Source organism: Sorex fumeus, unplaced genomic scaffold (assembly GCF_029834395.1).
Source record: "Sorex fumeus unplaced genomic scaffold, SorFum_2.1 ptg000037l, whole genome shotgun sequence".
Taxonomy (NCBI): Eukaryota; Metazoa; Chordata; class Mammalia; order Eulipotyphla; family Soricidae; genus Sorex; species Sorex fumeus.
In genome coordinates this window covers 19,014,295-19,158,473 of record NW_026606094.1, presented here as the reverse complement: position 1 = coordinate 19,158,473, position 144,179 = coordinate 19,014,295, and the positions used below count along the sequence as shown (strand labels likewise).

The 144,179-nt window shown below is 39.1% G+C and overlaps 2 protein-coding genes, 1 non-coding gene and 1 pseudogene across 3 annotated transcripts in view; 1 reads left to right on the top strand and 3 right to left on the bottom strand.

Moving 5' to 3' along the window:
- The window catches only part of TMEM168 (transmembrane protein 168), a 21,430-nt gene extending 12,447 nt beyond the window's left edge, over positions 1–8,983 (bottom strand). The window contains exons 1-2 of the mRNA XM_056118528.1: positions 8,757–8,983; positions 874–2,118 (exon numbers count right to left, since the gene is read on the bottom strand). Of these exons, the coding sequence (XP_055974503.1) occupies positions 874–2,001 (1,128 nt within the window). The 5' untranslated portion in view covers positions 2,002–2,118; positions 8,757–8,983. The remainder of the gene's footprint in view (positions 1–873; positions 2,119–8,756) is intronic.
- Positions 8,984–23,375: 14,392 nt separating this feature from the next.
- Positions 23,376–23,517, top strand: LOC130027878 (uncharacterized; annotated as a pseudogene).
- A 2,999-nt stretch (positions 23,518–26,516) lies between these two features.
- On the bottom strand, positions 26,517–87,018 carry BMT2 (base methyltransferase of 25S rRNA 2 homolog). The gene is made up of 5 exons (XM_056118324.1): positions 86,710–87,018; positions 67,249–67,390; positions 45,467–45,637; positions 35,370–35,484; positions 26,517–29,674 (listed from the first exon to the last, which is right to left on the bottom strand). The coding sequence occupies exons 1-5, from the start codon at positions 86,867–86,869 to the stop codon at positions 29,045–29,047; spliced, it is 1,218 nt and encodes a 405-aa protein (XP_055974299.1). The 5' UTR covers positions 86,870–87,018; the 3' UTR covers positions 26,517–29,044.
- Positions 74,606–74,712, bottom strand: LOC130027959 (U6 spliceosomal RNA). Its single transcript, XR_008793143.1, has one exon. It is a non-coding gene; the product is annotated as a U6 spliceosomal RNA (small nuclear RNA).
- Positions 87,019–144,179: the final 57,161 nt, after the last annotated feature.

Genomic DNA, 144,179 nt, shown 5'->3' with positions numbered 1-144,179 from the left:
ACATTCTCTAACACAGACTGTAAAGTGAGGAAGTTAGCCTCAGGCAATACCCAAGATGTGGTTGTTTTTTGGCCACACATGGCTGTGCTCAGAGGTTGGCTGGCTTGGCACTGAGGGGTCAGCCTTGACAGGGCTGAAGGACCATCTGGGGTTTTGGGAATCGACCCTGAGTGGGCCTGGTGTGAGGCAAGTATCTTACCCTCTGCACTATCTCTCCTTTACCAGATGTTTTCATCATTCAGTTGACTCCTGCATAAACTCCTGGCACAAACCCACACTGACTAGAAAACACCATGTTCCAGGGAGTCTCCCCATGCTCCATTACATGACAGATGCCAAGCAGGGCTGACCCTCCTTTATGCTCTAAAACCCAGTCGAGAACTCAAATTATACTATGTGCCACACGATAATAATTGGCTGTTTGCATGTCTATCTTCTCTTTCTTTCATAAAAGAGACATTTGTTACTCATCTGCAGTACCAGCACCATGCCCATTTCTTCTCTTTCCTTAAGACAGATTCTATTTGTAATTAAGAACCTAATATGCTTTAATAGATTCATACATATTATTAATATAGGTATTAAAAAAAGTGTGACAGTAAGGAGATTAGCATAACCTGGTTCTAGCTAGTATCAGTAACGCTGGATATGCTTTTTTTGACTTTCCAGTTTCTTTGTGTGTAAAAAAGGAAAAATAACAATATATTCTCTAAATGGTAATACCCGAGAGTCTTTATCTATGAGTACTTTGTTAATAAAGAATTAAAAGACAGGAGTTATGTCACAAGTTGGACTCTACAATTTAAATAATTCAGATCATGAAGCAAGCATACTATCACATACAATTACATAACAGAAAAAGCATCCACTTACCTGCCAAGAAACTGCTCCCAAAATTGCTGTTGCAATAAGACTGAAAAAAACTAACTGTTCCGAAATTAAGCAAAAATGACGCATCCCTTTAGATGCCATGATTCTATCAAGGCTATTGTTATCTATCCTGTGAATAAAGAATACTTTATGGCAGTCATTTAATTTGGTATGGAATCCCCAAAGAGTTAAAAGAAAAATAATATGGCAAATCATCCAGAAAATCCCAAAAATGGAAAAGCCTGGTATAACAAAATACCAGAGATGAGTGTCTCTAAGTTTAAATGCTGAAAGAATGAAAAATGTAAGTTCAATCATTCCAGTGAAAACAACTGAAAGTCTTCTGCAAATTCTTCCACGGTACAAAAAGGGTTTCCACCGTTCAGTTACTGACAATCCACTAAAATATATGTCAAGGAATGGATCAGTTATTAGGTAAATAAAAAAACATGCAAAAGCAATGGGATTCTGGGGGGTGTCTAAGGAGGAGAAAAACAATAAGACTGCAAAAATAACTAAGTTTGGGATTGCTAGGAAAGATTTCATTCTCAGGTCAATAAGCAGCATGGCCAAAGCTACAACAAGTAAAATGATACTCAAAGATTTCTCCACTAACATAGTTGTGCTGGCAATGGCGAATCCAACAAGTTCCAGAAATTCAACCGTGGTGATTAAAGTGGGTTTGTGACGAACATAACCAGAAATTCTCTCCACCAAAGCACATAATATCCTTAAAACTATGGAAGTTAGAAGCAAATATTTGGTTGATTCTTCTTTCACATCATTTTTAAACGATGAATTATCAAGAAAACACAGTAGGCCAAGTAGGAATCCAAACCAAAGATTGGACAGACTTAAACTTGCTGCTTCCATTGAAAAATAATAATAGAGTATGCTGGCAATTCCAAGAACAAAAAGGCCAAGAATAAAAATCACCAAAATTAAGGAGTTTGCTGTTTTTTCCCATCTTACATAGAGACCTAAGCATATGGCAACCAATAAATTGATCCTGGCTAAATAGCCAAGATATCGCACTGAAGAATGCATGTTCACTTCCCGGTTTACTTCTTCCAGTCTTGTCATTGCTAAATAGAGACAATGACTAAAGCAATAGCGCAGTGATCTACACATGTATCTGACAATTGGGGCTTTCCAAAAATTAACTCCTTGTATTTCATCCAACAAACAAAACGTATTTGTAGCTTCTATTTCAACATTTTCACAGGCAGAATTTTTGTTTATAGTGATCTAAAAAAGGAAAAAAATGAATATTAATTTTATATAATTACTTTTCATATGTAAATATTCTTTATAAAAATTATAAAAAAGTAAGTTTCTTTTTTCTTTTTTTGCTTTTTGGGTCACACCCGACAATGCACAGGGGTTACTCCTGGCTCATGCACTCAGGAATTACTCCCAGAGGTGCTCAGTGAAACCATATGGGATGCTGGGAATCAAACCCGGGTCGGCCACTTGCAAGGCAAATGCCCCACCTGCTGTGCTATCACTCCAAGCCCCTACAGTTTATTTTGAACCCCAGTTTAAAACTTGATTTGCATGTTTTTCTGAATTAAAAACTCAACAGTATACTGTTACTGGATACTGGATACTGGAGCGATATACTGTTACGATAACACAATACGATAAGTGTTATAATACGATAACAGTATATTGTTACTGTATACAGTATACTGGGGCAACAGCACAGTGGGTAGGGCGTTTGCCTTGCACGCAGCCAACATGGCTGGCCTGAGTTTGATTCCTCCGCCCCTCTCGGAGAGCCCAGCAAGCTACCGAGAGTATCTGGCCAGCGCGGCAAAGCCTGGCAAGCTACCGGTGATATACTCGATATGCCATCATAGTAACAAGTCTCACAATGTTACTGGGCCCGCTCGAGCAAATCGATGAACAATGGCAGGACCGTGACCGTGATACTGAAACAAAAATTTCAGTGCATTTTTACTCACCATATACTAGGATTGCATGATGAATCACCATCAATGGAATTTATTTTTCCAGAGATGGTGAAGAATTCACAAAATCTATTCTTATCTTGAAATCTGGTTTTTCAGTAACAAGCAAATGTAAGATACTCAATTCAATTTAATTTAGATTACAACAGATAAGCTTAGCACAATGGAAAGGCACTAAACTATTAAACAGAATAAACTATTTATCACTGGCAATTTTAAAAGTACCGGCATGTAGTAACACTAACCATTACTTTCAGCCTGAAACACATTATACATGTTTTATCTTCTGATTGTAAGACAGTTCTAAAATGCTATTTCAACTGCTTAACTAGTAAACTTTCTAAAAATAAAGTTTAACAGTATTAAAGTTACTAAACCACAAAAATGTCATGATTCTTCCAGGCTTTTTACCTTTACTGAGTGTTGGCTATCAAGCCTGCCTTCCAAATAAAAATATTTCTCGACCTTCTAGTCAAAACCGAGATGAGTGAATACTGACAAACAGTTATCGTACAATAAGGTTAATCTTACAACTCTACTTTTTGGGGGAGTACCCTCAAGTAGTGAGGGTTGAGGACTGGTCAGTTTGACATGAGGGCCCCAGGACATAGTGGTGCTCTAGCATGTAGTGCCAAGAACCATAGGGATCTTTGTGCTTGGGGGCCACCAGACCACACCTGGTGATGCTTGGGGATCATGTGGTGCTGAGGACAGAAACAGGGTTAGGTGCATGTAACCCCTACAGTCTGCTTTCACCTCCCCAACCAAGGTCAAATTTTTTTTTTTCTTTTTGGGTCACACCCAGTGATGCACAGGGATTACTCCTGGCTCTGCCCTCAGGAATTACCACTGGCGGTGCTCAGGGGACCATATGGCATTCGAACCCAGGTCGGCCGTGTGCAAGGCAAATGTCCTACCCACTGTGCTATCATTCAAATTTTAAAAAGCTATCCTACTGATGAATAGACAACCGAGATGATTATATATTAGGCTTAAGTTCCCTGACAGGTTGAAATAAAAACATGACACTGATCATTATTTAATACCATATACAGAAATAAATAACATGGGCTCAATATATATACATTTTAAATCCCGAACTATAAAATACATTTTTTTAAAAAAAAAAGGCACCTGTGGTACATTCCAGGAGAGCTCTTGGCCAGCTAGAGCCCACACACTGCATGCCCGAGGCCTGTGTTTCATCCCGGGGATCACACACTTCCCTGCTAGGTGTGGCCAAACCTCCCCCAACCCCCAAAATGAGAAATTAATAAAATCTATAGTGTACAATTTTTGGGGGGGGGTTAGGGTCATACCCAACAGTGCTCAAGGCTCACTCCTGGCTCAGGGATCACTCCTGGAGGAACCCAGAGACCATCTGGGGTGCCAGGGATTGAATCCAGGCCGGCCACACGAAAGGTAAGTGTCTGCTGCAGTATTAATCTAGTATTCAGATCTAGAATGCACTGAATTTTGATTTTTTAAAAACCTCATTTCTATAGCTTATCAAAATCATTCAAAAATTATGTTGGAATACATAACCTCAAAGGGTTGATGGTACAGTCCGGTCCAAATGCAGGAAGACAAAAAAAAAAAAAAAAAAAAAAAACCCCACCCAAAAAACAACATTCCGGGTAAAACAGCTGTCACTCTACATTCACAAGATTTCCTTTTGTTTCTCTAGTGAGCACTCTCTCCCATTCTCCATAAGTATGTAACATGTTGGGCGTATTCTCAAACCTCTGATATCACTTGCTACTGCATTTTCTCACAAGATGACTTTTCCCCAAGAGTCATCAGAAGGGAAATTACTTGAGTTTCTGCCGCAACCCACTTCTAACCACCACCAACCCAACTCTTACTCCATATCCTGATCAAGGGGAGAAGAGTGTCTCTTTTCTAGCTAAGGCTGAATCTTTAAGTCGTTTTGTGCATCAGTACAGTCTGTAACCTGTGGGGGCTATGCGTTATTGTGGGGTGGTAGTTGGAACATACTCAGGATTAGGACTTACTCCTAGCTTAGGACTTACTCCTAGCTCTGTACTCTGGGATCAGAGTAGTGGGGCTTGGGAGACCATATACAAAGCTGTGGATCAAATCCAGTTGGGATGCTTGCAAGGCAAGCACCTTACCTACTATATTCTCTCTGGCCTCCTCCTTCTGTAATTTTTAAGCTTCATGCTTCCATCCACGACCCCCCCCCCCCCTCCCCGGTTCTCCCAGTCCCTCATTCCTTCTTTTATCTATTTATTTTGTTCATCACTCGTGGTGGGCTCAGGAACAATATAAAGTGCTGGGGACTAAACCCAGGTCAGATGCAGGCAGGGCAAGTGCCCAACCTGCTGTACTATGGCTCTGGCCCCACTTACCAATTTAAATAGTTGTAAATCTCTTCTATAAACTCCCATTAAAATCCTACAAATAGGAATATCAAATAAAACAAATACAATTGTCAGTTACTTTACCAACTCCAACATCCTCTTTCCTTGACAGGTAATATTTAATTACTCTATTTCTCATCCCACTGGGCTGGAGCGATAGCACAGCAGGTGGGGTATCTGCCTTACATGTGGCAGACCTGGGTTCAATTCCTCTGTCCCTCTCGGAGAGCCCGGCAAGCTACTGAGAGCATCCCGCCCGCACAGCAAAGCCTGGCAAGCTCCCCGTGGCGTATTTGATATGCCAAACACAGCAACAAGTCTCATGATGGAGACATTACTGCTGTTCTCTCAAGCAAACTGATGAACAATGGGAGGACAGTGCTACAGTGCTCATCCCACAAAATGGTGGTTCCCACCATGTAACAATAAACTGCCCTGATGCACTATGAACTGATCTATTAATTCCTAAACCCAATGGATACTTGTCATTCAATATCCTACACACCTTCAACACCCCTTCTTTAGCTTCCAAAGACCAGTCTCGTGGTATTCTTCCTAATTAGTGTCCACTCCCACATGGTCTTATAGGCTCTTCTCAATTCATCCTCCCAATGTCCAGTGCCAAATCTAAGCTTTTCTCCCATCTACACACTTTCTACGATCCATCTCATTCATTCCGATGCCATGAACTATTATCTCCCTCCCTAAGGACACATATGAATTAATCTGATAGGGGGGAAAAAGTTTTAAACCATCTCCCAGGGTTCTGTCAGGTGGCCCTCAATCCAAAGAGGCCCAAGCAGCACAGCAACAGGGTCTGAGCTGCACAGCAAGGGCAAAGAATCAATGGCCCTGTCTGGGCGGACACTCCCCTAAAACAAATAAAAGGTGGAAATTAGGTGAATGTAAACAGAACAAAGTATGTCATGCAAGCATAGCCACATCATAAAATGCAAGCAGTCACCCTCTTAGAGGTTAAAACAACATGGCAGGTAACAATTTTTATTTGCCTCTTCAAGCCATTCCCCTTTTATATCCTATTAAAAACTGCCTGAATCAGGGACCTGAGCCACAGTACAAGGGGGTAGGTCGCATTACCTTGCACGTGGTCAACCCAGGTTTCACATGGTACCCTCAGTCCCACCAGGATGTGATCCCTGGGCACAGAGTTAGGAGTAAGGCCTAGGCACCCAAGGAAAAAAGTTTAAATACAGCCTGAAAGACTGAGTGTAAAACAGAGCACTATAATCCTTTTCAATGGGCCTGCAGTCACTAACCTTGGCATTTCACTTGGGAAATTCACCAGGGCAGGGCTCTGAGCAAAGGAAATGTTATCGCAGTCTATGCTGGGGTCCTGTTTTATCAAACCTCTTGCACAAAGCTAACCTTTGTCTCCTTTCCCACCTAGATTCAGTCCTCCCCAAATCCTGCCTACTCTTCCTCCCAGACACTTGTCCAATGCTTCTTCTTTGTATCAGCAAGGGTTCAAGATATATCACCAAGGTCACCATTCCCATCTGGCTAAAGGGCTGGTGCCGGAACACTCTACCCACGCTTACCTTTCTCCAAGAAAGCCCTTTTTCAGACTGACAGTTCATGTGGCTTTGTACCACACTTTCCCTTCACCTTTAAGCCATAAAGTGTGAAACTCCTTACAGTCCCTGGTGCAAGAAAGGTCCTCCACACAGGTGAAGTGCTTCCCCCTACCTCTCTCCAGGTCATTTTCCCTTTTTTTTCCTGTCATCCAGACACAGTGCCAGTCACTCCTGAACCACACAGATGCGGTTTCCTGTGCTTCAGCCACCGCAGACCTGGGCTGCTCATTTACAAGGGCTGACTTCCCCGGATCCAAGCTGCTGCCTTACTTCCTACTTCCTCTACTACAGCAAGACGGCTATCTCTTGCTTAAGCCCTGCTTGTCTCACTCGAGGCGGTGCTCTTGCAAGGTTGCCCGCGGGAGGGTCTACACCCAAAGTTCAGCAGGGAAGCCCGGCACCAAGGAGGTGGTGTGGGACGTGCTCTAGATATGATGCGCGGACCGAGTTAATAGTGAGCTGGCTGCCGGGGACCGGGATACACAGGGAGAAATGAATCAAGTGTCTGGGAGCCTACCCCCGCTCCCCCCCCCCCCCCCCCCCCCCCAAGAACAGCTGCTGAGCGGGAGAGTGCACGCAACACAGCTCAGGTTCGCTTCTCCTTGGCTCCCGAGCCCTGCTTCACAGGATTCACCCCAACCGGGAGAGCTGTGGTCCGAGTCCGAGTCCAGTCTGACCCTGAGCGCAGAGCACAGCTGCAAGCACGGGCACCCTCGCTCCACTTAGGAGCGGTTTCTGTCCCATCCAGGGGCAAGAGTCAAAAAGCCCCACGGGGCAGGTCTGGTGGGGGTAGTGAGTGTGTGTGTGTGTGTGTGTGTGTATGTGTTGGATAGGGCGGGGGTCTCTCTGGATTCCTGCTGCCCCCAGAGCAAAGGTCCCTCTTACCCCACCACCTCTCCGCACAAACTAGCAGGAGGCGTGTGTGCGTGTGCGTGCTTGCTAGCATGAGGCTGGGGTGGGGGGGGCAGGTATGTGTGTGTGTGTATGAGAGGGAGAGAGCGCGCTAGCATGAGGCTGGGGGACAGGTCTGTGTGTGTGTGTGTGTGTGCATGCTAGCATGAGGCTGGGGGGCAGGTGTGTGTGTGTGTGTGTGTGTGTGAGAGAGAGAGAGAGAGAGAGAGCGCTAGCATGAGGCTGGGGGACAGGTCTGTGCGTGTGTGTGTGTGTGCGCGCGCGAGCGAGCTAGCAGGAGGTTGGGGGCAGGTCTGTGTGTTTGTGTGTGTGCATGTATGTAAGCTAGCAGGAGGCTGGGGGCAGGTCTCTGTGTGTGTGTGTATAAGTTGGGGGGGAAGGGGTGTGTGGGTATCTCTGTATTCCTGCAGGCAGGTCTGGATGTGTTTGTGTATGTGTGTGCGCGTGTGTGTGCGCGTGTGCGGTGGGGGTGTCTATGTATTACTGCGGGCAGGGGTGTGTGTGTGTGTGTGTGTGTGTGTGTGTCAGGGTTGTCTCTGTATTCCTGCTGCTCCCCAGGCTGGGGGACAGGGGTATATGTGTGTGTGTGTGTGTGTGTGTGTGTCTCTGTATTCCTGCGCGCGCGCGCGCGCGCGTGTGTGTGTGTGTGTGTGTGTGTGTGTCTGTTCTCCTGCTGCTCCCCGAGCAAGGCTCCCTTACCCCCGCCCAGCTCCGCGCACACATTAGCCGCACCCGAACCCCTTCCTCCTGCGACACCCCGAGAGCAAACAGCGGCGCGCCCCATCCAAAGTCGGAAGCGGCGAGGGGCGCGGAGTGGGGTCGCCCCCCACCTCGCGGCGGCCTCCGCCACACCCTCTCGCCAACTTCGCCCCGGGAGGCTGCCGGGGCGGAGCCTGTGGCCGGGACCCCGCGGAGCGCGGGGCGGGGTCGGCGGGGTCGGCGAGGTCGCGCCGGGGCCTGCACCCCCCGCCGCCGCCGCCTCCGCCTTGCGCGTCCCCCCTCCACCCCGAGGCCGCCCCTACCTGCCGCGGAAACTTGGTCTCGGGAACGCTGGGGTGGGGCCCGAGATTCGGAAGGTGGGAGGTGGCACGCCGTCGGGGGAGACGCGGGCCGGCAGCACCGGAGACCCGAGGCCGCACACTGAGGTCAGCACAGGCCCGTCTCGTGGAAAACTTTCTCCGTTACCGGCCCGGCCGCGGCCGCCATGTTGCTGTCGCCGGCTCCGCGACGGTACGGATCGGCGCTGGGGTCAAACCGCGCCGCGCGTTTCCGCCCGCCCCGAGGGCCGGCCTCCTCCGCAGCCCCGGGTGCCCCCCCACCCCATCCCACTGCGCCCCACCCCTGGCGCTCGGCCGACCCCGGGCGTCCGAACGCCAACGGGGCCTGGAGTGAGCCACAGTTCACCGGGAAGCGGGAAAGCCCACCACGGCGCAGGCTTGTCCATGGAGCAGCTTGGCCGCGTCCTCGGGCCGGTTGGCTCCACGTGCACCGTAAACGCGGCTGGAGGCGCGGCCGCTCTTGAATCTGCGGGCCGCGAGCCCAAGCCCACGCTCCTGCAAGGCCCCGCTCTCCCCGGCTTTGATCTTTTAAGATTCTCTTTAACGCCCGGACCTCGCTTTTTGGCCTCCCACCTCAACACCCAGGGCCTCAGTGCCAGACTGTTGGCACTGCGTGGCTCTTGCAGATCTTTGCACCCTCACGGGTCACTGGTTCTCCAGGGTGTTCTGCAGATCCTCACCTACCAGGCACCCAGTCTCAGCGGACATAAGACTGTGCCCAGGGCCGGTGGACCTGTGGAATTTCATTCTGTGTGACCTCGGTTTCCTTTTCTAGAGAAAGGTAAAACAACCGCCCTTTTGCAAAGATGTTGGCAATATTAAAGTGTGGAATCCTCCCCTCCCCCTCCACCTAATAATAGGCCTGGTCTCCAAACTATAGATTTCTCTTTTCTCTCTAGGAAGCTGTTGCTCTCCTAACCCTGTCCCCATCATCGTTTTTTTAGTGCTGGTAGTTCTTAGGTCAGTGAATCCCTGTGAACGCCAGTTTCCTCTTAAGTAATCGAAATGCTGATGGTACCTGCTTTGCAGGGTTCTGCTAGGGATTAACTGAGATTTATGCAAAAACCAAACAAACAAATCCCTCAAAACCTTAAAGCCAGTGCTTGGTGTACTCTGCTTAGAATAAAGTTCAAAATCCTGAAACAGCTGCAGACGGGTTGTGCAATCGGGGCCCTTTTTATCTCCAGCCTGACTGGCCTCATTCTCCCTTGCTTGCCCTTCATTTCCATAAATGCTGGGCCAAGTTAGATTTCGCTTACATTAAACCAGCCTAGCTTAGTACCCGATGGACAACCGGCACTGGAATGGTGGTTTAAATAAACAGTTCAAAAATAGATTCTTAGCTATCTCATTCTCTTTGTATATCTATCTTCTTGTCCCAGCCTCTCTTAACAATATAAATGTCTTCATTTTCATAGATGTTGGAGGGGTCAGGATGAGCGTTACATTACAGTGACTCAGGTATTTATAAGCACACTGAAACATTTGAGTTAGATTCTCTCCACAACGCCTATGTAACTCCGGTTATTACCCAACTCTCAAACTTGCTGGGAAGCACCCAATGAAATGATTTAAACCACTTGCTAGATAATACTACTTGAATATATTGTCATTGCTTTCAGCTTGCTTTTAATAAACATTCACCCCTTTATTTTTCCATGCCTATTCTCTGAAGTTCTTCCATTCTGGGAAGTATCCCCATCTAGGGACTGGGTGGGAAATGCCACATACTAGCTCCTGGGGACAAGCGCATGCAGAGAAAGCGACACTGCCTGGTTATGGCAGGGAAGTTCAGGAACTAAGTAGTGAATACGAAGGATTCTAGAGGTAATTTTAGGTTTCCAGTATTAGCAATTACCAGTGATTCAAGAAGCCTGAGCTTAGGCAATGTAGCCCCTGAACCACCTCTCTTCAGGTCTGTGATCTGGTCTTACTGTTTCTCTGCCCAGGTAGATCTAAATCTCACTCTAGCAACCTCCCAAGCCACCCAATATCCTTTAACCAATTCCTGCTTAAATCAGCCAGTTAAGACCTCTCAGTCAAACAGTGCTTTTTCATCTTCCGTACACATGGTCTTCTGCATAGTGGCCTTAATACTATATTTGATGCTTGTTATCTGGCAGAATATTTCAATGAGATATGTATGTGTTTTATGGTTAACTATAACCTGCATGCTCCAGAATGAGTTACTAACATTCGAAAGTTTCAGGATTCCTCACCAAGATGTTGAACACACCAGTGCTTCTGATAGCACTAGGTAAATTAGTACTAGAGGTAGGTTACTAATGTAAAGGATAGAAAGAATTTTTGTTTGTGGAAGAAATGTTTGATACAGTGGTGGACAGAATATGTACAGGTGCTCTTCTCTGCACAAATGTTTTATAAGAATTTGGGGCTGGAGTGATAGTACAGTGGGTACATTTCAAGCCAAGATTTGGATTGCCTTGCACGTGGCCGACCTGGGTTTGATTCCTGCCATCTCATTTGGTCCCTCAAGCACTACCAGGAGTAATTCAGTTCCTGAGTACAGAGCCAGTTATAACCCCTGAGCATCACTGGGAGTGACCCAAAAAAGCAAAAAAAAAAAAATTGCTGAGGGCTAGAGACCTATAAAGTAGGTTGCTTTCCACATCACTGACCCAGGTTCAATCTCTGGCCCCATATATGGATGGGCCCATGAGTCCTTTCAGGAGTAATCTATGAGCAGAGTCAGGAATAAACCCTGAGCTCTCCTGCCCGCATCCCACACCACTGGGTGTGACCAAAAAACCCAAAAACCAGAGTCTGCTGAGTCAGATGGACACTTCTCAGAATGACTCTCCAAGTCTAGATTACAATTTAGTCCTTTACCACAAAATATTGCTTATGTAGTGTTTAGTCTGCTTGTTGTTAAATATTTGTGTAGTAACATTGAGTCTGACACTTGCTTTCACCCAGGAGACAGAATAAAAGCCAGGGAAGACACGGCTAGCTCTCTTTAGTCCTTGAAGACCATTAGTATGTACCGAGAGAACTGATGGTTGTGAATGCCAAGTCTTGTTTATTTTCATCCAGCACATTTCTTGCATTTATCAATTCCTTTCGACTTCCATTCCCACGCTCCTTTTTGAGATCCTAACTCCTATAATTGACTTCAGTAACCTCAATGATGCTCAGGGTGTCAGCCTTAGATCCTAACTTAGCCATCATATAGGCATCCTGAGAAACAGCCTCAGAGCACCACTCTGATATTTTTGAATTAAAACCAGTGTCTTCCACAGGCTGTGGAATAAAATCCAAAACCCTTAGTCTGGCACCAGAAGTCCTCTGGGGCTTGATCTATTTTTTTTTTTAATGGTCCTATTTGTCCTGAAATGAGAAGTGTCATTCAGTTCCTAAAATCAGCCATATCCACAGCCAAACACCTGGATATAAAGCAGGCACTTGGGAGTTGTTCCAGTGAAAAGCCATCCAAGATTTGGATGGCAGTTGAATTATCCTCATAGAATGACATAGGCAATTCTCTATCCTATCAGTTAGTGTTCCTCTATTAGGGTTTATTTGTCCCACTGTGGGGCCGCAGGATATTCCAAGGGGTGAAAATTGCATAAATGGGAGTATACCCAGAGATTGGGACGCGGACAGGGGAGCACAGGAAGTAAATGAGGAGCACAGGAAGTAAATGGGGAACACAGGAAGGAGCGGGATGGGGAGCATAGGAAGTAAATGGAGCAGGGTGGAAAGGTATATGGTGGGGAAAGGTTGAGAAATAACTGCTCTAGGTCATTGTTTCTCAAATTGACCACACACTGCAATCTCCTGGACAGACTTTACTATACTGATGTCTGGGTCTCCTCTTAGAGATGATCTAATGTTATTGGTCATGGTTGTGGTCTGGCCATCAACCATGTTATTAGAAATCTTAGAAAGACATTGGGAATTTTAAAAGCTTTGTAGGTGATTCAAATAAGAAGGAAGGTTTGAAAACTTCGGCTCAGGTCAGCAGTTTCACCCAGAGGGTTATTTCAGATTAGGGACACCTGTTGAAAATATAATCATGATTTTTGTTTTTTAATGGGGGGGAAAGAAGAGGAGACTGATCATGTGGGAGAGATAAAGATGAAATTATGGTCCAGCCCCACAGTCCATGTTAAGTCATGGGTGAATTCTGCATTATTTCTTCATGTTTCCTCTTATTTTCCTCCTACTTTTTTTTTTTTTTTGGCTTTTTTTGGTCACACCCAGCGATGCTCAGGGGTTATTCCTGGCTCTGCACTCAGGAATTGCTCCTGGAGGTGCTTGGGGGACCATATGGGATGCTGGGGATTGAACGCAGGTTGGCCGTGTGCAAGGCAAATGCCCTACCCGCTGTGCTATCACTCCGACCCCCCTCTTGCTTCCTTTAATTCTTCAACTCTTCCTCTAGAGCAGTAGATCTGCTGTGCCAACTTGCTGGTAGGCCTTCCTATATATATATATATATATATATATATTATTAAAGCTTGTTTTGATATCAATATCTTAATATTTTAAAGACAGGTAGCGAGTGAAGAGCCGAGCCAGTGTATTGATGAGTACTGATGGCAGGTTCTTTAGGTGTTCAGGTCTGACCTTGTCTTGTGCTGTTTGTTTCTTTACCGACGAAATGGCGTGTCGGATTTCGGAAGGGAGGACGTTGGGAACGACATATCCATCCTGTGGAATTTGGTATGTCGGCAAGTGGACATGGCTATCGAAGAGATTTGAGTAGAAGTCATGGATAATCTTCTCCATTGCCGTTCTGGAGGATGTGATGGATCCATCAGGACGTCGGAGGGCAGTCATCTTGGTCTTGTAGTTGGCGAAGGACAGGCGGGCATTACGAATACTTTTCCCGGCTTCTGCCGCATCTACCAGTACTTCTGCTCTTCTCTCTTTGAGGTCTTCCTTGATCGCATCTCTGCACTGCTTTGCGAGCTCAGATGTTAGCTTGCGGTTGCCTGAGGCATGCGCCAAACCACGCTGGCAAATTAGCTCGAGAGTTTTCGAAGATAGGCAATTTTTTGTGGCTATCTCTCTGTTGGCGTTCCTCGCACATTCATGGAAGTGCTGAACCAGTGGATCGTATTCCTTGTCAATGTTGTCAACAATGGCATCTTCCCATGTTGCCGCAATAGTACCAAAGAGTTCCCAGTTGGTGGTCATTCTGGGAGTTCTCTTTTTGAACTTTGCAGCCCTTTCTCTCCGCTCTGTGAAGTAGAATTTTGCACGAAGGAGACGGTGGTCCGATCCCGTTCGAAATTTTGGGACAACAGCGACATCAGTCAGGCAAAACCGTCGATTGAATATGATGTGGTCTGTTTCGTTGCGGAATCGTCCACTGGGAGACTCCCATGTCCATCGTTTAGATTCTGCCTTCTGGAACTGTGAGTTACCATGAATGGTCTTGGTCGACATGATGAACTCAGACAGTCTCTCACCCTGTTCGTTCCATTCTAGGCCATGGGTCCCGATGTGAAGTTCTTCAGCTGCTCTTCTCGGTCCTATCTTGGCATTAAAATCACCCGCAGTGATCTTGTAGAAGGTGTGGTCTTCTTTATAGAACTTCTCTAGCTCCATGTAGAACTTCTCGATTTCTCTTTCATCATAATGAGATGTTGGTGCATAGACAACGAAGATAGAAACCGCAGGCAGTGAGCCACATCTATTCAAATGTAAACGTCCGATTCAGGTTGTTAGGCATTCGAATGAATCAATGCTCTTGGCCAAGTTTGTGTTGACAAGGACACCGACACCTCCAACACCTCTTTTATCGCATGTTCTGAGGAACAATTCTTCTTCAGTGTCGAAAACAGCATGGTGAGATTCGTGCCTTCTTGTCTCGGTCAGACCAATGATGTCATACTTGATCATGCAAGGTTCCGTCCCAATGGAAAACCAGCAGGACCGTACTACTGTTCAAGAAGGGAGACATCCATGACATTGGCAACTATCGCCCGATCTGCCTATTGTCTGTCATCTACAAGTTGTTCACTCGAGTCATCCTAAATAGGATTGGCAGAACACTAGATGAAGGACAACCATGCGAGCAAGCCGGGTTCTGCAAAGGATTCAGCACCATCGACCATATCCACACGATAACCAAGCTCATTGAGGTTTCTCGGGAGTTCAAGATGCCGCTCTGTTTAACGTTCATTGATTTAAAGAAGGCCTTTGATTCTGTTGAGAGGGAAGCAGTCATCGAAGCCCTAGCCAATCAGGGCATTCAAGACCATTACATCAGGATCTTCCATGAGCTGTATTGCGGATTCACTACCAGGATCTCACCATTCTACAAAGAAGTGATTGTTGATGTCAAGAGAGGGGTGCGGCAGGGTGATACCATTTCACTGAAACTCTTCAGTGCCACCCTCGAGAACATCATGCGACGACTGGAATGGGAAGGAATGGTAGTGAAGATAGATGGTCGGCAACTACACCACCTCCGCTTTGCTGCTGACATTGTTTTAATAACACCAAACATCAGCCAAGCGGCACAAATGCTGGCCGACTTCAACTGTGAGTGTGGAAAGGCCGGACTGCAGCTGAATCTTACAAAGACAACGTTTATGAGAAACAGCCTTGTTCCTGACACTCCATTTGCTCTCAATGGAACAACCATCTCCGAATGTAACAGCTATGTGTACCTAGGTCGAGAGGTCAACATGACAAATGACCTGGCACCCGAGCTGCGCAGGAGGAAGAGAGCGGCTTGGAACGCCTTCAAGAACATCGAAGAAATAGCTAAGAGGACGAAGAACCTCCGGCTCCAGGCACATCTCTTTGATTCCACTGTTCTTCCTGCATTAACATATGCCTCAGAGACCTGGGCCCTACGCAAACAAGATGAGAACACTATTCAGGTCTCCCAAAGAAGAATAGAAAGAGCTATGCTTGGAATATCACGTTTCACTCAAATGAGAGAAAGAATCCGGAGTTCTGACATCCGTCGACGATCAAGAATCAGGGACGCTGTCTCATTTGCCTAGGTGTCGAAAATCAGATGGGCTGGTCACGTAATGAGATTTAAAGACAACCGCTGGACTAGAGCTGTTACCGACTGGTTTCCACGGGATGTCAAAAGACCGCGTGGCCGCCCACCTACCAGATGGTCAGACTTCTTCGTCAAGATCATGAACGATCGGTTTGAGGCCCTTCATGTTCCCGGAGCGAACAGATGCCATTGGGCTACACTAGCACGCGACATGGACAAATGGAGACGTTACTGGCACCTGTTCGAGCAAATCGACGACTAACGGGAAGTTAAGTGATTAAGTGATTAATATTTTAAAAAGGTTTTTATGCCCATTTTTGCATTTGTATGATACTATTTATTTTGGGGGGGTGCACAACAGGTAGTATTCAGGACATTCTGGCAGTGCTTGGGACCCTTATTTGATGCTGGGAATCAAACTGGATGTAGTTATGAGGGCTGGAGAAATAGAGCAGCTGATAAGGTGCTTGCCTTGCATGCTCACATCCAAGCAGGGTTCAATCCTTGGCACCCCATATGGTATCCTGAACCCACCAGGAGTAATCCCTGATAGAGCCAGGAGAAAGCCCTGAACACAGCTGGAGGTGACCCTCAAACAAAAACAAACTGGATGGAGTCAGCTATGTGCAAGACAAACACCTTAACCTCCCTATTATTTTTCCAGCTTCTTGTATATTTTAGTTAACTTACAAAATAGATACAGAATCTTTTGTATTTTGACTGAGACTGCAATGGTCTATAGATTAATTTTGAGGAAACCTGAAAAATTCCCAAACTTGGAATGGTCTCAAATCACAGATTTAGCTCTGATAGTCTTTCCTTCAGAAGATTGGTATTGTCTGCAGTTTTAGGTCCTCTTGTAAAGTTTTAATCTTTATATATGTCTTAATACTTTTTATATTTTTTATAGCTTCTGTTTTTGTAGCCATGAATGCTATTTTTTCCATTATATTTGTTAACCAGTTTTTGATGATTTATAGGAAAGTTAGGCTAAAATTTTTCTTATTAATACTGTCATTTCTCTTATACTTTTAATGTTATCTATAAATAATGAGCTATTTCTCTTTCCAGAATCCTATTTCATTTCTCATTTTATTAAATTAAATCTGTTTATACAATGCATAGTCATGGCACCATTGGACATCATTGTTCTTCCTGTCCATAATAAAATAGGTCTTACATTTGTTCACTGAAAATGAGGCTTTGGTTTGGGAGTTGGCCCAAAGTGCTGGAACTCATGCTGAAAATGTGGGAGCTCAGGGCTCTATCCCAAGCACTGCATTGTCCTCAGAGCACTGCTAGGACTTGCCTAAAAAGAAAGAGAAAATATGGGGTTTTTTTTCATAGGTTTCTAATGGGCTGGAGCAATAGCACAGCGGGTAGGGCATTTGCCTTGTACACAGCCAACATGGCTGACCCAAGTTCGATTCCTCCGCCCCTCTTGGAGAGCCCGGCAAGCTACCGAGAGTATCTGACCCACATGGCAGAGCCTGGCAAGCTACCTGTGATATATTCGATATGCCAAACACAGTAACAAGGCTCACAATGTTACTGGACCTGCTCGAGCAAAATCGATGAACAACGGGAGGACAGTGACACTGATAGGTTTCTAATAGATTCTTTTTATAATCTTATGGAAGTTCTTCTTTATTAGCCTAATAGCTTATGTATGAATAGGTACTGGATTTGGTAAGTGCTTTCCTCAACATGCAGCCAATACAGTTTTCCCTTTATTTGGGGGATTTAGTCATTTATATCATTATTTAGCTGTATTCATTTTTTTTTATAATTTATTTTATTGAATCACTGTGGGAAAAGTAACAAAGCTTTCAGGTTTAGGTCTCGGTCATGCAAATATCAAACATATTTCCCTTTACCAATACTTATTTTTCACCACGAAGAACCCCAATAAACCCCCACCCCCTACCCCTCCCAATGCCTGTGAGGCAGATGAATTCTAGTTAACACTCTATCTGCTTTGACTAGATTCATTGTTTCAATAAAAGATGCACCATTATTATTTAGAGTTTACACCCTCCCCCCAATCAGACATGCTGAAAAAGCATTGTGAAATGATTTGCTTTCTATAGCTGGGTTCAAGAATTAAATGATGTCATTTAATTGACATCATTGGCTATTGGCTATCGCGGCTGCGTGGTTTTGGATTTCTGCTATTTTACTTATTAACCCTGGAAATATTTCTACTTAAAGTCAGATAATTAAGAGATTGGTGTCTATGCTCTGGGGCCATATCCATGCTGGAGAGCCGCTCCTGGGGGACAACTGGTGACCTCAGTAGGGCATGAAGGACGGGCCGGAACGCCCCCCTTCCCATGAGGTTTTAGTCGCCCCAACACCCCCGGCTCATACCTGCTCTCCACAAGGCTCCCATGCGGCCACCATATTTCTTTCCAGATGGGGGAGGGCGGAAGGGAGCAACACCCTTTCCCCTCTGGGCAGACATGATGGTGTGGATTAACGCATAGTCCGTTCACTTTTCTACTCCAAGCTGCTGGGTTCTGCATTAAGTCCTTGTGCTTCTGGGGCCATGGCCGTGCCGGAGAGCCCCTCGTGGGGGGCAACTGGTGACCTCGGTAGGGCATGAAGGACGGGCCGGAACGCCCCCCCTTCCCATGAGGCTGTATTCATTTTTGAAAGTTAAAATAAACATTCTTCAGAAACATTGAATATTTTGGGGAAGGGAGCACAGTTATTGAGCTTAGCACCCAATGATGCTAAGAATTACTGGTGGTTTTATGCTCAGGGGTCACAGCTGGTGGTACCCACGGGACCATCTGCAGTACTGGGAATCAAACTGGGGTTGGCCACATGCTAGTCAAGTGCCTTAACCACTGTACTATCACCCTGTTAGTAATTAATGATGACAATTCTTTTAACTTATTGTGTGTGTGTGTGTTGGGGGGGGGGGGTCGCCACATCCAGTTAGTACTCAGGACTTACTTCTGGCTCTGCTGTGAGGTATCACTCCCAGGTTGGCTGCATTCAAGGCAAGCACCCTACCCACTGTCCATGTACTATCTCTCTAGTACTATCTCTGACATTTTTAGTATTTTTACTTAGTTCTATATTCATGGTTATAGGTGAAATTTGGCTGTAAGGTAGGTAGAATAATGAATAATGATCTGAAGATGTTCTAATTCATGAAAATGGAATGGAGACTTTACTAGGTAAAAGGGATTTTGCATTTATTTTTTTAAAAAACTTTCTGGTAAGAGATTATTCTGGATGGTTTGCATTAGCCTGTTCTAACCACGAGGTCTTAGGAAGGGAAGCCCTTTCCCAGCAGCGTGAGAGCTTGAAAGTTTAAGATGACAAAAGGAGGTTCAGAGCTAATCATGAGAAGGACTTGACTTTATATGATTGGTTCTAAGGATGGAGGAAGAAGACTATGAACCAAGGAAAACTGACTGTTTCTGGTCAGAATTAAGTAGTACTGTTAAGTAGCATGGTCCTCCCGTTGTTCATCGATTTGCTCGAGTGGGCCGTTACGTCTCCATTGTGAGACTTGTTGTTACTGTGTTTGGCATATCGAATACATCACGGGTATCTTGCCATGCGGGCGAGATACGCTCGGTAGCATGCCCGGTTCTCTGAGAGGGGTGGAGGAATCGTACCTAGGTCGGCCAGGTCGGCTGTGTGCAAGGCAAATGCCTTCCCCGCTGTGCTATTGCTCCAGCCCTCCAGTCAGAATAGACTGGGAAAAGGGAATGTGTTCTCTAGTGCCTGCAGAAAGGAATTCAGCATAGAAAACACTTTGATTTTAGCTCAGTGAGCCTGACAGGAGTTTCTAACGCGTAGAACTGTTAAAAAATAAAAATTTTGGGGTAGTGGTGCTGATGGCAATGTTCAGGGACACTCCAGACTTGGTGCTTAGAGGTCCATGCTCAGGTTCTACTTCTGCATGTAAGCATGTACTGTGCCATTTGAGCTATCGTTCTGGCCCCAAATTAATTTAGTTGGGAGCTTGCTTTTACTTTTGGAACTTTTGATTCCTATATATATGCTTTGGAACAGTTTTCTTAAAAAAAATCATTTCAAATCTGATGAAACTCACTAGTGAAAAAGTCTTGTTCTCATTTATTTCCTTTAAAAATATTATTTGCTTTATTGTGCTGGGACACTATTTTCTGAGAAATGTCTTGTAACTGCGTTGGTTTACCACAAGCTGTACCCATCTAGGCAAGACTGATAAATGTGTTTTCTTTTTTCTTTTAAATTTTAGGCCTTGTAGTTTACAACTATTAAATAGGGTCTTATACAATGTTCCCTCACCACACCCCCCACCAGTGTCCTTCCTATCCCTAAATGGTTAGCTAAGCTCCTTTCCTTTATTTTGTTGTTTGAATATCCAGTGATGCTTAGGGGTTACTCCTGGGTCACACTCAGGAATTACTCCTGGTGGTGCTTGAAAGACCTTATGAGATGCTGGGAAAAGACCATAGGCAAGACAACTGCCTTACCCGCTATATGATCTCTGTCTCCTTTTCACCTTTTCAAATAAACTATTTGACTTCTTTTTTTCCAGTTAATTCTGTGTCATCCTTTTTATGGTCTTGTATATAAATTATATGTATTACATACTCTTCCCTACTGAAATAGAGACTTCCCTTTTTTGGGGGGGGGGATAGGCGTGGGGAGACAGCCACTGGAGTCTGCTGGCATTATTTAAGGCAAGTGCCTTAACCTCTATACTGTTTCTGGCCCTGAAAATGGAAGCTTCTTGAAGGTATAACCTGCCTGATTCATCTTGATATCAGAATTCATGACATAATGGAATGCCTTGCACACTGTAAACATCCTCATATCGATAGCTCAATAAACTTCACATCCGCACAGTATGCATACAGTGCTGTGCTTATGAAACCAATTCCAAAAATATTAGTATGTTCAAACAAATATTCAAATATATATTCAGTTAGGTTTCACTGGTTAGGCAACTCATTGTGGTGAATGTACCAGCTTTGAATTGAGACTCAAGCCGAATTCTGCCTGAGCCACTTTCCTAACTATAAATTTAGACTATTGCTGAATATTTGAATAATTCCATTTGTTTTTTATTATATGCAATAACGGTAATAGTACTTGGTAGACTTGAAAGTATGAGAGAGGCAGTATTAGTAGAACTATACTTGATACATGTAATGATAGTAAATGATACTTATTAGACTATTGAAAAGACTATTTAAAACTGTATGGTGGCTTTCTATTGTAATATTTAGGCTGTTTTCATGCCACAAAGGGATACTAACTATCCAATCTGTTCTTGTATACAAAGTCTCTGTAATGTATATAGTTAGTGGATCCAAACAAGTAATCTCCATGGATAAGGTTGTATTTGCCACTTGGAATAACAGAAACAGGGAGGCTTTTGTAGAGCCTAGAGCTAGAGAAGAAGTAGACTGTATCTCAAGTGGTTCTTTTCTATTTTATGTCATCACATCCCCAATCTCTTACTGTAAAGAAAGTTGGTGAAGTTCTGTTTACATAAACTGCCTTTATATTAATGGAAACTCCTTCATGCTAAGTCTCAGTTCAGCCAAACATACTGAAGTGGTGACTGACTTCTGTGAATTCATTTTTAAAGCGATAATCTTTGTGTTATTTTCTTTTGTAATTTCCAATAAACTTTTGCAGCATTAGTTCTCTACAAAATTAGCATTTTGTAGGAAACTAGTATCTCATGTGATTTGGGGGGAGGGAAATTCATAGGGGAGAAAACCAAAGGAGAAAATTTAACATTGATCTGCTCAGTATGGTTGTAAGATGTGGCTTTCAGATTTTGAATTGGGTGGTGTTGGAAGGAAAATGGTCAATACACACAGAAGGCAATGAACCAGCAAAACAAAAAAGAAGGTTCAAGGCTATGTGCAAAAATAAATAATTTTGTTGTGCCCCTACTGTGTGCTGTAGCACTGTCCTCCCATTGTTCATCAATTTGCTCGAGTGGACCCAGTAACGTCCCCATTGTGAGACTTGTTACTGTGTTTGGCATATCGAATACGTCATGGGTAGCTTGCCAGGCTTTGCAATGTGGTTGTGATACACTCGGTAGCTTGCAGGGCTCTCTGAGAGGGGCGGAGGAATTGAACCTGGGCCGACCAGGTTGGCCATGTGCAAGGCAAACGCCCTACCTGCTGTGCTATTGTACTATGTGCTAAAATCAACAATTCATTTATAAAAATTGTTTTTAGACTGACTACCCTTGCAGGTACTCAGACCAAGAAATGATTAATGAGAAGAAATTTGCTCAAGGTTTCATGATGTTAAAGTGGTGGAAATCTGCCTGAATATGAATTCATTGCAAAGTAGTTGGTATAACTTAATTTTTTGTTATTGTTTTGGGGCCATACCTGGAGGTGCTCAGGGCACTCTGAGTTTGTGATTAGGAATGATTTCTGGCAGGCTTGGGGACCATATGGGGTGCTGAGGATAGAATCTGGGTCAGCTGCGTATAAGGCATGTGCCCTGTCTGGTATAGAATTATTCTGACCTCAGAATAACATATGAACTGAAAAACTGAGAGACTATAATTTCTCATGAGGTTGAAAAGATTAATTAGCTAAATCTCACTTTTAAATATGTAGTAAGCTAAATGAAGGAAAGCTAAATCCTTTTATTGATAATGAGAGGTGAGTGAGGATTGACATGAAGCACTGTAGATGTAAATTTCTTTCAGAAAGTAGGATCTGAAATTAAGGTTTAATACATTTAAATGGGTAGAGATAGGTAGAGGAGAAAAAACAAATTACACAGCAAAGCTAAATTTTACACAAATCAGCCAGACTTTTTTGAAGTATAAATTGAGCTATATACTAAGAGTTTCTTAATATGCCAATTAACACAAAAACAGAACCAGATCATGCCCTAAAAAGATTCAGCAGTGAGCCTAAATCATCTCTTTTTATAATGTAAAGTGAACTCATTACAGTTTAGTAAAGTATGGTAGAGATGTCTATATATATAGACATCTGGTCATTTTTGTGGTCTTATATATATATATATATATCACTTGTATCACTGGCCATTTTTGTGGTCATATATATATATATATATATCTTGTATCACTGGTCATTCCGTTATTCATCTATTTGCTACAGTGGGTGCTAATAATGTCTCCATTTGTTCCAGCCCTAAGATTTTAGCAGCCTCTCCATACTTGTCCTTCCCAACGCTGCCGTATTGGAGGCTCTTTCAGGGGTCAGGGGAATGAGGCCCATTATTGTTATTGTTTTTGGCATATTGAATATGGCACAGAGAGCTTGTCAGGCTCTGCCAGCCTCACAGCATGTGTGTATGTGTGTGTGTGTGTGTGTGTGTGTGTGTGTGTATGTGTGTGTGTGTGTGTGTAAACACTGCACTGTCCTCCCATTGTTCATTGATTTGCTTGAGAGGGCACCAGTAACTCTCCATTGTGAGACTTGTTACTGTTTTTGTCATATTGAATATGCCATGGTAGCTTACCCGGCTCTGCCGTGAGGGTGGGATACTCTCAGTAGCTTGCTGGGCTCTCCGAGAGGGATGGAGGAATCGAACCTGGGTGCAAGGCAAATGCCCTACCTGCTGTGCTATTGCTCCAGCCCTGGCAGGGGAGACACCATGATCACGTAGGTGGTTTTCCCAGGGTGAGGCTCATCCATTGCACTTGGGATGTATTGAACCCTGTGATTTCCCCAAATGTGGGAAACTCAACTGCATAATTTGTGATAGATATACACACACAGAGGGAAAAGATTTAGGTCTAATAGGCAGACTATGCTGATATGAGAAGACTACATTTATGCACGATCGTTGTCTTAAGGTGTTAAGTGAGATCTGAATAAAAAACGAAACAGTCATGGAAATTCAATATAAAGACTACTTAGTATGAAGAAAGAATACAGGATTGTTAGTGGCCTTCTATGTCCATGTTCCGCCCCTCCCCTCCCACATCTGGACCTGAACATGTTGAAAGATAACTGGAATTTGGAGAGGCATTTACCTTAGGTACTCTCATGAGGAGGGATAACCATGAAGATTCTAGATTGGTTAGGAACAGTGCGCTAAAAGATCACACCCATGAGCTAGAAAGATAGTACTGTAAGTAAGATGCTTGCCTTGCATGTGTCTCTCCTGGGTTCAGTCCCTCGCACCCCATAGGGTCCCCTGAGCTCTCCAGAAGTGATCCCTGAGTACAGAGTCAGAAGTGCTTGGAGCACAATGGGTGTGGCCTAAAAATAAAACGAAGATCTTACACACAGATTTCATTAAGATACCACCAGATGCTACAGAGAAGGAAGTGTGCTATTTTGCAATTTTAAAGTTTTTGTGGTCTTATATTGTTAATGCATTTTTCTCTTAAGTTCTACTTTTGGTCCTGAGAGTGTAATGTACACATTCCTTATAATGAAGTCTAGATCTAGGAAATAGTATTAAGCACTGTAAGGGTTACTCCTGGCTCTCTACTGAGGAATTACTTCTGGCAGTGCTCGGGAGACCATATGGGAGGCTGGGGATCAAACCCGGGTTGGCCGCGTGCAAGGCAAATGCCCTACCCACTATGCTATCACTCCAGCCCCAAGCACTGTATTATTTTTTGAGCAATATTATTTACCCTTTTTATGGTTTACATAGACATTCCAATTCAACAGTGTAGAAATTTTAACAGCTTAAAAAAAAAACAACAAATACCATCTTCAGCACTGCTCAGTCTTAGAATACATATGGACACAATCTCAGAAACTGTAAAATCTGATACAAAAATAGTTAGCAATAATTAAGAAAGGCAGTGGCATCATTTAGTGTTATGCACCATTATAAAATGAATAGTTTTCTATTAGTCGATCGAAGTGTTATGGTTAAAAATAAAATTTAAGAAAGTCAAACAATGCTTATATTCATTAGAAGTGACCATTCAGTAGTGCCATATGTGATAAAACTTTTACCTGTAAAATGCATAATAAATTACTAATTCAAAAGAAAATTTAAGATCAAACATACCTAAGTTTGTTACACAGAGGTAGTACAGCAGGTACTTTCATTCTTGCCTTACATGTGGCCGATTCATGTTCAATCCACAGTACCACATTTGGTCACCCCCAAGCAACAAAAGGAGTGATCTCTGTGCAGTCATGGGTAAGCCTCCAAACAAATGAAAAACAAACAAAACACTCCAATATAAATACAAAAACAACCCAAGGTTTAATATAAATAAATCTTAAACTGTGGTTTTAATTTCTCTAAGACTAATAGTGCTTAGAAAAACTAAATATACCTTTTGTAATACTTAGAGGGTCTTAAGAGCTTCTTGGCTGGAGTGATATCATGGTGGGTAGAGCATTTGCCTTGCATGAGGCTGACCTGGGTTTGACTCCTCCATCTCTCTTGGAGAGCCCGGCAGGCTACTGAGAGTATCCCGCTCACACGGCAGAGCCTGGCAAGCTCCCAGTGGCGATTCGATATGCCAAAAATAGTAACAAGTCTCACAATGGAGACGTTACTGGTGCCCAGTTGAGCAAATAAACAATGGGAGGACAGTGACAGTGACAGAGGTTCTTTAATGGTAAACTATTGTGGGTATATTCTTGGGTATAATGTAATTGTCATCATTGGATGATTTCTTGGAGAGTTTGGGGACCATGGATATGAGCTTTCTACCATAAACTGTCATGGAGATTAGTCGATTTTTTAAATAATAAACATTCCTTGCAGTAAGTTTTGAACCTAGAATTGTTTTCTACTTTTGCAATCAACTAGCAATTTGCCACGCCAAGAAGCCATATCTACTCTATGTTCTGCTCAGTGTGTAAACTTTTGAGGGACACTGCTATATCACCATGGATTCCATTTTGTCTTATCTGTTATAATCAGTTTTTTAAGTGTGGACATTTCTAGTGGGATGAACGATAGGTCCTTTTATCTTCAACCTATTTTAATTTGCTCAAGACTTTTGAGTTTAAAACTTTTCTGCCTCCATTGTTTTGGGGGGCTGGTGAGTGGGTAAATAAAGACAAGTAGGGCAGTGGGGCAATGGTATAGGACAGACATTAATTCCATGTAGTTTTTTTTTTTTTGAGGTGGGAGGCACATCTGGCAGTGCTCAGGGCTCACTCATGCACAGCTCTGCATTCAGGGAAGGGATCATTCGTAACAGGCTCATGGGTAGGGGGGTGTATGTGTGGGTGTGGGGTGCTAGTGAAGGAACCCAGGCCAGCCACATGCAAAGTAAGCATCTTGTTTGCTGTACTACATCTCTGGCACCTAAGATGATTGTCTTCTTTACTCATAAGATCTATCAAAGCAGGGAACTGAAACCACCCCAACTCCTGTTATTTCCTCAGAATACCGCACATAATGAATGAAAATGCTTGTTTTCATCCATTACATATAGGACTCTTTCATTATATCATGCGAAAACAATCACTCCCCTAAAATAACTAATAAGTTTAATTAAATTATTGCAGTATAATTAATTTACAAGAAAAATAGAGTATGATATGGTTGACATAAATTATGTCGCAAAGAGCATGAGTGGTTCTTTGATAAAAGGCTTGACATTATGAAAGTTATTTGAGCTTTCTGGATCTGTGTGAATTTATAAAATTATGGAATTTGACTTAGAAGAACTCAACTACGAATTCTAAGTCACTCAAAACTTAAATTGTTCCCAACTCTGAAATTGCTTAGTGAGATACACCAGACATAAAACTTTCAGTTTACAAGTAATAGACAATAAATATTAGAAAATTTAAAATTTTTAATAAATGTGCTTTTGTTCACAAAATGTGAAAAAATACAACAAACACAAACATACATTTTTAGGTATGCCACCTCCCACCACTTGGCAACTACAATATAAACCACTTGATCTATTCATGATCTTGAAGAATCCAACCAAACAATCACTTATTTTTGAAACACCAAAGTATTTTGGAGAATCCTGTTGTGAATGTGACAGGAGGCCTCTTAACTCCTTTAAATTCAAATTAAACCATTCTCGAGTACCCATACAGTATTAGAAGGTTCTATTAACTTCTATTGTCATTACAAATATAATCTGGCACCAAGCCATGTGACTGCTTATATAACACTTATACACTGAATTGGCTTTGGTGGAACACATATTATTTCAAATCCTGTGCCAACCTAATTTGAGTAAGCGGAATTTATAGTAACAAATGGTACTTATAAATCAAAACAAATTTATACTAAGAGGGAATAGGGTTTTATAAAGAGACTTTTCTTTAAAGTACTACTTAAAATATACCATGCACACTTTGAAGCACATGCAGAATCAACATCTGTAAACAATCAGAAGAATTTATAGCACCAACGTTTTAGCTATAACACAAGGCTGACTCCAAGGTCATACACTAACCTCTCAAAAATACTGCTTTCATTTACTTTCAAAGTATTTTTGTTTGGTATCCTGTTTTCTTTGCACTTAAGATAGCATTTACCCAAATCAAAGAAAACAGTATGGCAAAAGAGATAATAAAACACAATTTTTGTGTTATTCTGAACACAGTGTTTTAAAATTCCTTCTTTTGGGGTTGTTACAAGATGTGACCTGTAGTGCTTAATTGGACAGAAGAGTCAATCCTAATTAAGAAATCTTAAACAACTGAAAGTAAACAAAAAAAATTTCAGGTTACTTTGGGCATATTTATTGCGTTTAGTCAATTGACCAAATTAATTACAATTTTATTTTCATTAATTTAGAATGTGAAATTTAATTTGAGTTACTGGGTATACACACTTAACCATTTTTATCTCAATGGATAAATTTTGTATTCCTAAATAAAGTTCAACATTCAAAGTTAACTACAGCAATTCACAATAAGCACAAAAACATCAGTTTTACCAGAGTAAGGAAGTGCAGTTTATGAAATTTAGGATCAACTATTGAAAATGCAAGTTTCCTTTATAAACACACACACATACATATACATACAAACATTAACCATGAAATCTGATACTGTGATATTTCAGTGCAAAAACCTCAGTATGAGGTAATTTTAATGTAATAACCACTTGAAAAAAAATCCACACAGTGGCACTCTTAAAAATGATACTTTACATGACAATTGCTGGCTGACAAGACAACGTGGACAAAAGTTCTTAGCTATTTAAACTAACCTTGTCTTGTTTGGACAAATACTTCTTTATCATTTGCTTCTGATTCAGAAACACAGAAAGGCAATTATCAATGTGGAAAGGGGAAATTCCCACAGCCAACTAATGGTTTATATAGTCAAAGAAAATTTTCTGCTAGGATTTAGATAGAAATTAGAATACTAGAGTCAAACCATTTTTATGAAATTGCCAGCAGAGGGCTCATTTCAAATTCTTCTCTTTATTCCCAGACTTGTAGTGCAGCACCTCTGTGATGGAAAGGTGAAGACCCTATCAACGTTGGTCTAGACAGAACTTTAACTTTCTTCCAAGTGCAAACCCTTTCACAAAGCTGTTTTAGGTCAGGAGATTGTATTATATTGTTTCTTTAAATAGAAAATTTTGTAAATGAGACCTAAGTTTAAAAAAGTGAACTCTCACAGTTAAATATACTCAACACCGATGCCTAAATCAACAAGATGAAAATTCTTTTTGGCAATGGTGTTTACTGTACTGTGCTAATAAAAATAGAGTATGTTCTGGGAGAAATCTCTTCCTCAATGTCTAGTGCTACAAATGAGCACAAAAGAAGGGGAAATGTTCTGAAAAATTGAGGAAATGGTGGGTCATCAGACAAAACTAAACAGAAAATAGCTTTCTGAAACTTAACAATCCCATTAGAAAAAAGAATATAAGTGCATTATGAAACAGCTAAACCAGTCTATTTCTGTTACATTTAACTTGTGAGTTATCAAAGTGCAATCTACCACTCTACATATCTTGAAGTTTCTCACTGCAGTGGTTTAAAGTCAACACTGAAAAGATGAGAAAAAGGGAAAATACATAGCAAATTACGCTTCATTTTTTTCACAATAGCACTAAAGACAAAAAGGTACCTTTCTATGATATCTTAGTGCTAAACGCTACAGTAACAGTGGTTTCTGCTATGACAGGCATCACTTTGCATGAAACTTTAAGCTTTCTATAAGAATAAATTTTAAAATCCAGAAGTAGAAAAAAATAGGAAACTCTGTAAACCCTTGCATTTCTTCTATGCAAACCAGGTTAGGTACTGAGTCATGTTAGTATTTCTGATTAGTGTAAGCAATTAGTTTGGGTGTCTGGACTGGAAGGGCCTTTTGCTTTTACATTAACTTAAAAGTAATATGGGATCTTCTAGCTCATAGAAAGGAATAGAGCTGGCTTGACTTTCTCCAGAATCTGAGTCATATGGAGCATCGGGGAGCTCTGTGAAACCATATGCTAATTGTTCATCTTCTATATCTGATCGAACATAGCAAGAAGGGTTGGAATATTCCTCATCTTCTATACTGTTGAAATCTTGAGGAATATACAACATCCCTGGGTAGTTCCTACTAACCAAGTCACTTGTGGTTTTTAGAGAGATTTTTCTAAATGCCATCAGATGCATATGTGAAAATTTTGAATACTTGAAACGTTTAAAGCCCAGGGACTCGATAGCAATCTTCCAGCTTTTCATCATCATAGCATGACGATTTTGATGGGAGGAATCAGGTGTGATAATCAGCAATAAACCATTTAACACCAACAATTCATGGGCTTTCTTGCAGCAAATCCATCGCTGGTATGGTGAGGGAAAATAAGAAAGAAGGAGAGAAAAAACAACCACATGGAAAAGTTCTCCGGGAAGAGAATCAATGGGATTTTTCAACTGCTTCAAAAAGGCATCGATAGCATCCTGTGCAAGCTGGAGCGGTTGCTGAAGCTGCAGGTTCAGGAAGTCACATTTATATACACTCTGCAGAGAGAGGGGAGAAAGGCATATAAGAATTTCATCATCACTCCCACCTTCTAACATGAATTTTCCCCAAACTTTCACAGCATTTCTATACAAGTCTAAATGTGCATCTTTCCTGTGTGAACTGAAATCTTCAACTACAATTTTATAACTGTTTATTTCTCCTTACTACTTTATTATTTTTGGTATGTATATATTTAAAATTTTGTTATTAGGTAGAAAAATATTTAGCATTGGTTTCATAATCATTGAACTGACCATTTTTATCCTTGTAAACATTTTTTGCTTTGAAATCTACTTGCAAGATTCTTGGCCCATCTTCCTGTTTTTGATCAATTTGTGTGTTTATCATGGAAGTGGATTTCTTTTACAGGTAGCATAAATTTGTATCTTGCTTTTTAAAATTTAATCTGATTAGCTCTATCTTTTGAGATACTTGTCATGTCTATTATTGTAACTTAGATATAGTTCGTGTAGATCCATATCTTGCTATTTATTCCAGTTTCCAATTAACATAGTTTCCTTCTTCAGTCACCTTTTGGATTACTAAATTTCTTTCTCCTTTGTTGCCTTATTAGTTCAAACTAGTTTGTTATTTTAGCAATTTGCTTTAGTTTTTCTAGGTTACATTTTTATCATATAACCTGCTTTCAAATAATAGTTTACCAATTCTCACATAAGAACTGTTAAATAGTATATTTCCATTACTCACATCCCAACTTTTGTGTTTTTATTATACATTCTATTTTTACATGTATTATAAGCTCTATTTTTGTTTAAATGACCTTTTTAGTTTTCTATGTTGCCATCAACTATGGCCCTCCCGTTGATCGTCGATTTGCTCGAGCGGGCCCAGTAACGTCTCCAATGGAGACTTTGTTGTTACTGTGTCTGGCATATCGAATACTCTCGGTAGCTTGCCGGGCTCTCCGAGAGGGGCGGAGGAATCGAACTCGGGTTGGCCATGTTGGCCGCTTGTAAGGCGAACGCCCTACCCGCTGTGCTATCGCTCCAGCCCCTGGAGCTTGTAGGGCGTTCGCCTTACAAGTGGCCAACATAGCCGACCCGAGTTCGATTCCTCCGCCCCTCTCGGAGAGCCCGGCAAGCTACCGAGAGTATTCGATATGCCAGACACAGTAACAACAAAGTCTCCAATGGAGACGTTACTGGGCCCGCTCGAGCAAATCGACGATCGACGGGAGGGCCATCAACTATAATATACCACAAACTCGAGGGGCTTAACCTGTAGCACTTTAGCACTGTCCTCCCATTGCTCATCGATTTGCTCAAGCAGGCACCTGTAACGTCTCCATTGTGAGACTTATTGTTTCTGTTTTTGGCATATCGAATGTGCCACGGGGAGCTTGCCAGGCTCAGCCATGTGGGTGGGATACTCTCGGTAGCTTGCTGGGCTCTCTGAGAGGGACGAAGGAATTGAACCCAGATTGTTTTCGCGTGCAAGGCAAATGCCCTATCCGCTATGCTATATGTATAGTGGTGAGCATACCCCTCGCCTATCATGCGGGAGACCGGAGTTCAATTCCCTGACCGGGAGGCTAAAGCGAGGGGCTTAACCTACAGAATGTATTATTTCACAGTCCTAGAGGCTATAAAGAAATCTAAGATTGGGCTGGAGCGACAGAACAGTGGGTAGGGCATTTGCCTTGCATGTGGCCCACCTGGGTTTGATCCCCAGCATCCATTTTGGTCTCCCCAGCACTGCCAGGAGTAATCCCTAAGTACAGAGCCAGGAGTAACCCCTGAGCATCGCTGGGTGTGACCCAAAAAAACAAAAAACAAAAAGAAGTCTAAGATCAAGGTTTTATGTAGGGTTGGTTCCTTCTAAGAACTATGAGAATCTATTTCCATGCACCACTGTAACGTCAACTGATTTGCTGGCAATCTTTGATTTGTAGATGTAGATGTAGCACCCCTCTACCTTATACTTCACATGATATTCTCCCTGCATGTACTTTTATGGACAAAATTTTTTAAGAATACTACAATCATACTGGATTGGGGCTCACCCAACATGATCTTATTTTAATTTGATTATTTATGTATAAACCCAATCTGTAAATAGTCACTTTTTGCGGCGGGGGGGGGGGGGGGGCGGGAGAGGGGAGCGTATCTGTCAATGCTCAGGGCTTATTTCTGGTGTGCTTAGGGGCCCATGTGGGGTACTGGGGATTGAACAGAAGTTAGTGACAATCAAGGCAAGCACCCTACTAGCTGTACTATTGTTCTGGCCCCAAAACCAAATACTTGAGGTTAGAATTTTTACTTTTTTTGAAAAAGTATTCAGAAAAAAAAATGGTATTATTTATTTTAAAGATAAAGCCAATCTTTGGATAAGTCAAACTATTACATATATATATTATTTATGTACTAACTTATATATATGCACGTACACATTTATTTACAACTGTGTAGATCACACTTCGTGTACTTTTCATTCCTTTGTGTATATTCCCATCCCCAGCACTACCTCTTTACCAGAAAGTTCTTCGATGTTGAATTCTTTCACTTTTTGTATTTCTCAAGAGTATTTTCAAAGAAATTTTTGTATAAATGGAATTCTAAGATCATAAAATTGTATATTTTAGAACTTGAACAAGTCTCCCTGTTCCCTTTCCTACTGGACCAAATCTCTGGCTGCTTTACAAGAAAATACTTCTAATTTTTTTGGGGGGGGAGGGTTTTGATTATCTTCCTTGGTATTGTTTCTTGAGAGTAAGGTTTGTGAAATTATGATTTGTGTGGGTTTACAGCTTTCATCAAATAAGAAAAATTTTGGTGAGTATTTCTTCAATACTTTTCCCATACACTCCCATTTTGGGGGGAATTACAATTATGCTTATATTTGACTACTTGAAATCGTTTCACTACTTGATTCTTTGCAACTTAAAAAATTTTTTGTATTTTTCCTGTGTTTAAATTTAGGTAGTTTCTATTGTCGTATCTTCAATTTATTTTTTATTTTGTAATATTTGATATGTATAATCATAATATGCAATATTGTTTTTCCATGTCATATTTATTTCTACAAGTTAGATTTAGGTATTTGTAGATATTTTATATACCTCTACTTAACACTGTATCTGAAGTACAATCATAATGGAGTACAATCATAATATTTTAATAAATTACAACCATAATATTATAATAAATTATGACCATAATGGAATAAAATCGTATTTTAATAAATTATAGTCATAATGGAATACAATTGTTTTAACATCCTTGTTTCCTAATTTTAATATCTGGATCAGATCTCCTCATAGTTCATCCTATTTTTTTGCTTCTTTACACAGCTGGTTATTTATTGGATGTCAGACACGGTCAATTTTACTTTGTTGGGTATTGAATTACTCTGGATTGCTATAAATATTCTTGAGGTTTGTTCTGGGGTTTGGTTGTTTCTGAGAGTCAGTTTGATCTTTCTAAGTCTTGTTTTTAAGGTTTGTTAGATGAGACTGGAGTCATGTTTGGTCCAAAGCTAATTATTTTCCACAAAAGAAATGTCTCTTCTGTGAACTCTCTCCAATGCAGGATGACTCTTGAGATTTCCAGTGTGACGGTGTGAAGAGGCAGTTGTTCTAGCTTGTGTGTGTAGTGGGTACTGTTTAACCTCTCTCCTTCTAGGTGGCACTCTCTTACTATTTTTTTCACATCTATATTGATTAGCTGGGTACTCAAGGAATACTCTTTGCAGATCTCTGGAAAACCTCAGTTTAGTTCTACTCTGCAGCACTCTATTCTATGAACTCTACTAGCTTTGGTCTCTCCAAATACTTAGCTTTGCCTTCACAACTGAAGGCATCAGCCGGGCTTGGACTGACAGCTCCCTTTCTGCGACATATCCTGCAAGTTCACAAAAGGCAACAAGATGGCTCATTTGTTTTAGTCTTCCAGGACTACAGTCTTTCATTACCCAATGTTGTGGATAAATGGTACATCTTCTCATTCCTTTAGCAGAGGGGAAAAATACCAGTATCATCTTTTATCCTACGTCAGTTGGAAATTTAAGCCTTCTCCTTTATTTTTAATATTAGTGACAGAGTCGTGGAACTGATTCTACTATTGAAATTGCCAAATGCAGTTAGTTCTTCTGCCTACCCTAAAGATTTTATTGTTAAAAGTGTGTGCCTTAAATATACTGAAATTTAGTGTTTAAAAAATAAAATTTAGGGGTCAAGGATGAACCTCGTGAGGCAGAACACATGGTTTGTATATGTCTGTGATCAAACTGGGATTTTTATTTTGCTTTTTGGGTCACACCCGGTGATGCACAGGGGTTACTCCTGGCTCATACACTCAGGAATTACTCCTGCTGGTGCTAGGGGAACCATAGCTGGGAACTGAACCCGGGTCGGCTGTGTGCAAGGCAAATACCCTACCTGCTGTGCTATTGCTCCACACCCTCAAACTGGGATCTGATCACCACTACTGCATATTCTCCCTGCCCACCCTCCCAGCACTGCTGAATGTGGACCTCACAACAATAAAATGCTCTTTACACCAAAAGTTTAGAGCACATGATCATTATGTCACAGCAGTCTGTAAAGAAAATCTCAAATGGGTCTTGAGGAATGCAAGGAATGGATCTATGTCATAAGTAAGCTATACTTTTTAAAGCCATAGCCTCTGATGGCACAAGAATGTTCTTTAATAGTAAGCTAATACCTATTTTAACAGAAAGCGATCATCTGTCCATCTTTAATAAACAGAAAAAATAGTAATGCTTTTAGTATTTTCTTGTTCCTTGGTGTTACTGATACAAATTCGACATTGACAATTATGCTCATCATAAAAATACATAATATACAGATCATACGAAAGATCAGTCTTCATGAAGAAACTCTTCATTAATATCAGTGAATGTTTCTATGACTACCTCTATGTGAAGGGCATAATGCTGGATGCTAAATACAATAACCTATGAAGCATGATGCATTATTTATTTATAAATTTTTGGCTGGTCGGTTGCCGTTTATTCTATTCACCCTACGCGCCTGCCCCAGTCTCTCTGAGCCTCCCATCCTAGTCTCCCACTGTCCTTCATTCCCGCCTCCTCCTGTCTCTCCCACTCTCCGCGCTCTATCTCGCAGCCTGGGCTCTCTCTCCAGGTGCCTGCTCCTGTATTCTTCTACATCCTTCTCTCTCTATCCCCTTTGCTAGTTTCTCCGCACTTCATCATGCTGCCCTGCGCTCTCTCTCATCTCCAACTCTCTTGTCGAGCATGATGCATGATTAACCCCATTATAAAGGAAAGACACATGGTTCAAGGAGTCAAAGCCTACGTTAAACACTGGATTCCATCCTCTGATTCAGTAAATACAAAAAAAGTACTCAATGTACCAGGCATTCTTCTAGGTGCTTGAAATAAAACAGTCAAAAAATAAAATAATTCCTCACATAAACAAAAGGCCCAAACTCTAAAGCTATCTGAAAATCTTTGCAATCTATTAACCAATTACAATGACAGGTAATAAAGAACTAAACAACCAAATGTGGTAGTGATCAAATTAATAGACGAATACTCTTTTTATGGTTTGAACAGGAACAATTTCATCTCAGTTTGAACTTAGAAAATCCTATTTGCTGTTTTAGAAATATAGAAACATTACTTTCTCTTTGAAAATACATATGTAAATATATTAAAGTCTCAAAAACAAAATAAAATTAGGCATACCTCAACAGCAGGTACAATGTCTATGCCAACAGTTAGAAATTCTTCAAACTTTAGAAATGGGTTAAAGCAGCTGCCAACATCAAGTAATCTGATCTTTCCTGAGGTTTGTAGCAACCTAAAAAGAGAGTATTTTTTCTTATAAAACCAAACTGAAAGTATATGAAAAAATTCCAACACATGAGAAAAAACAGTCTTAGGTTTCCTTTGTATTTTTAAAAATTACAAGCCCTAAAAGAACTTGTAATATGTGGATCATATTTATTAATAAAATTACATTTAAAAACTAAAATGGAATAGTTTAAAGCTATTGCAGGCTATAAAATATACTTTTAAATTAAAAAAATATAGATTAAAAGGATAGTAAAAAAGTGAAGGATTGTTTTACATCTGCCTCATGGAAGACATATTATTCTCATCTTCATTTTTGTATTCAACCTTTTTTAACATCACATTTTACAGAGACTCTGGAAAACACTCTGTACCCATGAAATAAAGATATGAAAGAAAATGATATTTTAATATGTAATGAAAATAAGCCCCCACACAGAGTATAAATATGAAGATGAAATTCTGCAGATCATACTTTGAAATCTATCTGGATCCACACACAGATGAATTCTTAGCAGTCATTCTTTTTTTTTTTTCACTATCATAATTTAAAAAAATATTTTAACGAATCACCGTGAGATACAATTACAGACTTATAAACTTTCATGACTGCATTTCGGTCAAACAATTTTCAAGTACCCATCCCTCCACCAGTGCCCATTCTCCTTCTCCACCACCAATATTCCCAGTATCCCTCCCCCACCCCTACCCCCCCCAACTCCCTGGGCAGGCTTTTGTGGCAGGCACATTCCCTTTTACTCTCTCTGCCCTTTTCAGTGTTATGGTTTGCAATACAGGTACCAAGTGGCCATCAAGTTTGGTCCATTGTCTACTTTCAGCACACATCTACTATCCCGAGTGATCCCTTCAACCATCATTTACTTAGTGCTCCCTTCTCCATCCCAGCTACCTTTTCCGACCAGCACATGAAACTGGCTTCCAAGCTGTGGTGGGTCAATCCTCCTGACCCTTATCTCTACTAACCTTAGGTGTTAGTTTCATATTATGTTACTTTATATTCCATAAATGAGTGCAGTCCTTCTATGTCGCTCTCTTCCTGACTTATTTCACTTGGCATGATACTCTCTATGTTGATCCACCTATGTGCAAATTTCATGATTTCATTTTTTCTAACACTTAGCAGTCATTCTTATTTGATCTTCTCTCCTTACACCTTGACTAATATATTAACCATAGGACCTAAATAAAGAGGTAAGAAGTGACAGAAAGTGGGGTAACCCCCTAGAAAAGGTACTGTACATCTTTTTTTTTTTCAGAAAAGGAATGCAATAGAGCTTCCAATTTTGAAAAAAAAAAACTTGAATATCCTAACATTTCACAGAAATGACCATCACTATTTGATTCATATAAATGATCTAGACCCTGTCTAATATAGTATGTATATGTCACTGTTCATACAAACAATATGAGTCAATTTAAAAACCTCCATAAAAAGTTAATAAAGAACTTATCTTAAGAGGGAACCAAAGATATCAGAAACAGAAATTTCACCAACTTAGTAATTCTGAGTATGACCTCCAAACGAATGTCATTTCCTATAAGGATTCGCTAGTAACTCTTATAAAAAGAGGTGCTTCTAGAGTTCAAGTAATTTTCTATACTGCAGTCCATCAGGAAGTAGATTATTATATAGTTTGAATAATATCTGTGCCATCAAGTAACAATCTGAAAAGTTAAATTCATTGATACTTGAAGCACCACAATATACTTCAAGTATACTGAAGAGGAGAAAGAAAGGAAAAGAGCTAGTGAACTCTGTGGCAGTTTAAGTTGCTAAAGCAACAAAAAACCCAGTAGACAGGAGTCACAGACATGCCTGAATTGAATAATAAGTCAATGAACTGATAAAATTTGGTACTCAAATAGTCAGTAATTAGAATACATGAGAATCTTTAATAACATGAAATACCCTATATATTGCTTAATTTCATTCTAATCCTCTTTGGGACTCCTATTAAGAACAAGAATTCTGAAATAGGAAAGACTAAGATCAAAACCTGATTTCTTAAAGAAAAAAATGTGTGTTATATGGGGTCAATAGTGACAATTACAAGAATTGTTTCCAGGATTAAATAAGATAGTAATTCATAATGTCTGACCTAATACTGGGTTTATGATAAGTACTCAAAGGGTGGTTAGATATTACATTCAGCCGATATCATGTTATAGATGGAATTTTCTGTGATTTGTTCTCTAACAATCTTCCTAAATACAGGAAAAGCTGAATTTGCCTTGCACTGGGAGAAAAGAGTATTCGGTTTTCTAATCCACAAACATGGCATAGTTCAATATCTAGTAATACTATCATTTTGTTAGATGAGGAGAATGAGGGTCAGAGAAGTTAAATAAAACAAAGGTTACATTTCTTTTAATGATTTCTGATGAAACTACAATTTGTCTTAGCTAGTAATTGCGTTCATAAGAATTAAGCTTACTATATCTAACAGAGATAGAAATGGCAAACTGGATACAATTTTACAGTTGTCTAGGTACAAAACAAGTTAAACATATGCAACAGTTTTCTATTTCTGTTTTAAAGCAGTTCTGTAGTCCAGATTGGCGTGGTTCTAATAAAGTTAAAATAAAAATTTGGGGAGGCTTAAAGTTAAAATAAAAATTTGAGGATAATGGAATAGATCTGGAACAAAATCAACTTGTAGGTTCACTGAAGTTGGTGGCAAATCCATTTCTGTGTGGATTTAAGACTGAAGCGTCTAGCTCCTTGCTGGCAAGCTATTTAGCTTTCAGAGGTCATGTACATTCTTATAGTCCTCTATTTCCAAAGTCAACAAAATGAATCCTTTTTATGTTCAAATCTCCTTCAAGGTCGATTTTTCCTCTTGTCTTCTGCTGAATGTGGAGAAAAACTTTAAATTTCGATGTAATTAAATTAGGCCTACCCAGATAATTTTACTCTGAAAAATTTCTTCACAGCACTACTGAGAAGTAACATTTAAAAAAAACAAAACACAAGAGATGAAATTTGGGGAAGCACAGGTAGGTGACCAATGTTTATATAATTCTTCCGACCACAATATATTTTGTGGGAAATGTTTGCTTTCTATTGGCCACTAATACTTCTAAAAATTGTATTTGGAATATGTGATTCTGTACTTACAGAGAGTCAGGAGAAGGGATGAGTCGCGTGTGTATGTGTATATATATACTGGCTATATAAATGTTACTTTGAACCTTATGTTGCCTTCTTGAGCATTCTATGTATAAAGAGTATATAGCTAGGAAATTAAGTCAAAATGAATGCATTTGTTCATTACGCTAAAAAAACAATGGCAGGAGAAATTAATCCTTGAATTAGAGACTTAAAATAGAAAATATAATTAATTTTTTTATAGAAGTTTGTTTGGCTGGAGCGATAGCACAGCGGTAGGGCGTTTGCCTTGCATGCAGCCAACATGGCCGACCCGAGTTTGATTCCTCTGCCCCTCTCGGAGAGCCCGGCAAGCTACCGAAAGTATCTCACCCGCATGGCAGAGCCTGGCAAGCTCCCCATGACGTATTCAATATGCCAAACACAGTAACAACAAAGTCGCCAATGGAGACGTTACTGGGCCCGCTTGAGCAAATTGATGATCAACGGAAGGGCCTTTACCTTTACCTTTACCTTATAGAAGTTACATTTTGCAGTACTGGTGATGGGGAAGTTACTGTGTTGATACCTGGATTTAGGGCTATGCAAATGTAAGGTATGTGACATTTTGAGCTATTTCTATGATGTCTAGTTTATAATTTCTTAAAAGATGTAATGGAGCAAATACCACCTAGCAGTACTGGTTCCAACTAACAATATATTTTTTGTTATGGGATAATTTGGATTTGAAAAAGCTGCATTCAAACTTAGTTGCTTTTGCATATAACTATTAGAAAACACACCTCACCCCCAAGCCCATTATCTTTATGAAGAAAGCTACAAAACTGGACTAATATTGTAATAAATGTCCCTGTGTAGGAAAGCTGAACAATGTAAAAATCTTTGCTGTTAGAATTTATTTAGTATCTAATTCTACTACAACTCCCCTACTTACTCATTTCAAGTTGGAAGGAACAATGAAAGAAGAGTACTGAGAAATTAAAATGGAAATTTTAGGAAAAAAACTGATAAATTATTTTCCTTTAATCATAATGTAGTGTGTATTTTATCTTAAAAACATGCAGACCAAATATAACTTGATGAATTATTATACAATTATTCAAATACAAAAATTATAGACAACTCACATACTTCCCCTGTCAGAAAGGTAAAATAGCATACCACCTTGAAAGTCATTAGTGAAAAAATAAATGCAAATGGAAAGAAGCAATAATCTTGAAATGGTAAAGTCACTTAAAAAACTTACATGTCTGCAATAACTTTTAAAATAATCTGGTATAATCATACTTCTAAGAATTTCAATATCCCAACTGTAATTCTTTTTATATTTGTCTAAAAATCATTTTTCCAGTTAGAACAAAGATAAATTTTTAATGAGCTCTTAATAATAATGAACTTCAAAGTATGCTATTTTACAGTTTATTATATGTGATTTACTCTTGAATTCTTATATACTTAATGAATCATTCAGAAGTATGTTCATTGAAATTTAAAAAGTCTAATCTGTTTTTCAAAAGATTAATTTACTTAATCCACTTGTGTTCCAAAAAATGCATGGTATATAAAATCATGTTTCTGTATGGAAAGCCCATATCAGAATTACTATTTGTTTATTAACTTTATTTTTATTTATAAAAAAGAAATTTAACTATATTGGTACACATAAATTGTGACTGACAATCTATGATGGTTTATGTGCTCTATGATGGTTTAAGTGACTGACCATGCCCATAGAACCCAAATTAATTATTTGGTCAAACACAGGTCTGGTGTACCATGAAGGTATTTTGTATTTAAAAATTTTTGTAGATGGGCAGGAGAGATATGGGGATAATATATTTTTTTTATTAAGTTTGGTGCAAGGAAAATTTCAGGATCCAAGACAATACTGTGGATAATCTAACGAAACCAAAGCTGCTTTTGACAACTGAGTCCTTGAGCCTAGTGAAGAACAGAGAATGGAGTAAAGGGAGGAAGGAAGGAAGGGGGGAAAGAGTAATACAATGACAACCGTAGAGTGAAACAGAAGTTGTGGGGGGTGTGGTGGTGAGATGAAAGGGAAAGCACGCTGAAACCCAAGAAGAAGGCTGTTTACTGTTTATTGCTATGGTTCTTACTGTATCTCTTTAAATACCCAAATGTCCCAGTAGCTTTTTGATAGAAGGTTTAGAAAGACTCCAACCCTATTCTCTGATAGATCCCAAATTATAAATCCGGTCCAGGTCCAAAGACCAGGTTCAGAAGGGTTTTCTATTTCCTTTGTTTCATAATTAACAGTCTTTTCTTTTTCTTTTGCTTTTTGGGTCACACCCAGATGCACAGGGGTTACTCCAGGTTCATGCACTCAGGAATTACCCCTGGTGGTGCTTAGGGGACCACATGGGATGCTGGGAATGGAACCCGGGTCGGCCACTCAGTTGCGTGCAAGGCAAATGCCCTATTATCGATAGCTCCAGCCCCCTTTAACATCAGTCTTTTAATCTATACTTTTTTCTTACTGCCCCTTTTAATCACGCTTTCAAACATGTTAATAGAATTTAAAGTCTTAATATTGCATGCAAAGTAGGAAAACCATTAAAAAATATAAAACTAGGATATTTAAAAACTGGTGGCTGTGATTCTTTTTAAATATGTCAATTATACTAAAAGTAAAGGTAAAGGCCCTCCCATTGATCGTCGATTTGCTCGAGCGGGCCCAGTAAAGTCTCCATTGGAGACTTCGTTGTTACTGTGTCTGGCATATCGAATCCATCACGGGGAGCTTGCCAGGCTCTGCCGTGCAGGCACTCTCGGTAGCTTGCCGGGCTCTCCGAGAGGGGTGGAGGAGTCGAACTCGGGTCAGCCATGTTGGCCGCTTGTAAGGCGAACGCCCTGACCCGAGTCAATTATACTATTTGTTGTATTTCTATTATCTCATGGAAATAATCATAAAATTAAAATAATATCAGTGATAAGGGACCTAGCTATTAGTCTAGGTAAAACTGGGTCAAAAAAATTCATTCTCCCTGTGAAACAGCAAATTTTTGATTTCTCAATTTTATACTCACTAGATACGTTGAGAAACTAAAAGTTAAACTGTATTTAATTTTATAAATATTAATCAAAGAACATGAAAAACAAGGGAAAATATTGTCACTCATTCTGCATAAAGCACAGTATATAATTGAAAATTTTCTGTTTTTAAAAACGCCATAGTATTAAAACATTATTGTAGCACTGTAGCATTGTCCTCCCGTTCATCGATTTACTCGAGCGAGCTCAGTAATGTCTCCATTGTGAGACTTGTTACTGTGTTTGGCATATCAAATACATCACGGGTAGCTTGCCAGGCTTTGCCATGCAGGCGAGATACTCTCGGTAGCTTGCCGGACTCTCTGAAAGAAGCGAAGAATTGAACTCCAGTCCACCAGGTCGGCCGCATGCAAGGCAAATGCCCTACTGTCACGATTCCTTTTGATTCTCCTAAACATTTATTCAGGTATTTTGGTGTGAAGGAATTGCCTATATATATAAAGAGTGCTTATAGATTCAATGTCACGTAGTGCATTTAGAGTCTAAGTAAAATTAACCCATCTCACACTTGTTACCATTACTACATGCATGTAGTTTGCATGCATCAAAAACTGTTTAGTAGTACTCTATAGATGGTTCACAAATCAAGATACGATAGTATGACAAGCAAAAAATCTTTTTCTTTTTCAGTTTAGAAAAAAAAACTATTTCTTGAATGACTGCAAATGTTTATGATTTAGTTGATGATACCTGATACCTCACCTTACGGTCACTAGTTTTTTCTTTAGTTTTCAAATATAGATTTTCTGCTTCCTTTTCATTTTGCTTGCTCTTTTAAGTCCATGAAAAAAATCCATTTTTACCCCTTGTGATATCTAAAAAATCATCTGACACATTATGATGTCTTTTGTTCTACTCTCTAAATCTATCCCCCTTTTCTTACTGTATATTTTTGAATATGGTTAAATCATGGATTCTGTGGATCACAGGTAGGAATGAAGATTTAGTTTATAATCCAAACTGGGACATATAGCTTAAAGAAAGGACTATTAACATGTATAAGCCAGCATTGTATAAGGCAAGTCTGGACTTATGTCACCCTACTTATAGACAGAGCAGTAAAGTGAAAATTGTAGTGCATCCATTGGTGGTGGGTATGTCTACATAACTAAATCACAGAGCCAATAACACTGAAGGCATGCGATCCAAACTATACAATCAAACTTAAAATTGTGCCTGTCAAGGAGGCAGGTGGGAGTGGGGAAGGAACCTAGGGACACTGGAGGAGAGAAGCTGAAACCAGTGGTGGGGCTGGTGCTGGAAAACTGTATACCTAACTATGAAATCACAGTGCCTTAAAATTAAAAAGTAAGTAATCTATAAATCTATTTAGTGCATGTAAGTTAAGCATTCTACAACTTAAAATTTGTCTTCATGGAATTTCCTCAGAATAACTGTTTATGAGTCTTCATTGTCTTGGTTAAATTATCCAGCTATGTTCAAGATGCTCAAATATGAAATGAAATGCACTTTATCAGGATTCTCAGAAAACTGGTATTATATGTATGAAACAAAGTAAAAAATCTGCATTACACTATCTACAACATGGCAGTTATCAGATCAATATTTTTAAACATTCACATCAAAACGCTAAGATGACGAATGAATTGTACCTTATACCTGTAGAAGGGATATGAGAGGGAAAGAAGGAAGAAAATATATGTACTCTCCAACACCATATATAAAATTAGCAAATGTTTTCTAAGGTTTAACATTAATAAGACAGGTTATTATGTTATAATTAATGAAGCAAAATGGTATTAACAATGGACAATTCATTTGCAGGGCATAATCAGTGATTTCAGCAAAATTAAGGAGGAATTTATGGACCATTGAATGGGAATAGCTCAGATGGTAGGGACCTTACAGGTGGTAAGCTCTGTGTTTCATCCACATTTCTAACCCAGAGGCAATGTATAACAGAGTGCGCAATCAATAATGGAACTCAACCAAGTGTGTGACCACAGCAACAAGTGCTAGTCATGCCAAAATAACAAGTAAAGTAAAAAGTAAAGGCCCTCCCGTTGATCATCGATTTGCTCGAGTGGGCCCAGTAACTGTCTCCATTGGAGACTTTGTTGTTACTGTGTTTGGCATATCGAATACGTCACGGGGAGCTTGCCAGGCTCTGCCGTGCGGGCGAGATACTCCCAGTAGCTTGCCGGGCTCTCCGAGAGGGGCAGAGGAATCGAACTTGGGTCAGCCATGTTGGCTGCGTGCAAGGCAAACGCCCTACCGCTGTGCTAACAAAGGAGAATTTAAAAAAAAAATTTGGATTATAAATACCTATCTGAAAAATCAAAGAATAAAGCATAGTCTTTAAGTATTTATTCAGGGTTGTACAAAATAAGATTTTTTTAATAAATTAAGAAAGTGATTCTGTTATGGATGATGACTAAAGTTGTAGCATTAATATAATTTGCTTTTAAACTCACCCAATTCTTTTTACCCCGTTCACATAGTTTTCCTGTTCTTTGGCTTTAATTGCTATCCTTTTCATTCTCTAACTTACTAGTGTTATTGTATTAGTATTAATATTTTAAAATGTTGTTCTTATTATGCCATACAAAAAAGTTATATACTATAGAATAACGTGCAAAATAAAATGTGTTGGAATCATGTTGGTAGGCGCTTGACCTGAATTTCTTTAAAGACATTATCTTAAACTCTCCACTCAGTATCATTATCCTCTTGAGCATCACTCCTCTGAACCCCACCTCAATCTAAACCTAATTAGTGATAATCCTTATGAACTCCTATATGTTCAATGAAGATTCTTTTCCATACCTATTAGTCATGTGTAAGTATTCCCTGAAGTTCCACAATTGACGTTTCCCTTTCCATTCATCTTCCAGAATGAATCAGGTATTAAGTCAATATATTCAGATGGTATCACCTAGTTCTCTTGATAGTTTCCAAGTGCAGATAAATGAGTCATTTCTATTCTCTCAACTTTTGTTGATTTGATTTTTTGTATTACTATGGAATAACTATTATTGACATTTAATTAACTGTTGTTTCTCATTTTAGAGAAGACTAATTTTGGCACAGAACCACTAGTTTTCCAGATATCCTATCTATGTTTCAATAGACTGCACATATAAAATTTTATACTTACTTTCTACTTGACACTATAAACCTTCATTTCTTTTTTTAAAATTTTTTATTTTATAAAATAGTTCACAATACTTGATTACATTTAATGTTTAAACACCAATCCCACCACCCTTACATCTTCCCACCACCATATTTTGAGTGTTTCCATCCCGAACCCCAATCCCTGCCCCAAAGCAGAACTGAAATAATATAGTATTTCCCTCTAAGGTTAGTTGCCTCCTACTTTGCATCACATTTGATGGGATTCAAAGTCGAAAAAACCTTCATTTTTTATCCTATAGTATCATAGGGACAAGTTAATTGTTTACTACTTGGAGTTAACCATTACTTTATATTAGATTATTAAAAACTGTTCACTAGGTAAAGTCATTAAAATTATTAAATTTTAATGATTATTTTAAATTTTTTGTATTATAGTCAGTATTTCCATGCATGAAATCAATTGCTTACTCTGGATAAAGGTACCAGATACAAAAGCCTTAACCATATTACAAAAATGCTCATTTCCAATACTTGTAGAAGTAAAAGTCTCATACTACTTAATAAAATATTATAAAATAAAAAAAATAATAAAAACTATTTACTACTTGGGATGAACCACATTATTTTATATTAGGATGCATTATAGCTATCCCTGGGCAGTAATGATAAAGTAGAGAAGAATACTTACTCATTTATAAGTTCAGGGTTTGTAAAGCTGAGGTTGGTTAAATGACCTTCAAGTTTAGAAGATTCGTGGGGATTTAAGGCTGGAGTGGTCTTATTGGCGAGTATAGCTCTTTTTTCATCTTTTTCAAGTGCTTTTCTCTTCCCACCATTTTGGAAATATTCTCTGCATACACTACAATACAAAATAAAGTTGCTTAGAAGAACCAGATAAAATGTAAAAAGAAGACCAGCCTTTATGTGAAGTTTCACAATACAGATTTCTGCTCTGAAAATGTCCCAAAGGAGTTTGAGACACTTTGTGGTACTTTAAATTCTTTTAAATTAACATACAGCAAAGTATAATCATAGATTATGTTTAATAAAGGAAAAGTATGTCTGCCAGGAGTATGAATATGCTGGTGTGTTTTGATGAACTAAAACATGATGAACTAAAACATAACTTCCTCCAGAAAAGCTTAGGTAATTCTGCTACTGAGTAACAACATATAAAATAGTTAATGAATATAAGCTATTCATACATATGATACACATCTTATATATATAATATATATGGCAAATACAATACCTCGGTGTGTGTATGTGCGTGCGTGTGTATTTCTATATCCCAACTTTACTGACAGCAGACAGATTTCCAAAGTTGCTTTTTAAATCTCACTTGGTTTACAAAAATCAAGCTGCCAACATATTAAGAACCATTTTTTATTTTTTTTCAAAGAAGGGCATAAAAATCTAGCTATTGTAAAATGGAACTACCACAAGATAGACATTCAGGGAGAACAAAGGTTTTAATATAACATTTTATATAGTACATGAAAATTATTCCTATTCCCCAAGAGATCATTTAGTACATGTAAAATGCAAATGTTCCAAAATAGATCATTTAAAACTCATATATAGTTCAGACTAAATCCTGGTTATTATTCTGAATCAAACACTTAAGACTGCAATAAACTTAAAATTTTCTACATATTTAGTAAAATTTTAGGTTTAAACAGTAGGGCACCATGTTTCAGTATAAAAGAGGACAACAATGAGATGTGTGTAATGTTTTGAAAAAGAACTTTGTAAAAGGGGTCAACGAATCTTCACCACAAATCAAGAGAAACACTTATCAGATATCAAATCCAAAAAACTTAAAAGAAAAAGGTTTAGTAAGAACAAGATCTTGTCCTTGAGTTTATGTGATAGGAGACATACACTTTAGTAAAATTAATTGACAGACATCAAAGATTTTAGATATCTAAACTGAAGTAGAATTTAAACAAATTTTCTCTCTTATTAGATCGCAAAAATAAACCACTTTATTTTTACTTACTATAACTTACACTTGCAACAAGTTTAGACTATTTTTACAATCAACACGAGTGAGATTCCAAAAACACAGGGTGATGCAGAAAGGTAGGACAGAAGCTAAGATGCTTGGTTTTCATCCCAGACACTACTTAATGTCACCTACATCCCTCCAGGAGTTAAGCCCTGAACACAGCTGGGTGTGAACGAAAAACCAAAGTCAAATAAACATAAGCCCAAAGAAACCAAAAACAAAACGAAAGAAGTACTATTAAATTAAAACTGGCATATTCAAGTAGAAGGGAATAATGCTTGTTTCTTCTAACAATTAGTGGATGCTATTACTTCAGTATCAGTAATTCACTTGTCCTACACAGACCGAGTCATCATCAATCATATATTTATTAAGAATTATGTGCCAGGCTTTCAGCTAGGTGCTGAGAAAAAAATTGAAAAGGTAGTTTAGACTAGTGAAAACAATAAATTATGCAATAATAATATCTATCTGATAGGTCACAGTTGAATGATGCTCCACCCAACCCAAAATCAATACACCAAACAAAGAAGTCATAGAAGTACAGTAGGTAGGGTGTTTGCCTTGCATATGGCAGACCTGGGTTTCATCCCTAGTATCCCATATGGTCCTCTAAGATCACCAGGAGTGATTCCTGAGTACAGAGTCATAGGCAATTCCTGAGTACCACTGAGTGTGGTCCAAAAACACAAACAAAAGATTAAAAAGAGGGGTTTGGGGTGGGAGTGGGTTGGACAGTGTACAGGAACATTGGTGGAGGAAAAGAAGTAGATAGTGGTGGGATTAGCATTTAGAAATTAAATACTTAAAACTCATCAGAAACTTTGTAAATCATGGTTCTTGAATTAAGTATAAAATAATAAAAATTTTGGTGAAGAAGAGTATTAAGAAGAAAACATTTTAGGCAGAAATAACATGAACAGAATCCTGCAGAGGTGTGCATCAGTTAAAGACAATGAAATCCAAAGTGTTTGATAAAAAAACAGAAGAATGATCTCAGAAGTGTAAGTAATTCTGTGACTAGTATACAGAGAGAAAAGTGTGGGGATCAGATGATACTGGAGAGATTTGCTAGCTGCAAATCATAGGATACTCACAAGCCAATTTTTTAAAAAGTGGATTTAGAAGTTTAATTTAGAAACGGAGAGCAATTTAGTGGCTTAATGGGAATTGGTGGGACAGGATTGAGTTCTAAGATGTATAATGGAACTTTTTAGAACAGTTATGTTACTATCTTGACAGTGGTGATGGTAATTAAGAATAAACAATTATCATACCCACTGAACTCACAGAGGAATGCTTGCATTTTACTGTACATATTTAAAACTCAGTCAAGTTAATTTAAAATGCACCCTCTATCACCTTAAATTTAATACTAATATAATAGTTCTATCATATAACATTTCACTTTGGTGTAAAATACAAAGGTAAAAAGTTCACTACTTCTCTTCATAATAGTTAGCAACATATTCAGTTGCCCTCATCTTACATAGTTCTGGAGTGATAGCACAGCAGGTAGGGTGTTTGCTTTGCACCAGGCCAACCCAGGTTCGATTCCTCTGCCCCTCTTGGGGAGCCTGACAAGCTACCTAGAATATCTCACCAGCATGGCAAAGCCTGGCAAGCTACCCGTGGTGTATTCAATATGCCAAAAACAGTAACAAGTCTCACAATTTGTTGTGAGACGTTACTGGTGCCCACTCGAGCAAATCGATGAACAATGGGAGGACAGTTCATCAGCTGCACTGCTACATAGTTCTGGAGCCACTAAATAGCTGCATTTTTATATTCATACCAATTAAGAAAGTTCATCAAAAATAAGGCACAAAACTGAGGTCATAGCAATTGTACAGTGAGTAGGGTGCTTGCCTTGCACAAGGCTGACCTGGCTTCACACTCTGACACCCACACGCACCCACCATACCCGAGCCCCACCAGGAATGACTCCTGAGCACAGAACCAGGAGTAAGTCTTGAACACTATTGGGTGTGTCCCCCAAACAAAAAATTAATAAATATAAAATAGACACAAAGGAAGCCACCCAAACTCCTACCCACACATTTAGATCTACTCCGACAAAATAGATTAAATACATAAAAGAAATGCCCAAGAAACCTGGTAACCATACAAAAGTTTCTATTAAAAGAGAAGGTAATCAAAACTCTTTAGTGGATAAAAATTCCCCAAACTTGAATATTAATTTGTATAATTAAGGAATAGTAAATATGAAAACCCTTAGAACTAAAATTTTAAAACCTGAGATTAAATAAATGGATATATATTCCATGCATATGAAAAGAAACAGTCAGCACAGCCATGATACAGGTATTTGTAAAACTGATCTATATGTTCAACAAATCCCAATCAAAAACACAGCAAACTAATTTACGGATATTAACAAATTGCTTTTCAAATTTATATGGAGAGGAAAAAGACCCAGAATAGTCAATACAGTACTGAAGGACAATAAAGCTGATAGACAGACATTAATGCTTTCAGTGACTTACTACAAGACTATAGCAATTAAGACAGCATGGTATTGGCAAAAAATTAAACAGATCAATGGAACAGAGTAGAGAATCCATAAAAAGATTCATATAGTTAACTGATATTGACAAAGGTCAAGGGCAATACAACGAAGTAAAGGCAACTCTTTTCAGTGAATAGGACTGAGCTGGATATCCATCACGTCCCTCAAAAATGAACATGCAGATACAGAATTCATTACAAAAATTAATTCAAAATTAATCTTAGACTGTAAATGTATAACAGGAAAGTACAAAATTTCTAGAGTTTTACAAATTTCTTAGTAGAAAAGAGATGTGCCTGGGCTTGACATTTTAGATGCAACACTGAAGTCACATGAAATTAATAAAGAATCAAGAACCTAAACCTCACTGAATAAAAAACTACTGTGCAAAAGACAGTATAAAGAATAACAAGATCCAAATCACTAGAAACCATCTCCGTGGGAGAAGAAAGAGAGAATGAGGAAGAACTATTGGTTAAAGAAATTACTACTGAGAATTTTCCCACTCTGAGGACTGAGTCACATACCCAGATCCAACATGCTGTAGGACTTCAAAGCAAAATAAACACAAACAGAAAAACTCTTAAAACACATTATAATTAAAATGACAAAAGACAAGATAAAGAGTCTTGAGAGCAGTAAGATCAAAGATAAAAAACCATATGGAAATTATTACATATATACATTCATATATGTTAGTTTCTTGAAGGAACTTCCAGAAGACCCATCGCAGGTGTGAGATTATAACAAATCCAATAGACTGTATAAAATATACTAGCACAAATTCTCTTACCAATTAGGTTATCATTCAAATTTGAGGGAGAGAAAGTTTTATGAACAAACAAGAACTAAAAAAAAAGCTTATTATGACTAAACCAGCTTTGCTAGAAGCACTATTTGGTCTCCATTAAAAAATAAAGAAATTGGGGAAAGCAAGACGGCAGCCACCTCGAAGTTTTTTGGAAAGCCAGGTATGAGCCGGTCGTGACAGGGCGGCTAAAACCTCATGGGAAGGGGGGTGTTCCTGGCTCATCCTTCACGCCCTAACGAGGTCATGAGTTGCCCCCCATGAGTGGCTCTCCGGCAGGGCCAGGGCTCCAGAAGCACAAGGACTTAATGCAGAGCCCGGCAGCTTACGGCAGAAAAGTAAATGGACTATGCGTTAATCCATGCCACCATGCCTGCCCAGAGGGGGAAAGGGTGTTGCTCCCTTCTGCCTTTTTCCCTCTGGGAAGCAAGATGGCAGCAGCCTCGGAGCTTTTTGGAAAGCCAGGTCACACCTGGTGGTGCTCAGGGCTTACTCCTGACTCTGTGTTCTGTGATCATCCTGGCGAGGCTCGTGGTTCCTGGGATCAAACCCCGATCAGCCGCATGCAAGCTGCCTTGTGATCTTCTACCCCAGACTTCTTGGTGACACAGTATTCCAGAAGGGAAAGAAAAGATGAGAGTGGCAAAGCTTCCTGAGGCCTAGTTTCCAGAGTTTTCCCAACTTCACTTCCCCCGCATACAATTCATCAAAGGAAGGCCCAGAATGTGTCTCACAGGATAGAGAGGAGTGGCAGAAAGCAGGAAAGAGCTGCGACAAGGGGCCTGAGGCTAGTTCAGGGGTTGAACATGCTTCCCTTGCATGTTCAAGTCCTGGCACTGCGTGGATTCCAAGAACCTGGAACACGCCAGGTGTGGGCCCCCACCCCCAAAATAAAAACCCTTCAAACAAAGCAAAACAAAATAAATAAATAAATAGATGTTTAAAGTAAAAAAATAAATAAAAAATAAAGAAATTGGGCCAGAGAGATACTATAGGGGTAATAACATACTATGCGGCTGACTGTTCAAATCCCTGGCACCACATATAGGTCCCTGAGCACTGCCAGGAGTGGTCCCTGTGCACAAAGGCACAGAGTCAGGGGTAAGCTCTGAGCACAGTTGGGTGTGGCCCCACCTGCCCCCTCCATCCTCCCAATAAACCAAACAAAAACAAAAAAGTACTAAATCAGAGAGATTGTATAGAAGGTAAGGCCTTGCATCCTAACAACTTAAGTTCAAATCCTGAGCTCCACTTATAGTCCCCTGTAAGTACTGCCAGGATCACCAATGAACAAGAACCAAGAATAGCTCCCGAGCATCACTGTGTATGGCACAACACCCTCTTCTCAAGAAGAAAAGCAAAGAACGGCATAGTTTCGTCTTCTCTTAAAGCTGTAATCCATTGTGTTACATATCATACATTGCCGCAAGTTAAGATAGAACTGGATGGTATGATGGTAAAGATAATCAGATAAACTCACTCATCTGTGGTATATAGAGAAACAAAAGCAGAGAGTGGAAAGCATGGAAAAATCCTTTGCCCTGGATTATAAAACTGAAAATGATGACTAAAAGTGTGTGTCGGGGTGGAGATGATGAGGTGAATTGGTGCCAACACAGAAACATTGGTCGGGAACCTAGGACACTTTGGTGCTGGACTACTGAGGTAACTGTGTATGTCAAAAGCTAACTTTCAACACTACTCTGAACAAGTAACCCAAACTCTGACAATCAACTTAAAAAAGGTAACTTTGCCAAGAAGGTGGGTTGGGGACTGTGAGACCTTGATGGGCGGACACTGATACTGGACATGAGTCTGGAGTTAGAACATTAGGACCTAAAAGTCTATATTACTAAGAATTTTATAAACCGCGGTGCCTTAATTTTAAAAAGGGGCTGGGTAGTGTGATGGAGTAAAAAAAAAAAAGCAAAGAAATCTTATTCTTTGGTGTTATACTAAAAACATAAAATGGGGTACAGGGGGAGACACACGAATAATGGGGTCTTGTACAGAGCAGACGAAGATCACCAGCTTTGAACCTAAGAGGGGATACAGAGAAGTTCAGAGGTAAATTATATGGTATATCTCAAGGCACGTATACTCAGAGGTCACAACCATGAAGAGGCAACTGGAACCTGACCGCCTCATAAAGGCCAATACCTAAGCAGGACTGTCACTGTCACTGTCCTCCCGTTGTTCATCGATTTGCTCGAGTGGGCCCAGTAACATCTCCATTGTGACACTTGTTACTGTGTTTGGCATATCTAATAAGTCAAGGGTAGCTTGCCACGCTTTTCCCTGTGGGCAAGATACTCTCGGTAGCTTGCCAGGCTCTCCGAGAGGGGCGGAGGAATCGAACTCGGGTCAGCCATGTTGGCTGAGTGCAAGGCCAATGCCCTACCCGCTGTGCTATGGCTCCAGCCCTCTAAACAGGACAAGAAAATAAAAGATTTCTATTTTGAAGAAGTTTCTGTTCATTTCTTCTCCTCATTTTTTGATGGGGTTAGAGGTTTTTATCTTGTAAAGTTCTACGAGTGCCTTATATATCTTGGATATTAACCCCTTATCTGAGGGTATTGGGTAAATAATTTTTCCCATTCTGTGGACTGTCTCTGTATCTTGGTCACCATTTGTTTTGAGGTGCAGAAGATTCTTAGCTTAGTGTAGTCTCTATTGTTTATCTTTGCTTCCACTTGTGTACACAGTGGTGTTTCATCATTAAAGATGCCTTTAGCTTCAATGCCATGGAGGGTTCTGCCTACAAAGACACATAAAAACATGCTCCACATGCTCTACAATGCTAATCATCAGGGAGATACAAATCAAAACAACAATGATATAACCTTACACCACAGACACTGGCACACACCAAAAAGAATAAGAACAACCTGTGGTAGCATAGATGCGGGGAGAAAGGGACTCATTCATTGTTGCTGGGAATGCCGACTGATCCAGCTCTTTTGGAGAACAATATGAGTATTCCTTAAAAACAAAACAAAACAAAAAAAACAAAAACCAAATAAACAAGCAAAAAAACCCAGAAATTGGGGGCTGGAGTAACAGCACAGCAGGTAGAGCATTTGTCTTTCATGTGGTCAACCCAGGTTTGAATCCCAGCATCCCATATGGTCCCGAGTACCACCAGGAGTAATTCCTGAGTGCAAAGCCAGGAGTAACCCCTGAGCATCACTGGGTGTGAACCAAAAACAAACAAACAAACAAAAAAACCCCCAAAAAACAGAAATTGAGTTTCCATATGATCCAGCAATGCCACTTCTGGGAATATAACCCCCGGGTGCAAAAACGAAAAACACACAGCAGAAATGACACCTGTGCTAGTATGTTCATTGTAGCACTGCTCACAATAGCCAGAATCTGGAAACAACCCAAGTGCCCAAGAACAGAAGACTGGTAAAAGAAACTATGGTACTTCTACATAAGGGAATGTACACTGGTGGAGGGATTGGTGTTGTAACATTATATGACTGAAACCGGATCATGACATGAAAGCTTTGTAACTGTATCTCATGGTGATTCAATAAAAAGAAACAAAAAACAACAATGCAGGTCTTAAAAAAATAAAAGAGACCAAAGCAGCATGGGCAAACTTCACAAAAACTCATAATCCACTCGAAATAATGGCAAAAATTCCTTTACTTCAATAATTTCACTTAACATCAACAACCTGAACACACCAACCAAAATACACCAAGACCAGATGGATCCAAAAATTGAACTCAACTTTCTGCTGCTTACAGCAGACATACCTGTATAGTTTGATAACTATCAAAGGAATTGCTAGAAAAAAATATTATAAATAGTTTTCTGGTCTTCAGTATAAAAGTTACCATGAGGTGAGGATTGAGAGGTGAGGACGACATTGGAACAATGATGGAAGGTGTGTTACTGAAACATTTTATGTATGAAACTCTACCAATGACAATTTTGTATAGCACAGTGCCTAAAATAAAATACAACAACTAAAAAAAAAAAGCTGAAAATGTGGGGACAGCCTTACTTATATTAAAACACACTCCGAATTATACAAAGAGAGAGGATATTTTATAATGATTAAGGATCTATACATCAAGAATACTCTTTATTAACAAATACCAAATGGAGGACAATCAAAAATACATAAAGCAACTGCTAACAGAACATAGTTAAGTAGTTAAGATTATCAATAGTAACACTGTAGTAGTAGTTGATTTTAACACCTTCCTCTCACCACTGGGTAGATCAATCAGGCCAAAAAAAAAAATTCTGTATTAAACATTGACCCGAAACGACAAAGTGAAAGAGAGTGGAAGAGATGGGCTTAACAACTATACAGAGCTCTCTACTTGCCAAAAGCTGGGTTAACATTCTTCTTCCATGCACATCAGACATTCTTCAAGATAGAAACAAACTGGACTCAACAGATATCTCCATAAAATTAAGAGGCTAGAAATCTTATCAATGTATCTTCCCAAATCACAGTGCTTTGAAAGTATAAATTAATCAGGAACAGAAAACTGGGTGGGGGAAACACTCTGAAACTAAACAACTTACTACTGAATAAGCAGGGGTCAAAGGGCAAATTAAAGACAAAATAAAAAGATTCCTGGAAATTAGTGGAAACAAAGAGTTATCAGACAGAGCAAATGCTGGTCTAAGAGGAAAAAACCATAGCAATACAAACATTCACCGGGAAATTTTAAAGGTCCAAAATCCCTAAAAACAGTTTGAGATACTAGAAAAAGAACAAAAGAAATTCAAAGTAAATAGAGGGAGGAAATAATAAAACTTGAGTTATACATCAATGGTATAGAAACAAAAATGCAAAAGATTATGAAATAAAGAGCTCAGTTTTATTTTCAAATAAATAGGATCAAGAAATCTTTAGGTAGTAAATAAAAAACTCTAGAAAATCAAAACAAAAATGAAAGGTGAGAAGTTACAATAGATACCACAGAAATTCAAAAAATCATAGGATAATACTGTCACTGTCACTGTCTTCCCATTGTTCATCGATTTGCTCGAGCAGGCCCAGTAACGTCTCCATTGTGAGACTTATTGTTACTGTGTTTGGCATATCAAATACATCACAGGTAGCTTGCCAGGCTTTGCCATGTGGGCAAGATACTCTATGAACATGAAATTGGAGAATGTAGAAGAAATGGATACATTTTTTGGAATTCTATAGCCTTCAAAGACTGAGTCAGGAGGAAGCAGAATGTTCATCTGATAGACCAATTACTAGTGGATCATCAGTGGGACTCCTGGTTCTCCTGAACACTGTCCCACCTCCCACCACCCAATATGCAGTCCAGTGTATTAGGGTAGTGACAGCTGGAACTACTGAACTCCAAACGCAATGCCCTCTGAGCTGTAGCCCAGTCTACTGAGGAGAAATTAAGGGCAGAAACAGAACTAAGAGAGGCCACAGAGGATGAAGCGGTTTGTGGACTGCCTCTGGGTTGCTTGATTATCCCCTCAGCACCTCAGTCACTCAGTCCTGGCAATACTACCACTGTTGTCTCTGATCTCATAATAATAGCCAGGATCCTCCCCGTCTTAGTCAAAGTCCTAAGAACAAAGGAGAATATTAACAGAAAAGCCACAGTGCCACCTGCAGGAAAACAATAAAAGCTAATTCACATGCTGTAAGTAGAAAAATTCTGTGTTGAACCACAGCAACAAAGATGAAATTCCTCCAAGAAAACGAGTCTCTAGAGGGCAAACTTAAAGGTAAGGAACTGAAGGGGGTAACAAAAATAAAGAGAGGAATTATAAAATAAAAAATCTGAGTAAAAGAACCTCAACTAAACACAAAATAAGCAAGTGTAAGATACCAACAAAAGAGCTAGAAGCGTTCTTCAACACAGACTAAAGATATTAGAAAGTTCCAAACGAGGTTCAAGGGTATGAAGAGCACGTTTAACGAAATTCTGTCTAATCTGGAGGATATAACAAAATATACTCAGTCTCACAGAGAAAAGAACAATCAGAAATGGAAGACACAATCACTCAAAAGGCAGAGGACAAGGAAAATGAAGGAAGTCTGTAAGATATCAGACTCCACTAGAAGGAAAAAAAAATATGTTATACAGCAGAAACAAAAGGCACAAAGAAGGGACCAAAGATAGTATTTAAAGCTGAGAACTTCCCAAACATAATGACCTAACACAGGTGACCCAGAAGCTGAGAAAATACAAAATATTCTTAAATACCAAACTTCATACATGAAAACATGCCCTTATTAAATTATCAAAAGTAAATGCTAACAAAATCATATTCAATAATTCCGAGGGAAAGAAAAAGTAATGTGCAAAGGCAGTTCATGGACCACAGTGTGACATGGTGGCCTCTGTTCCTGCCAAAGAGCACCCATTTGAGTTCCTCCCCAGCACCAATTTCCCCAAAAGAAATGAAAACATCGTCTCCTCAGCTGCACACGAAACATCCTCAAGGACAGATCATAATCTGGTACACAAAAGAAGCTTTAACAAATATGTGAAGACTGAGTGAAATTGTATCATGCATCTTTTCAGACCAAAATGGTGTGAGATTAGTAATCAACTACAAAAAGGAAAGAGGAAAAACCCTGAGCACACTGACACTAAACTTTCTGAATAACTCTTCACAGATTTCTTCAAATAAAAATTTTCCTGGAAAACAATGCAAATAGAGGTAAGTTATCAGACACCATAGGAAACAGCAAAAGCAACATTAAAGATGGTAGTTCATCATTACTAGGACCACAAAGTCTCAAAAAGAAAAAGTGGAGGTATCATGCTCCCCAAATTCAAACTATATTACAAAGCAATACCAATTACAGCAATGTTGTACTGAAATAAAAAACAGGCACACAGACCAATGGAGTAGAAAGCTAAAAAAACAAGTCTATCATCTATAAAAATTCTATGTCAATGGGGTCAAAATCGAAACAAGATAAAAAGAAATCCTCTTTAACAGATGGTAGCAGGAAAACGGGACAAAGAGAATTAAGAACACTACTTAGTAAAACACACACAAATTAACACAAGATGGATTTATAAATTACATGATCAAACCTGATACTATTAAAATACATAGAAGAAAACATGTGCTACTCTTGGGGGCCTTGGCATCAGAGATATATTGGAAGACTCAACTAATTGCAAGGGTATCAGAAGCAAGAACAAACAAAGGGTACAACATAAAATTTAAAAGATTCTAATCAGGGGCCAGAGGTATAGTACAGCAGGTTGGGTGTTTATCTTTCATGAGGCCAACCTGGGTTTGATCCTTGGCACTCCATATGGTCTCCCAAGTCTGCCAGGAGTGATCCTGAGCACTGCCAGATGTGTCCAAAAACAAAAACAGAACAAAGATTCTATCAGCAAAAACAACTACCACAAAAACAAAAGATAACCTAGACAATGGGAGAAGATAACTACCCATTTAGACATTTGAAAAGAGGTTAATTTTCAAAATATAGAGGCGAGTCATATGATTCCACAACAAAAACCTAAGAGGCCCAATCAAATGATGAGCAAAAGACATAGATACTTCACCAAAGATATTCAGATGGCTCACAGTGACACAAAAAAGTAGTCCACACCACTTACTATTAAAAAACTTCAAGTCAAAACCACAGTGAGTTACAACTTCACACCTGAGATTTTATCAAAAATACTGAAACATGTTGGTGAGGCTCTGAAACAATCCTGGGCACTTGTATGAAAGACCCCAAAAACATCCACTGAAAGAATATTTGTACCCCTGTGTTGATAGCAACATTATTCACAATTGCCAGAACATGGAATCAACCTAACTATTCATTAACAGATGACTAGATAAAGCAGCTTCTGGTAAATATACTAAATGGAATATTATTCTTTCTTTTTAAAAAAGATAAAACTGTATGCTTTGGAACAAAATGAATTTTGATGTAATTATGTTCAGTGAAATAAATAAGTGAAAGACAATGAATGGTTTCACATATGTGAAATATGAATTATTAAAGTGAAAAAATTAGTAAGAAGAAAAACAACTGAAACTAAGTGGGTAGCAGAGGAATCGAGAGAAAAGGTGGTAGAAATGAGAAGCAGGATTTTTCTGGGGATATCTTGGCACTGGAATTTTGCAGTGCCATATTCACAGCAATGTGACATTAAACCCCCCAATTCCATATTCCAAACCAATGATAAAATAATAAAAAAAAAAGCAAAACACAGCAGTGAGGTGCCACTATACACGATAAGAATGGCCCAGAACAGTGGCAACATCAAATGCTAGTGAAGTTATGAAGTAAGACGCTCACTAATTTACTGTTGGTGGGAACACAGAATGATGCTTCGTTTTAGAAAACAGTTTTGCAGTTTATTACAAAAATAAATATACTTTTATCACATGATCCAGAAAATATCCATCAAGGTACTAAAGAAGTTGAAAACATATCCACACAGAAATCTACACAGAAACATTTAGAGCAGTTTTATTCATAATTGCCGAAACTTGGAAGCAATCAAGAGGTTCCAGACAATGAGCTACTATTTACTGCTAAAAAGTTATTAAGTCTTTAAGCTATGAAAAGACACAGAGAAACCTTAAAGCCATATTATTAAGTGAAAGACATCACTATGAAAGGCTTTAAACTGTAATTTTAATTATATGACAAACCTAGAGAAGGCAGAACAAAGGAGACAGAGAAAGTCAGCAATTGCACTGGCTGGAGAGACAGCTCAAAGGGCTGTGTGCATGCTTGGTCTGGGTTTTATCCCTGTCACTCTCATAGAAACCCCCAGCACAAAGCTGGGAGTAGCCCCTGGAGATCACCAGGTGTCGTCTCTCACAAATCAAAAGAAAATCAGTGGCTGCAATGGTAGGGGGAATAATGGGCGAATAGTGGAACATAAAGGATTTTTATAGCAGTGAAACTATTCTGTATGGAAGCTTACACACTTGCCAAACCCACAGAATATAAAACATAAGACACCGAAAGAGAATCCTTATATAAACTAGAGTCTTTGGATAATGTGCCAAGGTGGTTTCATTTGTAGTAACAAACATAACATTCAAGGTGGATGAGTGTTACTCAAAGTAACACTCAACAGTAAAAAAGATTTGTGTATGTATGGGGCAGGGCATAGACAGAAACTATCTGTATTATTATTATTATTATTATTATTATTATTAGCTCAATTTTGCATTAACCTAAAACAACTATGGTAAAAATCTGACTTTGAATAAATAGGATGTCCAATGTGTCTCCTGATGTTACACATCAAGAAATGCATCACACTATCTGTGCAGTACTCTTGCTACTCACATGCCTAAGTTGAATCTGATCACAAAGAAACAACCAAACAAATCCAAACTAAAAGACATGTCTACAAAATACTAAAAAAAAAAAGCGCACATTAAGCTAGAGTGGTAGTGCAGAGGTTAAGAGGAGTATGCATTACATGTCTGACTGTAAATTCTCCATCGCCAAATCGGCCATAATCATTCAAACTAACCAATCCTAAACTTCAACACCATAGAAACCCCACTGTGGCTCTTTCTACTACTTCCCTCCACTCCTGTTCTACCTCCTCGCCAAATCTTGCTTTCCCCCTGTGGCCCTATCACAGACGGCATGGCATCTGTTTTAGTAGAGACACATTCAAACATAACCAAGGAGAGCATATTTTAGGAATGCAAGTTAAATTCATTATCATAATTCATTACATTCATGAATCTAAGGAGATGCTGAAAGGCCATTTGACAGAATTCAATACCTAATCCTAATAAAATTACTCAATAAAAACAGGAATTCTTATATATTTACTAACAGTAATATATATACATATATATAAGACACACACATACATATATTCCAAAAGTCACTAAATTACTTAATGGAATTACTTATTATTTAATAACATAAGCAATACCTACTTATGTAAAGTGTTATGTTGATAATAAACATTGAGTGTGAATCAGTGTACCTAAACAATCTAAAGAAACAATTATAAACTAATATAGAGAATTTACTTAAAATATGTTAATGTTAGAGATACAGTACAACTGGTAGGACACTTGCCTTCATAGGGCTGTACCACATCTGGTACCCCTAACACCACGAGGAGTGATCCCTGAGCACAGAGCCAAGACTAAGCCCTGTGAGCCACCTGACGTGGCCTTAAAACAATGTTAGACATACAAAAACAGTTTCCATAAACAATACTTGTTAGTATATATAAAGCAAAGATCCCTTCTATACTACAAACAAAATGACAAAATAACTAGCAAAAAGTATAACAAGAAACGTATATAACCACTTAGAGAAAATATTCAAACACTAAAGGAAAGATGTATATCTGTATATCTTTCACATGGATACACTTGATTCAACACTAAAATTCAGATTTTTAGTTATAAAAAGTTACTGCAATCCTAATAAAAATCCAAACTCGTTTTGACTTAGTTTGATCAACTGATCATAAAGTACATACAGAAGAAAGCAAAATAACCAAAAGAAAAAACATCTAAGAAAATGGTGGTGGCAGCAAGGGGAAAATACTATATAAAATAACTTTTGTGACTAAAACTGTTTTATTAGTATGTAGATAACTGATATAAAGAATGAAAGAAAACAGATGCCCAAAAAAGAAAAAAACAAGTGGGGAAACTTGGTATAGAAGTTATAATAAATGTGATATTAAATTACTGCAAAAAATATGGACTTAAAAAAAAGGGAATGAGAAAATAAATATTTGGGGTAATTTTCTTTCTATATTTCATTACAAATGCAAAGACTGAGTTGCAAATGGGTTAGAGATCGAACAGCAAAATAATGATACCATACAGATACTAGAAGACAATTCTTATAATTGGATTATCAGGTGAGCTTTAAGAAAGTAATTAAAATCTAGAATCAATAAAAGATAGTTACATCTGATTATATGCGAATAAAACACTGCATAGCAAAAGATGTAAAATCCTCTTCAAACTGCAGATTTATAAACTAAAGAACTCTTTAAAAAAATCAAGAAAAAAATAGAACCAAAACCAACAAGGTGAAAAGCACCAAAACTATGAATACCAATTCATAGAGAGGCAAATAATTTGCAAATGAATGAAACAGTACTCTATTTCATTCATAAGAACAGCATTAAGTTGAAAACCACCCAGGAGAGAAACTCTCATCAATTAGAAAGGCAATAACTCAACAGGCAGATAACAGTACCTGTTCAGTGAGGTTGTGGAGAAATGTTGGAATTCTCGTTTTTACTCATTGAATTGCAAAAGATAATCTCTATGGAGTTCAATTTGGCAATTTCTAAGAGAATCACATATGCATTTGTCATTTTACCATGCAACTCCACATCTAGCAAGCTACAAATATACAACATCAAAAATACAAAATGAACATGCACAACATTATTAATTACAGCACACTTGCAACTGAAAAGACTGGTAAAGAAAATTAAAAATGATGAAGAAAAGGCTGAATGATAGTATGTGAACAGGTTGCTTGGTTGCTTGCTTTCCAAGTGGCCAACCTGGATCTGATTCCCAAGGACCCTGTAAGGTCTACCAATCCCTGCCAGGAGTGATTCCTGAGCACAGAGCCAGGAGTAAACCATGAGTATCACCAGGTGTGGCCTCCAAACAAGCAAAAACAAAACAAAAAGGGGGAATATGTGTATATATACATATTTACATGAACTGCTTATTTTGTAAAAATAAACACTGGTAGAATAAACAAGAAACAAATGATAAGTTCTGAAGGACGAGTATACTTTTCAAAAAAGCTCTGACTTTTGAACCATGCAACTCTTTTATATTCCCTTACATTAAATATAAAATGAGGAAGGGACTTATAAAACTGAAAGGAAAGTAAAACTAACTATACAGCAAGTTGGTAAAACTAACTATACAAAGAGAATTGTTTCAAATAACTTTAAAAAACAATATAAACCTAGCAGAATGACAAAAAATCAGCAAAGATCCTTAAACATCAGTTTATTGTAAGAAATAAAATTGGTATTATACTTCTGAAATGTAGAACAAGGAAAATATGTTAATATTAATTAGAACTAAGTTTTTTAAGCTTAATAAAAATATTTTTTAAAACCCCATGCAAATGTAATGATACAATTGAATGGGAAATACAAATTGAGTAAGAATATATAAGTACATAAAAGACCTTTCTCTTTGCCTGAAAAAAAACCAAGGACACCCCAGCCACATATCTAATGCTTAGATCTTAATTTCTAAGCGCAATTTCCCAATAAAAAAAATGAAATAGTTTGAATCTACATCTGGGATAGGAGAACTAAAGCTCATCCTGTACCACACTAGAAGGGAAGAAAGCGATCAGAGGTGATTTTGTAACAGAGAACTTGACTTTGATGAGGCTCCTATTGGCTAAATATGGACTAATCTGAGTACTAAACTTTGAAAGATCATTAAAACATTTGTGATGAGACATCATAATTTCATTTGTGATGTCTCATCACAAATGGAACACAATTCCATTTGTGATGTCTCATCACATTTCCATTTGTGATGTCTCATCACAAATGGAACGGATGACTACACCAACTTACAGTGAAAACTGATAATTAAACAAAGACTTCTGTAATATATATAAATACACAAATAAATATATATATACACATATATGTAACTAAGAAATTATAGGTATGTGTATATTTTTCCCAGACTTTCTGAAAAGCACATAATTTAATTTATTTATTTACAGACCAATGTCCAACTTAATACACAAAAGAAAAGATTTTGTTTTAAAAATCAGTGGAGTTGGAGAGAGAGTACAGGAGTTAAGGCTGCTTAGAATGGAGAATGGCGGGGCAGACTAGATTCTTTAAGAAACTCAAAAGCACAGCTGCTCTCCCCATTGGGGATAATGCTCCAGCTTCCGTCTATGAGTCTGTTTTATCTATCTATCTAGTTATTTTATTTTGCGGGGGTGGGGGGGGTCAGGGGTCAGGGTTTATGTAAAGGGCAGCGGGAAGATGCTGGAGACCAGTTGCACAGACAAAGTAGAGAACATCGCCTGCACCACTCCTTGGGATTAGTTCTCCAAGTAATTCTGAAGAGTAGCGCCTCTAACATACATAGAAGAGAACTCACCCCCAAAGCATTTGCAGCCAGAGGTGGACTGAAATTATAGAGAGAGGAAAAGTAATCCAGCTTCAATTCAGCTGAACTCCTGAAGAGAACAAAGTTTCCATCCTCTCATCCAAGCTGCCTGCAAAAGAAAAAAAGCATGCCTTCTCTGGGGAAAAAATAGTATCTATACCATCTAGTCTAAGAAGAATCTATTAATATTTTAAAAAATTCACCAATATTCAATAAAGCAAGAAAAAACCATCACCAAAAGAAAATCCAAAAGAAACAGACATACAAATAAGCCATATGTTGGAATACACAGGCAGAGCTTATTAGGAACTTAACATTTTTAATGGGAAAAAATTAGCCAAATTCATGAAAAAATTCCACAGAAAAATGAAAGCTGTGAGAATGACTCAAACCATTATTGTACAAAATTTGAGGAAAATGACATTTAAAAAAAACTTCTCTCAGTAAGTGATTGAAAAAAATTAGAAAAAAATGAAAATGAATACATATTAACCACCCTGAACAAAGAACTACAAAATAAAGAAAATCAAATGTTTTATGAATCCAGTACTTTTCTAAATACTCAAGTGTTAAATCATGAGCAACGTATGAAGCCTGACTGGTTTTATAAAAAATTAAAATGGCTGGGCTGGGGATATAGCAGAGGTCAGGGGCCCTACATCAGGCCCTCCAGTGCCATCCAATCACAGCCAGATATAGTGTGGGTGGTAGCCAGCACAGCCACCAGAGCACTGGGTTCAACACTGCACTATTGGTTGGGTATGTCTGGAATGGCCCCTGATTCCTCCGCTACCCCCAGTTGTAAAGTATATTTTAGAAACAATAAAAGAAATTTATGAGCTGGATACTACAAAAAATAAATTATTTTGAATTATCTTAAGAGGGTTATTAGTATTATGACCAAGTAAGTAGATGGTCCTTATTAGAAGATGTATAGGGATGAAATACCTTGATATATGCCATTCATCTTCAAATGGTTCACAAAATAGTATTCAAAATTTTTTGTGCATAAAGAGCTTTAAGGATGGATAGTACAGTGGGTAGCGCATTTGCCTTGCACGCAGCCGACCCGGGTTTGAATTCCTCCACCCCTCTCGGAGAGCCCGGCAAGCTACCAAGTATCCTGCGCGCACAGCAGAGCCTGGCAATCTCCCTGTGGCGTATTCAATATACCAAAATCAGTAACAACAAGTCTCACAATGGAGACATTACTGGTGCCCTCTCGAGCAAATTGATGAACAATGGGAAGACAGTGCTACAGTGCTAAAGAGCTTTGAAAATTAAATTAAGATTCAAGCTACATCTTATTTTGTGCTTTGTTTCTAGTTTTTAAAGACTTCAGATTACAAATAAAAACTTCTTAAATCTTACACAGGACTTTAAAGCTAGGCAGTCAATAAAATTTAGCACAGTAATGTCATTAAAGCTTATCTCACATACAAATTTCTATATAGTTTTAGGGTAACTATCTAGAAATAAACTTTGCCAAACCCTTTTAAAACCCACTTTAGCTTTCAAAGTGACACGGATCTTAGAATTGTCAATACAGAAAATAATTATATACAATTAAGGTTAGAATTACAGAAAACTCAAGTCTTAAAATTCAATACTGTTTTGAAGCCCCTTTCCCCAACTGAGTTCTAAGTTAAAATTAAAGGCATTATAAAATTTCTTTGAGACCAAGTCCTACCTATAATAAAATAATTTTTTATTTGTACTTTGTCATTTCTTTTTCAGCAGTTTGATCTAAAAATAACCTCTTTCAGAACACATAGGTACATTAACTATTGACAGAAACACAAATCCAACGGTGAAAAATAAAGTGTGAGGTAAATTTATTATTCAAGTGAAAGGAGTAAGCAAAATGTTCCTATGAGGACTTGACATATCAAGGCCCATTTAAGAAATAAAGTCTGAAAGCCTGTCTAATGTATTGTAATGCAATTTAAAAATAGTGCTGGTAATAGCCAAAATAATGGTTATGAAAAGTAATGATGCTTAATTTTCTATTACTTTGCGTTGTGAGAAATTTACTTCAGTAGCATACTCATAATCTTTAAGGATAAAATATATATTCTGCAGAATAAAGTTATAATCACTTTTTTCTTTAGACTAAGCCAAAAAAATGAAATGTTTTCATTTTAAGCATCCCATTTCTACGCTTATTCTGTCACTTGCTTAAGTTCAACTCAGTAATTCTTTGACTCCAAAATTCACTGATGGCACTGCCTCTTCACTAGACCTCATTCACCTCACATCACAACCACAAAATCACCATAGACAACCACTCACATACTTGTCACTATATATGCCCTGTTAACTCCCTTGCCCATTACTTGAGTCGTCATACTCATTGAGCACTACTCCTATCCAAATAAAACTCTTTCGCTACAGCTTTGTGCCTTGGTTAGTGTAGTAACCTGCTATTTTTCTTATTCCCTTGTCCCCTTTTCTATAGTCTACCTTAACATATAATTGAAACTTAGGAATACTGAACACATTTTAAACGATTAACAGAATCTTCTTATTCATCTTAAAACACCCAAAGACTTCACCTAACATGAAATAAAATAACAGTGTCTTTAAAATGTTCCGCATAGCCCTACAAAAATCTAACTGGTATGATATTTCCTAACACTGTCCACCTCTCATCCTGCTCTAGTCACTACAGTCTCTTTGCTGTCTTTTGAAACATGCTTTTATGAAGCATGCTTCTACTGCGAAGGCTTCAGACTCATTGGAGCCTGTTTTCTTACCTCCTTTGTCCTTTACATATTTCAAACCAATGGGGTCTTGTCTATCCTACTTGGAATCTTTTAATTTTCCTCGTGGCACTTAACATTACCAGACCTCCCTCCTATGTATTTCATTTATGCATTACTTTTTTTTCCTGTAATCCCTACGAGCACATATAAGCTCCATGAAGAACAAGGATTTGGTCTGTTTACATAATATTCCCAATGCCTATGACACAATGGTTGTAAGGCAAACAATCATTAAAATGATTTATTACAGATGAGGTGATAGCTCAATGGACCGAATGAAGTGCATGCTTTGCATGCCAGAGGCCAAGATTGGATCCCTGCACTGCATGGTCCAAAGCAACCTCCACGCCGGGAGAAGCCTCTTAGCACAGCTGGATGTGGCCCCAAACAAACAAAAATTATTTATTAAATAGATAAAAAACAAAGTCAAGTATGTATTTTCAGTGGGTTATTTGTTGAATGAACAGAAAATGAGTAACATTTTTAATAAACTACAATAGATTTTTTAAATAAAAATTTAAAAGAATTATTGACTGGAAGTTATCATAATGACCATGCAGAAAAACAATGTTTTGTTCTCCTGAAAATGTTGTTTTAAATCAAATCAGCACATATATCTGTTTTAGAACAATTTCATAACTTTGAGATAACTGCACACCTGTATTTTATTTTCTGATGTTTTTAACACTAGAATCTATAGTATAAGAAAGTAAACATTACCAAAAGTCAATGTAACTACTGAAATATACTAAAACACGCACACACAAATTTAGAATTTTAATCTTTTAAGAGAGTTTCAAATTTTAAATTATTGGTAAGTTTTCACTTTTACTTGAATCCAAATATGGATAATGATAACATAACATAGAGTCATATTAAATCTTATATTTTAAATGTACTCAAAATTAAACATGTACTCCTGGCTCTCAGTTTGGGAGTCATTCCCAGCACAGCTCAAACATAGGCCCTCTGCATGCAAAGCATGTGCAATGTTAAGTATTTAAATCTACACTTTTCAAAAGTAAAAGCAATTTAAAATTATGTTTTTTATTTAAGTATTAAAAACATTTATTATTATCAAATTGATGAAAAGTAAGGGAGGAAAGAGGGGAGTTTATGTAGAAGATATATATTAAAACATTTCTAATTGTCTAATATGATGAATTAACACACAACATTCCTCAGAATTGACTTAAACAACACATTAGAAACCGAAAATTTTAGTTGGTAAAAAACTCACCTACAACACCATTCAATACGACCTTCACCCTCACAGGTTTTTGCCCAATGATTATCAGCCAAATTTTTCATTGCAACAGCATATTCACAAAGTGTTTCCTCATCCTCACAATGTTCTCGCCAGATCTTATCAAAATCTCCAACTGAAAGCAAGGAAAAAATGATTTAAGTTAACATTACTAAAAATGTGTTTTGAAAAGACGTTTGCACCCTTGAACCAGAGAAACACTATAGCAAGGTAAGGTGCCTGCAGCAGATAGGGGTTCTATCCTCAGAACCCCATGTGGTTCCCTGAGCCCCACCAGAAGGGATCCCAGAGTGCAGAGTCAAAAGTACACCCTAAGCATCAAATAGTGGAGTCCAAAAACCACATCCCCCCAAAAGATACTTGCACACCTATGTTCACTGAAGCACTATGCACAATAGTCAAAGTCTATGGTATACCACCATAGCATGCATGATTTATATATGGTATATATACATAATGGAAAATGACTTGGCTACAAAAAAGATAAAATCTACGGCTACAGAGTTGGGACTGGAGGGTGTTACTAAGAAAAGTCCCATCAGTAGGAAAGGGATAAATACAGAACAAACTCTCTCATATGTGGGATATAAAAAAAATAAAGTATGGGAATAGCAAATGTTTAAAGAAAGACCACAGAACCTGAAAACTGTCTACAGAAGTGAGCTTACCAACATGTGGTGGTGGAGGGGGGTTGGTTCAAATAGTGGATAGTAGGGGACTCTCTGAGACAACGGACAATGGTGGAGAGAAGTGAACACTCCTGTGGAGGGTGTGATACTGGAATGTCATATGCATGAAATTCATTAAAAGTATTATAAATCACAGTGATTCAAATAAAAAGTAAATTAAAAGTTTCAACATAATCTAAAAGATGAGCATAAGCAAAAATCAAAAAGTGAAACTCCAGGTCATTAAATTTCAAAAATTTAAAAACATTACATAACTTATTACAGAACACATAATTTAACTATTAATGATCAAATTTTTAAGCATGTCAAATTTGTGAAATGGAATAAAAATACTGAATGTAAATACACATGTGTATCTATGCATACACACAGATACAAATTACATGCTGTTTGGTTATTTTGGTTTGTTTTTGATTTGGAGGTCACATCTGGCAATGCTGTAGACTCACTCCTGGCTTTCCAATCACAGATCAGTTTTTGTAGTGCTTGAGGGACCATACAGAGCATCAAAGGATTACACGGAGGTCAGCTGCATGCAAGGCAAGTGCCATGTGTGCTGTACTAAATCTCTGGCCTCCAGATATATATGTTCCAGTTCATAAATCAAAACCATGCCGACAGACACAACTGCAGCTGAATTTTCTTTTCTAACATTATCTTGCTACCATAGTGCAATATGACCTTGTAATGATGGAGTAACACCACATAGGTTTCATTTGTGCCTGTTAGTTTTTGGATCTTTACATATTAGTTTCCAAAATGGATAGGTAAAATAGCAAAATCGATATTTTATTTAGTTATTAAATGTTCTCAATAAAAGCTATAAACTAGAATACTATCTTTGAAAAGAAAATCCTTAAACAATCTTTTCCAGCTATGTTTTTAAAAAGCCTAACTACCACATTTAAATCACTGCTGTGAGTTTTGCTTTTTGTTTTGGGGCCACACAAGACAGTACTTAGGGATTACTTCTAGCAGGGGTCAGAAGACCATGTAGGATACTGAATACTGAACCAAGGTCAGTTGCATGTAAGACAAGCACACTACCCATTGTGCTATCTCTCTAGCTCCTATAGTAAGTTCTGATAAAAGAAAGATCTGAGAATGGTAGGGCCAATAAATGACAGATACATTATTGTTAGGATAAAACAGTAAATGAAAGAAAAATCTAGAAGGTTTTTCTCAATGTCCTTAAAGCTATAAGTTCTTTGCCTCATATTCAAACGTGGTTCTTTAAATATGGCAGAATAAACAAAAAATATATATATACATATATTATTTATATGTACATATATTTGTGTATATAAAATAGCCAAATTTGGAAACAAGACTTTTACTCAAAACTACTGAGTGCAAGCACTTGCGTGTGTGTATGTGTGTCTGTGTATAAATCCAGGAATTCAAATAAGCAAGGCAAGTTCTCTATCATTGAGCTTACTTTCCTGTTTTTAAAGATTTTTAAAAGAATAGAAATAATTCAAACACAGACACACACAAAAACACCTTTTCAAACTTTCAGAAACTAGTGCTAATTTAAGTAAAGAATCTAGTAAGTGCTGAGTTGAAAAACTTCATCAGTGATAGTCTGACCAATCAAAATAAGCAAGAAGGGCACACACACATGCACTCATACATACACTGTTAAGATGAGTACATATCAGTCTCCAGTTTTTGCCTGACTTTATTTTAGAACACTATTTAAATTTCTGATATGGGTGACACTAGGCCCAGCAGTGTTTGGAGTCAGCAGTGGGGTGGGCATGAGGTGGGGAGAGAAGTTGTCATGTGGTACAGGGAATGGAACTCAGGGCTTGAACCATAGAACAAAATGGTTGATCGTCGATTTGCTCGAGCGGGCCCAGTAACGTCTCCATTGGAGACTTTGTTGTTATTGTGTCTGGCATATCGAATACTCTCGGTAGCTTGCCGGGCTCTCCGAGAGGGGCGGAGGAATCGAACTCGGGTCGGCCATGTTGGCCGCGTGTAAGGCGAACGCCCTACCCGCTGTGCTATCGCTCCATCCTTTGCTAATAATTAGAATCATTACAAGTTACATTATCAAATGTTCCAGAAAACCCATGTTTATATTATATTTATTTTTAAAGATTTCTGTAGGATTTCTTAAAGTCTACAGAAGGTATAATTTAAAATAAAGAACCTGAATGCGAACAGCTTGTCTGCTAGAGAACCCTAGAAATCAGGAGTGCGGGAACTAAGACAATCAGCCAATGGAGCAAAAACTACTAAAACTAGAGCACATTACTGTAGATGTGACTGTGAGCAATGGGGAAACATTCAGGAAAGAGCATCTGGAACTGTGCACCTAACAATTTTCAGTCACTACCTCACATGAATGGCACTGTTAACAACCTCTATATCTGGTCTGCACTTAGGCACTAAAAAAGGGAAATTGTCAACTGTAGCATAACATTTTTGTCCTTTCAGCCTTGCCACGGGGAACTTAGGTTTACTGGGTTACTCCCATCACAGTGCTCCCATTCCTCGGTGTTTACTAGTAACTTTGCATAGTTAATTTAAGTTAACTTTGCATACTTAATTTAACTTAAGTCCTTTGCATAGTTAATTCACAGTAATGTCCTTTTTGTATAAGCACAAGAAAACAATGTTATGCTTTTGTAACTTGGGAGTTAATTGACTCCAGATAATATTACCTCTGGGATATCTGTTCTCTGGACCTAAGCCTCAGATGCCCTTACTTCCTAAGACCCCCGAAGCAGGGTTCCCACGAGGGACTGGATGACCCAGAGCAAGCTGTGAGCTATGTACTAACCTGGCATCAAAATGGGCCTGGCCAAAGTGCCATAATGCTAAACTCTAAGTTAAGAGCATGGCATGAACAAATGCTGTCATGATCCAAAAAACAATAACTAGATTTGAACCCTGCTAGGGTTAGGAATGATCAATCCAGCCTGAGCACTGTAGTCTGAGTCTGTGGCGAGATGTCCCCAGGAGAGCCACCCTACAAGCTCAATGTATCTCTTACTGTGTCCATACGAAATAACTAATATTAAGAAGTAGAATTAAGCTGTTAAGTTATTAGACTAAGGAAAGGAGAAAAACACCTAAAGTGGCATTTTGCCTATAAGCAAAGAAAGGGCTTTTTTTTTCTTTTTGAGTCACACCCGGCAATGCATAGGGGTTACTCCTGGCCTTGCACTCAGGAATTACTCCTGGTGATGCTGGGGGTTGTGGGGGAGAGGACCATATGGGATGCTGGGATTCGAACCCGCATGCAAGGCAAAAGCCTTACCCACAGTACTATTGCTCCAGCCCCAAGGAAGGGCTTTCTTATGTTGATTTTGGGCTGCCAGAGTGTGATGACTACCCAAATAAAGGAGGTTGGAGAGAGATGAGAGAGAAACCAGGGCAGCAAGATAGAGCATAGAGAGAAGAGAGGGAGAGACAGGAGAAATGGAATGAGGGGCAGAGTGAGACTAGAATGAGGGGCTCAGTGTAGAACGAAGGGCTCAGTGAGACTGGAACACGAGAATGGGGAGCTTAGTGAAACAGGTGTGGGGAGAATGTTATGAACAGCAACTGATCACCAATCAACCAGCTTGGCCTTTGTTTGCTCCTTCATCCACCCCATGACCTGGGCTATCCTGGTGGGTAGGGGAGCAGCTCAGCCCACAGAACCCAGGCGATGAGAGGAAGAGGGAGAGCCACCCGGGAGAGCCACCTGGGTGGCTCTAGCCACCGGAGGATTATACAGTCAACAGTAGAAAAGAAAGGAGCACACATTAAGTGTTGAACTATGACACAGGGTGCCTCCTCATCAGAGGTGAGTACCAAGAATGTTAGGTGAAGCAACAGTGGCATCTATTACAACAAATTCTCAATTTCTCAAGTCCTTACTAAGTCAATGTATACTGACTCCAGAATTATTCTACTAGTTCTGAGATGCAAAGGTAACTGTGTCTATATAAAACAGAGCAAAACTCACTGCACTGTATTTTTTAGAGAGTCTCTAAGCTTTTCACACTCAACAAAAATTCTCTTTAAGTACTGCTGATTTCTTAAGGAGCTTTATGCTTATTGTCTGCTCCATCAAATTTTCAAGGAAGGAGTTTGTCTATGGAGCCTACTCAACTCAAACCAATTGCAAGTATCAATTTAATGTTTTCTCTAACATTTTCTCCAGATTCTCCCCAAATATGCTGAAAACTGATGAGTAAAGTGTGGTCAGACACACACAAGTCTGATTCAATAAAGGAATCATACATACTTTACATTCTTTCAACAGATTTGCTGAAAAAATAGTCTGTTAAATACTACTAATGACGTTAACAATCAATCAAGCATGCCATAAAGGATAGGAAAAAAAATGTAAAAAGATGTACTAGATAATACAATGGGGATATGAGCCTGATATTCTCTGTGCATATCCATGATCTTGAAATTTAAAGTCATATATTTAAGAATGATGCATCAAATCCCAAAGACCTGGTAAATATTAGTTGAAGGTCTGGTGGCTATGAAATAAACTAAAAATACAATCTTCAGTAATGAGAAACCTCTGCTTTCTGGAAGTCCCAAGAAAGCTTAAAGTATTTAAGTTAAAATAAACATAGAAAGGGAAAATTTCATTATTTACATAGCAGTCTGTTATTTGTTTCACACCATTAAAAAATGATGGTATTCAGTCTGGAGAGATCTACAGCAGGTAGACCACTTGCCTTGCAAGTGGCCAACCTGGGTTCAATCTCCAGCATCCCATATGGTCTCCTGAGCACCACCAGGTGTGATCCCTGAGCACCACTGAAGTGACCCAAACTCTGCCCCCCAAATAAAAACTTAAAAAAACTTAAATTATGGTATTCAAGTTGTGCATTTTAAAGGTAATTTAAACATATGTGAGCTCTAAAATGTAAAAAAATTTAGTTGACTTTAGCATTGCTCAGTTCTTATATTCAAACTGCCTCTGCTAACTTGGCCAAACTGCATATATATAAATATTAAAAATATGCTAAAATTATCATATTTTAGTTTCCAGTTAGCATATCAATGATATCTAAGAGTTTTAATGCTTTTCATTACTAAAAAGCCAATTGGGGACTTCCTGTGGACTGCATCAAAGATATAGTTAATGCATGATAAGGAATGCAAAAGTATTCAAGTTCAATCAATTCAAGTTTTCAATGAATTAATGTTTAGCCTTAAAAGGATTTTAATATATTGGTTATTTCCTACAAGTTTGAGTCATTGTGCCTAATACTTTATTCTTTTACCTATTTCTTAAAGTAACCCTATAAAAACTGTAAATGTTTTTCAAAATATGAGAAGAGAGCTTTCAGTATATAAATTTCTCTTTGCTTAGAGAATTTAGATATTATTTTTAGAAGGCACAGTTAAAAATACACAATGTACTGAAGCCATTAGCTATTAACTTGAAATTAATACTTAATAAAACAATTTGTGGCTGCACTGAAATTATAAATCCAGAAAATAAATCGGCACTAATTTACCCAATTACATAGCTTTCAAATTAAATAAGCTGTGCCAAATCTTGAAAGGTTCTGTCTTATAAAATTCCAGTGCAATTTCACATTAACATGAATTCTATTTGTTAATGATGTCTTCATAACTAAATATTGCCAAAGCAAGTTAAATGGAAATCGATGAAGCAAATTATTTTGAAACTTGGGCCCAATAACAAAATACCATAATTACTGAATAAATTCACCTTCATAATAAATTTAAGTCACAACTGAAGAATGCATGTGGGCATCTAATTTTTCATAAAAAGGTATCAATAACTAAGGAAAAAATAGCATAAACATTACTGAGTTCCACTTTAAATTATTTTGTGATTAATTTATTATTTTATACAACCATCTTTGTAAAAACCAAACACCATAAGTAAATTATTTATTCAGTCTTTGCTCTTCCTTAAAAGCCTCAAGAACACAGCTAGCGGTCAGAAAGTTAGCAGATAAGATGTTTACCTTGCACATGATTGACCTAGGTTCGGTCCCTGGCACTCCCCATGGTCTTCTGAGACCACCAGGAGGGCTCCCTGAGCAAAGCTGTGTGTGGCCCAAAAAATAGACAAATGAGCCAACAGGCTGTGGGAGTTGAGGGAAGAACAGATCTAAACTCGTAAACAGAATATCTAAACTTTGGAGTTGACATTATTCCTCCTTTATGAGTTAACATTCTGATGCCATGTATTACCTTTATTTATTTGTGGTACCAGGAATTGAACCCATATCTCATATGGGTTTATATCTCATGCACACTAGGCAAGTACTTTGACACTGAGTCATGTCCTTGGCCCTTTTCCTGCCATCTAATACAAAGGTAAGGTAAAGGTAAAGGCCCGCCCGTTAATCGTCGATTTGCTCGAGCGGGCCCAGTAACATCTCAAAAAAAAAAAAAAAACTTCTTTCCTTCAAAAACAGGTAAAGGTAAAGGTAAAGGCCCTCCCGTTGATCATCGATTTGCTCGAGCGGGCCCAGTAACGTCTCCATTGGAGACTTTGTTGTTACTGTGTCTGGCATATCGAATACTCTCGGTAGCTTGCCGGGCTCTCCGAGAGAGGCAGAGGAATCGAACTCGGGTCGGCCATGTTGGCTGCGTGCAAGGCAGACGCCCTACCCGCTGTGCTATTGCTCCAGCCCAAAAATATGGAACGCTTCACGAATTTGTGTGTCATCCTTGCGCAGGGGCCATGCTAATCTTCTCTGTATCGTTCCAATTTTAGTATATGTGCTGCCGAAGCGAGCAGAGTTCAAAAACAGAACTCAATTAAAATATTTATAATGATTATTTCCTTTCCACTTGACCATCTAACAATTCTCCATAAAGATGCATCTGCCATCCTTACGGTACTTTTGTCACTTTCAAATAGTTGATTAAAATCAGATATGGTCTACCCATCTGATAGTACAAATTGAAACACAAAGGCTACTTTTAATTTGGAAGGTATACAGACTATAAAAGTTATAGTGCCTCAGTAAAGAAAATAAATTTCCACCATAATCAAAGCATACAAAAAATATTGACTTAGAAATAAAATCAGTTGCTAGAAAAAGCTTTCAAGCTATAGGAGCTAGAGAGACAGTACAAGGGTCAAGGCATTTCAGGGCTGATGGCAATTCAATCCCTGGCACTGCATATGGTCCCTGGGCACTGAGCTGTCATCTCTGAGCACCACCACCAGCTGTGCTTAAACACCATCTTCCCCCAAGTTCTAATTATAGTTGGTAAGAGTGATGTAAAAACAATAAAATTTATGAACTTCAAAACAGTATTCTCAAAATACAGTTTAGAAACTTTATAGTTTCAAAATCAACTTCCTGGAGACTCTTAGCTGGTTTGGCGGAGGGTGGGGGGGGGGGGACTAGAGAGGAGAGATGGCTATGCCTGGTGGACCTCAAGGGATCATGGAGTACCAGGGATCAAACCTAGATGCCTGCATACAAAACACGCACTCCAGTTCTTTGAACTATCTACCTGGTCCTGTTTTAAACAATTTTTTTTTATCTACTTCACAAGAAAAAGAAAACCTTGCAGCTGAAAATATAACTTCTAGTCAGTTCTTAGTCTTTCTGGAAAATCTAAGCTTGAGGACACAATTAGCAATACACCTAAATATACAGGGAGTTATATAAATGTAAAAGAATGCAATGGTGCCAATGCCTGTGCAATTTTATTTATTAGGACCACTTTAAATTTTAGTTTTTTTATAAAGTTGTTCACAATAATTTATTACATTCAATATTCCAACACCAATCCCACTATCATTACACCTTCCTACCACCACCCAAGGTTGTCCCTAAAGCAGGCCCTAAATAATTTATTTTGTATTGCTTGTTATGACTATAATCTGCTAAAAATGATCCCCAAAAGTTTCATGTTAGGACCATTTGATGCTTCTGAATTTTTTGAGAGGGAACCATACCTTGCAGTGCTCAGGACCTACTCCTGGCTCAGTACTCACATATCATATCTGATGCTGTTTGGGGAACAAGATGGAGAACTGGATGGGTTGCATGCAACACAAGTACCTTACCCACTATACTGTAATCCAGCCCTGTAGGACCACTTGATGTTTAGATGTACACTGAAATATTACTTTCCACAACAACTATCCTAATTCTCTTTGAAAAAATGTATGTGTGAAGCACAGAAGAAATTTAATATGTGCAAATCTCAGGTCAATTTTACTGACACTGTACTTGGGGCCAGAGCCATAGTACTGTGGGTAGGCTCCTTGCTTTGAACTCAACTGATCTGGGTTATATCCCCAGTATCTCATACATCCCTCAAACACTTGACAGGAGTGATTCCCTAGTGCATTCAAGAGTAACTGAACAACCCCTGAGTGTTGCCAGGTGTCACACAAAAACTGAAAACCAAAAAATTGACATTGTACTTGTACAGGGCTGGAGCAATAGCACTGCGGTAGGGCGTTTGCCTTGCACGCAGCCAACCCAGTCAGCCCAGGTTCGATTCCTCTGCCCCTCTCGGAGAGTCCAGCAAGCTACTGAGAGTATCTCGCCCGCAAGGCAAAGCCTGGCAAGCTCCCTGTGACATATTCAATATGCCAAACACAGTAACAAGTCTCACGATGGAGACATTACTGGGCCCGCTCAAGCAAATTGATGAACAACGGGAGGACAGTGACAGTGACAGTACTTGTATGATTTTTAATAGTGCCCAATGCAAAAGAGACATATTCTGAATAAATAAAAATATCTCAAATAAACAGACAGATCTAAATCAACAAAATACCAGTGCAGTGGGACTAGAGAAAGAGAATGACTGCAAAGGAGTCTGAGGAATTTTGGAGAGCAATGGAGATTATTCTTTACCTTGATTGTGACATTAATTGCATGGGTATATACATCTGCCCAAATTGAATTATAAACTTTAAGTGACTTCTGTTACATAAAATAAGTGATATTTCAACAATACTATTTTTACATGATGTGCTATAAAGTTAGAAAATAAAAGGTTTATTTCATTCAACTTGAGGGTCATCAACTTATCTTTAAAAGATTTACTTTTTGTATTGCCAAACAAGTCTTGAACTTGAAGATATTCAGAATTATCTATTTGATTTTTTACTTAGATATGTTGCCAACTATTGGATGTAAAAGGCATTATCTATATGTGGTGAGTTACCAAATTCAAGTTCAAAGAACTTTTAAAGGTCATTTCCTCTAATGACCAAAGGGAAACAAGTTCAGTAGCCATGCCAAGACATTAAAAAGAAGTGTTCAGGACCAGAATTTCTAAAAAACAGCTAAAGCAAACAGACCAGCATTCTCAGCATTCTTGAGCACCTAGCATAGTGACATACCTATCAGTGGGAGAAAATATCAGATTTTAGTGTTGAAGCAGTTCCTACAAATCAAATGAGCTACATGAAAGCCTAAACTGAACATGCGACTCACCAAAAAAAAAAAAAAGTAAAATTCTAATGTGCTTAAGAAAAAAAAGGTCACAGATTTTTCACCAAAAACACTGAAGAATATAAGAACAAAAGGGGAAATAACTATAATACTGGAGAAGAATGCAAGACAGTCTAGGCTGAAATTTCAGGAACTCCTCAATCCTCAAGTGCATCAAGGCAGCAGGGTTACAGCTATGCCTTAATTATTTCTTAAATTATGTATTTTACACTTTCCATATGCTAGATATTGTTCGAAGTACTTCACAAATATTAATTCATTTAATTCTAATACTCATCTATTGAGGCAACTTAAAGATAAGGAAATTAAAGTACAGAGAGATTAAGTAACCTTCTCAAGGGCAATCATCAGATCTAGCAGTCAAATACCAAAGTCCATGAGTCCTCTATGAGTTTTTAATTTATGAACTTTCAAGGATATAAATAAAGCTTTGAACTGGAGCAAAGTACATGGACTCTAACAGAACAATCCAATAGTCTTTTTCAACTTAATTATTTGTTAGATTTCTGGCAGTGGTTTGAACTCAGGCTACACCCATAAGTTTCATGTAACCAGCTGTGAGTAGGAATTTCATCACCCATAAGTTTCATGTAACTAGCTGTGAGTAGGAACTTGAGCTGTTTAACAAATTTCACCTATGAAACATAAGATTGGTCCAAGAACTATAAAATTTTTGTCCTGAAAAGAACATAAATAAATATAGCACTTTTATTATTATTTTCCAATATCAACATACTAGAGACAAACATCATAGCTTATGCAGTCTTTCTATGGAGAAGCCTCTTTTTCAAGTGTCTCTGACACTGGTATGTGAGAATCAATGGATAAAAAAGTAGCAACAGGGAGCTGGAGCAATAGCACAGTGGGTAGGGTGTTTGCTTTGCACGCGGCCAACCCAGGTTCGATTCCCAGCATCCCATATGGTCCCCTGAGCAATGCCAGAAGTGATTCCTGAGTGCATAAGCCAGGAATAACCCCTGAGCATCATCGGGTGTGACCCAAAAAGCAAAAAAAAAAAAAAAAAAAAAAAGTAGCAACAGGTATAGTAAATAAGGAAGAAAAACCTTTTGGCATACAAATACTAAAAAAAAAGCTCATCCAACAAATATTTATTGAATACTAATAAGGCACTTTATAACATTTATATTTTCCAATATTTATAGTTTTAATTATAGAAAAACAAAGAAACATTATAATATGGCTAGCCGTTAAAGGGTCAAAGTAACCTAACTATCCAATTTAAAGATATAGATCATTAATTCATCTACAAAAATTTTTACAGCTAAAAGTTAAAATTTTAAATATGAAATCAGACTCTCTCCAGAAATATTTTTGTTATTTACTTCGTACAGCGGGTAGGGCGTTTGCCTTGCATGCAGCCGACCTGGCCGACCGGAGTTCAATTCCTCCACCCCTCTCAGAGAGCCTGGCAAGCTACCGAGAGTATCTCGCCCGCACGGCAAAGCCTGGCAAGCTACCTGTGATGTGTTTGATATGACAAACACAGTAACAACAAAGTCTCACAATGGAGATGTTACTGGGCCCACTCAAGCAAATCAATGAACTATGGGAGGACAGTTCTACAGTGTCTGTGCAAGACTTATGAGGAATCGTGTTAGCATCAAGGATACAGAGATAAAGTCAAGAATTTGTTTTAAAGTGATGGGTAAATGTGATAAAGGAAGACCACAATTTTGCTATGAAAGCATTAAGGTAAAAAGGAACACTGCTTACATAAAGTTGAACAGTACTGGTATTTTCCAAGGATCTATCTATCCTATTATAAACTTTTATTCTTCTACAAAGCAGTTTTTATGCCCTCAGAACTTCAACTGTCACAGTGAGGGCTTCAAATCTTATACTTCCAAAAGACTATCTTTCAAACTAAATCATTACCACCATTTCTATGGCAAGTCAACCTTACTGCCAACTCTTTTTAAAGCAGCCCCACATACATGTTTTCAAACTAGATTTATTCCGGGGAGAATGGGGTGCAGACAGCGAAAGAGGCAGGGGCGACCTGGTGATGTTCAGGAGTTATTTCTGGCTCTGCACTCAGGAGTCACTCCTGGCAGTGCCCAGGGTACCATATGTGGTGCTGGGGATTAAACCCATCTCAGTCGCATGCAAGGCAAGCACCCTACCCACTGTATACTACATTCTTTCCAGCTCCTTCCAGATCTGGATGGAAACTTTCTCTCTTCTTTTCTCCTTTCATTAAAATTACTCTCGTCCTTCAGGAAGTTTTTCTCTATTTTCATTATCTCTACCGTTATTTATACTAATTTTAGCCCTAAATCAGATTATTGAAGCTGATCTCACTCTTCTAGATGAGAATGAAAGAAGTCTGGCCCACAGGCTAAGGCCCACGAAATCATACTATCTGGTCCTGGCACATAACCAGACAGATGTGTGTTTCTCAGCTGCTTATGGCCTATCTGCCTGTAGGGTATGGACTGCAAATGATGTGATAAATGGCCAAATGGCCCTTGAAAGAAGTTTCCCCACCTGTTCCTTCCTACTCTATACTCTACACATTATTACAGTACTTCAGCAGTGATTCTCAGGCCTTTGTACATTATATAATTATTTCTCAATCTTTTTCCCACCACAGTCACTTCACACTTGTGTGTGCAGGTGTGCACGTGTGTGCATGAATGTGTGTGTCCCCATTCTACAGGTTTACTGGTTTACCTGATCTCATGCTGTGGTCTTTCGTGCATTTACTTGATACCCCATTTGTGACCCCTTTGGAATATCCAGGGGCTGCGAAGAGCATATGGCCTATAGTTGAGAAATGCTGGTATAATTAAAGCCTTATTCCTATTTTTGGATTTGTTTTGGGGCCACACCCTGTGGCACTCAGGGCTTACTCAGGGCACTGTGCTCAGGAATAACTCCTTTCGGGCTGGGGGACCATTTGCTATGCCAGAGATCAATCTGTCTCGCGAAAAGCAAGCTCCCTTGTCTGTTGTACTCTTCTTTCTTTTAAGCTTTACTAGGAGGGAGACAGAGTGGTAGTATAGCAGATAGGGTCCTGGCTATGCATATGGAATCACTTACAGCTCCTCGAGATCCTGAGCACAGAGCCAGGAGTAATCCTTGAGCACTACCCAGAGTGCCTGCCCCCATAGAAAATAGGATGCTTAAGTTCCAAAAAGTTCCACAGGTTTTAATTTTTGTCTTCACAAAACAAAGAAATCTACATCGACACTATCAATTTTCACTGCATCTTTCAAAGTATTTTTTTTTAAATGCAGACCTATGTTCTCTCTTGAACAGTTATTTCTCTTTCTCTCCTCCATTGCCCGACTGGAATAGCCATGTTCTCTTGAACACATCTCTCCCTCCCCCCTCACATGGAGATTTCTTTCAATAAAAATTGTTTTGCTTCATGAAAACAAAACTCTTAAGGAGGCACCACTTTATTTCATAAAGTTGAGTAATAAGAATATCAAATAGCCATCATACCATGTGACCCTCACTGAATTTCTTTTATTAGTGATTCTTTTATCTTTCAGATTACTATTAAGACCTTTTCCACTAATTTTCCCAGCAGTTCAAAATTACCTAAGGCAAAGTTAAGTTTTTTGTAGCCAGCTTCCACCTTATTTATTTTGCTGACTGAGCAAAGATTCTATCAGACAAAAAAAGCACTTTCTGATGGATTCTGTATCAAAATAGATGTGTTCAGGAAAAGCCTGTCAAAAAGTCAGCAGAATCTTACTAGGAATTTTTTTTTTTTCAGAGAACCTGCTCATACTTTCTTGGGGTCAGGGGTTTCTGTTGATGGCCAGTGAAGAAAAAAATTTTTTCAAATAGGAAACGATAAGCTTGAGTCTGGGAAGATGGCTCAAAAGGTGGAAATGAATGTTTGAGCCTGGTAGCATAGGTTCCCCAAAGCACCTGGGAGAGACACCCAGTATTGATGGGTAGGGCCCCCCAATTTTTTTAAAGTCCCTCTCTCGCACACACCAATCTACCCAAAACTTAAAAAGTAATTTCCAAACTTTATTTCTGGGAGATTTAAAACATAGCTTCCAAATTTTTGGTTGAAAACTTTGGTTTTAGTGTAAAATTATTCATACTTCAAAAGGTGTTTCCTCAGGATCCTCTCATTTAGCTAAAAAAGTATCATTCAGAGCTGGGAATGCGCTAACACCCATCTGGGTCTTTCTTCCCAATACCTGACTTCCTGCGACCCTCTTCCAGTCTGCTGTCTTAACAACTAAGGGACTGCGCACCGGCAAATGCTGTGAAAGGATGCAAAGGGAGAGGGTTTTCTTATCAAAAAAGTGGTCGCATCTGGCACTGTGAGACCATGGGCATACTGTATGGTCAGACCAAGGGAGAGTCTCAAGGCTTGTGCTCCCTTAGGATGTGCAGGATCGGGCAACGTTAGTGGCAACCAGGCTGTCCCTCCTCTTGGCAGCTCCCTGTGAAGGTTCCCAATGCTTGCAGAGTTTTAAGGACCCAGGGAGTCCCCTATGCCTGCAGGGAATCAGGAGGCCTGGTGCTGCTTCTCAGAGCCCACCGCCCACCCCTCAGGCCTGAGTGGTGATCCCACAAAAAAAGAGACAATAGACAATAAACAAACAATGTTTTATATTATTTAATGTGTAGGAATTTTGGAATTCCTAATGGGTAAAGACAAAAAAAAATGAAAATATTGTCATGTACAACAAAACACAATTTTAATGCATAAACCTTTTAAGAAAGGAATAAAGTAAAAATATATTTTCCAGCTTAATGCTAAAATTTTTCCAGCTCACTCTATTTCAAACAATGAAGAATATCATTATCAATAAAATCAGACTTCTAAATCAGGCTAGACTCTTAAAATGTTATTTACAACTATGAATCTTTGAAACAGTTTTCTCGACCTATCCTATGTCTCCTTTTCTGCTTCAATATCTATAATCTTGAGTGTTTAAATTACTTATTATCATGGTTACTAATAACATTGATTTCTTAATGTATACAAATATAAGAAAAGTTACAATCCCAAGACATTGAGGATACAACTACTGTTCAATTATTTTCTCTACAATGAATAAATTGCATGTCCTAAGATATTCTAATCTAAATATATATGATAAATAAATTCAGATACTGAATATACTGCTGACATTTGCATAAGGTATTCATGAGAATTAAAAACTATCAAAACTAAATGGGATGGAATTCAAACTTTTATCCTACTTAATCATATTATTATTCCAATTTTTTAATTCTGTATTTTCTTGGAATTTTTACATGAATAATTTTAGAAAAAGGATACCAGGCAACCTTTATAGCTATGGGATATGACTAGGGTTATGGATAAAGCCACAAAAAATGGTAACAGAATATACCCAAGACTTTACTTTGGTCTTCACTTAGACATGTAAATGTGAGATAGATCTGACTGAACAATTAAGTCCCTGCAGAGAAGCTATTTTTTATTAAGAGGCTGCCCTATAACTCTTAGGATATATTTTATGAAAAGGTTACGTTATTAAAGTTTTATAAAAGTTCTATAGGGCAAAGCTGGAAAACACCAGTATCTCCAAGTGGATTTTCATACATAAAACAATGTGAAAGTCCCGTATCTAACCTACAAGTATCTGATACCAGAAATACCCCTTCCCACCACTATTTAAAGACTTTTTTTCAAACTATTTCCTTCTAGTGACTTCTTCATATAACCACTGCTGCAACCTTGACCTTTCTATTCAATTCACACATTTTACCCTTACATAAAAAGGCAAAGGATCTCAAAGTGTAACACAGAAGAACCAGTAAAATAAAGTTAAAGGAGAGGAAGGGGGAATATAAGAGAGTGTATTAAACTTACTTGTTAGGTGTGCCCACTATCCCCACCTCAAGTCTGCTCATGACAATAAACAAGTATCAATGGGGCAAGTGGACTGGGCAATGTGGTGAGGACCTTTCTCTACTACAGCAAAAAGAAAAAAAAAAACTTACTTTTACTTTATTTCCAGGTCTACAACCAGTGAATTCTCACTCCTATTCTTACCCAGCGAATATTCTGTTGTCTTTTCATTCAACCCTGGCCATGTCCCTCTCTGCGTTGCCCCTGAAACTCATACCTCACATACATAGCTTCAAGTGAGGTAACCATATCTATCCCTGTGGTTTATCCCAATAGAAATGTTTTAATGCTATTTGCTGCTTTCCATTTTCCCCTCCCATTCCATCAACATTTGGAGTACCACTTGAATTTGGACATGGGAAGAAAAAGTTATTGTTCCCATAAAATATGTACAGTACCAATGATGAACTACTTAATTTTCAAGCCAAGTTATTTTAATATTTTGGGGATTCACTCAATTGTATAAAAGTAAATATTTGGATGAATGGTCGCCTTCTGATATTGTTTTCTAACTATTTCCCCACCCCACATTTTACCTTGGAATAGCCTAGTGGCCCAAAGCAGGTCAAAGGGCCCCCAGTTCAGAAATGGTGGTTTAGATCACCACTCTGAAATCTGGTGGACAAATTTCCAAGACCCAATGACAGGGATTCTAAAACTATACACCTGAGGTAGAATGTAGAAATTTTCAAAAAGGGACCCTCACCCTTCCAATTTAGTCTGGTGAACAACCATGTTTAAGAAGAACTGACAAATGCTTAAGTTTCTTTGAGTCTAACATTCAAAAATTCTATGCTGGAATTTTTAATGCATTTTCTTTCTTCTTTTTTTTTAACCACATTTTCTAATAAGAATTTACTCTGTGTAATTTCCACAGGTATTAGTACAGTTAAAACATGTTACTGATTAAATAGACCTTCATAATATCTAATAAATAATACAAAATAATAAACATTATTTCGTGACCACAACTGACTTGCTAGTAAATTTAAAAATGTTTGTAGACTTAATCACCAGTATTGGAACAGTACTTAGACCTCAAAGGAAACTCTTATTATTTCACTGGGATTGTTATGTATGAAACCAGACTTTTTTAAGTTTTCTTTTTCCACAGATTCTTATAAAATCACAGCTGTAATTTGACCTACACGTCAGAAGTAAAGATATAGGGGAATGCTCATTAAGTTCTTTTACTTCGATAGTACATAAATATCATGAAGTCTAGGAAATGCAGATTATTGGTGAAACTCAGGCCATTAAAATGCCAAAAAGTCTCATTCAAATGTTTATGGCCTGTCAGGTCCTCACCTGCTCAGGCGCACATTTCAGCTTCTCATTCATGAAAAGCAAGTACCTATTCAAGCTTTGGTAACTCCCCAAACCAATTCTCATTATAAACAAGTGTCCCCTTGTTTAATATTCAGATTTAAAGACATGTTTCAACATGTAAGAAGTAAGCAAGTATAAACAGCATTTGACATGATTACACATAAGTAGAATTAATTCAAGTGGCACCTATTCACTTATGAATAAATCAATAATATACGAGATGATAAAAGGTAAAAATAAAAACTGAATTGTGATAATCTTATCTTTTCAAAAAAATATAGTTGCTTAAATCTGACAGAATGTCATGATGGTGTCTGGCCATTTATTTCATTTCTCCAAACAACATAAAAATCTACAGTGGATGCCATTATGTAAGTGCATCTCTGAATATCAAGAATGATGCAATGGTTGCCATGGTTACTACTCATTTTACTGAATAAATTGTGGGCTGAGGCTTAAAGCATTTTTAGGAAAATACAGCACACTAGATTTCAACATCTTACCTATTTATGTCAGATAAATCTCAATTGCTACCTATTAAACAATAACTTAAAGGCCATATATGAGTTGACAACGTTACAATTTAAAAAGCTAAGCTTCAGTTACCATCGGGAAGACTTGCAAGTTTGAGAAATGAAACACATCAACCGCACGCAAAAGGACACTTAGTTTTAATCATCCAGAGTAACAGGAAAGGGCTATACGTCCAAACTGGTTGATTTCACGTGTCTATTTCCTTCGCTGTCATGATTTCGCCTCTCATCCTCAATTATTAACTAAGCGTTAAGATTACCAGTAGAAAACTGCTGACTTTTCAGTTCGTAATTAAGCTAAAGTAAGAACAAGTAAAGAAGAAAAAAAGAAAAAATGTTATCCCACATTTTGATACTTAGAAGAAACTTCTTCGGAGCATCTGAAATCTCTGGGAATATTCCGTGTCAAATGCTTATAAAATAGCTTGCCAAAAGAAAAAAGGAAAAATAAAAATAAAAACCCGTACTTGAAAACACGGAGTAAACTGGACGCCAATCCTAAAACCTTCCCCAGCCGCCAGGCGTAATTCTTCCTTGGTTTAAAGCTCTTCCAACAGGAGGGTTTCTCAGCTCAGGGGGTGGAGCGCCAGCCACTTAGTGTGCCCAGGAGCTTTGGGGGAGGAAGGGGGGATTGCATAGACCCCTCCAAACCCAACCGTATCTGCAGACCCTGCCCCCCTATCTCGTCCTGACCCCCTAAACAAACAGTGATGAAATCTCTGAGGAAGGGGGCGGGCCGTGCAGGCAAACTCGTCGCTCCAACAAGGTGAACACGGGCCAGCAGCCCCATCCAAGGCCTTCGGTGGTGCTGACTTCGCATCCCTGCAAGCCCAGGCGGGCGGCGGTGGGGGGGGGGGGAGGGGGTTGGGGAGGAACAAGGAGGCACCGTCGGGGCCCATCGCGATTAACCGAGGTGCGAGGGGGTTGGAAAAACAAGAGGGGAAGGGGGAGCTGGAGAGCTGGAGAAGGGGGGGGGGTCGCCGGGGCGCAGTGCGCAAGCCTGTGCGGGGCCACTCAGGCTTCCTGGGGCTTGTTTTGCACGCGTGGGTCTCCCCGGGCTTTTCCCCTCCAGATGCCGGGCAGAGAGCGACCTGCGGCTCCCGGGTGGGAGTGGGGGGGGGGAGGAAGAGGGAGGGGAGGGGGAGAGAGAGAGGGGCGAGAAGCTCTACGGGGGTTTGCACGCGACGACGGCGATCTCGGCAGCCCCCTCGGGGGAGGAGAGAGGGGACTGTAAGGGGGGCAGTGCTTGGAGGGTGCGAATTCAGTTCCCTACCCTACATCTTTCCCACCCCACCCCTTCACGGGCCCGTAACTCTCCCGAACGGGCCTGGAGGGAAAAAAAGGGGGCGGGAAGAGCGAACCCGACGCCCACTAAAGACGGAATCGGGGTGGAGGGGAGTGGAGGGGGGCGGGGGGCGACGTCGGGGCCTGCAAGAGGGGCAGGGGCTGACGTGCAGCACCTTGAGGTTGTAATGGTGGCCCCTGGAGGGGAGGGGAAAGGTGACAGGAGGGGAGGGGGGGCTGCGGGGCCGAGGCCGCCCTTCCCCCGCGCCCCGTTCGCTGTTTACCTTCGCGGTACTTCTTGCGGAGCCGCCGGTGGACGCTCTTCACCACTCCCGAGAGCTTCTCCTGCTCCAGCTTCCGCTCCTGTTCCCGGGGCTGCGGGGCGCTGGGGGGCCCGGGCCTTGGCTGGCGAGCTGCGCTCTGGCCATCGACCCCCAGATCCATATTGCTTGTTGCTGCCGCCGCCGCCGCCGCCGCCGCCGCCCCTCGGGTCCCCGCAGCCGCCCGCCTGAGTGACGGAGGAGGTGGGGAAGGAGGAGGCAGGCAGCAGCGGAGGCAGCAGCCGGAGGAGGCAAAGGAGCCCGAGAGACGGCCGAGGAGGGTGGCACTTTACCCAAAGGCACCAGCTGATTGGTGGGCCGGCGAGGGCTGGGCGGAAACGGAAAAGAGGAAGGGCCAATGGGCAGAGAGTGCCGGCGGCGCACCCGGTTGTTTGGGAAGGCGAGCAGCTGGAGGAGGCGGGGCCTGTGGAGCCAGCCGAGCCCTCCGGAGCGGGGCGCGGGGGGGGGGGGGGGGGGGGGGGAGGGGAGGGGGGAGGGAGGGAGCCCCAGAGCCGAGGGCGCTGCGCTGCTCCGCGCCCCTCCCCGGGTCCCGTGCGCAGGCGCTGCGGTGCCGGCCCCCCGGAGAGAGAGCCTCGCGCTTGCGCATCTGGCGACGGCTGGGTCTGGGCATCTCTCCACTCTCATTTACACCTTCGAACCATTCTACCTTCTGCCTTTTCCATTCTCATCCGAGGGTTGTGTCAGCTTCTTCAATGAAGCCCACCCCCTCCCCCCCCCCCCACACACACCCTGCACCCCGTCACACGTCGGTGTCTTTGAGCCGCACGGTTCTGAGAAGCACTTTGGCTGGGTCTTGAAAGCCCAGGAATTTGAACCTTTCCAAAGACCGGAGCACTGATGCTTGCCTTGGTGCAACAGCTCTTGGCTTGCTGATTTTATTCACTGTTCTGTAGTGCCAGTTTACTGGGCAAAATGAAAGTGGGGGATGGGGTGGGTGGGGAGGGGCAGAGGAGGATCCAAGACAATAGAACATGAGGGAGGATCTGAAAGGGAAAATGGAAAAACAGAGGCCCTCAAGGAACTTTCAACTAAGTCTGGTTGTAAAAGGGAAGACTGCCCTAGTCTTTTGCTTTTTTTTTCCACATTAGACCTCCACCACTTGAAAACTGGTTTAACCGGAGAGATAACAGAGGGATTAAGGTACTTGCTCTGCACGCAGTTGACCACAGTTAAATCCTTGACACCTGTTGTTGTTTTCCCTGATCACCTGTGGGACCTACCAGAGCACAGTGCCAGGAGTAGTTCTTGAGCACCTCTGGGTGTTGCACCAATCTGCCCCTCCCCCCAGAAAGCCCCACCCAAACTTATTTTGTTTTGGATGATTTCAAGCCCTTTCCCTTTGATGGTTTATTCTATGCAGAGTAAATCTCAGTGGGTTTAGCAGCCCATTCTTACTTCTCCCACCCCTCCTCTCCTCTCCTGGGAAGCAAATGGGGAGTGTGGCCACAGATTTGTGTCGCAGAAAGGTGGGACACTGCTCTTCTGGAGGCAAATTCCAATTTGCTCACTCAGAAGTGATACCAAGTCCGTGCTAGTCTCAAACACTCAACAAACTGAGAGTCCTAAAGGAACTGTATTGAATTTCAGGAGCCATCCTTCACCCACCCCACCTAGCAATGTGGTTACATGGATTACTCTGAAAATGGTTACAATGAACACCTTTTAATGAATCATTTTTATAAAAATGTATACAGCCTGAAGCATGCAACATTTTTTTTCTTAGACCATCTAGTAAATAATGACAACTCTGAAGAACAAAGGAAGCATTTTCATTGCACAAGGCCAGAGCAATAGTACAGCCACTAGGGCATTTGCCTTGCACTCAGGCAACCCTAGTTCTATTCCTGACATCCCACAAGGTTCCCCGGAGCACCACCAGGAGTAATTTCTGAGTGCAAATTCAGAGTAATCCCTGAGCATCACCGGGTGTGGCCCCCAAATCGAAACCAAACAAATAAAGCATTGACTACACACTCCAGAACACTCCAGGCACAAAGAGATGGGAAAGAAATGAAATTTAAAGACGGTGTGTGTAGAACAGGAAGACAGTTCAAAGGGATAAAGCACATTCTTTGCTACAGAAGCCCACAAATCAGTACCACGTGGCAGCCAGTGCACTGTCAGGTGTAGTCTGGTGGCTCCCAAGCACAGTTAGAGTGACCAACACACACAGGCACGCACACACACACATACTCCTGCCCTAGCACCAAAACTTAGGCGCAACATGGCATAGCCGGACAGAGTATCACAGAAGTGGTGGTCCTTGTCTGGGTGCCACTCAGAAAAAACTCTTTTTTCTTAAATAAAATAGTTTATCCACTGATACTGTGAATAGACAGATCAAACACATAAACTTGAAAAGTACTATTACAATTATGAAAAGAAACCTTCTGGGATAGTCTAAAAAGCTGGGGGTATGAAGGTCTTATTTGGGAAATTTCCTTTGGGAAGACCAGGGGGGTTGAATGACATGCTTCTTTTTTTTTTTATTTATTTATTGAATCACTGTGGGAAAGGTTACAAAGCTTTCAGGTATAGATCTCAGTCATGCAAATATCAAACACATTTCCCTTTACCAATACTTATTTTTTACCATGAAGAACCCCAATAAAACCCCACCCCCGACTCCTCCCAGTCCCTGTGAGGCAGATGAATTCTGGTTAACACTTTATCTGCTTTGATTAGATTCATTGTTTCAATAAAAGATTCACCACTATTATTTAGAGTTTACCCCCCCCCCCCCGCCCAAATCAGACATGCTGAAGAAGCATTGTGAAGTGATTTGCTTTCTACAGCTGGGTTCAAGAATTAAATGTTGGTTTTGGATTTCTGCTATTTTACTTATTGACCCTGGAAGTATTTCTACTGAAAGTCAGATAGTTAAGAAATTGGTTTCTGTGCTCTGGAGTTGTGGCCGTGCTGGAGAGCCGCTCGCGGGGGGCAACTGGTGACCTCGGTAGGGCGTGAAGGACGGACCGGAACGCCCCCCTTCCCATGAGGTTTTAGTCGCCCCCACATCCCCGGCTCATACCTGCTGTCCACAAGGCTCCCATGTGGTCGCCATCTTTCTTTCCAGAGGGAGGAGGGCGGAAGGGACCAACACCCCTTCCCCTCCGGACAGACATGATGGCCTGGATTAACGCATAGTCCTTTCACTTTTCTGCTCCAAGCTGCTGGGTTCTGCATTAAGTCCTTGTGCTTGTGGGGCTGTGGCCCTGCTGGAGAGCCATTCGTGGGGGGCAACTGGTAGCCTTGGTAGGGCATGAAGGACGTACCGGAACACCCCCCTTCCCATGAGGTTTTAGTCGCCCCGCACCTCCGGCTCATACCTGTTCTCCACAAGGCTCCCATGCGGCCACCATCTTTCTTTCCAGAGAGGAGAGGGCGAATGGGGCAACACCCTTTCCCCTCCGGACAGACATGATGGCCTGGATTAACGCATAATCTGTTCACTTTTCTGCTCCAAGCTGCCGGGTTCTGCATTAAGTCCTTGTGCTTCTGGGGCCATGGCCGTGCTGGAGAGCCGCTCGCGGGGGGCAACTGGTGACCTTGGTAGGGCGTGAAGGACGGACCGGAACGCCCCCCTTCCCATGAGGTTTTAGTCGCCCCCACACCCCAGGCTCATACCTGCTGTCCACAAGGCTCCCATGTGGCCGCCATCTTTCTTTCCAGAGGGAGGAGGGCGGAAGGGATCAACACCCTTTCCCCTCCGGGCAGACATGATGGCCTGTATTAATGCATAGTCCTTTCACTTTTCTGCTCCAAGCTGCTGGGTTCTGCATTAAGCCCTTGTGCTTCTAGGGCTGTGGCCGTGCTGGAGAGCCGCTCTTGGGGGGCAACTGGTGACCTCGGTAGGGCGTGAAGGATGGACCGGAACGCTCCCCTTCCCATGAGGTTTTAGTCGCCCCCACACCCCAGGCTCATACCTGCTGTCCACAAGGCTCCCATGCGGCTGCCATCCTTCTTTCCAGAGAAGAGAGGGCGAATGGGGCAACACCCTTTCCCCTCCGGGCAGACATGATGGCCTGGATTAATGCATAGTCCGTTCACTTTTCTGCTCCAAGCTGCTGGGTTCTGCATTAAGTCCTTGTGTTTCTGGGGCTGTGGCTGTGCTCCAATCTTAACTCTGATTTTCAGGGAGAAACGTTGGGTGGTTTACTTCCCATTGATCACTTTGTATATAGAGAGATGTCGTGTGGCCGCTTAAGCAGCCGCACGGTTTTGAGGAAAAGTCCTAGTTCCCGCATACTCGAGCTGTGCTTGTAGAGGCTTCTGGTCACCGGCGTTCCATCTGGGGGAGGCAGGATGCGGTACCTACCCCATCTGGGACTTCCCGATGATCTCGGCTCTTTTTGGAACCTGTTTTTGTTTTTTTTCCCTCCGGAAGCTGTGGATCCCGCCCTCCATGTGGCCCTTCTCTTCCGGCTGTATGCTGTAAAGATGGTGCTGGGGGGCGGGCTGTGGGCGTGACTTCCGGAATCAGAGGTTACCTGGGAGCTGTAGTCCCGGCAGATTTGAGAAAAAGTCCTAGTTCCTGCATACTCGAGCTGTGCTTGTAGAGGCTTCTGGTCACCGGGGTTCCATCTGGGGGAGGCGGGATACGGTACCTACCCCATCTGGGACTTCCCGATGATCTCGGCTCTTTTTGGAACCTGTTTTTTTTTTTTCCTCCGGGAGCTGTGGATCCCGCCCTCCATGTGGCCCTTCTCTTCAGCTGTATCGCTTCTTTGGATCTTCACATATTTTAATATGTATGAGAGACAAAAAGAGGTGAAAATAGTAAAGAGAATTACAGTTTGTCATTTTATTCATTTTGAAATGTTCCTTTAAAAAGCATTCCTTCACGGGTATATGGTGTCACCAGAAGGTCAGTCTGTACCTGTGAGGTGAGTGCATCAGCAGCCTGATGGCGGCTTCAGACTTCCAGATTCCCCAAAATTGCTGCTGTGCCTTTGGCCAGACCCCAAAAACTTGGGGCAAAGTTTACCAAGAAAGTTAATGGCCAAAAGTTAGGTATGTGGGAGACACGCCCACAAACCACCTCTGGCTCATCTATATAATTGGAGGCATGGCCTCTCTGGTTCCTAATTGAACTGCTTAATGGCCATGATCCCAGAGACTCAGAAACAAATCTCGAAACCAGTGGCTTTTGGCAGAAATGCATCCGGTCCCTGCAGTAGGTTACCGGTGCTGGGCCAACCCAGTTGGGAATAGGTTTTGTGCCTTGGTCTGTTCCCCCTGGCGGCCCGGTGGCCGCCATCCTCCAGAGGCCATTGGACAGTCAGGCTTGGGCCCATAGTGACGAAACTTGGGCCTCATGGGATGGGAGTGGAGCCGGTCCTGTCCTCCCCGTTCCAAAGAGACCCCAAGTCATCGTCCACGAACGGCTTCTCTGGCTCCTGATCAAACTGCTTAACGGCCATGATCTCAGAGACTCAGAAACAAATCTCTAAACCCAGCGGCTTTTGGCAGAAATGTGTCGAACCCCACAATAGGTTACTGTTGCCGGTCCACCCCAGGGGGGAAAGGGTGTTGTCCCTCCGCCTGTTTCCCCCTGGCGGCTCAGTGGCCATCATCCTTCAGAGTCCATTGGACAGTCAGGTTTGGGCCCACAGTGACGAGACATTTTGGGCCTCACAGGATGGGGGTGGAGCCAGTCCTGTCCTCCCCACCCCAACGAGACCCCAAGTCATCGCTCACGAATGGCCTTTCTGGCTCCTGATTAAGCTGCTTAACAGCCATGATCCCAGAGACTCCGGAGCAAACCTTGGAACCCAGCAGGTTTTGGCAGAAATCCCTCCAGATTTAAGTGTTAAAATTTCAGAATTTCAAAATCGCGCAGCCACTACTGCAGCTACCCGACATCATGTGTTATTCATAACCAGCAATAGAAAACAAATTGTCTACTGTTGTCTTTGCAGCATATCTGAGTGTTGGGGTAAAATCTCAAATAATAATGGTGGGTCACGTGTCAAAATATTGAATGAGATCAAAGTAGAGAGAGAGTAATGTGGAAATCATCTACCTCACAGGTAGGGGGAGGGTATACTGGGGTTGTTGGGGGTGGAGAATGGGCACTGGTGAAGGTATGGGTGTTTCATTGTATGACCAAGACTTAGACCTGAAAGCTTTGTAACTGCTCTCACAGTGATTCAATAAATAAAATTTTAAAAAATGAAAAAAAAAAGTAAGGTGGAGTTCATGCACATTTCAATCAGCTAACCAATGGCTGAATAAATAGCAGTACTCCTACATAAAAAAAATTGAATGTGATCAAAGTAGAGAGAGAGTAATCTGGAAATCATCTGCCCCACAGGTAGGGGAAGGGTGTGGGATGGTAGTGTACTGGGATTGTTGGGGGTGGAGAATGGGCGCTGGTGAAGGTACGGGTGTTTCATTGTATGACCGAGACTTAGACCCTAAAGCTTTGTAACTGCTCTCATAGTGATTCAATAAATAAAATGATAAAAAATGAAAAAAATTCCTTCATTCTACTACTATTAAATGCATTGGGAGATGGGCATTGGGCCATACCTGATGATGCTCAGGGTTTACTCCTAGCTCTGTGTGCAGGGATCATCCCTCAGGTACTCAGGGAATGATACAGGGTGCTTAGGATCAAAACTGGGTTTTTTTCCCCCTTAAGAAGATCTACCAGTGTACATCTTAGATATTAACCCTTTATCAGATGAATGGTGGACAAAAATCCTCTCGCAATCTATAGTTGTCTTTTATTCTGGTTCTCATTTCTTTTTCAGTGCAGAAGATTCTCAGTTTGTTGCAGTCCCATTTTATTGTTTACTTCCGTTTGTTTGGCCAATAGCATAAATCACAGAAGATGCCTCTATTTTCACTGTGTTCTACCTGTGTTTTTCTCAATGTAATTTATGGTCTGATAATGAGGTTTCTAGTCTATTTTTATTTGACTTTTGTATATAATGTTAGAAAGGGGTCTGGTTTGTGGTATTTTTTTTTTTTTGCATATGACTGGCCAGTTTTTCCAACATCATTTGTTGAGGTAGCTTTTCTTGCTCCACTTCACACTTTTTGCTCCTTTTTTTTTTTTTTTTGCTTTTTGGGTCACATCCAGCGATGCACAGGGGTTACTCCTGGCTTTGCACTCAGGAATTACTCCTGGTAGTACGCAGGGGACCATATGGGATGCTGGGAATCAAACCATTTGCAAGACAAACACCCTGCCCGCTGTGCTATCACTTCAGCCCCAACTTTTTGCTCCTTTATTAAAAATTAACTGTCTATATACCTACGGACCTATGTCTGGACTCTCAATTCTATTCCACAGGTCTGAGTCTGTCATTATTCCAATATCACACTGTTTTAATTACTACTGCTTTGCAGTACAGTTTGAAGTTGGGGAAAGAGTTCCAGATCTTATGTTTATAGCTCACAGTTCTGTGTCTAGCAATTAAGTAATCATAAATTAGATAGCTAAATTTTATTCTAAATTTTTGTTAACTAAAAAATAACAAGGCCAACATGTCCTGCATGGTTTGCTTATAAGGATCATGGCATCTGGCCACAATATACAAGGGAAGTTTGAAATGTTCCTCCATTATAATTAGCAGTATTGGAAAAAGTCTGTTAAGGTAGTATAAGAATAGGATTTTCCACTTAAGAAAAATTACTGACCTACATTGCTGGAAAGAGGATTCATTAAAGGTAGTTGGTTTAGTACCACATGCAGTGAGTGCTACGCACAGGAAACTATTTGCACTTTTGTAATGATGGAATTTTCTTTACTGTAAATATCTTTTTTCTTTTTCTTTCTTTTTCTTTTCATTTTTCTTTCTTTTTTTTTCAGTAAAGCAAGATGTCTTTTATTTAAAGTTACTTAGAAAGATGTGAGGGAAGAGAAAGAGAGGGAGTGTTTGTTTAAGAGAGAACATGGACATCTCCAGAGTGGAAAAAGCAAGCAAAGATACAAGCAAGCGAGATACGTGTTTAAGGAATAAAACAAGCCTAAAGAGCAAGCCTCTAAATATTTTTTAAAATTGTCTTGTAATTATTTTAAGTGGTGATTTGGAAAAGGGGTGTTGAGGTAGAATGGTATTTACTGATTCACTGATTTGAACAATACAAGCAAATCTAGGAATTTATAATGATTTCTATTAAACCCTTGAATGCTAAATTTATTATATTCAGTCTTTGTCTTCCTGACCAACTTCTGCATCTTTCCTGATGTAAATTCAATGTGCCCCAATAGCTTCTTAGGTTATAAAACCATTCAATTTAGGGGAAATGTTCTTGGCAAGGAAGTATCTTGTCCTATGATTTACATTGAATAATTATAAGGAAAACAAATTCCTATAGTAAGAAATAAAGCATTTGCTACTAACAATAAGAGTAAGTAAATATTAACCAGAGGCAAAAATTGTAAGCTTTTTAAAAAATCATGGTAATATCAAGATATAATGCAGCAACAAAAGCATTTGGCTTGCCAGTGACCAACTGCAGGCAATTCAATCAGTCATCTTAACCCCTATACCATCTCTCTTCTGACAGTAGTTTTTTATTTTATGTTTTTGGTGAGGTCATGTATTGGGGTGGGGGTCACACCCTTTGGGGCTCAGGATTTGCCACTGGTTCTATGCACAGGGATCACTCCTGGCATTGCTCAGCAGATCATATGCAATGCAAGGAATGAAATTTGGCTCAACTAAGTGCAAGGTAAGAGCTTTACCTACTGTACTATCTCTCTGGTCCCAATGGTGTACTTTTAAATAGATAAATTAAAGAAAGCAAAAATGCAGACTAGATAACCTGAAGAAACGTAGCTTAAATTGGATGATTGGGACCCCCCCCGCAGGTATCCTTTTCAGCCTTTGTATCATTAAGAACTTCTAACCTTCCTGTGTTGAAAGATAATGTAAAATAGGCCCTTTAGAATTAAAAAAATTAACTAGTCAGCATGAGAAAAAAATTTAAAGGTAAACATTTCTGTTAAGTTGAAGAGAACACTGCAAGTTAAGAAAGTGAGCAATAGTGAAACATGAGGTTCTCACAGATAGAATTGTGCTTAAGTTACAATGTTAAAGCCCATTAAGGAAGTAAGGTAGTGATTGTGCCCCAGATTTAGTGTCTTAAAATAATGACAATAATTTCTTCACATAAAATTCTGAAATTTAGGTGGAATTGAGCAAGCTATCAGGTCTATAGCTTAACTGCTTCTAACTTTTAAGAGGACCTCACTCACATTGCTGGTGTGAAGGATGCTGGGAACTCAGGGCCATGGGACTTGCCTGCCATATGGGGAGTTTGGACTTCTCATGGCATGGTAGACTCCAAGTTGTAAAACATTTTCAAGTTCCCTAACTTGCTCCTTAGCATGGATATTTCCAGGCTCTCTTCAGGTGACTGACAACTCTGGATCATTTCTCAATTTGTTTCCTCCACTTTCAACTTCTTCTCTAGGCTTTTTTCTTAATGTACATCTTATATTTTCTCCAAGACAAAGAATAAGGACATTTTCTCAGAAAAACTTTTCTAATTGTTGATAAAGCTACTTCCTTGGGGTCGGAGCGATAGTACAGAGGGTAAGGGTTTGCCTTGCAAGTGGCAGACCCAGGTTCGATTCGTGGCATCCCATATTGTCCCCTAAGCACTTCCAGGAGTTAATTCCTGAGTGCAAAACCAGAAGTAACCCCTGAGCATCGCTGGTTGTGACCCAAGGAGGAAAAAGAAAGCAACTTCCTCATGAAATCTGATAGCTCTTAATAGCAGTACAAAAATATACTATCATGGTATTATTTACATTCCTTGTATATAGAAAGTGAATGAGAACTTTCTATCCAGAAAATGAGTGCACTTCTAATCATACTGTTCTTGACACAAAAACCAAAGGACGTGGGAGATGACTGAAATGGCTGGAGAACAAGCAGAAGTCTCGGGTTCTTATCTGAAACAGCTTAACTTTCTCTCCTACTCATTGTCCCCTAGGTAGTGCAAAATTCCAGAGGTATTACAATCTCCCCATGAACGTCACCAGGTACAAATCCCTCCAAAATAAAATACCCAAAGCCCATATCTCTACATCATGATGATACAATGATATATCACAATGACAATGACATAACATGGTGACACAAAGCTATAGAGTGAGCAAAATTAATACTGTATGGCAGGGGTGGTGACAGCTGGGGCATTCTAATATACATTTTAGGATATATAATTCCACTCAAAATGATGTATACCTTGAACTTAAAATGATCCTTTAAAAATCTAGTTGAGAAGATGTTTACCTGTACTACTAAAGAAGAATTTAAATTACTCATTAGGTATAATGAGTTTGGATCATTTATTTTATTACATTTTTTAATGTTTTTGCCCCACTTCTTATCGCTTGTCTTTCTCACTGATCCAAAGAAGCAAAGACTTCTTAGAATGTTTAGTATCAGTAAGGTGAGCCTAGAAAATGCAAAACTAAAACTAGTTAGCATGAAAATAATCAGTAGGAATGTTTATTAACCTAATTGTCTTGAACTGAAGAGAAAACTGAAGGAAATTTAATAGTAATTCTTTTTCAGAATCACATTAGCTCTATCAACACAGAGTTGTGATCAACACATTAATGAATTTTGTCCTCTATTTCTCTGTATATTTGCCTGAAGAGTAACAAATATACTATTATAGTAAGAAAGAAAAACTCATTCAAACAGAATGTTGATAGGGAGTAAGCTGAATCTGTAAATCAATGAATTAAATTTTATAAAATGTGTTGACCAACAGATGTGTCAGCATCTTCATTGTAGTTTCTTTTCAAGATATTGCCATGATTTCAGTTTGAAGGAGTTTCTGAACTTTTTACTCAAGGTAATGAGCCAGTTAATAGGAGACTGGGTTTTGTGTAGGAAGCAATTACCCCGATTGATAGGAAACTTTAGAAAATGAGCACAAGCTTTAATGAGATCTGCAAAAAGGTCATGTGTCTAAGAGCTGAGATGGAGTAAAAAGGAATGATGGTGGAAGAAATAATTAGAGACAATGCCATGAAAACCAATGGAAAGAAAGATGAGATATGTTCTCTACCTTTATCTTTCTAAAAGGCCACAATTAATTTATTTAAAGTAAGATCTTTAGACATTCAAGAACCAGAAATACATGGTTCAGTTGGAGTTTTGTCAGTGACTTAGTGTTTGTTAAAGTCAATCTAGAGAAAATGTTTCAGTTGAACAAACCATTATATACTGATACATATTTTAGATTCTAGTTTATACTTATTTTTGAAAAGACCAGGTCATAGTAACTGCTTCTGCTCCCTCTTGTCTTGACCACTTTTCAACTCACTCTAATTTGTTTGCTTGTTTTTTTCCCTTCTGGGCCACATCTGACACTTCTCACAGGGCTGACTCCTGGCTCTTCAATCAGGGCTCATTCCTGAATGTCTGGATGACAATATATGGTGTGCTGGGGTTTGAACATGGGTCTGATGTGTGCAAGGCAAATGCCTTACCTGCTGTACTATCTCTCAGGTCTAACCTCACTCCAATTTGATTTCCACTCTCACCACTCTACTTAAATAGTTCTGATAAAGGTCAACATTGATGTGATTGTCAAATATGTTAGCCTGTTCTCTGCTCTCAATCTGTTTTTCCTCCTAACAAAATTTAAATTGTTGATCATTTTCTTGCTTGTGAAGTTCTTTCTTGGTTTTTTGGAGAGTGATCTCTTATTCTTTCCATATTTCTTGGACTGCTCTTTTTCTCCAGCTATTCTGCTGGTGTTTTCCAGGAGAGTTACAATCTTTCTGCACTCTTTATTATCTCCCTGAATCATTTCATGCAATCTTATTGCAATCATAACTATTACCTACTTGCTTCTCAGTTGTTTCTTAAATTTTTTGATCTTCAAATATGTTATTGAAATTGCAATAATTCTTCAGGCTCAGTATTGTCTATTTAATTTTTGTTTTTTGTTTTGTTTCCAGTTTTTCTTGTCACAGCTATTAACAACCTTTTGACTATTGCCCAAGTTAGAAATCTTGAAATAATATTTCTTCTTTTTTTGCTTTTTATATTGTCTATACTAAAGTCTAGTTCATTTAAGCTGAGAAATATGTCTGGTATCCATCCATGAGTTTTCTTTACTCCCAGTACTACTAGTACTATCACAATCCAGGTTTTCATTATATTTTCCTCGAAAATTTTTAGTGCTTCCTGAGTGAACATATCTCTTTCAATTTGTTCAATTCTCTGTTACTAGTTATCCTTTATATTGCTGTTAGTTATTATTTTTGAGTGATGGATTTGATCAATCTACTTCATGTTACAATTATTTTCATGATTTGAAACTTAACTGAGTAACTTTTTAAAATATTATTTTCTATGAATTTTGTTGCTGTTTCATCTGCCAAATCTCTAGAAACCATACTTACTGAATGAAACTCCACTGTCAAGCCATAGTAGATTGAAACAGGAATTGATAACTGAGCCAAGCTACTCATTCTCCCTCCTGTGAAAAAATAAACTTAGGGTGTATAGTGTTACCTTACTTTTAGATGTGAGGTGTTGGAGTAATGGTACAGCAGTTAGGGTACTTCCTTGCATGTGTTCAATTTGGGTTATATCCCCTGCACACCATATGGTCCCCTGAACCTTCAGGAGTGATTCTGAAGCAGAGCTAGGAGTAACCCCTGAGCATTGCTGGTACGACTCCAAAACCAAAGATAAAATTTTAAATATTTGTGAAAAGAACAAGAAATAAACAGACTGAGACATAAAAGAAGAAAAAAGTGACAGAGTAGAGATAGTGTTCCAGCTCTTGGCCTGCTGCTACTGCTTCCTGGTCTTTGATTCAATGAGACCCCTGTATTCTTATATTAAGCACACCAATCATTTACTTATTCAATTTGTTATCATGATAACTAAGTATTTGCGACTGAAATGGTTATAAAAACTAAATTCAAACTCTTTGGCAGCATATGATAATCTTTGAAAAAATGTTTTTTTAATCTTAAATTTTTATCTCTTGACTGCCTCTACTCTGTTAAAGTCTCAAAAGACATGACAATCTTATGTCTCAATGGGATCATCTCCTTCCTTTTCTAATTATACTTTCTTCTCAGAAGTTCAAGTATTCATTGCCTTTTCTGTATTTATTGATAGTTTTATCTTTCATTCCACTGTCATCTCATCACCTACTATACCCTCTCTCTTTCTCTCACTTAGATTCAGTCTCTTAAGAATATTCTTAGTTACCATCTTCCTTTCCCGGACTTTTTACATTACATTATAGTATGTTATAGTATTTCACATATATTTATTTCTGACCTATATGATGTATTTGTTTAATTTATGATAGCAATACTTTCTTTCCTGAACCATCTTTTTTTTATACTTCAGCATCCCCATCAATGTACAAATTGACTCTGATATCTCCTCTAGATCTGAACAATTATTTAAGACGTCATTATTTTTTTTCTGATTTCATTCAAAACTACCACTTTTCTACTCCTGCTTACTCTATTGTCTTAGTTTTATCACCCAAATTTTATCTATTTTTTTAGTCAATATCACCAGTAGCCTTAATTTTTCCATGTCTGACAGACACTTTACTTCCACGCAGTGTCATTGGACATATAAGATCACTTCTTGACATATTCTCCTTCAAAGGAGATTTTTATATTTTTAATACTCGTCTCCCCCCACCTTCCCTTGTCAATATCTCTGGTTTCTTTTCTATCCTAACTAGAGTATAAAATTTATCAGTTCTTTCCCATGTAAATAATATTTTCCTAAACTTCCAATTCTTATAAATCATAAATTGGAGATATTATTAATTCTTTTTTCTTCACCCACATTCAATCCCTCACCAACTCTTATTACTTCTCTTTCTAGGTGCATTCAGAGCTGCTCACCATTAGTCAACTCCACTGTAATCATTGTAATTCATTATCCTTATCATTTGTCATCTGGGCTTCTATAAATACTTTCTAACAAATCTCCAATCCCTCATTTTTATCAACCACATGATCTATTTTATATATCAATTTATCACTGTCACTGTCCTCCCGTTGTTTATCGATTTTCTTGAGCAGGCCCAGTAATGTCTCCATTGTGACACTTGTTACTGTGTTTGGTGTATTGAATACATCACGGGTAGCTTGCCAGGCTTTGCCGTCCAGACGAGGTACTCTCAGTAGCTTGCCGGGCTCTCTGAGAGGGGCAGAGGAATTGAACTCGGGTTGGCCATGTTGGTTGCTTGCAAGGCAAACACCCTACCCGCTGTGCTATCACTCCAGCCCATCTATTTATATATCACTTGTATTGTGATATTTTATTGCTTAAAATAACTAATAAACACATATATAGTGTTAAAATAAAATTCAAATGTGCTACTGTGGTTACCAGTCTGTGAATTTAATAGCTCCTCCTACTCCACTTTGAATTTGTTCCACTGTCATTGGTCAACTGGTCAGTAGGTTATTTCATTTCCTGAAGTCTGCCAAGTTCTTTTCAACCACAAGTATTTTAAATATGTTCTTTCCTCTGCTAGAAATCCTACATACACTTTGCATTCTTGGATTCTTCTCATCAATAAAGTCACAGCATAAACGCTTCCTTTATAAAGAGTTATTTCCTAACCAATATAAAATAGTGCTCTTCACCAAAACTAAATCCTCACCCTAAAGTCCTCATCATATTTTAATAATTTCTGTCATAACAGTTAATATAATTGTGATGATTTGTTTCTCTTTTCAGCTTCATTCCTCAATAAACAGTAAGGTCATTGAGCATTATAAGACAGCATTATTGGGAAAACCGAACAGCTACATGTAAAAAATAAACTCTGACCTCTACCCAACACCATGCATAAAAGTCAGATCAAAATGGATTAAAGACCTCAACATCGGACCTGAATCCATAAAGTACATGGAAGAAAACATAGGCAAACTTTCCATGACATTGAAGCTAAAGGCATCTTCAAAGATAAAACACTGCTGACTAAACAAGTGGAAGCAAAGATTAGCAAATGGGACTACATTAAACTAAGAAGCTTCTGAACCTCAAAAGAAACAGTGATCAAGATACAAAGACAGCTCATGGAATGGGAAAAACTATTCACCCAATACCCATCAGATAAGGGGCTAATGTCAAAGATATACAAGGCACTGATAGAAATTTACAAGAAAAAAAAGCCCAACCTCATCAAAAACTTGGGAGAGGAAATTAACAGAAACTTCCTCAAAGAAGAAATCCAAATGGCAAAAATGCACATGAAAAAAGTGCCCTACATCGTTCATCATCAGGAAGATGTAAATCAAAACAATGAGATATCATCTCACACCACAGAGACTGGCACACATCCAAATGAACAAGAGCAATGAGTAATGTACTTTTTAAATGTGAGACATTATCTTATATCCACACTATCTGCATGTATATAATATATTTAAGTATATACTATATATGTATGTATATACTGTATATCGAGAGAGGAGAGATAGGTATCCATACACACACACACACATACACACACACACACACACACACATATATATGTCTTAAGAATGAGGAACATATTCCGATGGTAACTCTACCAAAATAGCGATTGTATGTAGGAAGTGTAGATTTTGACTAGAATGGAAATAAAGTAACTTTTTAGACAAATTGGAGTGATAGCACAGCAGTAGGGTGTTTGCCTTACAAGTGGCCAACATGGCCGACCCAAGTTCAATTCCTCCGCCCCTCTCGGAGAGCCCGGCAAGCTACCGAGAGTATCTCTCCGCAGGGCTGAGCCTGGCAAGCTACCTGTGACGTATTCGATATGCCAAACACAGTAACAACAAGTCTCATGATGGAGACGTTACTGGGCCCACTCGAGCAAATCGATGAACAATGGGAAGACCGTGATACCGAAAACATTTCATATATTGCTTGAATTGATGCTTATGTAGTTGTACTGAACTTTTTTTTCTTTTGGGATCATACCCGGCAATGCGCACGGGTTACTCCTGGCTTTGCACTCAAAAATTATTCCTGGCAGTGTTGGGTGGACCATATGGGATGCTGGGAATGCTGGGACCCAAGTCAGTTGAGTGCAGGGCAAATGCCCTACTCGCTGTGCTATTGCTCCAGCCCAGTTGTACTCAATATATTATAACTTATTTGTGTGTAGATTTTGTCTCAATGAAAATGGTCTATCTATAGACTTTATGTTTATTTATAAAATTTAAAGTGTTCAGCACCGTTAGAGAATGTGAAACTATTGTATACCATTATTGTACAAGAAAAGTCCCCGTAGTTCTCCATGTAATCAAATACAAATACTAAATATAGAAAGTAAAAAGGATATATGAAAAGGGAACAAGAAATTTTCCAGTCTTACAATATGTCACTTGCTTGTGAAAGGGAAACTAAAAAGATATTTTTTGTTCCATACTAATAATATTTTTGCCTTCAGGATTAAAATTCACATTCAATGAAAAAGAATGAAAACTGTCCACTCCTTTGGAAAAGGTTTAATGGCCAAGTATGCAGAATAAGTATCAGACCTCTGTAGTTTATAATGCATATATATTTGAAATAAAGACATTTACTAGTATATCTTTATTTTATTTTATTTGTGGTATATTTTTAGGTGGAGACACATAGAACAAAGGTTTACTCCTGCCTCTGTGCTCAGCGATCACTCCTGTCCATGATCAGGGAACTATACTGAGTATAAAGGACAGTGCCTGGGTCGGCCAGTGCAAAGCAAGGGTTCTACCCATTATACTATATATCTAGCCAGCTTCTAAAATGTCTTTTTCATTTAGTCATAGTGTTTTTCACTATGCAGAATGTTTTAAGTCTATGTAATTTTTGCTTCCTTTCTTTGATATTGGAATCATGTCCCCCAAATACACCACTGAGACCAATGTTATGGAGTGTACTTGGTATGTTTTCTTTTATGTATTTTATAGTTTCGGTTTTTTTACATTTAGGTCTTCAATTCACATGGAATTAATTAATATGAAATTAATGTATGTCTTTAATTCACATAGAATTAATTTGTGTGTGGTATGAGATAATGGTCTAACTTTATCCTTTTGGCATGCGACTCCCCAGTTTTTTTTTCCCTTTATTTTATTTTATTTTTTTAAAGTTGTAGATTTACAATTTTTTGTGCTTTGGTTTCAATTATACAATGATCAGATACCCATCCCTCCACCAGTGCCCATTTTCCACCACCATGGATAATATCCCTCCCACCCCCATCCCCCCATCCCCCCTGTCTCTGTGGCAGGGCAATCCCCTGTGTTCTCTCTCTCCTTTTGGGTGTTGTGGTCTGCAAAAGAGGCATTGAGTGGCAAACATGTTCAGTCCATAGTCTACTTTCGACATGCATCTCCCCTCCTGGGAGGATCCTCCAAACATACTTTATTTGGTGCTCCCTTCTCTATCTGAACTGCCCTTTCCTCTAGGATACCTGGCTGGCCTCTAAGTTATGGAGTAATCCTCCTGGTGCTGATCTCAGCTATTCTTGGGTATTAATCTCATACTTTGTTACTTTATATCCCCCAGATGAATGCAATCTTTCTATGTCTATCCCTCTCTTTCTGACTCATTTCGCTTAGCATGATACTTTCCATATTGTACCACTTGTATGTAAAGTTCATGACTTCATCTTTTCTAAGAGCTACATAGTACTCCATTGTGTAGATGTACCAAAGTTTCTTTAACCAGTCATCTGTTCTTGGGCATTCAGGTTTCTTCCAGTTTCTGGCTATTGTAAAGAGTGCTGCAATGAACAAACAAGTGCAGATGTCACTTCGACTATACATTTTTGCCTCTCTGGGATATATTCCCAGGAGTGGTATTGCTGGGTCAAATGGGAGCTCAATTTCTAATTTTTTGAGAATCATCCATACTGTTTTCCAGAAGGGCTGAACCAGTGGACATTCCCACCAGCAGTGAAGGAGTGTCCCTTTCTCGCCACATCCACGCCAGCATCGGTTGCTTTTGTTCTTTTGAATGTGGGCCAGTCTCTGAGGTGTGAGATGGTATCACATTGTGGTTTTGATCTGCATCTCCCTGATGATTAATGATGTAGAGCATTTTCTCATGTGCTTTTTTGCCATTCGGATTTCTTCTTTGAGAAAGTTTCTGTTCATTTCATTGCCCCATTTTTGGATGGGGTTGGATGTTTTCTTCTTGTGGAGTTTAACCAGTATTCTGTATATCCTGGATATCAACCCCTTGTCAGATGTGTTTTCGGTGAATATCCTTTCCCATTCTGTAGACTGTCTTTGTATTTTGGTCACTGTTTCTTTGGAGGTGCAGAAGCTTCTTAGTTTAAGATAGTCCCATTTATCTATCTCTGTTTTCACTTGCTCAGCCAGTGGTGTGGCATCTTTGAAGATACCATTAGCTTCAATGTCATGGAGGGTTTTGCCAACTTTATCTTCAATGTACCTTATGGTTTCTGGTCTGATGTTGAGGTCTTTAATCCATTTTGATCTTACTTTTGTACATGGTGTTAGGCAGAGTTCTGAGCCTATTTTTTTGCATGTAGCCGTCCAGTGATGCCAACACAATTTATTAAAGAGGCTTTCCTTACTCCACTTCACATTACTTGCACCTTTATCAAAGATTAGATGAGCATATGATTGAGGAGAGATGTCAGTGTATTCAACCCTGTTCCATTGGTCTGCAGTTCTGCCTTTGTTCCAGTACCATGCTGTTTTAATTATTACTGCTTTGTAGTACAGTTTGAAGTTCGGGAGGTTGATTCCTCCCATTTTCTTTTTCCCAAGAATTGCTTTAGCTATTCGTGGGGGCTTATTGTTCCATATAAATTTCAAGAGTGTTTGCTCCATTTCTTTGAAGAATGTCATGGGTATCCTTATAGGGATTGCATTGAATTTATACAATGCTTTCGGTAGTATTGCCATTTTGACAATGTTAAGTCTCCCGACCCATGAGCAGGGGATATCTTTCCATTTCCTCATGTCCTCTTTTATTTCCTGAAGTAGCGTTTTGTAGTTTTCTTTGTACAGGTCCTTTACTTCCTTAGTTAAGCTGATTCCTAGGTACTTGATTTTCTGGGGCACAATTGTGAATGGGATTGTTTTTTTCATGTTGCTTTCTTCTCTCTCACTATTTGCGTATAGGAAAGCCATGGAGTTTTGGGTATTGATTTTATAACCTGCAACTTTACTATACGAGTCTATTGTTTCTAGGAGTTTTTTGGTGGAAGTTATTGGGTTCTCTAAGTAGAGTATCATATCATCTGCGAATAGTGAGAGCTTGATTTCTTCCTTTCCTACCTGAATGCCCTTAATATCTTTTTCCTGCCTAATCGCTATTGCAAGTACTTCCAGTACTATATTGAACAGCAGTGGAGAGAGTGGGCATCCCTGTCTCGTCCCTGATCTTAGAGGGAAGGCTCTCAGTTTTTCCCCATTGAGGATGATGCTTGCTGTAGGCTTGTGGTAGATGGCTTTAATTATGTTGAGGAAGGTCCCCTCTATACCCATTTTGGCTAGGGTTTTCATCATAAAGGGGTGCTGGATCTTATCAAATGCTTTCTCTGCATCTATTGATATGATCATATGCTTTTTATCTTTTCTTTTGTTGATATGGTGGATTATGTTGATTGATTTCCGAATGTTGAACCATCCTTGCATCCCTGGGATGAATCCTACTTGGTCATGGTGTATGATCTTTTTGATGAGTAGTTGGATTCTATTTGCTAGTAGTTTGTTGAGGATCTTTGCATCTGTGTTCATCAGGGATATTGGCCTGCGACTCCCCAGTTTTCTTCGCATCATTTGTTTAAGAGATTTTCTCCTCTCCATTGTATGCTATTGGCCTCATCATATGTGAATCTATTTCTGGATTCTCAATTCTAGTCTTTTGTTCTGAGTGTCTATTTTTATTTTATGACCATGCTATATTTTGATTACTATAGATTAGTATTATTGTTTGAAGCATGGGAATTAGAATTTTGGGGCCTGATCCTACACTATTTTTACCACCTCTGGATAACTTTGAATAAATGAGGGTCGTTTTTGGTTTCATACAAATTTCTATAAATTAGTTGTTGGAAGAATGCTATTGGAATTTTGATAAGGAAAATATTAAGTGTAAAATTGTGAACGGCCTAACCCTCCAGCTACTCTCCTTAGAAATTAGAGTAATTTTTAAGGAGGTAAATGAAGTTAAGTGATGTCATAAGGATGGGACCCCAAGCTATTAAAATTAGTTTCTTTTAAGAAGACGAAGAAACAACAGATTTTTTTTCTCTCCTGCATGAATCAACAGAGAAGGTCATGCAAGGATATTGCCAAATCAGTCTTTGCTCAGGAACAGAGCTTCTCCCTAGAAACCAAATTTCTCAACACCTTGATTATGGATGTTTTTGTTCCACGAGAAAATAATTTTCTACTGTTTTAGCATCCCACCCCCGAGTTTGTGATCTTTTGTTATATGAGTCATATCAGACTAATGCATCAAGATTTAAACCTTCTGGATTACATATTATGTAACTCCTGGTTATAATAACTAAATTTTACAATTAACAGATATTTAAAAGTCCTTGGCATGATAATAATTGTTCCTGAAATTTCCTCTTCTCCATCTTTTTATTTAAAAGTTGTTCAGATGTACAAATCAGGAGGCAATGTTTTAATCACATCACCAATAAGAAAGTAATTTGAGAAATACATAAAGGACATGATTTTTTATATTTTTGAATTATTCTAAAATTCTCTAGAAATGTGAAAAAACTTATAGCACAATTTTATCCCTGTAATTTAAAATCTGGTATGAAACTTTCTTGGTTTCATAAAATGTCAAATGTGCCACTCGATTTTATCTTTAGATGTAGATATCACTGAAATTCAAACAGAAGATAGAGAAAAGAATTTTGAAAAATCACTTGTCAGTTTTATGCTTACTCTAGAAAATGGGGATAGTTTTGGTTTTTCTGGTTTTTTTTATAGTAGGTTTTTTTTATAGTAGGTTTTTTTTATAGTAGGTTTTTTTTATAGTAGCATTATTCAGTAAATAAAACCATTTTTCCCACAAGAATCTGCAACCAAACATCATAACTGATTGTGTAAAATTTTATAATACTAGTATATATGAGTCACTTTCATTGTGTTATGATATGTTGGAGCATAATACTGGTTCATCATCAGTATTCAATCAGTTTTCACATACAAAAGAAATAACTTTAAATTTAGAGGAGAAAATCATAAAAATATATGGAGGAAAACATAAAACACATTGGTATCTCCTGGGACTTGAATCTATCAACAAGGAAAATAAAAGCAAAATAAGCAAATGGCAAGGCTAGAGAGAGAGTACAGCAGATAAGTCGGCCACCCCATGTTTGATTCCCTGGTATTCCCTGAAGTCTCCTGAGCCCTGCCAGGACTTATCCCTCGGCGCAGAGACAGGAATAATCCCTGGGCAGATCTGGGTGTGATCTCACAAATAAACAAATGAAATTACATGAAACTAAAATGTTACTGCACAACCGTAAGTTAAAATAGTTTTATCATTGACAGAAAAATATTCTTCCTATTAATGGGAGAAAATCTCACAAAAATGGGCACTATTCAACTAAAATAAATTACCCGATCAAAAGTGAAATACTATTGTTACTAGAAGAGATGAAAAAAATTATTTTGCTTTAATAGGGATTGAACTGGAGGGCATCATGCTAAGCAAAGTAATTCAGAAAAAAGACAAACACTGAGTGATCTCATATCTGGGATGCAGAGAAGCAAAGTAAGGAAACACAGTGTGCAATAAAAACAGTCTTATTCCTTCTTCTCTGACCTCAAAACTGAGATTACCAAGTTAGGGAGAAATGGACAGGAATTGTGGCAGGGTCCAATAAATTGTGCCCAGGAATAGTGGCATTGAGTGGTACATTTGGTATGGTGACATTGTATTCCTAAAATATACAAATATTTACAGGTTTGTAAACTAACATTGTCTCTTCCCCTAGAATGTGTGACTGGGTGGAGGGATGGGTATTTGATCATTGTATAATTGAAACCCAAGCACAAAATTCGTAAGTCTACAACTGTACCTCATGGTGTCTCACAAATGAAAAAAAAAAAACCAACTAACATTGTCTCTAAAAACAAACAAATGAAAAAACAAGTTAACTCATTTTTTTTTGAGAGGGTCACACCCAGTGATGTTCAGGGGTTGCTCCTGACTTGGTACGCAGAAATTACTCCTGTCAGTGCTCATCGAACCATATGGGATGTTCAGGGATTGAAACTGAGTTGGCTGCATACAAGGAAAATGTTCTACCTGCTGTTCTATCACTCCAGGCCCACAAGTTAACTCTCGTAAAGAAATAAGGTCAATACAGTACTTTGTTCTAGGAAAATAAAATAAAATAATATAAAATAAAATAAAATCCTAAAAATTGTGTGTAGAGAATACCATGTATATTTTGATTTTTGTACTTAAAGATACTATCGTGTCACTCTTCTGTATATTTTATAACATACTGGATATATCTTATAATCTCAATTTAATGGACCTATTTAAATAAATGTTTATTTAAACCTGAATTTAGGGGCTGAGAGATAGTACAGAGTTTGTGGCACTTGCCTTGCATGTGACCAACCCAGTTTTGATCTCCAGTAACTCATAAGGTTCCCCAAACACTCGTCATGAGTGAACCATAAGCACCGAACCAGGAGTAATACCTGAGCACTGTCAGGTGTTTAGGATTAAATAATAAAAGAAACAATGTATTTGCTAAATAACAAAATGACTGGGCTATATATGGAATGGACATTTAGGTGGCTACTGAAGTTTCCTGTAATTTTTTCTTACATTATGTGCTTTAGTTTCCCTCTTTTACAGATGATGAAAGAAAATTTCATAGAAACTGATCTTAGAAATTTCTTAAAGAAGCTAAAAATTACAAACATTGACATCATTTATTTCCCTGTATTTGAATTCCACTGTGAACATGTCTCTTTCATAATAATTTCAGCAAGTATCCCATGTCCTGTGTATGTAGAAATGCAGTTGTTTATCTTTATTTTTTTTGCATCTATTTAGTGTTTATTTCTGAATTACAAAAATCCACATTCTAGGACTGAGAAATGAGAACTACAGTATGTGAAATGGGGTTATATTGACAGAGCATATTATATAGTAGAAACATCTTTTCCCTTTTTCCTTGCTTTTCCTCCTCCCTCCCTTCTTCTCTCCTTGCACTGCTTTCTTTCTTTCTTTCTTTCTTCCTTCCTTCCTTCCTTCCTTCCTTCCTTCCTTCCTTCCTTCCTTCCTTTTTTGATATGAAATGTGGTGAACGAAAGTAAGAAATTAAGATACCAAGCTACATCTTTAAAAATATTTGGTAAGATTCAATAATATTTGTGCATTTCTGAATTTCTGATCTTAATTGCCTTAGCACTCTGACTCTAACAGATGGTATATGTCTCACAAAATTTGGTGGATAAAAAGTTCTCACTTTTTCTGGGTAACATACCCTGTAATATCATCATAGTTTCTGATGCAACTAAATCAATTATTCATTCACATTCTTTGCCAAGTGCCAGAAAACATTGTAAGTATGTATGTAGAAGAAATACCTCGACTCAAAATTAGAAGGAGAGGGACAAATACAGAATATCTCTCATATGTGGGATATAAAAAAAAAACATAGTAAAGGGAGCAATTATTGGCCAATGGCATCTGAATTGGACAGATGATCTACAGAACAGACCTGACCTGTGGATAGAAGTGGTCCCTGGGACACAGGTGGAATGAAGGAGGCACTCTGGAGGAGTGTGTGCATGCCTAAGGTTATTCTTTTTTTTTCTTTTTCTTTTTTTTACTGAATCACCATGAGAACAGTTACAACATTTTCAGGTTTAAGTCTTGGTCATACAATGATCAAACACCCATCCCTTCACCAGTGCATATGTTCCACCACCAAGAACCCCAGTATACTCCCATCCCACTCTCCCTCCCCTGCCTGTGTGCAGATGACTTCCTCTTTACTCTTTCTTTACTTTGATTGCATTCAATTTTTCGCCAGAAAACCCACTATTATTATTTGGAATTTCCCCAACAATCAGACCTGCCGAAAAGGCATCATTAGGTCATTTGTTTTTTATTGCTGATAATGAAGAGCATATGATGTTGCGCGATTTTGGATTTCTGGTATTTTAATAATTAAGTTCAGAGGTATTTCTACCAAAAGCCGCTGCGTTCTGAGATTGGTTTGTGTGCCTCTGGAATCATGGCCGTTCAGGAGTGGAGGAGCCGTTCATGAGCGGCAACTCAGGGTCTCGTCTGAGCAGCGCCTGAGCTTATTCTTAGCAATATTGTAAATCACAGTGCCACGATTAAAAAGGGAAAACTAATTACTTTGACTTCTGTATCTTGACTTTATAATATTTATCTGTTCATCCTTTATCAATTTATGTAAATTTGAAAAACCTGCAGGTAAAAAAATCAGCAGTTTGAAGGGTTGAAAATAGAATTGATACAAGTGAATGGGGCTGGAGTGATAGTACAGTGGGTACGGCATTTGCCTTGCTTGTGGTCAACCCGGGTTCGATTCCTCCACCCCTCACGGACAGCCAGGCAAGCTGCCGAGAGTATCTCGCCCGCACAGCAAAGCACGGCGAACTACCTGTGACATATTTGATATACCAAAAACAGTAACAACAAGTCTCACAATTTGTTGTGAGACATTACTGGTGCCCGCTCGAGCAAATCGATGAACAACGGGGGCAGTGCTACAGTGCTACAAGTGAATGAATGGAATGTGGAAAGAATAGCTCAGTCAGGAATAACTCAATTAAAGCAAGATCTTAAGGATTCCTAATTCTATATGGTGGCTTGAAAGAGCTCAAGGAGAGATAAGAATACTACCCTTTGTCCAATTTCTGTGATAAAAGAAAAAATACAAGTTATGAATGTCGTTATAATTGTTGCAAATGTCTACGGATTGATGCTACTGTTCTTTTTGATATTTACCTAGATTTATTTAGTAAAACTTGGAACTTCTGTATAGATTTTATTCCAACTTCACCATGCTCTTTATAGTTAAAGTGATGCTTAGTAAATCAAGAAGTTGCACAAGGAAGTGCTCTGATATCTTTTTGGGGAAATGATCTAAAAGAGTCAGAAAAATCTGACTGTACTTTCCCACCAATTTTCTGGAAAACTTTGGACAATTTGCTAAACCTCACTGAGAAGCATAATTTACCTTTAATATAAAGGCATTGAACCAGATGTTTCTGAGATATGTAGCATATTTTGTATTTCTAATCATTATTAGACCTGAGTTTAAAAATAATATTTGATCTAAGGGGGAGTACATAATTGATGACAAAATGTAGATAAACTAATTCCAGATGAAAAGAATTTAATTTGTTTTCCCAGCAAAAGGGTCATTTTACAATGTAGAAGCTAACATCTTCTTTAGAATTAAAGACTTAGAATTTTGGGGCTGAAGTCATAGTACAGCAGGTAAGGCGTTTGCCTTGCATGCGGCTGACTTGGGTTCGATTCCCAGCATCCCATATGTTCCCCCTGGGCACTGCCAGGGGTAATTCCTGAGTGAATGAGTCAGGAGTAACCCCTTGCATCGCCGGGTGTAACCCAAAAAGCACACACAAAAAAAGACTTAGAATTTTGCTAAAGTTCATAGGAAAGAATTATATGAAACTAAGAAATTGAATATAATTTAAATTCATAGTGCTTTAGTTATTCTAAGATTGAAATTATCTATCAAATACATTTAAACTTATAAATCAAGGTATTTAAATTTATATAAACTACTCTTAAGATGGGGCTGGAGCAATAACACAGCGGGTAGGGCGTTTGTTTGCCTTGCATGCAGTCGACATGGGTTTGATTCCTCCGCCCCTCTTGGAAAGCCCAGCAAGCTACCTAGAGTATCTCCCCCACATGGAAAAGCCTGGCAAGTTACCCATGATGTATTCAATATGCCAAAAACAGTAACAACAAGTCTCACAATTTGTTGTAAGATGTTACTGGTGCCTGCTCGAGCAAATTGATGAATAAACAGGACAACAGTGCTACAGAGCTACTCTTTAGATGACATTAGATTTTAAAACAACAAAAAAAAAATTTAACACTTTTTTAAAGAGATTTCAATTTAGGGATGAAATTCTAAAAATTAATTAAAAAATAACAGTAAGATAAGGTGATTTAAATGTTTACAGAGGCATTAAAAAGAGATGCAAGACCAAAAAGTAAAAATAGTGAGAAAATAAACTGTCCAACTGCCAAACTCAACTATTGTATCAGACAATAGAGATAATCTGGCATTCTAAATGTAGAGAACTGGAATGAAAACTGAGACATTTACATTATTAATAACTCTCTTTTTTTGACTGCTAATTTAGAATTTTTTTTTTAGCCAGCAGATTTTGTCAGGGTTTTTAGCAGCATGATCAAAGACCCTTAATAAGCCCTTGGGTATTGCAAATTGGGTAACCAGCAGAAAGCTTGCAGAGCTTCAGAAAAAAAATTGATAATACACTTGGCAAAATACCTCATTGGAGTGGAGAACTAGGAAAATTAAGGCCATTACAGGAAATACAGCATAACACAAAAAGGGAGAGGATCTACAATTCTGTAAGCACTACAAAGAAATTTGAAAAGCCACACCAATTTTATATTTTGAATTCTTTCTCTCTTTTTCCAGAGACTAGCTATGACCATTGGGTGCCATACTCAATGTCTCAGATTGTTTAGTAAGTTTTCTCCTTTTTAGAGTTCCCATTCTTTTTGCCACTAGTATACATTTTAAGGGGGTAATTTGATAATTTGTAATAATGTGATTGAGGAGATAGGTATGTGGGAGACTTCCAATAAATGCCAGGGGAAGACTATATATTTTCTCCCCCAAACTCACACCATGTGATGATATGTTACAATGAGAGGAAGTCCAAATTTGTGACCCCAAATAATATGAAGATATTATTTACATAAGGAGGGAAATTGTGGATATTAGTGGTGGGAAATGTACACTGGTGAAGAAATGGGTGTTGGAACATTGTATGACTAAAACCCAATCATGAACAACTTTGTAACTGTGCATCTAACTATATTTCAATTAAAAATAAATTTAGAGTATTTTAAAAGTACATTTAAAAATGTCCCAGGTGTGTTTAGGTATGTCTTAAAGCCATAATTTATAAAATTGGGTACTCTAGGAATTGCATATTTTACTCATCAATAAATTTGTTGGTGTTGATAAGTAAATTCTGTGAAAAAATTGTTGCCTACACATTGTAGGCCCTTTGGTACAATCCTTTCAGTGAGTGAGGTAACTTAACCATTATGCACAGTTCTGCTTCAACTTAATTGGCTCAGATGTGTGATGATAAATCAGACTTCTCTATTACCCATCATTACTAGAACTATTAGCATTTCTACTTAGTTATTATTTTATTATTATTATTATTATTAGTTTGTTTTTTGGGTCACACCTGGCGATGCTCAGGGGTTACTCCTGGCTCTGCACTCAGAAGTTACTCCTGGCAGTGCTCGGGGGACCATATGGGATGTTGGGAATTGAACCTGGGTCTGCCGCCTGCAAGGCAAACGCCCTACCTGCTGTGCTATCGCTCCAGCCCCTTAGTTATTATTTAAATACTATAATGACTGCTTCTTTTTCGTGTTAATTGTGTTACTCACAGGCTTAAACTTGGAATCTTTTAAAATTTATAATAGTTTCCATCTCCCTAACCTAATATACAACACACATGTCCTAACTGGAGATGGTCTACAGAGATATGGACATACATGTTATTTGTAGACTCTCCACAAAATTCAATGCCAAAAAAATAAAGTATCATGCAAAGTTTCTTTCCATATTAGCCTTATACATGACTATATGTTTATATGTTTTTTAAGCAATAAATAAATTCATTGGAAGGGAAAAAGTATTGTAGCTATTTATAGCACTGTTACTGTGGTTGAACTCTCTATCTGAAAGGCCTAGGATTTATAACTATGATTGATACACTACAATTTTGTAAACAGATTGGGGAAAAGGTAATAGGTCAACCATTATTTAGAGTTTCTGACATACTACTTAAAGATTTATGTCTGACAAAATAACTTAATTGGGCCATTAGCCTTTTTCTAGCTTTTTATTGAATCTTAAAAATACATATATTTTCTTTTATCATGGGCAAAGGGGAAAAAACCTGGCAGATACTACAAATGCTAAATTTGTAGATTAAAAAAGGAAGATAAACTCCTTCCATGTTCCCAGATAGGTTTGCAATAAGGAGTAATGATTTTCAAGACTAATGCAAGTGAGGTTTTTATGTTAGGAAGGGCACTCAGGGACTGTAGGGTAGAAATGGGGACTAAAATGTAGGCTGAAATCCTTTTCTGGAAATTTATCTTTGGAAATTTACCACTCCCCACTAAAAAACTGGAATAGGGTGTTTTGAAATAAGCATGTCTTGAAAGTTTTCTTATAGAATTTCTGAGATGTGGTATTCTGAAATACAAAACAATTTGATAAATGAAATTTCAGCAAAAATGAATAAATTAGCATAAAAGAGCAAGTGCAGTATGCAAATATGAAAAAAAATGTCCTGCTTATAGTGTAATGTGGGCTGGAGCGATAGCACAGCGGTAGGGCGTTTGCCTTACACGCAGCCAACATGGCCGACCCAAGTTCGATTCCTCCGCCCCTCTCGGAGAGCCCGGCAAGCTACCGAGACTATCTCGCCCGCACGGCAGAGCTTGGCAAGCTCCCTGTGACGTAGTCGATATGCCAAACACAGTAACAACAAAATCTCCAATGGAGACATTACTGGGCCCGCTTGAGCAAATCGATGATCAACGGGAGGGCCTTTACCTTACCTTTTATAGTGTAATGTGAAGAAGATGCACTTAGCATGATATCCTTCGTTAATTTTTATGGTGTAGTTTTATTAATATATTTTTTTGCTTCACATGTTTGTGTGTCATCCTTGTGCAATCTCTCTATGATTTCAATTTTAGTACATGTGCTGTGAAAGTGAGGACAAGACTCATTATTATTATTTGTTTTTTTGAGGCACACTCTGTGGTACTCAGGGCTTACTCCTGGCTCTGTACTTAGGGATCACTTCTGGTGGGACTTGGGTAGTCTTTCGGCGATATTGGGGATCAAATCTAGGTGGGTCACGTGCAAGGCAAACACCACGTGCAAATCAAATCAAATCAACTTGGCTATTTGGGTTACTGGGGATTGAACCTGGGTAATTCACATTTAAGGCAAGTGCACTGCCTATTGGACTCTCTCTCCAATCATGAGAGATCCATTTTTATATATGTTGTTTAGAGCAGCTTTCTGCTTGACTGGTATTAGATAAATTAATTTGGAAGACATTCAGAGGGTTAGGAGTATAAGGTAAAGGTAAAGGTAAAGGCCCTCCCGTTGATCGTCGATTTGCTCGAGCGGGCCCAGTAACGTCTCCATTGGAGACTTTGTTGTTACTGTGTCTGGCATATCGAATACTCTCGGTAGCTTGCCGGGCTCTCCGAGAGGGGCGGAGGAATCGAACTCGGGTCGGCCATGTTGACCGCTTGTAAGGCGAACGCCCTACCCGCTGTGCTATCGCTCCAGCCCTTAGGAGTATAGTTAGCTATTTTAATATTATAAACATCACATTAGCTTCATGATCATTAGAAAGTAAATTCCGGTAAAACCTTTTTGCTCACTTATTGTCTTGTCTATAGAGCAAGGCTCTATAGAATGAAATGTGTGCAGGACAAAGTATTGTTGAAAAATGACAGTCATCTAGATATAAACAAATTAGAAATATTTGGAAAAATGTAGATAAGTAGGATTTTTATCTATGAATTTAAAACCAAGTCAGAACAAAGTAGCATTGAATTTGCATAATTAAACTTCAAGATATGATTGTCAATTTTGTTCTTTAAAGAAGCAAATGATTAAAGCAAACTACTTTAATCATTCATTCCTGAAAAAAATCTAAAATTTTGATATATCACTTTATATTAATTCCCACATTTGATAATTATTCACAGATACTTTTACTGAATTAAAAAGTAGAAGACAAATGTTAGTTATAATAGCTAATATATACATGCCATTTAGTCTGTACCATGCACTATTCTAAGCATCCCATGTGTTAATTTTAATCTTCTCTTAAGGGTCACATGTGTTCATTTTTAGGAATGAATATTTCACACTTCTCTCTACATCTGTCAATGCCCAGGTGTTACAGATTTGGTCAATGACTATAACCCATGATTATTAGACAGGGAATTCAGGAGAGGCACTCACTAAGTGAACTGTGCCTGAAAATAAAGCAGCTTCCCCCTACCCCCCAATTTTTTTGTCACATCCGTTGGTGCTCAGGGTTTATTCCTGGCTCTGTTCTTAGGGATATATTTTACATAAATTACTTATGGTGGGACTTGGGTAGCCTTTAAGTGGCATTGGGGATCAAATCTAGGTGGGCTACATGCAAGGCAAACACCCTACCCACTGTACTATCACTCAGGTCCAGAAGTACCTTTCTTAAATATATGAAGGATGTATTAAATCCTCCCTAATGTAATGTATTAAACATGGTATCAGCAGAAATTGCTTATTTCAAATGTAGTAGAGTTTTTCTCCCCTCTGTAGTTAATATAGAAAAATCAACTTTTATGATGTCACAACAGGTCATGTTTCTGAACTCTAAATTTTTAGCTGATTTGGCTGGTAACAGGAATATTTTTCCATTAACAGTTTGCTCATCTTTTTATTCAGTGACAGGTCACTCTAATGTTTTAGGTCTTTTGAAAATCTCATTGCACAAAACTAAAGGTATCTGCTCTCAACGAGCTTATGTTAAAGAGAGAGTAGACAAACAATAAATAATTATAATAAATATGCTGAGTATTCAGCTACTAGGAGATGATAAATACTATGAGAAAGAGAAGATAGATCAGAATAAGCAACATCAGTGGTATAAAGGAGAGAATAAAATTTCTATGTTAAACAGGGTAGTCATGTAACTTCACTGAAAGGTAATTTGAGCAGAGAAGAACAGTCTAATGTTTCAAAATGATCTCTGCAGGTAATAGGAAGAAAGGATAAAATCAGAGCAGTTTAGAGGCAATTGTCCTAATTCAGGGAATAATAATTCAAGGAGACATAAATTACTATTAGCACTGCACTGGGTTTGGGGGCTATGAGTGAGAAGTCGGTTTCTGGAAGTAGGTTGAAGCAGAGCCGCTAAGATTTTCTGAAGATTGAATATGGGTTATGGGAAAAAGAGAAGATCAAGGAATACTCCAAGGGAAACAATGCAGAGCTTTTAAAAAGAATTTATTTTCTATAGCTCTGATGGCTCATGTATTACAAAAGCCTGCTGCCTTCTCTAGAGCCGCAGAAAACAGTGATACATTAGAAAATTCCCAGGGTGAGAGAGTCCAAGCTGAACAAATAAATCTTAGAACACTGCTCAATTAATGAAATGATGATTGGATGTCTGCATTTCAATGTTGCTGAACAAGCTGCCTAACTTGAGCAATGTCAAGTTTTGCAAAAATCTTCTTCAGCAGGAATTGAGTTGACTGACTCTGAGGAATGGTCATATAGGTTGCCTAAGGATATTACTTTCCCCCAATTGTAGTCTTCACAGAGACTTATAACATTAGGCTTGTACAGATACAATTAGTGTGATCCACTGAGAATTAGAAGCAATGTACTGAAGAGGAGATGATCTTAGAACTAGGAAAAATAAAGTTCAATTCTGAGAGAGCTAAATGACTCAAAAATCTTCCTGTTATTGATTCAGTTGAACAAATCTGTGGGTATTGCATTGGTTAAGTTGGAAGAATCATGTCTATAAATATATTAACGATGTTCATTAGTTAAACTAATTAATGACACTAACATATCTTAAGACAGACTGGTTTACAAAAGAGGGACAATCTGAAGGGTTCTGGAGAGTAAACAGTGGCAAGAGTCTGTATGTGTTTTGCTCTCACATTCTGCTTAATCTGATCAGAGCATATGCAGTTTTACAATTTCTTGTATTGAAGAATGGCTTCAAACTAGCACAATGAATAAGAACTCAGTTTTTAAAAAACTTCCTAGGTTTTAACCAAAGTGAAGATTCTCTCCTCAGTGCCCTTGAAGAAGAAATGATTGTGTCTCTATATTTGGCTCTTCTAAGTATCTAAAATTTTATGCACTCTTGTTGCTCAATTATAAAACTAAAATAGGATTATGCTGAGTGTACTTTTCTGAAGATAACCTAGTCAGATATTGATTAGGAAGTTAATCATCATATTGAACTATTTATTTTTTTTTTGAGTCATAATCTTCTTTCTTTAGTCCAGGTTCTTTGGAGAATATCTCATGAAATCTATTCACAACAGTGATAGTTTGGCCAAACTAGAAGTATAAAACTCTGGGCATATGTATATTCATACGTATATGATAAATCACATACAAGATTCTGTTGAGACGGAAGCGGTCATTGAAGCCCTAGCCAATCAGGGCATTCAAGCCCAATACATCAGGATCCTCCGTGAGCTGTATTGTGGATTCACTACCAGGATCTCACCATTCTACAAAGAAGTGATCGTTGATGTCAAGAGAGGGGTGCGGCAGGGTGATACCATTTCACCGAAACTCTTCAGTGCCACCCTCGAGAACATCATGCGACGACTGGAATGGGAAGGAATGGGAGTGAAGATAGATGGTCGGCAACTACACCACCTCTGCTTTGCTGATGACATTGTTTTAATAACACCAAACATCAGCCAAGCAGCACAAATGCTGGCTGACTTTGACCATGAGTGTGGAAAGGTAGGACTACAGCTGAATCTTACGAAGACAATGTTTATGAGAAACAGCCTTGTTCTTGACGCCCCATTCGCTCTCAATGGAACGACCATCTCCGAATGCAACAGCTATGTGTACCTAGGTCGAGAGGTCAACATGACAAATGACCTGGCACCCGAGCTGCGCAGGAGGAAGAGAGCGGCTTGGAACGCCTTCAAGAACGTCGAAGAAATAGCTAAGAGGACGAAGAACCTCCGGCTCCGGGCACATCTCTTTGATTCCACTGTTCTTCCTGCATTAACATATGCCTCAGAGACCTGGGCCCTACGCAAACAAGATGAGAACGCTATTCAGGTCTCCCAAAGAAGAATAGAAAGAGCTATGCTTGGAATATCACGTTTCACTCAAATGAGAGAAAGAATCCGGAGTTCTGACATCCATCGATGATCAAGGATCAGGGATGCTGTCTCATTTGCCAAGGTGTCGAAAATCAGATGGGCTGGTCACATAATGAGATTTAAAGACGACCGTTGGACTAGAGCTGTTACTGACTGGATTCCACGGAATGTCAAAAGACCGCGTGGCCGCCCACCTACCAGATGGTCAGACTTCTTCGTCAAGATCATGAACGATCGGTTTGAGGCCCTTCATGTTCCCGGAGCGACCAGATGCCATTGGGCTACACTAGCACGCGACAGGGACAAATGGAGACGTTACTGGCACCTGCTCGAGCAAATCGACGACTAACGGGAAGTTAAGTGATTAAGTGATTAAGTGATGTGATAAATAAGTATTTTTGCTTTCTTTCTAGTTCATAGTATCCTACCTATTTTCCAAATAGCAATAATGATTTACTTTTTCAATAGATGCTTACGTGCTATTGCTTTTTTTTTTCCAACTATTTTCTAGATCCGTAAAATCTAAAGGTAAACATGATATAATGCTTGTCCTTAAGGATCTCACAGTTTAGGAGATATTAACAAATTAGAATAACTTCTTCTTTTAGAAAGAAATGTGAACATAAACCAAGGGATTATGGTTTAATGAAAGATTCACTTGATCACTTGATTTCCTGTTAATCATCGATTTGCTTGAGCAGACGCCAGTAAGGTCTCCATTTGTCCTATGACTCCATCAGGACGTCATAGGGCAGTCATCTTGGTCTTGTAGTTGGTGAAGGACAGGCAGCGTTACGAATACTTTTCCTGGCTTCTGCCGCATCTACCAGCACTTCTGCTCTTCTCTCTTTGGGGTGTTCCTTGATCACATCTCTGCACTGCTTTGCGAGCTCGTATGTTTGCTTGCGGTTGCCTGAGGTGTGTGCCAAACCTCATTGGCGAATAAGCTGAAGAGTTTTAGAAGACACTTTTTTTGTGGCTTTATCTCTCTTGGCCTTGGTGTTCCTCGCACAATCATGGGGGTGCTGAACCAGTCGATTGTATTTCTTGTCAATGTTGTCAACAATGGCATCTTCCCATGTTGCCGCAATAGTGCCAAAGAGCTCCCAGTTGGTGGTCGTTCTGGGAGTTCTCTTCAAATATGGTTATTATGATATCTACATGTTGCACATTACCACTTGTAATATCTCTTTTATCCTCATGTCACTTTTGATTTGTCCTTGGAAAAAGATAAGTTTTCTGAATGTGAATAAAAATCTCAGACATTGCAGACAGATTCATATATTACTAAGCAGAGGAGAATCACGGTCACGGTCCTCCTGTTGTTCATCAATTTGCTCGAGCGGGCCCAGTAATGTCTCCATCATGAGACTTGTTGTTACTTTGTTTGGCATATTGAATACGTCACGGGGAGCTTGCCAGGTTCTGCCATGCGGGCAAGAGACTCTTGGTAGCTAGCTGGGCTCTCCGAGAGGGGCGGAGGAATGAACTCGGGTCGGTCATGTTGGCTGCTTGTAAGGCAAATGCATTACCTCTGTGCTATCACTCCAGCCCAAGCAGAGGAGGGTTAGATAAAAATAAAACTGATGTATTTTTCCCCAATATAGTGAAATTAAGATACGTGTATTTTAAGAGTCTTAAGAGAGGCTTTCTCTCTCTTGGCGTTCCTTGCACAATCATGGAGGTGCTGAACCAGTCAATCGTATTTGCATTGTGAAACCTTGTTTTCAATCACAAAAAATAAACTAATCTTAAGGGATATTTTTTGTGGGGGTGGGGGCATGCCCAGCATTGCTCAGAAGTCATTCCTGGCTTTGTGCTTAGGTAGTTAATACCGGTAAAGCTCAAGGACTACATGAAGTGTTGAAGATCAAGACAGGCCTAGCAGGGTAAAAGGCAAACACCTTATCCTCTCTATAGTGTATGGGGTGTTTTGATCTATGGCTTATTCTTTATTCTCCTCGGGGATCATTCCTGGGCAGTTTTGATGGGCCGTATATGGTACTAAGGATCAAACCTGGCTTGAAGGCAGTGTCTTACCTAGTTTAGTATCTTTCTGGTCCTCCACTCAAGTTTTAAGATGTTCTTAACCACATAAACACAATACTAATTCAAACATGCCAACTGTAAATTGTATTTGATGAAATAGAAGGAATTCTTAATATTGCATATCTATAATAATTGATGTTATAGCTATATTTTAAAGAAAGGTTTCTTCCAAAGATACATACTGAAGAGTTTATAAATAAATGTAGTGATGTATTTATGGGTAAAATTATATGGGTGTCTGGGATTTCCTTGAAAAGTCAGGCAGAGGATAGTGATGGGAAAGAGGGAATAAGGGAATAGATATAGAGGAAGTAAGACTAACAAAAGTGAGTGTTGTCTGGTTAACGAGTTTATAAAAGTTCACCATAGTTCATTTCTATTCTTGCATTTGTTTGAATTTTTGATATGTGTTTTGAAGAAATAATACTACTAGAATCTGATTTACTGGATCATATCAAAGCCAATGAGAGACCAGTTGTAGTTACAGCTACAAAGAGGACGAAGAACCTCTGACTCCAGTCACATCTCTTTGATTCCACTGTTCTTCCTGCATTAACATATGCCTCAGAGACCTGGGCCCTATGCAAACAAGATGAGAACACTATTCAGGTCTCCCAAAGAAGAATAGAAAGAGCTATGCTTGGAATATCATGTTTCACTCAAATTAGAGAAAGAATCCGGAGTTCTGACATCCGTCAACGATCAAGAATCAGGGACGCTGTCTCATTTGCCAAGGTGTCGAAAATCAGATGGGCTGGTCACGTAATGAGATTTAAAGACGACTGCTGGACTAGAGCTGTTACCGACTGGATTCCACGGAATGTCAAAAGACCGCGTGGCCGCCCACCTACCAGATGGTCAGACTTCTTCATCAAGATCATGAACGATCCGTTTGAGGCCCTTCATGTTCCCGGAGCTACCAGATGCCATTGGGCTACACTAGCACGCAACAGGGACAAATGGAGACGTTACTGGCGCCCGCTCGAGCAAATCGACGACTAACGGGAAGTTAAGTGATTTAAGTGATTAAGTGATCAAAGCCAAATAACTTGATCACTGTTGCGGCATGCGGAAAAGAGAGGATAATGGTGCTCATCTGTAAGACTAGGGTGGCCCCTACTTACTTGTATTTACTCAATTTGTTTTGAAGTGTGTCAGCTCTGAAAATAGCTTGAAAATATCTGCTAACACCTGATATAAAGCTTATTTTTGCTTTTGTCTATTGGTGTGAAAAAGGATTTTCATTTCCCTCCAAATGTTTTCAGACATTTAAGAGAAGTTTTAAATTCTAATTTTGGAGATTGTTTTACGCCCGTTAGAGGGTAGGGGCCAAGGAGGGAGTACAAGTTAGTGTTGCAAGGTCTTCAATTTGATCCCTCACAATGTAGCTCCTGTGGCCCTGAGCCCACCAACTACCTTCTTTTTTTTTTTTTTAGATGGGTCAGAGCGCAGATTGTGGTGCTCAGGGCTTACTTCTGACTCTGCTTAGGAATTACTCCTGATGGGGCCCTGGGGACCATATTGAATGCCAGGAATAGAACCATATGTGAAGCAAGAGTCCGAACCACTATACTATTTCTCAGGCCTCATTAACACATTTTTTCTGATTTAAAAAAAAATCAAAACAAAAATGTTCTAACCTCAAGTGTGAAAGACTATACTGTTTATTCACTATTCAATTTAAGTATTAGCTGTTATCTAAAAATACATTTAAAACATAGCTACTGAAAATACATATTTTCATTGTTTTTTTCTCTGAGAGCCTCTGCAGCAGTGCTAAGGGCCACCAGGGTTACTTTTGATGGTGCTCAGGAGGTCTGGTGATGCCAGGAGTAAGCTAGGGTCCTCTACATACCAGGACCTTGAACTTTGAGCTAGCTCCTCACTCAAATATAAAGATCATATTTGCTTTTATGTATGTGTTCTACATTTTTTTGGAGGCATCAGAGAGTGAACATACTTTTATACATGTGAGACTTATGCCCTATCACTGAGCAACAGCAACCACTTCAGCCCCTAGAGATCCCATTTTTAATTGTGGAAAATATCTTGTAAACTATTATGGGATCAAAAATACCTCATTTGACCTGCTTTCTAATATGCACCATTATTTGCTTATCAAAACCTTAATATGATCGAACTATCAGGAAATGTGATCTAAGGACCGTGAAACTGGTACAGGAGTCAGGGGTGCGTGCCAACCCTGCTTTGATCGCTGGCAGTTCATGGCCCCCTCTCCCCCAGCACTGCCAGATGTTGTCCCAGTGTCCCCCTGAATTTGGTTAGGGGTTTTCCTCTGGAGGTCCAAGCCACTGCTGAGCTCAAGCAGCACCACAGTATCCTTGGGCCACAGCATTTAACTGTCCATCCCAGGTGACAGAGTATCACCTACACTGGACTCCTGAATGGTAGGAACTGTCCATCCCAGGTGACAGAATATCATCTACACTGGACTCCTGAATGGTAGGAAGCACTCTACCATAATAAGACAAATAAATCTGATCAAATTTCTGATTATTATAATTTCTTAGTAACTAGGATTACTGTCACTGTCACTGTCCACCTGTTGTTCATCGATTTGCTCGAGTGGGCCCAGTACCATCTTCATTCCATTGTGCGACTTTGCTGTTACTGTGTTTGGCATATTGAATATGTCACGGGTAGCTTGCCAGGCTTTGCCGTGCGGGCAAGATACTCTCGGTAACTTTTGAGTCTCTCCGAGAGGGGCGGAGCTTTAAATTATATATTATATATATACAGATTGTTTTAAAATGAAAAAGTCATCTTCCTTTATATAACAAAAACAAGTAGATTTATAAGTGCGCTGAAGGCTACCATAGGCATTACCAAGGGAAGTGCAATGTGATCCTTAGCAAGCACTGCAAATTTGAGTTTAAACAAGGCCTGGTTCAAAAATTGGAGGAGAGTGAGTTTGAGAAAGAAATAAAGTTAGCAAAGAAAAATTTTCTGCTGATTTGAAAAATGCTAGTATGTGGAAATTTTACTAGGGAATATAAGACACATGCTACCTTGATTTCTTTCTGTCAAATCCTGTAGAAAAAGAACTCAGAAGCAAAGGAAGGTAAAAATCTAAAAGTTTACTTCATTATCTAAGATTAAGTTAAACAGATTACAGAAAACTACATTAAAACTAGAAAATTTGCACTTAGATTTTAATTTCAGTCGAAGAACTTTAGAGTATCAACATTTTAAAAAAGTTTTTAAAAATAAAAAAATATCATCCTGTTTAAATCTGTAGGGAACTGAATTTTATTGATATGAATGATGTTTACAATTTAAGAAAATTTCAGATTTTCCCCCATTTACACTTATTTAAGCTTTGTTCTAGATATCTAATCTTTAAAATAAGTTTTTATTTTATAAATTTGTTCTAAACTTACTCCTGGCTCTGTGCTTAGGGATTGCTCCAGGACAGACTTAGGATACCTTACAGGGTGCCAGGGATTGAACACACGTTGGCCATTTACGGAACAGATTGCTTGTAGTATATTTCTTTCTTTCTTTTTTTTTATGTGTGAGGGTTTTTTTGGGGGCGATCACACCTGGCAATGCTCAGGGGTTACTCCCAGTTCTGCACTCAGGAATTACTCCTGGAAGTGCTCGGGGGACCATATGGGAAGCCAAGGATTGAACCTGGGTTGGCCGTGTGCAAGGCAAACGCCCTACTGGCTGTGCTATCACTGTAGCTCCCATTGTGGGTTTTTTTTTTCTTTTTTGGTTTTTGGGTGACACCCAGCATTGTTCAAGGTGTACTCCTGGTAATGTGCCATAGACCACATGAGGTGCTGGGGTTCAAACCCAGGTCAGCTGCACACAAGGCAAACGCCTTACCTGGCTGCACCATCTTTCCAGAGCCCTCAAAATTTATTTTTAAAAAGTTGAATTGGCTGGAGCGATAGCACAGTGGTAGGGCGTTTGCCTTGCATGCGTCCAGCCCACCCGAGCCGGTTTCAATTTCTCCACCCCTCTTGGAGAGCCTGGCAAGCTACCGAGAGTATTTCGCCCACATGGCAAAGCCTGGCAAGCTCCCCATGACCTATTAGATATGCCAAAAACAGTAACAACAAGTCTCAAAATGGAGACATTACTGGGCCAGCTGGAGCAAATGAATGAACAAAGGGAGGACTGTGCTACAGTGCAAAACTTTGTATCTTTTAGCTCCGTCATTATTTACTTAGAGTAGTTTTTAACATATTAAAATATTGTTTCCTGGGAGAAAGGGCCAGTATTTGGAAATTATCCATAAGAATGTGGGGGATGGAGGGTAGTTAAGATAATGGAGGGCCCATTATGACAATATTAGTTAGACATGATCACAAATTGGGCAAGAACTGAGTGTTGAAAATAGGTAAAGGGGTATGCATGATAATTTTTCATCATCTGTATTGGAAACCATGATACCTAAAATGAGAGATAGATAGATAAAGAGAGAGAGAGAGAGAGAGAGAGAGAGAGAGAGAGGGAGAGAGAGAGAGAGAAGAGAGGTGCCTGCCATGGAGGCAGGCTGGAGTGGGGGGTGGTTTTGGGGGGGTGGGAGGGAAATTGGGAACACAGGTGCTGGGAAATTACACTGGTGACTGGTGGAGGGATGGGTGTTGGAACATTGTATGACTAAAACCCAATCATGAAGAGCTATGTAATGCTCTATCTCATGGTGATTCAATAAAATAAAAAAATAGTATTAAATATTAATAAGTAGATAAATATTGTTTCATTTTGTTTTGTGTACTTGAGCTAAACAAGGCTTTAATTATCTCATGAACTGCTAATTCATTCACGTGCTTTCTCATCTTATTTTTGATGTCCTTTATTCCTGACTTGATAAACATATTTGTAGGATGTTGAAATTCCTTTTTTACTGCTGAAATACAATATTAAAATGTGAATAAATGTCTTGTAGAAATAATATAACCAAGTGCAAATTTATATGTATTTAATAGTACAGTAAGACTCTCTCATTCATTGGTTATATAAAAATAGGAATTTCAGATACTGAACAGAGAGAAAGTAATCCCTGGAGGTTCTTCTTGCAATTCAAAATCTATAAAGTGGCAACTAAAGTTAGAGCATGAAAAGTAAACTTTAAAAAATTAGCACCATTTGAATACTGCGCACCTTGGAACATCTAGCAGTTTTCTGGAACTTTTTTTTATATGTTGTTATGACAGCTTGAAATAAATTAATTATTCTTCTATCATTATTATTCACATTATGTTCTTTGAAAATGAAACTTATTCAGCAAATAAAATTTTTGAATGCATTACAATTACTGTGCTTTAAAACTTGCTAAAGTTTCAGGTAAAATTTCAGTGCAAAAAGGCCCATGCAAACAATGTCAGTATTTACATTGAGCGAGATTTCCACTTCTTAAAAAGTGCTAAAGAGATTCTCTTTCTTTTCCCTTTCTCCAACTTTCTCTTACCCTCTCCCTCAGCTCCTCGTCACTCTTTGTCTCTTTGTCTCTCTGTCTCTGTCTCTGTCTCTGTCTCTTTCTCTTTCTCTCTTTCTCTCTCCTTCCTGGTTGTACTTCCAGGAGCCTGGACCTGGGCGTACAACTCAGCAGAGGGCCTGTCATTGCCTCCTGCGGGTAGAAATATACAGTCTTCCATTCTGTCCTGAACACTGCGCTTGATGTTGCCTTGATGTTTGTGAGTCTTGACAGTTGAACTCAGAAGTCCTCAGACTCTTATGCCATGCCCCAATTTTCAGAAAAAATAAAGTGTAGATATTTAGTGACCCAATAAATCCCAGAACCACAAAACAAAAGCAAAACCAAAAAACTAAATTGGCTATGTTTAAAGCTGAATCACATTTTTTTAGGCCTCAAAGAAGCACAGTGATGTCGCTCATATGTGTGATATAAAGGTACATACTATGGGAAGAACAAATAGTCAAACAACAGAACCAAAGAACTATTCTACAGAGCTGAGCTTATTGGAACTCACGGAGGGCTGGGGATGGGGTGGAGATAGAGGGGATCCTGAGACAATGAGGAAGTAAGAGGGCACTCTAGTGAAGGGATTGTTGCATGCATAAAACCAAATCATTAACATTATTGTAAATCACTGCTTCAAAAAAAAAAAAAAGAAAAGAAAAGAAAGAAAAAGAAACCCCGTGGAACAACTTAGAGACCAAGTAAGCAAACCAGATAAGATTCTGTCCATCCTCCTATTAGCTCTGATGTTTCTTTATCTGTCACACAGTTGTATTGGCAGCTTGCAGAAGATGTAGCTGACAAATGTTAAGGTAATTTTATTCCAGGATTGGCTCTGACACCAAGTGCATAGATATTTCATTATTAAATACAGGCTGATACCTAGCCAAGAAAATTTGTAGTTGTAGAGCAACCTGACATAGGAAGAGAAATCAGTTAAATTCCCTTAGACTCACTTGTTTGGCTCTTCCTTTGGAGATTAGAAGTGTTTGTGCTACCTGTCTGGAAGCATGAAATTGGTGGGCAGTCTACTTTTAGTTTAGCCCTACTCTCTTTACAAGTATAAGCCATGATTCTTTAACCTAGATAGAAGGGTGACTCAAAGTATTCAGTAAGAATTCATATTTCTATTAATGTTTTGACTTTTGCAACAAAATGATGCCTCTTGGTTATAGAACGTGTTATCTTTTAAACTAAAGATGGCCGTTTTATTACCTGTGACTGCACTTCCCTCTCTTCAACCCCATCCTATGACCACAGTTATCCTTACAAAGAACAATGAGTTTAAGTCAATTAAATTAAGTCAGACTTTAAGTCATCTGAAATATAACATTGCTTTATATTTTAAGAAAAAATATCTATGGAGCTAATTTTACATCACTGTGTAGTATAATGAATGGTCAGTCAAAAACATGCTCCTTTTCATTTTGTTACTAAAATATTTTATGTGACTGGGGTTGGAGAGATAGCACTGAGATTAAGGCATTTAACTTGCATGTGTTGACTCAGGATTGATCCCAGCATCATATGTTTCCCGGAGCACTGCTAAGAGTGACTCCTGAGTAGAGAGTCAAAGTAAGCCCTAAGGACTGTCAGGTATGGCTCCAACCCTCTCCCCCTAACATTATATATATATATATATATATATATATATATGTTTGTATATGTGGGAAAAGAAATGTAATTAATTTTGCTTCACTTTTTGGGGGGCTGGACATTTATTAAATAAACAGCGACTTAATACTCTCAATAGGCATTATTTATATTTTTTTCTTATAAAATTTTCTTGGATTAAGTTGTAAATTTCTAGATATCATTTTGGAGCCAGTACAAACCTAAGCTTTATGTAGCTTAGCTACTACTCATAACAAAGGATTAGAGCAAATGAAAAACTGAAAAGGATTCAAGAAATGTTGAATACATAGGTAATTGAGTCAGAAAAAACTATTACCATGTGATAAGAACCAGAAAAGAATAATTTCAGAAATAACAATTTCCTTTATGCTTTCTGAACCGTAGGTTAAAGCTCAACTGATTTTTTTTTTAACATAACAGGGTGCCTAGGAACCTTGTTAATAATGCATCACTGTAAAACATTTGCCCAAAGTGTAAAAAGCTGTTATAACCTAAATGTATCTACCTGCCCGACATTAGGGTTTCAGGGTTTTTAAGCACTTTACTTGCAGCAGGGGGTGTGTATTCATTACTTGAAAGGGTGACTTGTTAATAGGATCCAGTAGTATTGGAATCTGCCGTCCCACCCAGAGATAAAACTGAATGCAGCGGGTAAGTTTTTGAAATGAATACTAGAGAAGGAAAAAACACTCTTAATTAGTATTAACTAATGTCATTATCATCTACGTGTCTAGTATTTTCCCCCTTGCTGTACGTTAATTGTTGCTGGAAACAGCTCATGAAATTCATCTTTAATATTTTTCTCACTTGCTGATACTCACTTCTTGGGTGGAGTGTGTGTGTGTGTGTGTGTGTGTGTGTGTGTGTGTGTGTGTGTGTGTGTGAATTTAATTCCCATCTCCTGTGGGTTTTTAAGGGCTGTCTCCATAGTGATGGCCAATGAGAGGAGAGGATTTTTCAGGTTTCTTTCCCAGTATATGTGGCACAGTCATCTCTTTTTTGTGTCCTGTTTGTTCCCTGTACGCCATTACTTGCTGCCTCCATGGCAACAGCCAATGAGGGCTTGCACATACGTCATTGCACCCTCTGTGTGTGCTCCTCTGTGTGTGCCCTCATGCACTCCGTGGTATCACAAAGCATCTGAGAGTCATACATGTCCAGTCAGTTGGTTTTGTGCCCCTGGCAACCTCTCCCTTCCATACAATTATCTTAAAATTTCTCCCTAGTAGACTTCATCCACATCAGGTACACATGATCTCATGGATTTTCTAGTTTTCATGGATTCAAAAATTTGATATACTTACAGATAGACGCATATTGGCTGCAACAGCTTTGTGAGAGTCCTAAATTTTAAAACATATAGTCTCAATATAGAATAACAATTTAAGTCTAGGAGTAATTTCACATAAAAGAAGATATTCTGCTCGTACATTTTGGCATTTCATAGTATTAGTAGGATCTAAAGCACTATAACTTTGCATTTTTAAATAATGTTGAGGTACTTTTTCACATGTAATTTTTTTCCTGAAGAAAACATTAAATCTACCTTAAAGAACCTTAATTATTTTGATGAAAATTTACTGTACTAGCCTACATGTGATACATATGATATGATAAGTTAGATTTATATGATAAATGCTTAACAGAAAGGAACTAGGGAAACCTGGTGGAGGGAAGACACTGAAGGGGGATTGCCGTTGGAACAGAGTATGTCTAAAACCCAACTATAAATACCTTTGTAAGTATTTAAGGTGCTTTAATTGGATAAAACATTCAAAAAAAGGATTATGGTTATTTCAATGTAATAACAAGAAATAAAAACTACACAGTTGAAAGTTAAAAAAGGAATTAACATCAGTTGCAAATAGAATATGGACTTGTCAATTAACTTAAAAATATGTGAGCATGAATGTAGGTGATTGCAAGATTTTTTTTTAAGAGAAAGGGGGAATAATAAAAAATATTGCAGGCTATTTTGTGTGTGTGTGTGTGTGTATGTATGTTTAGACCACACTCAGTGTTGTTCAGAGGCTACTCCTGACTGTATGTTTGCTCCAAATAGTACCAAAGGATCATGTGATGCCAGGAATCAAAGTGGGGTCAGCTGCTTGCAAAGCAAGTATGTTGCTTGTGTACTGACTCCAACAATTTTCTCTAAATTCGATGTGAAAATAAAATAATGTTATAAACTAGCATTGAACATTACTGCTATATCTCAACACATCACTTGTATCACTTGTCATTCCATTGGTCATTCATTTGCTTGAGTGGGCACCAGTAAAGTCTCCATTTGTCCCTGTAGCATGCTAGTGTAGCCCAATGGCATCTGCTCCCACCAGAAACACGAAAAGCATCGAACTGTTCATTCAGGGTCTTGATGAAGTCCAACCATCTTTGTAAGCAGGTGACCAGGTGTTCTTTTGACGTCTGTGGATTCCAGTCAGCAATGGCTCTAGTCCAGCGGTCGTCTCCAAATTGCATTACGTGCCCAGCCCATCTGATTTTTGAAAAAAATCTCAACACATATATTAGGGAAATGTGTAGCTGAAAAATAAGCGTATTTTGAATTGGCCTAAATTATTGATGAATAAATGGACATAAGGGTATAAGTAAAGTAAGTAAAAGTAAGTAAAGGCCCTCCCGTTGATCATCGATTTGCTCGAGCGGGCCCAGTAACGTCTCCATTGGAGACTTTGTTGTTACTGTGTTTGGCATATCGAATACGTCACGGGGAGCTTGCCAGGCTCTGCCGTGCGGGCGAGATACTCTCGGTAGCTTGCCGGGCTCTCCGAGAGGGGCGGGGGAATCAAACTCGGGTCAGCCATGTTGGCTGCGTGCAAGGCAAACGCCCTACCGCTGTTTGCAATAAATATTATACTGATTATTATTAAAGTTTCTTGCTATTTATATGTGTGTATATAAATGCACATATGTACACATACATTTGGTTTTTTGGTTTCCCCTACTTCCCTACTTGCTCCCCACATCACTCCTGGTGGGGATCAGGAATGGGGTGTTAGGGATCAAACCCACATCAACCATGCACCAGGCAAATGCCCTACTGTCTTTGGTACCTGAAGTTTCTTAGTATATTGATAGCATAATTTGAACCACAGGTTTGATTTAGACCAAATGATCGCACAAAACTTTCCAAATTCAAATATCTACTTGAATAAAGTTAGCAAACATAGGATTAGGATGGTTCAATTTATTATTAAATATTCTAATTTTTAAAAACTGCTTTTTTAGAGAAAAATTTCACTTGCTTTCCCAAGCTATAATAAATTTTAGAAAATAAAACGTAGTTATTTGATAATTTGGACTAGGGAAACTTATACATACATATACATATAATTTTGTTATTTATTATCTCAGGGTAAAAGCCCTTTGCAAATAAAGACTATGTTGCCTCCTTAAGTTGTAGAAACTTATCTATTTATACATGTATCACTATATCACTGTTGTCCCATTGTTCATTGATGTACTTGAGTGGGCACCAGTAATGTCTCCGTTCACCCCAGACTGAGACTTTAGCAGCCTCTCCTTTTTTTCTTTTTTTTTTAAATTTATTGAATCACAATGAGATAATTATAAGCTTTCAGGTTTGTGTTATGATCACAAAATGATCAAACACCCATCCCTCCACCAGTGCACATTCTCCATCACCAATATCCCTGGCATCCCCCGCTTTCCCACCCTCCCCCTGCCTTCATGGCAAACAATATTCCCCATACTCTCTCTCTCTACTTTTGGACATTATGGTTTGCAATACAGACACTGAGAGGTTATTATGTTTGGTCCTTTATCTACTTTCTGCACACATCTCCCATCCTGACCGGTTCCTCCAGCCATCATTTTCTTAGTGATGCCTTCTCTATTCCAGTTGCCTTCTCCCTTTTGCTCATGAGGCAGGCTTCCAGCTATGGAGCAATCTACCTCTCCCATGTATCTACTATTCTTAGGTGTTAGCCTCATATTATGTTGTTTTATACTCCACAAATGAGTAGCAGCCTCTCCTTACTCGTCTTCCCCAATGCTGCCATATTGGAGACTCTTTCAGGGTCAGGGGAATGAGGACCATTATTGTTACTGTTTTTGGCATATTGAATACACCATGGATTGCTTGCCAGGCTCTGCTGTGTGGGTGGGATACTCTTGGTAGCTTGCTAAGCTCTCCGAGAGGGACCATCTCAAAATGTTCTTTTTTTTTTTTTTTTGGTGTTTAGCCCACACTTGGTGGTACAGCTCTGTGCTCAGGGATCACTCCTGACCATAAGTGGTGGTGGCAATTGAACCCTAGGCTATCTCTCTTGCACTATAAAAACATTGTTTTTAAGGTCACTTAACTTCAAGCATGTATTGAAAGAATTAGGATATGTATTGAAAGAATTAGGGCTGGAGCGATAGCACAGCGGGTAGGGCGTTCGCCTTCCAAGCGGCCAACATGGCCGACCCGAGTTCGATTCCTCCGCCCCTCTCGGAGAGCCCGGCAAGCTACCGAGAGTATTCGATATGCCAGACACAGTAACAACAAAGGATATTATGTACATTTAAAATATTAATATGGAATTAAACCAAATGAAGACTACTCTGGTATTTATGTTTTTATTTTGCTTATCTACAAGTTTCTTTTTTTTACTGAAATATTTTACTGAAATCTACTCATATAATACTAGATTCATAATCTATATTGCAAGTCCTAAAAGCATTGTTTAGCTCAAATAAATATGGAGTTTGGGAGCATAGTTCAGTGTACATGGACTCTACTACATCCAGTTCTATTCATTATTTTGTATTTTATTTTAAATTAGCAACTAATATTGCTATTTCATATGTGTTTTCAACTCATGCTTAAATGGCAATGGGCACCCTGGAAGAAGCACCTGAGACAACACTCTCCTGCAGATAGCCACTAATTTGGTTGACACTCCTGTAAGAAATAGTAGACATTAGCCCTTCACTGGTTTGGTCCTCAGATTCAAATCATGGTCTTTGAATGAATACATGAATGAATGAATGAATGAATGACCTGACCGAGCTCTTTTCAGACTTGTAAAAAAAATTCCCTTTGCTTCTCTTTCCGTTGTTTTTTTTTTTTTGGTGGGGGAAGGGGGGGGGGGACGGGCCGGCAGGTGCAGGAACAGGCAACAGGTTACTCCTGGCTCTGCACTCAGGAATCATTCCTGGTGGTGCTCAGGAGACCATATGGGATGCCGTGGACCATGGATCAAACCCAGATCAGCAGTGTGCAAGGAAAGCTCCTGATTTGCTGTACTATCTCTTTGCCCCTTCTCTTTTTATCACTTTGATTATGACAGGGGTCACACATAATTGGTGGCTGTGCCGACACACTATCTGTGGTGCTGGAATCTAATTCTCAGCCTTAGGTTTTTTAAGGCTGAGGAGGTATAGCCGTGGTCCTCTATTGTCCTTGAATGATTGCTTATTGTTATCTTTCCCAACTTGGCAAGAGACACCGTCTCTGAGTCTACAGGGAGAGATTCAGTTGTTCACGTTCATAAATCAGTCCAGTGGTTTTCCAATGACCATTCAGAAGTCAGCCACCATAGATGGTGTAACATAGTCCTGGTAACATTCTACTGTTAGATTACATAATATTCCCATGCATTTTGTCTTCTTTTTAACACCTTTAACTAGAAGTCCATGTGTTTAATCTTTGGGGAAAGTTTGAAGCTTAAAGAGACTATCTCTCTCTGATATCGGTCACTGTCCTCCCGTTGTTCATCGATTTGCTCGAGCGGGCTCAGTAATGTCTTCATTGAAGACTTTGTTGTTACTGTGTTTGGCATATCGAATACGTCACAGGGAGCTTTCCAGGCTCTGCCGTGCAGGCGAAATACTCTTTGTAGCTTGCCGGGCTCTCTGAGAGGGTCGGAGGAATCGAACTCGGGACTGCCATGTTGGCTGCGTGCAAGGCAAACGCCCTACCGCTGTGCTATCGCTCCAGCCCCTCTCTCTGATAAACTAATAGTATTCTATATAAAGTTATAATTAAAGAACATTTGGGAATCTGCTTATTTGGAAATTTTCTGATGCTTTTTAAAAAGCAATTTTACATTCTTAACTCAGCTCTGTTCCAACAATCTCTCACATATCTTAATTTTATTCTATGATTTTATGTGCCTTCTTCTGTATCAAATTGCCAGCTATGAATCATTTGCCATCATCCTTTGCTTTCTCTCTGGTTGCTGGATGTCATTTCATGTCATTGTCCAATATCAACTTCTGTTGCCTAAGTGCAGGTAATAAGTACTGTCACACTCATATAGGAGGTATTAAACTGTAAGGCTTAATACCTTAAATCAATAAGTTGATTTTTCTGGTTTAGGAATATTCTTTTCTTCCTGCATGGTTTTAAATTGTGTATCTATTTTTATTTCCACATTTTCCCTTTAACTATGATTAAACCTAAAGTTACACAAGTCCATTGTACTACATGGAATGCTCCCAACAGCTCTCATGAATTCCTTATCTTCACAATCCTCCTTCAAAGTATTAAAAGCCCTCAATTGAGAAGCACCTCTGGAAAGCCAAGATAAAACCGCAAGAAATGTTACTCTTTAATTTAGTTCAATCAAACATTATTGATGGTGTATTTGGTGAGGTCTCTGTTCCTAGCTGTCTCTTTTAATGTCACAGCTCTGGTTTTACAATGGATCCGAGTCTCTGTTCCTGACTTGCTATTGTTTGGCGTTCACAGAAGGCGCATCTCAGGATCTGCGTCCCAGGTCTGAATTCTGAAAACCTCTGCAATGTGCAGAAAGCCTTGATCTGATACTATTGCAGAGGAGACATGTTTTAGCCTATGCTGCAGAGATGACCTTGTGGGAACCTCCTCTCCAAGGATCAGAATGCACAAACTTGAATTGAAATTCCTTTCTTGGAAACATTAGTTACATGTTATATAACTTTGGACTGGAGTGATAGTACAGCACGTAGGGCATTTGTCTTGCACATGACCAATCCAGGCTCAATCCCTGGCATTCCATGTGGTCCCCTGAGAGTAATTCTGAGTGCAGAGTCAGGAGTAATCCCTGAGCATTGTTGGGTGTGATCCAAAAAGCCAAGAAACACAAACAAACAAACAAACAAATAACTGCACTGTCATAACAATGGGAAAGTAGTTATTAATATCATTGCCTTATAAAAGTATTCTGTTTATTTTATCACATGGATAAATATATGCAGAAAAGTGTTATAGCCCCCCGAGGAAGTATTTGCTTCATTGAACAAAGACCTTACTTATTTCTAATCTACTTTCAGAAAAAAAATTTTTTTAATATAATAATGTAAACTGGATATTTTCCTAAAACTTTTGTAGGGAATTGGGAAGTAGATTCAAATTTCTTGGGATACAACAGCAATTTGATAACACTTCCTGTTGGCTCTCTCAATAGCTGCTTCCCTCTTCAACATTCTCTCCACTGATTGTGTCTTCTCTGTCTGGCTCCTCTTGTATCCTCTTGTATGTCCCTCCGTCAGTCCAGAAGCTTAGCTCTTTATCCTCGCTTTCATTTCTATGTTGACAAATCAACTTTTATTTGTCAGATGTGCTCCTCTGGGGCTATAATTTCATTCTCCCAATGTAGATTTCATAACTTTGTTAAGGTTTTTATAATGCAATGTTAGAAACTCAGGGGTTTAGATCAACAGAAACTTATTTCTCACCGTTTTGAAATCTGGGAAGTTCTGCATGAAAGCCGTCATGCCTGATGAGGGCCTGACTCATGGTTCAGAATGTTATGAACAGAAGTTACTCCATTCTCTGCGAACAAAAGTTACACCATGTTGTGAGGCTTACCTCATTTTGTGTGTGTTCTAACTAGAAAGTAAGTTGCTTACATGGCCATTGAAAACCGGACTTGGGCTTGGCCCCAAAACATTTAGTTATCATGGCTGGGCGGATGCTTTTCACCTTGGATTCTGACAGGCCAGTTTGACTGATGACACTCCAATATGAGTGGACAATGGAACTTTAAGTGAATGGTAAGCTCCAGACAGCACTTTTCAGACCCGGTCGAAACCACTGGATCTCCTCCCTGTCTCCAAGTTGCCTGAGACTGGGATGAACTAGTCCGACATATCTCCAGAGTCTGAGGAATGGCGCTGTTGATGACTCCCATCCCTCTGCCAACCTCATGTTGAGTGGACCTGAGGACCCTGAGCTGAGATGGACGTCTGAGACACGTCACATTCAGAGCGCCTGGGCTGTGGCTTCATTCAGCTGGAGATAAGGATATGATTGGTCATGTTATATTAGTTATATGAAAGTTGGATTTGCTTGCTTATATGTCTAATTTTAGTGATGGTATTGTGTGAATTTTTATTCAATTAATTAAAAGTGTTTTAAGCATATCCAACTCCACTCTATCATGCTTGTGACACAGACAGTTGATTTCTTTTAGAAACTTCGCATAGGGGAATGGGGCAAGGGGGCTTTCTGGGGACACTTTTATAACATCCTTAATCCCTCTCATGAGACATCATCCTGAGCAAATCACTTTACATTTTGCAAAGGCGCCTTTTCCAGGGGATGCTCCAGCCCAGCCCCATGGCCCCATGAGGCCCAGGGCGATCTAAATGTGGGGCTCAGGGCCTCCAACATTTTTTTACCAAGTATTCTACAACACAAGCTATCTCCCTGAACTCATAACTAATTTCTTAAACTATAAAAGCATCTTATGACTACTGGGGTTAATTTGGATCACAAAAAGTTTTAAACAGAAAACATATGGCCAAATCATGGTAACATATTTAACTACAATTTAACTACATAGAGACAAATACTGTTAGCAATTTTTTGTTTTGTTTCTGCTCTTGGGCCAAACTCAATAATGCTCAGACATTACTCTTGGCTCTGTACTCAGGAATTACCTCTTGTGGTGCTCAGGAGACCATCTAGGATGCTGGGGATGGAACACAGGTTGGGCATGTGCAAGGCAAGCTTCCTATCTGCTTAACTACCTCTCCAGCCCTACTGTTAGAAATTTGAGATGCATTTTTTTGTGTGCTTTTATCCAGGCTCAGTTATTTTTGACTCTGCTTTATCCTGGTATTTAGCATTTGTAGCTTTCTCATTTGTAGTTATCTTGTACAGAAAAATAGGTCAGATTTATATCTCAGCTATTCAACTATATAACTATTATAACTAGGCTATTGTAGTTAATAAAAGATGAAGTGCTACAAAAATAAAATTTCTTCATTACATTAATTCAAACTGTCAATCTCAAACGTTTAGTTCTTTGTACCATATGATAGCTTATTATCTCCCACAAGAAATTTGCTTACAAGCCCAGCTATGCCTAAATGCTTATGCATATGTTCCTCTTTGTTCTTACATCATTTTAAACCTAAGGTCTCTTTTCTTGGCATTCTGTTTATTTTGGGTAATATCTGTGGTGCCTGGGATTGAACATAGAGCCTCACACAGGCAAGGAAAGTACTCCACCACTACCCCTAGCCATCTGGAGATAACATTTAAAATGGAGAAGTGAAGTGGAATATTGTTAATAGTCATCAGTCATCCTCCTACCCTAAACAAAACAAAAGACCAACCTCAGAATGTCTTTGTTCTGTGATTTAAACTATGATTAACAACTTAATTTATTCACCTCTACATTGGGCTAAATTAGTTCAAGTTTCTTCTTTGGTATACAGTTTCCAGTAATCCCCTAAATTGCACATTTACAATTGTCTTTCTTCCATTTTTATTTCTTCTGATGGAATAATTAAAATAATTTTGTGCTATTTTAAATATCACTCTAGTAATGATTAATTTGTTCAAATGCTTCCAGGTAATGGCTGTTTTTTAAATGGGATATTTGCTTGCGAACAGAGGTCATGTTTTGTGTTTTACTTACACCACATTTTTGCAGCTCTTTTATTTTTATGAGCAGATTTGCTTGAATTGTATTGATTGCACAACTACTCTATATTTCAAATACTCTTTTAAAAATCTAGGACTGGCAGAGACCAATAAAAATCAGTTACAGAAGTAAAATATTCTATAGAGATATTGGAAAATAACTGGGTGAACTCAGAATTTTAGCATACCTTAAACTCTGTGTGAGTCAGCTGTAAAATGCTATTGTCAAAAACACCAAAAAAATACATAAATGAGGCAATTATCACTGCAAATTTGGGGCAATATGCTGAATTTATTATCATTTTATTTTAAATGACTAAATAAGTATAATACAAAAAGAGAAATTAAAGTCTATTCAATTATAGCACTCAGGATATGTATGAGCTCTACAGAAACCTGAAGTCTCCTGCTCTTGTGAGGACAAAGACAACATAAGATGGGAAAATACTTTTCATTGTGTATATTAATTACTTGGGTAAAATCTTCACTGCACTCTAAACTTGTGTTGGAGATCCATGCCTTAATAGCAATGCATTATGTATTTTTCTATTTTTAGTTATTGGACTACACCCAGTGATGATCATGGCTTACTTTTGGTTCTGCTCTCAAGGATCACTCCTAGTAGGGCTAGGGGGACCATCTGTGGTGCCAGGGATCGAAGTCTGGTTGGCTGCTTGCCCTGCCCACTGTACTGTATCTCCAGCCCCTAAAGCCTTGCACTATTGATGAATTCCCTATGTCTTTTCTCAGGACAGCTTTTTCATAGTGTGGAGATGGTAAATACTCTGCTTACTTTTCATTTGCTCGAGCGGGCCCAGTAACGTCTCCATTGGAGACTTTGTTGTTACTGTGTCTGGCATATCGAATACTCTCGGTAGCTTGCCGGGCTCTCCGAGAGGGGCGGAGGAATCGAACTCGGGTCGGCCATGTTGGCCGCTTGTAAGGCAAACGCCCTACCCTCTGTGCTATCGCTCCAGCCCGGCAAGCTACCGAGAGTATTCGATATGCCAGACACAGTAACAACAAAGTCTCCAATGGAGACGTTACTGGGCCTGCTCGAGCAAAATCGACGATCAACGGGAGGGCCTTTACCTTTTACCTTTTACTTTTCATTTAGCTATCTCTGCTTAAAAAGAAATTCCATGATTCAGTAAATCCATGATGAATCAATAAACTAATCTTTCCTGCCCTCCACCAAGAATTAACATTTAATTTTCCTACATGTTTGAGTAAAGTAAAGTAAAGGCCCTCCCGTTGATCATCGATTTGCTCGAGTGGGCCCAGTAACGTCTCCATTGGAGACTTTGTTGTTACTGTGTCTGGCATATCGAATACGTCACGGGGAGCTTGCCAGGCCCTGCCGTGCGAGCGAGATACTCTCGGTAGCTTGCCGGGCTCTCCGAGAGGGGCGGAGGAATCGAACTCGGGTCAGCCATGTTGGCTGCGTGTAAGGCAGACGCCCTACCTGCTGTGCTATCGCTCCAGTCGCCTTGATTTATTTTTTTATTAATGTGATTTAAAAAGTGTCTTCTTTCTGTGTCTCTATTGACATTTTAGTGAAAGGTAGCATAGAGGGACTGCTGAGAAAATGTTTAATAGTCTAAGTCAGTGTCACTGTATTCAGCATGGGTTTAGTAAATAGCTGCTCAGTAAATAACTGTATGGGCAAAGTTTAAATAGCAAAGATAGCTTTTGTATAGAAAAGTAGCTAGTTTATCATCTGTCACTGTCACACTGTCCTCCCGTTGTTCATCGATTTGCTCGAGCAGGCCCAGTAATGTCTCCATTTTGAGACTTGTTGTTACTGTGTTTGGCATATTGAATACGTCATGGGTAGCTTGCCAGGATTTGCCGTGCGGGCGAGATCTCTTGGTAGCTTGCCGGGCTCTCCAAGAGGGTCGGAGGAATTGAACCCTGCTCGGCCAGGCTGGCTGATTTTAAAATTTCTAAAGTAGACTGCCTGGTCCCCTAATTCAGTGGATGTAATACAGTGCCTGAGATAGTACTTTGGACTTATGAATAGTTTATGTCTAGGAATTGAATGGTGTTTTAAAATAGATCACTGAAACATATCATGTGATAATGTAATGCTTCTTCAACAATATTTAAAATTTTTTGGACTGTACCTGTTGTGATGGGCTGGAGTGATAGCACAGAGGAAAGGCGTTTGCCTTGCAAGCAGCCAACATGGCCGGCTCGAGTTTGATTCCTCCACCTCTCTAGGAGAGCCTGGCAAGCTACCGAGAGTATCTCGCCCGCATGACAGAGCCTGGCAAGCTACCCATGACGTACTCGATATGCCAAACACAGTAACCACAAGTCTCATGATGGAGACGTTACTGGGCCCGCTCGAGCAAATCGATGAACAATGGGAGGACTGTGACCTGTTGTGATAAGGGTTTACTCTTAGCTCTGTCCTCAGGGATCACTTCTGGCAGGGACCAAATGTGGTCCTGGGAATCAAACAAGTGTCATCTTTGAGCAAAGCACCTTAATCTCTGGACTATCTCTCTGGCCTCCAATATAATATTTTTAAAAGGAGAGAATTTTTTTTTAATTAAGTGGAAACTGTTCTTAAGTCATAACAAGCAATCAAAACCTAATCTAAATCAATATAGTAGTTGATCAGACTGAGAGGTAGTATAGGAAATAGCTAAGACTGCTATGAAAGAGGGATGAGAAATGGAAATAGCAAATTTTCAGTGCACGTGGAGTAGTAAGGAGAGGGCTCACACAAGAGGCAGAGGTCTTTTCTAAAAGTGAGTCCAGCAATGAGAAGGTCCTCATTACAATAGGTAGTGCTGGATGCATTAATGGGGGAAAGATTTAGTATCCATTACAATCCAGTCTACCTATAAAGGAAAAAGAAACAGCTAAACTTACTACCTTGATTTTTATTTATGATCCCAGAGGTTAAAAACAAAAACAAACAAAAATAAAGACAAAGCCAAGAGCATTATTTTGAGCTAACTATTGAATTCTTCAGAGAATATTTGAATTGTCTGCTACTTACCTTTAGAGTCATAAAAAAAGGTCACTTCTTTTTTTTTAATTTTTCATTCACAATTTACACTCTGGATTTCTGGGGTATAGGCAGGGAATTGTAAGAAGCAGAAGGAAGAGAAGGGTGATTTAGCTAAAAATCATCCAGTACACTGCTGGGGTCTGCTCATACAATGCTCTTCAGAGGTGAAGTTTTCTCTTCTCAGTGTTTTTTAGCATTGAGTACAACATATAATGTTCTATCTCAAAATGGCAGAAATTATGACTATGTTGATTAGCAGATCAAGAGCCTTTCTCTTTCCAATGGTGGAAACGTTCTTTGTAGAAATACTACGCTTGCTCATGTCCTCAAGAGTCAATTCAGGAATAAGTTTGCATATTTCTAATGTGACCCTGGATTTTTTATATATGAATATATTTTAAATTAATTGTGGGGTCATGTTTTAGCTATATACAGTAGTGCTTAAAAGCTCCTCTGGCTTGTTGCTTGGGGATTACTCCTTGTGGTGCTCAGGAGACCATATATGGTGCCAAGGATCAAACAGAGGCCTCTTGCATGCAAAGCATGCACAAACCTTTTGAGTTATCTCTCCAGTCTTCATATAAATGACATAGAATCATTCTTATTGTAGCTCTATACTTTCACTGTATTTGTATTATGTTTTGAAGGAATAAGAACACTGAAGGATAGACTAAACAACTAATTGATACAGAAGTTTCTCTTTCTTCTATGTTTTAGTGTAATAACTGGAGGCCTTATGCATGCTTGGTTGTGATGTTCACACATTTGGTTGTGGTTCTTATCAGGGGTCACACACATACTTAGTTGTGATACTTGCTCATGTGCTTGTAGGGGGGCCCCTATCTTTAGTTGTGGTGCTCATTGGAGGTAACACTCTTGACTGTAGTGCTTACACTTCTTTAGTTGTAATGCTCACCAGGGGTCAAACCCTCTAATTGTGGTGTACATCAGCTGTGATGCTCTGGAAATCACATACTCTGCTTTGATACTGGGGTCTCAGCTCTGGGAATACAGCACGCTGGGAACTGAAGTCATTGCTTCATACCTGGAAGTAGGTGCTTTGCCACTTAGTTATACCCCAGACTTCAGAATCCTTTGCTTCACGGGATTAAATTTTGTAAAGTAGGCAATTTCATACAAGAATATTTAGAGGAATGTTTGACTCACAGCAAAATTGATAGAAAGGTACAAAGATACCCTGTATACATCTTTCCATGGCCAACATATAAACTGCCCCAATATCAATATTTCCTCTTTCTGAGTGATACATTTAGTATAATTGATGAACCTATATTCTTTGCTACCCTAAGTTTATGACTATTATTAGGATTCACTCTTCCCACTGTAGATTCTAGGGGTTTAGACAAATTTGTAGTGACATGTATCCACCATTGTAGAATAGTACAGAATTGTTTCACTGTCCTAAAAAATACTCAATATTCCACTTATTACTGTCTCCTCCCTTAACCCCTGGAAACTTGCTCTATCTTCATGTTTTATCTTTTCAAGAATGCCATACAGCTGGAATTATAAGTTGTCTAGTCATTTTTGGATTTTTTTCACAGACTGTGTATGTATTTGAGTTTCTCCTCTTGATTTTCACAACTTGTTCATTTGTTTTATTAATTAATTGATTTTGTTTTGGGGCTACATTATTTGGAGGTGCTCAGGTTTACTCCTAACTCTGGATCAGAAATCACTCCTGGCAGTGCTTGGGTGCAGGGATTGAATTAGGACATGCAAGGCAGGTTCATTAACCCTTATACTATCTCTCTGACACTAGTTCTTTTATTTTTCAGCCCTAAATAATGTTTCCTGGATGTATTACAGTTTATCCATTTATGTATTGAATGACATTTTGACTGCTTAAAGGTCTTGCCAAATATGAATAAAACTACTATAAATACCTTTGCGTGGGTTTCTGTGCATATATTAAGTTTTTTAGTTCCTTTGGGTGAACACCAAACTGTGAGATTCTTGGATCATAAAGCAAGAGCAGGTTAAATTTTATAAGAAACTACCTGTGTTTCAAAGAAGCTGAATTATTTTGCATTCCCATCAACAATGATGAAAGTTCTTGTTCCTCATTCCTACCAGCATTTACAACAGTGTCTTGAGCATTCTACTAGAAGGTAGTGGTGTTTTATTGTTTTCACTTTCTTTTTAAGTTTATTTTATTTTATT

Excerpts from the sequence above, each read along its gene's own strand:
- BMT2 (XM_056118324.1), bottom strand. The coding sequence starts at position 86,869 with ATGGATCTGGGGGTCGATGGCCAGAGCGCAGCTCGCCAGCCAAGGCCC. Across the intron at positions 35,485-45,466 it reads AACCCTGAACTTATAAATGA|GTTGCTACAAACCTCAGGAA; the intron begins GTAAGTATTCTT and ends CTCTCTTTTTAG. Across the intron at positions 29,675-35,369 it reads ACATTGTACCTGCTGTTGAG|AGTGTATATAAATGTGACTT; the intron begins GTATGCCTAATT and ends CTCTCTCTGCAG.